Below are 144179 nucleotides of genomic sequence, written 5' to 3'. Positions count from 1 at the left end.
AAATTGTTGATATGAAAATTAAAATTTTATTTATTGTTATTTATTTAATGTGATGTATGTGGTGATGCTTGATACAGGTCTGATGCATGAAATGCAAGGTAGGACCACATTATTGAAGGGTCATTATTTGCATACACATCATACATGCACTTGATTGGGACCCTTTACTTTTATAACTCTCTTTCCCTTTTTCTCTTTTTTTACAATAATTGCTTTTAATTTTCTCTGATTTGCTAAATTCACAAGATATATAGTAACAAAATATATATAGGTAATTTTCTCTTTTGGATATTCATTATTATCTCATACATTCCCCATAAAGGAAAAGATTAATTAGAGTCACAAATTTATATGGAATAATGGAAAGTAAGTTAATAATATTGTCCACATAATTGAATTTTATTAAAGGATAATGATGGAGATAATTTTAACATTTTTTATTGTTGTTAATTATTACTTGAGTTGTGGTTATTAAATTAACATTTTTCAACAATAATAAAAAAAAATATTCTTAGAAATATTTGTGGTGTTATTAAAACCTAGGAAATGAAATTAGATTTTCCACAACTTTGTGTAAAGAAAAATATACCCAAAAATAACTAATTAAATTCACAGAAAGTACCAGATAGAGAAATACTAAGATTAATTATATGATGTAATAATAGTACATTTAAATAATTAATATAAAAATAAAATTAGGTCATATAGAAAATAATGTAAGTCTTAAATTCCAGGCTATATGAATTTAATTACTTATCTAATAGGCCTATATATGATCTATTAATTAACTATTAATTAATTAATTAATTACTGTATGTTATATCAGCAAAAAAATTTATGAATATAAATATTTTTCAGCCTTTGGAGGCATTAAAATTGGTGTCATGGTGGTTGGCTCTTATACTCGTCAGGAATTTAATTTGCTTTATCTACAAACTCAGCAGCCATATATCCAACCACAAAAAATTAATTAATACAAAAATATATAGTAGTAATATAATAAGTTGAAAAAGGAAAAAGAAAAAGCCATGGAAATTGTGAAAACGACAAGAAGATATTTAATGGAGAAATGAGCAATCAGATTCCTCCACCCGCTTCTTGTCCATCGTCACCTTCCTTCGTCTTTATTCTTTTTTTATTATTTTATTTTTTTATTAATAAATTAAATTCATTATTATTTAACAAATAAGTTAATTAATTAACCTATGCTTTGAAGAAGGAGACGTTTCCTCGTTTTTCAGCTGTTTGTATCTTCTCTAAATTATTTAAATTTTTTTTCTATTTTTTTAATACATACTTTTTTTATATATAGATACACAAGATTTCTTAGCAGGCCCATTTAATTTTTATTTGTTTTTTTCTTTCTTTCTTTCTCTCTTTCTCTTTCACCCTTCAAAAGTTCTTTGTTGCTCATGAATAGTAAGTGTTTTTGTTTGGGTGCATCAGATACAAATCAAATCAAATTATAAAAAGACACAAACAAGTTCATCTGTTTATTTGATCTATTCGCAGGTACTTCTTCCAAATAAAAAAGAAAAAAAAGTCATATAAAAACAGGGGCGGAGCTACACGGAGAGAAAAGGGGTAACGACCCCTCTAATTTTAATTTTTCACATGTAAATTATATATAAATTTTAATTCATTAATCCTTTTTAAAAATTTATTTTTGTCTTATTTTATTGTGTAAATATTTTTGGTCCCTTTCTAATATTTCATTTAGTTTCGTCCTGCATAGAAAGATAAGGAGATAACTATGTTCTATGTATGTACAAGTTCACTACTTCATTCTTCACACATAATTATATTCTCTGATATTTTTTTCTTATATCCCATTAAACCCAGAATAATCTCAAATATTCCTTATTGTTCTTCTTTTTCTTCTTCTAAATATTCTTTTTTTTTTCAATAAAAAATGGGTATATATAATTGAGTGGATAATGAGGTGAACAAAGATTGGTATCTTTTTCTCCCAAGTCTTTTTTAAAACCCATCTCTCACTTTAAACTCTCTCTCTCTCTCTTTCTCTCTCTCTCTCTCTTTTCCACTTTGAGCTTGAAATAGAGCTTTCTCCTTTGCAAGCTAAGATAGATCAAATTCATATTCATATCATAACAATAACACAAACTTCTTATTATTGATGATATAGGCCAGGTACATATAATATATGTATATAGTAATATTATTATTGGTTTTAATTTTGATTTTAATTTGATGAATTCATATCTATATATATATATCTAGCTAGTAGCTACATATATATATATATATATACCATATGTGTATCATATTTATTTTGATATAATTTTGCTATGGTGGGTGAGACTAAGTGTGCGTGTGTGTGGTTGTCCATGTTTCTCTTTCTCTCTGTGTAATTGAAAATATAATCCTTAGTTTCTTTCCTTTGCAGTGCACAAAATACTCAAATACATGATCCATGAAGCACGTGCACAATCCAATTTCCCTCATATCATAGGTACCTATATTATATCATCATATCATTAATTTCATATATATATACATCTTGAATTCTTCCCTCTTTTATTTTTCTTCTACCTCCCATTTCTTATTTTATATATATATAGTAACCTCTTTCTACTCTTTCTTCTTCCTCTAGTAAACCAAAATTGGGGCTAATGAATATGTATATGTTAGTTAGGTTTTGCACTAATAAAAAAAATATTGGATCCTTGTGTACTTAGCTAATTAATTTCTTCTTCTTCTTTATTTACAGTTTATTTTTCTGAGGGTACTTAGTTCTTTAATTTTGTGGAAGACGGAGGAGAATTCTTTATTAGCTTCATCAAAATCTGAGAGTTGTTTAATTTGATGGGCTGATCCACAAGGCTGAAAGGTACAACGAACTTACTCAACCACCACACAAGTATAGATAAGAGTATACTCATCATACCGGTTTAATTTAATAATGGAAAAATAAAATGACTTTATTACTAGATATTAATTAAATTTTATAAAGTAAGCAAACTCAATTTTTATTTTTATTTTTTTAAATTATGAGTTTAATCAATCATAAACCTTATTCATAGTGATAAGGTTTAATAATTTCTTGTGTTGTTTCTTTATTGCTGAATTGTGATGTGTTTAATTTGTTGTATTTTAATTAAATTTTTATATTTATATAATTATTTAAGAGATAATATATAGTTAAATTTAACAATAAATTTTTGTATTATAATTTTTGTTATTTAATTACAGTGTGAAAATTTTTACATCATAATATTTTCTTAGAAATATTTAGTGGTATGTGAACATTAACTAACGTTTGCTAATGAGTTATAGTTCAAATAACATAGTCTCCTCATATTCAATTAAGAGGTTGCGGGTTCAAATCTTCTATATTTGGTAGTTAAAAAAAAAAAAAACTAACCTTTTCTATACTGCTTTTTTTTCAGTGCAAAGAAGTAACAAAAATCAAAGATTAAAAAGAAATTCTTGAGAAATCTATGGCGACATATTTTCATGGTAATTCGGAAATTCAAGGTGGTGGTGTTGATGGCGGCCTTCAAACTCTTGTCCTCATGAACCCCGGATACATACAATTCTCCGACACGCCGCCGCCTCCGCCACCACACGGCGGAAACCTTATGCTTCTCAACTCTCTCGCTGCCGCCGGAAACTCCTCCCTCGCTCCTCACGCGCCGCTATCACAGCAATTCCTTGGTGTGCCTCTCGCGGCTGAGCACATGCAGGGCCACCATGATGTCTCGGTTGCGCTGCATGGTTACGCGCCGCGAGGGCACTACAACCTTTGGAACACAATTGACCCTACTACTGCCGCGCGTGATGCTACACGCGCCACACAAGGACTCTCTCTAAGCCTTCCAGCTATGTCGGGGGACGATGTTCGAGTCTCCGGTGGGTCCCCGTCTTCTGCTTCCGGGGTTACCAACGGTGGAGGCGGTGTTTCGGGAATTCAGAGTGTGTTATTGAATTCAAAGTACTTAAGGGCCACACAAGAGCTTCTAGAAGAGGTTGTGAATGTTAATAATAACAACGATGTTAATAATAATAATAATAATAATAATATGAAGAAGAAGAGTTTTGAGAAGGCTAAGGTTGGTGTCGGAGAATCTTCATCAAACGGTGGTAATAGTGGTGGAGATGGTTCGGTTGGTGAAGGAAGTGAGAAGCGTTGTGCTGAGTTATCAGCCACAGAGAGACAAGAAATTCAGATGAAGAAAGCAAAGTTAATCACCATGCTTGATGAGGTACTTCAATTATTTATTTATTTTTTTAATTTTTAGTTGTTTGTTTTTGTTTGAATAAATACACAAAGGTTTTGTTTGACTATATGAAATATATATATATATATATATATATATATATATATAAACTCAAGTGTAGTCTACTTCACATAAAGTTGATGATAACTGATAGTTGTTAGATAATTTGCTTGATTTAACTAAATTTTCATGTAACGACTCTCAACTATCAACTTCACATGAAGTCAACTGTACCTAAATTTTCACTATACTCTTTATTTGTAAACCTTGCACTCATAGGTTTTATTAATCAAAATTAATTAATTTGGTTTCCATTAGGTTAAGAAAATAATTTTTAATTTTTTATAAAGAATTTAATTGTTAATTAATAATTATTTCATTGCAGTTATTTTTATGTAAAATTATTAATTAAAAATTATTAAATAATTTAATATATTTGATTAAATTATTATTTAATAATTTTTAATTATTAATTTTATATAAAAACACATGCATGTAATTTTTTATTATCTAATTATTTATCATAAAATATTTTTTTGATTTTTTTTTTCTATTTGACAAAGTGAAAATTTAGAATATCTTTAAATTAATTAAGTGAAATATATTGATTTAAAGATAGATTTACTATTTTTTAATTTTTAAAAAGGAAAAAAAAATTAAAGAGAAGGAGTATTCATGAATCATGAATCCGTATTATTATTCTAATGAAACTTAAGCACAGTTATATTAATTAAGATACTGAATAGTATTCTTGACTTACATCCCATCAAACATTTGTCATTTAGTAATACAAAATGACAAATTGCTGGTGTTTGTACTTTTTACATAATCATAGATATATACAAAGTGGAAGAAAGAATAACAAGAAAGTGTTGATGTTGAAATTATTGGTGTATGTATATGGTGAGTTCTTGTATTTTTATTTTTTTTTTTTAATGCGGGTAATTTAGTTAAACTTGGATTGGAATGTATGCTTTAGGGTAAAATTATCAAAAAGGATGCATATCTTCTCAAACTAATTTTTTTATGCAATTTAGTAGAAAGAGCAATATGGTCTGATTATAATGATATAGAAACTTGATGAAAACATGGAATCGAAAAAGGGACATAATATGCTAAAAAATTGAGTTAATTTTTTTTATTTTTTTTATTTTCTTAATTTAGGGTAAAATATTAAATTGGTCCCTATGTTTGAGCGTATTTCTGTTTTGGTCCTTAAGGTTTAAAGTGTTCTATTTGAATCCAAAAAAGTTTTATTTAATATCAATTTAGTCCTATAGTGAGGTCAAAATTAAATAATTAACGAAATGTCCTACATAACAATAGTATAATAACAAAATCGATAATCTGGGGAACAAGTACAAGCTCTAGAAGTACAAAATCAACCGTTGATACATCGATACATTTATTTATTATTTTCTTTAGTTCTATAGAAAATATTTTATTTATATTATAAAAAATAATAAATAAATGTATTAATACATCCACGGTTGATCTTGTGCCTCTAAAACTTGTACTTGTTCTCTAGATTATCGATTTTGTTCTTATGCTGTTGTTATGTAGGACATTCCATTAATTATTTAACTTTGACCTCATTATGGACTAAATTGATGCTAAATGAAACTTTTTTGGATTCAAATAGAATACTTTAAACCTTAAGGACCAAAACAGAAATACGCCCAAACATAGGACCAATTTAATACTTTACCCTTTAATTTATAACACAATTGTAGTAATGCAATAGAAATTTATCAGATTCAACATTTACTATATATATTACTATGTATAGTAGTAATTTTTAATTGAGTTAATAGTGAATTAATTAAGTCACTTTTAAAACATCTGAGATACGAATAAGAAAGAAAAAGTTAGAAATAATATTAATACTTACTTCAAATGTTTAGTACAAAAATAATATTTTTATCTTATGTTGTTTTGAAAGTGGTATATATATGAAACAAAATGCCATAAAAGGTAAAATAATTACATTCAAAATTACTATATATGCTAATAATATTTTTAACATTTGGATGAACTAGTAAAATTCATTCATTTGTAACCTATGTAACTCTTCTCATTGTACATTGGTAAATTCTCACATTTGTGACAAACAATTTTGACTATGTGTTAGTTAACAAATGAAACATTATGGTCTAATACCATATAGTCATGACATTAATTAATTTTTTTTATATATATTTGATTGAGTTAAGCTTCATTTTGGTCTCTGAAATTGACGAATTGTACCGATTTAGTCATTAATTTTTCAATTGCTACAATTTAGTCTTCAAATTTAAAAAAGTGCACAAATATAATTTCTCGTATATTTTTGGTCACCGGAACAAAACATTGTTAGTGACATGGCTTAACGCTCTTCGTCACTAACTTCTGTGGGCAAATGCAGAACCCTTAAACCCCTTTTCAACCTCTACGTTGCTGAATTTCGGTAACAGAAAATACACGAGAGACTACATTAGTGCACTTTTTTTAATTTGAAAACCAAATTGTAACAATTGAAAAGTAATCAAAGACTAAGTCGATACAGCTCGTCAATCTCAGGGATCAAAATAAAACTTAACTCATACTTGATGATATGGGATTTAACTTAAATATACCAACAATCATATATAATGTTGTTTCAACCATTATACTCAATTATTTCACTTTACTTAGATATAATCAATGAAATAAAGATTAATTTTATATATTTATATTGAATTAAATAGGTGGAGCAAAGATACAGGCAATACCATAATCAAATGCAGATAGTAATATCATCATTTGAGCAAGCAGCTGGGATTGGATCAGCAAGAACATACACTGCCCTTGCATTGCAAACAATCTCAAAGCAATTTAGGTGCTTGAAGGATGCCATAACTGGACAAATTAAAGCTGCAAATAAGAGCTTAGGTGAAGAGGACTACTTTGGTGGAGGCAAAATTGAAGGGTCAAGGCTTAAATATGTTGACCATCATCTAAGGCAACAGAGAGCTATACAACAACTGGGAATGATGCATCACAATGCTTGGAGACCCCAGAGAGGACTCCCGGAGAGATCGGTTTCCGTTCTACGCGCTTGGCTGTTCGAACATTTTCTTCATCCGTAAGTATTCTGATATGAGAAATATTTCTTGAACATAGTTATAATCATATTCTAAGTCGATATATTATCTATATATCTATTTCCTTTTGATGTAATATAAAATACGATAACAAATATTTCAAATATCACTAATTTTTTTATATTGGCAAAATTTTATTTACAGAAAAACCGACCGTATTTTAACATAAAAAATTGATATGAATAGTGAATACTGAATACAGTATTTTTATTGATTATGACGAAATATTTGATGTTCACTTCTAATATTTAGATTTGAAACTAATTTTGTATCTACGAAAGATCAATAAACTACTAATTTTGCTTGTTTATGAGTAAATTCGTCAGCAATCGAAACTTTTATGAATGGAAGTGATAGTTTACTTTTTCAAAAGTTATTTAAATAAAACCCTTGATTATGATATGTTTTGAACTTAGAATATGCAAATCCAAACACATTCCTTGACTGTTGCTTAAAAGTTTAGTGATGAAAGTAACAACCGAATTTTTGGTTTTCAGTTATCCCAAGGATTCAGACAAACACATGCTTGCAAAACAAACAGGGCTTACAAGGAGCCAGGTAAAGAACATGTTCCTTATTGAACTTCTCTCTGTATATCTCTTAATTGATCATTATAACTTAAATTTAGGAACATTAACATAGTATTATTGAATTGATCAGGTATCAAATTGGTTCATAAATGCAAGAGTTAGGCTTTGGAAACCAATGGTGGAGGAAATGTACTTAGAGGAAATGAAGGATCATGATATGAACAATAGTAACAACAACAATGTCTCTGAGGACAACAAATCAAGCAAGAGCAATGAAGATCCAAACAATGCTAAAAATTCGCCACCTCGAGACAGCAATTCTGAATCCGATACCAAAAAGAGCTTCAATTCGAAACAAGAAAACAACGTTTCAATTTCGACACCAACTTCGCAAATCGGCGGAAATTCAAGGAACAACAACAATAATAATAGTTCAGGATTCAGCTTCATGGGATCATCAGAATTATTAGATGGAATCACACAAGGTAGTAGTCCTAAGAAGCCAAGGAGCAATGAAATTGTTCATCATAGCCAAAACAATAATAATAATAATAATAACAACAATGAATACTCGTTCATCAATAATGTTGGGAACCAAACAAACTTCATTGGTGGATTTGGACAATACCCTATTGATGAAATTGCAAGATTTGATGCTGCTGCTGCTGAAAATTTTACAAGATTCTCAGGTAATAATAATCATAGTAACAATAATGGTGTATCACTCACTCTTGGTCTTCCACATTGTGACACATTCCAGAACATTCAACTAGGAAGAAGATTGGATCATATGAGTGGTGAACAACATTCAAATGAGTTTGGTGCAGTTAACAACACTCAAAATCCTCATCACTCTTCAGCTGCATTTCAGAGTATGCAGAATTCAAAGAGGTTTGCTGCACAATTGTTGCCAGATTATGTGGCCTAATTAATATAATAATTAAATAACAATAATACATTGTTATATTTTTAGTGTATAGAAACTAAAGAAGGGGATTTTATTAGTTACTCTAGCATAGGTCCTATACTTTTGCATAGAACCATTTTAGTATATTCTTAGATAGGTTTAGGGTATTTCAGATTTCAGATTTTATTATATGATTGAAGTTGTATATTATTTTTGTAAGTTTTATAGATGGGATTGGTTGTTATAAAAGTTCTTCAAAGTCAAAGATCACAATATATACATTTGATTGGGGATACATGCGATATGATAATTAAATTTTTTCTTTTTGATTTTTTATTATTATTTTTTAAAAGGATCGAAAATATCTAGAGTAATGTGGCAATTCACTCATACTTTCGAGTGTCAGAATTTTTCGCAATTAGTCTTTTTCGACAGGAATGAACACGGATCGGATCGGATTGAATATGACTAAAATTTTGATTAGATTCGCATTAAAATAATCGAATTCAATATCCGCAGTTTTTAAGCATGAATCCGATCCGATCCAATATGCACATTTGCGGATCGGATTGGATATCGGATATATCTGCAAAAATATAAAAATATTTTTAAAAATTTATTTTTTTATTCTTTTAAATATGTTTATTCTTAAAATAATATTAAACATATTTTTTTAAATAATAAATTAAAATAATACAACATATATTATAATTATTAGTTGAAATAAAACATAAAAAATATTTACTTATTTATTTCTTTATTTTTACAGATACGCGAATACCTATACAAAATCTAAGTGTGCGGATTAGATCCATATACACAATTTTTGGATCGAATTCTGATAAACACCACAGATATATAAATCGGTTCCGATCCAAGAACATCCTACTTTTTTATTAGTCTACTATCAATTATTATTTTTTATTATTATTTTTTAAAAAGACCAAATATATCTAGAATAATGTGACAATTCACTCGTACTCTTGAGTATCAGAATTTTTCGCATTTAGTCCTTTTCGAATAGTCTACTTTTGATTAAAATACCAATATAAGAGTTACAAAACTTCGAAAAAACCATCACTACAAAAATTAGTTAGCTATTATGGTCGAAAAGTCCAAGACTTTACAAAACTCTTTTTCATGTGTTGGCCCTTTGAGATGGAACTTTTTTTTTTCAAATGTTACTAGATGGGAATAGATTGTTCTTGAATCTTGATCTTGCTAGCTACTATGATAAATTCTCTTGTTGGTCTAAATTTCTGAAGTAGAGTAAAATATCGTTTTTGTCTTCAACTTTTAGGGATAAGTCTTATTTGTATCCCGAATGTTTAAATCATCTTATTTATATTCCTAACGTTTGTAAAAGCGATTCAATGTTATCTTACCGTCAATTATACATCATGAGCTTTAGTTGGAGTTTTAAAAATCTCTTCTTAGAGTTAGAATACAAATGTCTGGACAGAGTCGATGATCCACTCTGAATAATAGCTCTCAAAAGTTGAAACTAATCTCTCCAATATTTACATAATTTACTTTTTTAGTGACATAATTGAACCTAAACACAAATAGTCGGTACAAGATTGAAATCGAATATATCCAAGTAAGATCTAATTAAGAATAAATACATCTAATTGAGAATAATTGAAAAATACAATCTGATCTGTTAGTATAATTGACGGCAAGATAACATTAAATCACTTTTATAAACATTAGGGATACAAATAGGACGATTTAAACGTTAGGACACAAATAAAACTTACTTCAAATGTTGGGAACAAAAATCATACTTTACTCTTTTGAAGTATTATGGTAAATTTTTATTACTATAGTGAAATATATTGTATTTTTATAAAAAAAAAAAAAGTAAGCTTTTTTTTAATACTTGTATTATTATGAAAAATTGAAAGGAAAGAATCTTTGATTTTCAAACTCAACAAGTACTCAATCATGGAGCATGAAAATATGGAGGTTGGAACCAATAATAAGGCACAAAATGTCAACCATGACATGCAGCACTAAATGACTTATAGCTATATTTACATGAAACTAGAAGCTTGAGACAGCCACAATAAAATTATAATTAATTAATTCATACTATTCGGCAATTTTTGTTTTTTAAATAAATCATTTACACAATCCAACACAGCAGGTCAATTACACATTGCCAAATAGCTTTAAGTCTTTTATGCGTACTTTGAAATTCGATCATTTTTTAATATATTATTATTTGCAGTGAGAAATATAACATGATATTCTACAAAACATACCACAATAATTCAAAATATTCGTTGAAAATTATTAGCATTGAATTGACTAAACGATTTAAAGTATGATTCGGGACAAAAGTATTCATTTCCCATGCAAGAATGTAACTAATGTTTTCTCCTTCTATGTTTGAATTTGGAATAATCCACACTAACTACTTCGGACTAAACTTTTTTTTTTTTTTAAATCTGTTGCGAATCAAAATTTCATTTAATAGTTTATTGTTAGCAAATAAATTATTACATAAATAAAATGTTATTCAAACTACTAACACTTATTCAAGTGTATGGATGAATTAATTATTGGATGAATCTAAGTTGGTTAAGCCAAGCTAATCTTGATTGATTAATAGTTCACCTAAGACTAAAACATTTTTGGTCAGGAAACATTACATTGTTGGACAGAAAAGGAAACTAGCCATGGAAAAAGAAAATAAAATAAAAAGCATTCTTGGGCCACAGAAATACTTTTGGACCTCTAAAACAACATTTTTAACATTCAAAACATATTTATCCAATAAAATTCTCTAAGGCCCAAATAAGCATATTACGTTACCCTTCTCAAACAAACCTTACAAACTCCTGACCAAAATTTCATTGAAGAACTCTATTTCAATCAGAATTAAAATTAGTTAACCAATTTCATAAAATTATACAATCTATTAGATTAATAAATGATAGAGAAAATAGAATAATATGAAAATTTAATAGGTCAGATATTTATTCTACTAACTCATTATTTATATAGGTATTACAGGCAGAAATACTCTTGAAGAACATTATAAGTTATAATTTTATTAGTTCTATTTGAAAAAGATTGGTATCACTAAGAATTGAGTTATTTACCTTATTTGTATTAGTTGGAAGAATAAATACTAAGGACAAATTTAAGAGATTTTATATTATTGATTAAAGTGATAATTTTTGTGTTTTATGTAAAAAATATACTAAGAATAGTTTTCACTTATTTTTGGGTGTGAGTTTAGTTGGTAGGTATGATATGTTTGGTCAGTTGGTTGGATGCCTATAATAAATTATGGTCAGTTTCAAGAACAATCAAGTAACACTTTGAGAGTTGGACAGAAGCACCTGTAAAAAAGAAAGAAGGTAATAGATGGTTGATTAATTTTTTTGTTATTATTTGAAACAGGTGGTTAGAAATGAAGGACGGAATTTTCGGAACTTAAGAGAAGATGTCTCGAAAATTATCAACAAGTCGGATTATGAGCTACAAAAAAAAAATTGAACTAATCTTGATCCTTAATTGTTGATGGTAATGTGAAAAATAACTTTAAATTAATTTGTATTTGTTTGACTAATGACTCTATATTTTATATACTCTAATTGTTCCATTTTGCTATATTAAACATTTTGGTAAAAAAAAAAATTCCTGACCAAAACAAATTAAAAAAAAAACTTGCAACCGGTTTTAAAACAAAAAAAAAAATATAAATTATTATAAATAAATTAATTAATTATTAATAGTCCACATCAGCATAGATTTAGAGTATCAAAATGCCAAAGAGATGATATAAGGAATGACATATTTCACGTTTATATTTTTAATAACCAAATTTAATATTTACTCATTCATAATAATTAAGGGACAATTTTCAATATAAACCATAAAAAATTACTTTCTTTGTTCGAACTTGTTAATCACTTAATTATATGCAATATTTTATCTAACTATAACTAACTTAGCTTGAGATTTTTTTCATTGAGAAGCACCGTTTAGATTTTTTCACGTGAGGAATACATTCTCTTTCAATTTATTTTATTAGGATTTTTTTTTAAAATAGAATTTTGTGCTGTTTAGATCAATGTTTGATTTTGTCAATTCTTTTCTTTAATTATTTTTTTATTCCCTTCTTTATTCCTTCTCTTTAATTCACCATGAGAGTTCTTTCATAGAATTGTCGCGATTTGGTAAGACCCTGACAGTTCATAACTTTAAAGGGATGTGTCAATCTCACTCCCCCGAAATTATGTTTCTATGTGAAACAAAAACTAATCTCGTCTGGTAGAAAGTATGTTGAGATCTTGTCATTTTACGGATTGGAGGATTGTTAGTCTGACGGGTACAGCTGGTGGATTGGCTTTAGCATGGAAGGAGGGCACAACAGTTGAGATTCTTGTTGAAAAAGAGTTTTTCATAGCTGCCAAGATAACTGATCATGCTTTGAACTATTTTTGGGGCTGATTGGGGTACATTTAAATAGCTTGGATGGGATTCGGTCTACCCAATACACAGAACTTTCCTCTTTTGTACAAGGTTTCTTTGGAAAAGTTATAATTATGGGTGATTTTTAATGCTATAATAAGCCTCGATGAGAAGGAAGGAAGGGGATCAAAACCAGCTTCATCTATTTTTGAATTTGTGAATTTTATTGATGGTGGTGGACTGAAGGACTTGAGTATGATTGGGAGAAAGTTCACCTGGACTAAAAGACAACGAGGGCAAGACCAAATCAGGGAGTGGCTTGACCGTACACTTGCAAACGGTGAGTGGATAGATTGTTTTCCATTAGCCTCGCTGTCTCGACTCGTAGAAAACGGTTCAGATCATGCGCCTATCCTTTTTGACACAAATCCGGTCATAGAAAAATCTAATCGGAGGTTTAAGTTTCAGGAGAGATAGTGTGATTTAGAAGAAATTCGGGTAATTATCACTGAAGCTTGGAAGGAATGGGTGGATGGCTCAACAATGTTTGTTTTGGCTCAAAAATTGAAGCATTGTAGGCATCGTATTGTTCAATGGCAGCAGCAGAACAAATCTAATTCGAAGAAGGACATTGGTGAACTCACATCTCAACTTGAAATTCTCAGAGAGGAGGATATTACAGGGAGAGAACAGGTTGAAGCCTTGGAAAATAAACTTGAGGATACTTACTTTAGGGAGAAAAGCCATTGGAGGGAGAAATCTCGTGTAAAGTGACTAAAAGAAGGGGACAGAAATACAAGTTTCTTTCACTAATAATTCCATTCCAGAATCCGGAGAAATAAAATTTGAAAATTAGAAAAGAATGATGGTACGTTTGCTACCACCCGTGAAGAAATTGCACAAGTAGTTGAAACATACTTCAAGGATATCTTCACATCGATTAACCAAACTAATCCGGCACATGCATTCGAAGATTTTGAAAGCAAAGTTTCAGCAACCATGAACAGGAAATTAACTAGATCGGTCAGTTTTGATGAGGTAAAACGTGCGATCTTTAGTATTCACCCCCAAAGCGCCCCTAGTGATGATGGATTTATGGCTAAATTCTTTCAATTTCACTGGAGTTTAGTAGGGGATGATGTTTTTAAGGCTGTCCGCAGTTTCTTTGTCAGTGGTTAACTACTAAGGAGCTTAAACCATATATAAATCTGTCTCATTCCTAAGATTCCTGATGCAAAGGATATGACACAGGTTAGACCCATCAGCCTTTCCTTGGTTGTGTATAAGATTATTTCTAAAGTACTAGTCCATCGGCTACAGAAATTTATGACTTCGTTGATTAGCCCTAATCAAAGTGTCTTTATTAAGGGTAGATCGATTTCAGACAATGTCCTAGTCGCTCATGAATGTATGCACTATCTAAAGACAAAGAAGAGGGGCCTATCGAGTGAAATGGCTGTTAAATTGGATATAAGCAAAGCCTATGATCGTGTTGAGTGGCATTTTCTTTGGTTCATTTTGGAGAAGTTGGGATTTGATCTAGATGGATTGGTTGGATATAGGAGGTGGTGACTACAGTTTCTTACTCTATCGTTGTTGAAGGTCAACCTTTTAGTTTTTTTTAAACCAAATAGAGGTATCCATCAAGGAGACCCTCTATCTCCATACCTTTTTCTTTTCTGTGCAGAAGGATTATCCTTTTTGCTAAACAAGGCAGAGCAAAACAGTCTCATTGAAGACATTCAGATCAACCAAAGATGTCCTACTATTAATCATTTATTGTTTGCGGATGACTCAATCCTTTTTTGCAAAGCGTCAGAAAACAGTTGTGAAAATATTCTCAATCTTCTTTAGTCATACGAGGGGTTCAGTGGCCAAAAAGTTAATTTGCATAAATCAACTCTATTTTTTAGTAATAATACTCCTCCCGTTGCTCAATTACTACTGGCTCGAAAATTGGAAATTGATCATATCGGTGCACAGGATAAATATTTGGGTCTTCCATTTACAGTCTAAAAATAAAAAAATGCCACCTTCGGAGAAATCAAGGACAAGGTGAGAAAGCGAGTTCGAGAGTGAAAAAGAAAACTTCTCTCCTCTGCAGGCAGGCATGTTTTAACCAAAGGTATTGGAGAGGCTATCCCAATTGATTCATTATCATATTTCCGTCTTCCTAACACTTTAATTAGGGAGATTCACAACATACTTTTCCAATTTTTGTGGGATCAAAATGGTAGAGAGCAAAAAATAGCATGTGTTAGTTGGGATACCATGATAAGACCGAAATTGGAAGGTGGACTAGATTTTAAGGACCTAGGAGCTCAAAATTTGGCGCTATTAGCAAAACAATGTTGAAAAGTTATCTCTCAGCCATAATCACTCCTATCTAGACTCCTCAAAGGTAAATATTTTCGATACAGTTCTATAATAAATGCAGAGATTGGAATAGTACCTTCGTGGGAGTGGCGTAGCATATTGGAAGCGAAGGACGCAAGGTTGTTGAAAAGGGGCTGGTTTGGTGAGTTGGTGATGGATCCAGTATTCGAATCTTCAGTGATCCTTGCCTTGCTCCTCCACATCCTTATGTTGTTTCTTCATCTGAAACTTTCAATCTACAAAATCAACCACTATTGATGGTCAAAGACTTAATACTTTCTAATGGTTAGTGGAATCAAACTCTAATTAGAAGTATTTTTTTCTGAGGACACTAGTCAGCGTGTGCTAGCAACAACAATTGGGGGCGGAGAAGATAAAATTTATTCGGTCCTTAATAAAAGTGGTTTGTATGAAGTGAGTATTGGGTACTGTATGGCTTATGGGTTCTCGCATCCTCCCATTGAATTTTACCCAGAAATTATGAGACAACGAAATTTGTGGCGAGAATTGTGGAAGCTGAAAATTCCAAGGAAGATTAAGTTTTTTCTCTGGAGGGGCTTCCATGAAAAGCTTCCAGTGTTGCAAAAGCTTCATTATCGCATCCCATCGATTCAACCTATCTGCCAAAGATGCCTACAATTTCCAGAAACAATCAATCATTACATCTTCCATTGTGTAAAATCAAAGGAAATTTAGTCAAAAATAGGCATACCAGCTACTAGAAGGAGCACCGAAGATTCTGATTTTTATGTTGAGTGAAACTTGAGAATGGGAGTCTTGCGTACCCAACTCAATAGCTCCTTTCAGAGAATGATGATAGTGATTTTGAGTTGGTTCTTATGGAAGGCTAGGAACAGGTTCATCTTTGATAATGTATCAACTAGTATAGAAGAGATAATGACGTCGGCTTTGAAGTTGCAGAAAGAGTTTCAATAAATTCCCACTTCCTAATTGATGAGTACTTTACTTTTTTATCTCTCTTATTAGATTATTATACGATGTTACTTCTATAGTAAATCGTTGAAAGTCTTTCATTTTTTTTTATTTATCCCATATATAGACACATATATGTTTCTTTTATTTCATAAATAAAATTATCTGATTTAAAAAAAAAAAAAACCTAACTTAGCTTGAACTATGAATACCACCCTAAATTATGTAAATAAAATCTGAAGAAATATAAAAAGAGAAAGTGGCATCAAAGAATGGTCCCCATATATAGTGTTGAATATCACCATCTAGGTTGTGTTTTTATGTTGTTGAATGCATAATAGAATTGAATGGAAGACTTGAATTTGGAACCGATGGGAAGAATAGGAAAAGTCTAAGGAGCAGTAATTTTTGTGTTTTGTGATCAGTACTTAATCATTCAGAGAAAAGTGAGTGATCTTTTATTATTGGATGTAATCTCACACTATTAAAAAAATTATTAATAACCAATTGATGGTTACAAAACACAAAAATGGTTGGTCCCTAGCACTCCTCAAAAAGAATATGCAATCTCTATTCAACATAGCCGCCATCTTTGGCCTTCAAATTTATTATCAATCTAACTAGCACGGCATGTATTCAACTCTTCTATTTAAAATCTTCACTATTTTTATGAATCATCTATATAAATTAAACTCCAAAACATTTTGAAATAATTTGATACTTCATTATTATTATCTTATTTGTTTTGATGTATGATCATTTTGAAAATACAAGTAAATTAAATGTTGATTGCTGGAAAAACATAAATAATTATTATTGTTCAATCTTTTTCAAACTCGCTATATATTAAGATGACATAACATTTGTTGTCGAATAGATAAAATTCTACAAAAACAAAATTCTAGTTTTTTGGTGGACTAATAGAATTCTAAGTAATGCAATTATAAATATGACAACGTTTATTTGTATGAATTGTTCTGAATTTTCTCCTTTCTTCTTTTTGTCTTATCTGCATGATTTGCTGGACCAGAAATCACTAGATTGATCATCAGGGGGCACCCCACAAATAATAATCCACATGCATTTAAATTCAGTCTCAAATAGTAATTAATTATATTTTTAACATTTTTTTCACACAAAATCTTTTTCTCTAAGAATTTGCGTGTTATTTTTATTTATTTATTTTATACTAAAATTTTTTCTTTTAATGATGATTAAAAAAGATCAAAGTCTAGACAATTAAATTTTTAAATTATAAAAATACTTGAAAGGCAAGAGCAGAAACTTGAAAAAAAAAAAGAAATAGAAAAAGGAAGAAAAAGAGTAGTGAGGAAAAAAAAGGATAAAGATATTATGAAATTATTTTTTAAAAAAATTTAAATTGATAGAAAGAGATAATATATAAATAGGTATATCTCTAATACTTTTTTTTTTCAATTAAGAGCGTCTGTTGGGTTTGTTTAATTTTTATTTAGATTTTTTTTATTTGTCTTATACTATTTTTTTTTTCACTTTTGAGGTTCATCGATTATCAAACTCTTGATTTTTGAAATATAAAATTCTGATATTATATAATAAAATTACTCAGTCTAAAAATTTATATAACTTGATAAGAAGAGATAATATAAATAATTATATCTTTAACAGATGTGTGAATATGAAAAAATTTAACATATTTAGTAAAAATTAACTATAAAATTATTATTTATATGTAAAGTTAGCTTATTATTTTTTGAACTAACTACCTTATATCTTTTTCAGTTATTTAATTAATTAACTGATAATTAATGCTACTAATATTTTATTATAAAATCATTTATATTATCATAATAAGGTAAATTGATTGAAGGAGATAAATAAATTGTTATATATATATTTCTCATAATTTAGAATATATATGAAATTGAAACTATGTCGTGAAGAACTTGATCTAATCTCTTTTTTCTTCCAGTGTTCTGTTACTACTTTTTTTTTTTTTAATGTATTTGGAAAGTGAAAACGTGTATAACAAGGAGAATGATACAATTAACTGGACTGAATCTGATTTATAATGTACTATTCGGTAGAAGTACATTTACTTATATATGGGAAAGTTTTCAAATATACTAAAATACTGGTGTTTTAGTGATTTTTAATCGTTATAATTAAAATCAACGGTTAAAAATTACTGAAATACCGATATATCAATACACTTGAAAATTTTTTAAACTTATGTAGTTATAAATTTTTTTTTCGTTTTGAAAGGAAATTTATGATTAAAGTATCAAGATATGTCATGACATAAAAATTTGACTAAATTTTTATGTTGTTATCGAAAATTTAACACAACTCTCTTCCTTTATTCAAATTTAAAACTGATTATGGATCGTAAGTATAACATAAGCGAAATTTAGAATATCAAAATAGATCATTAAAAGTTATAATGTTAACAAATCTAACAACAAAAGAATTAAAATTAATTTGTTACCATAAAAAAATAGATTATGATAGATAAAATTATTTAAATTTCAAAAAATTATAAAAAATTCTCAATTTTCAATTTTAATTTAACCTAATCACTCTCAATTCTTTTCTCAAATATTCTCTTCCCTCAATACCTCCACTTCACTTTCATTACATTATTTTTCTTTTCACTTTTACTTCTAACTTCTCAAACATAAACTAAACATCTACTCTCCACTCTTTAATTCCTGAATTTCTAATTTCAATGGTCTCCTTCAAATCCTTTAATTCCCCAAAATTCAACCCCAATTCCGCCGTGGACGACACCACCATACCACCAACACCAATAATTTCAACATCATCCATCCTGGACGCTGGAATTTATGACTATGAGCTTGCTAAGGAATTGTGTGCGGTAAAGGAGAAGCGGAAATAGAGGTAAGAGAGGAGTTGAATTGGATGAGAGATCTGGAAGATAATTTGAAAATTGTTGATAATTTTGTCTACTGAAATTCATATTTTATGGTTATAAATTCATTTTAATTCTTTCTTAATCAGATTTTTCAGCGTTATAATTAGGGATATTTGCAGTGCGCTTTGGATCGATTTTGAGTCAAAAACTCATTCGATCCGAACACTAATTTTATTTGCGGTGCGGTTTGGATTGGATGACTTTAAAAAAAATCTGCTCAAATTTCAAGCGGTTTGGATTTGATTGGATTTACGATTTTGTAAATTAAAAAAATTAAATACATATAAGAAGTCTCACCATCAAATTTTAAATAATTAACAATGACATAACAAGTTTTAACAATATCTTAAAAAGCCAACGATATAACAATAGAAATAAAATTATATGTTAGTTAAAAATAAATAAATAAATAAATAATATTTTGAACATAAAATATTTATTAAATAATAATAATACATGAATAATAGAAAAATGTATAACAAATTGAACATATTATAAGTATAATTGTAAATATAATAATAAAATAATAATATTATAACACATTGTGCGGTTTGGATTGGATTGGATCTGTTATGAAAAATATATTCGAAATCCAATCCGATCCAACAGTTTGTAAAAAATAGAATCCAATCAAATCCGAAGTAGTGCGGTTTTAATCGATTTTCGATTTGAATTGAATTAGATGAGTGCTTTAATTTAGATTGGTTTAGATTTGAACACCCCTAGTTATAATCTTTCATAGTCCATTTTAATATTTTAATATTTTTTATTGTCGAATACATTAATTAATTATTTTATCATGATTCATCAATTTTTTACTTAAGACCAATAATGATTGTTCATATAATATTTTTCATATTCAAGAAGGATTTCAAAGTTAAACTAATAATATCTTTGTCGAGAATAATTTTTTTATTTTTTTAAATTAATTTATTAAGTGAAATCTCTAGTTACCATATATTTTTTAAATAAGACTTAAAAAATTAAATAACAAAAATTATATTTAACAAAATAATTAAAAATTAAGATCAATTCTCCTTGATAATTAACATTGTTTATATAAAAAAATGTTACTAAAAATAATGGAAAAGAGGTTCAGTAATAAATTATATTGAATGGGGCCAGCATTGGCATCCATTATTATGAGGTGCATAAGGAGCTAGCTAGGGTTTACCGATTTACCCTTTAAACTATACGTTTACTTTGAGTCTTCGCGTTGACTCCGAAATAGGTATCTATTAATTAAAGCTACTATCAACTTGACTATATGAAATCCAAAATAATACTTCAAATAAACTAAAATGAAATAAAAGTGCTTCTGATGATAACATAAATACCGCGTTTTTCAAATTAAAGAAAAAGAATGCATCTCTATTATCTTTTTTTTTTTTTTTTAAATATAAGGAAGAATTAATGCAACTCTTTCAGGCTGATTTGGATTTTCCTAGACGCATGCATTAATGAGTTCATATATATATATATATATATATATACAGAAATATTTGGTTACCAAAAAAAATATTTGGTAACTTGCCTTATTTAATATTTATTAATTGTTGCGATAATTAATGAATGCTAAATAAGACAAATTTTGACTGTATTTTTTGTCTTTCTAGCATTACCCATATATATAACATTGATTATAAATTGATTTTTAAGGTTATTAGTTTAGATTTTTTTTTATTTATTATTTACTTGTTCGGTTTATATTAAGATAAAAAAAAATGTCAACAATGATTGTCCTTATTTGTTGAACTATTTTCAAGTTTAATCTGAGTCATGCGTGCAATTTTCGTTACAAAATGCTACTTTCACATATTTTAATTTCCAAGTTAGGTAGGAAAAGGAGGTGTAATTTTTATGAGAGTTGCTAGAAAAAATTTGAAGAAATTCTGACTAACATTTTTTTTTAATGTAATTTTGAACACAATCAATGATAACAATTAATTGTGTCCTTATATTCAAACTATTTGGAATATGATACCGTTTTTGGTTGACTAAAATAATAATGTGAAACCTGTGTTATTGTAACATGCTCAGCAAAATTATTAAGTAACAAGAACATTCAGGGAAATAAAATAAACTATATTAACCAGATAAATTATGGTATCTTATATAGTTGCAACTTGACCATGTGATCATATTAAAATTTTTATATAGTAAGAAATAGGTCGCACTTTGTTTTCACAAATGATTGATTCCAACCGAGATTATAAACAAATTATTAGGCATTTCATTCTGGCAGAAACTTTGTGGAAATCAAACATTGAAAATTGATTAATAATTCAAAAAAAATAATTATAATTTATAAATAGAACACATTTTGAACTGAGCCTTTCCCATGTACCAAAAGAAAGAGAAGGGAGGAGTGAGAGTATGTCCTTGCTTAATTTATTACCGCAATTCTTGTTGGGAATCAGGGCACAAATTTAGATGAAATGGTAGGTGCTCCTAGCTAAGAGTGTGATTGAGTTTTTAATATTATTATTAATTAATAGAAAATAAAACTAACTAATAAATATATAGAATGAGAGGGGGAAAATAAAGAGGAAAACCCACTAAAAACATGAATGAGAAAACAATATTTAATTTATATAAATTATTATTTATTATTTTTATTATATGGAAGATAGTTAAACCTGATAAAATAAGTGTCCATCCATGATATCAAAATCACAGCTAAATAAGAGCATTCGTGTATTAGAGTAGAGATTATATTATAATATAAAATTATATTACGTGTATATTAAAATTAAACACAAAATTAATTATTAATTTAAAATATATATTAGAATATAAAATATATATTAAAAATAAATTAAATAATATATATTTATATATAAAAATACTATAACTGATTTTAATGTACAAATAATATTTTTTTATAATATAATGATAATATATTCTCAACACAAAATATAAGATGAATAAAACGTTGAAGAATCAATTTCCCTCCTTTTCCGACACAACTTCAAAGAATTTTGTGTAATGGAAGCTACATCAAACTTTAGTGTTTAGATAAGATTATTTACACGTTAGTGGAATTAATTCCTGTTTTTGCTAAAACTTCAATCCCCATAAATTAAAGAACAATCTATTTGATAAAATACTTTTACATATTTGATCATGAGAAAAATCTTCAAAAGAATATATATAGTAAAATTAATCATTAAATCAATTAACATATATTTATGATATATATTTTATATTTATATATATATTATATGTAAATAACTACTTTTAGTATACACAATATTTTTATTTTTAGTTGTTTACGGTATTTTTTAATTGGACAAGTTAAAAATTAATTCATTGTAGATCTAAACTCTATTATTTAAAGGTATATAGCTGGTCAATAAATTACTATATACACAAAGTAGAATTTAAACTTCTAACACTTACTTAAACAGACAAATAAACTGATCACTCGACATAAATTAATTTTTAATATCCACAATATAGTTTGATGTTTTCTTAAACAAGAAAGAAAAAGGAAACATTTAAATTAGGAAAAGACTAAACATGCCTAACATTATTACATGGCTGTATATATACACAAGTGACAAGTCCCATTGCTTTTAATTCCGGCTCTTGTTTTCTTCCAACGCTTTTTCATTTTTTCTTCCTTTGACCACCGAAATGATACCTTAGAATATGGAATGCTATAAATTATATTTGGCTCATTTAGACGGTATGACTCAAGACCAAATCATCATCAAACTACTTTCTCATCAATCAATTTTGTCATTTATTTATTAAAAAATCATAAGAGATAGTAGTGACCACCATGAAATTTTTTGAATTAATTCAAGTTTTTAAAATTACTTCTCCTTCCACAAAATATATCTTTTGAATTTCAAATGTGTCTTAATTTATATATATATATATATATATATATATATATATATTAAAAAAAAGTATATTATTTGTTTAAGTATTTATTAGTTTAATTTGTCTCTCTCAACAATGATATTTATGAATTATTAAACAAATTAAATATTTATTAATACATTAAATTTTAGCCGCAATCTCTTACCACTTGTTGAATATCAATATCCTTTACTTCCTTTCACACGCTCTCATTTATTTTCATATAAGAACTTGCAATTATTTTTTTTTCCTTTGAAACAAAAAAAAAAATAAATAGAACACTTTACACTTTAGAAATTTTTGAATCACATTCACATGGATAATGAAATTGAAGTTCCTCAATATTTCATATGTCCAATTTCACTTCAAATCATGAAGGATCCTGTGACTGCCATAACAGGAATCACATATGATAGAGAAAGCATTGAGAAATGGCTTTTCAAGAACAAGAACACAACATGTCCAGTTACCAAAATGCCCCTACCAAATGATTCTGATCTTACACCAAACCATACCCTTCGCCGTTTGATCCAAGCATGGTGCACTCAAAATTCTTCACTGGGAATTGATAGAATCCCAACACCAAAGCCCCCACTTAACAAAGTTCAAGTTTTGAAGCTCCTTAAGGATCTTAAGGACCCAAGATTGAAGATCAAGAGTTTAAGGCAATTGGAGCTTCTTGCAACTGAAAATGAGAGGAACAAGAAGTGCTTGCTTGATTCTGGTGTCCCAAAAGCCATGATCATGTTCATATTGGATTGTTACAAAAAGGGTATCAATCAAATTGGTGAAGGGATTGAAGAAGCTCTTAGTTTGTTACAATTTGTTAAGGTTTCTTCCGAGGATGTTAAGATTCTTATGTCCGAGAATGTTTTTTATTCGGTGTTGGATTCTCTAACATGGCTTCTGGGGTGCGATTTTTCGGAGAATTCGGCGACTGTAAAATCACAAGCTGTTCTAGTGATCAAGAACTTGATCCAAAGGGGTGATTCAAGTGTTATTCAGAGGCTTAAATTTGAGTTCTTTGAGAAGATTGTGAAGGTTTTGAGAAACGGTGTTGTAACACAGCAAGGTATTAGCGGCGCTTTGAAAGTGTTGCTAAGTGCTTGTGCGTATGGAAGAAACAGGATCATGATGGTGGAATGTGGTGCAGTTTTTGAGATGATTGAGATTGAAATGAGAACACCTGAGAAGATAATCACTGAATTAACAATGTCTATTCTATTTCATCTATGTTCATGTGCTAGTGGAAGAGCTCAATTCTTGTGTCACAAAGGTTCAATGGCGGTTTTGACTGAAAGGATTTTGAAGGTTTCAGCGGCGGTTGATGATAGAGCTATAATTATTCTATCATTGATATCCAAATTCTCTGCTACAAATTTGGTGCTTCAAGAGATGTTGAAGGTTGGAACTGTTGCAAAGCTTTGTTTGGTTCTTCAGAGTGATCATGCAAAGTACATCAAAGAAAAAGCAATGGAAATTATTAAGAATCATTCTGTGGTTTGGAGGAACTCTCCTTGTTTTCCTGATAGGTCTTCTTTTTTTGGCAAGTTTGCATAATTAAGTGAATTAATTAATTACTTAATTAATTAAACTTATTATATATTTGATGATATGTTTTTCCTTTATTAATGTACAAACCTATATATGTATTTTAATTATTGACAATTAAATGTCAATACTTTGCTTAAGCAATTGTCATATAATAATAGTTTTTTTTTTTTCTTGGTGTATGGCAATTTTTGGAGATATCACTCAAGTGTATATATATGTATGGTTTCTTTCTATTCACATTGGTTTTGATACATTGTAATAAGTGTAAAAAGTTTTAGTTTAATTTGTTGGTTAACTCTAAGTTACTATCATTGTAACACTTTTATAAGTTGTTAACAATTAAATTAAATTATTGTGTTAACATGTTAATACATGATTAATGATCACGTGAGGCCTACCTTTGATAATGATTTAAAGGTCTTAAATATCTAGTGATCATAAGATCTATTTTTGTCAAAAGTTAGAATTTCATTCATGTATAATAGATGATTAATAATAAAAATGTTCAGTGAGACTTCCTCCAAAACAATTAAAAAAAAAACATATATTAAAAGAGTATTCCTAAAACAATAATACTAGTCCTAAAAACACAAAAATAGAAAGAAATTCATGTGATAGAGTACAAAAGAAATCACTTTCTTCCTTCTTACAAATCAAGCTAAAAACAATGTTTAGAATTCATATAACTAGCTTGTAGATTTAGGTAGATTGAATCTAAATAGATCGAGTTAATCCAATTGATATTTCTACTAAAAAGTAGATATATACCAACAAAATAAAATAAAAAATAAGAAAAAAAATTCACTATCATCACCACTCAAATTGTATATTTAATCTCTTAGTAAAAGGAACACATACATTCATTATGTTGGAACAACAAAATCACCACAATGGATAGTAATCATTGATGTAAATTAGTACATGACTAAATTTAAAATTTATTTAATTAATCAGAACTTTATGATCAGTGTGATTTATGTTTTTTATTTTTAGAATTTGAAAAAAAAAATAACAAAAATAGAAATAATAAAACTGAACATACAAAACATTTTCTCAAACCAAGTATCTCTTTAATGTGTAATAAAGAGTACAAAAAATATTATTAATGGCAAAAAATTTATCCCATTAAAAAGGTTTTCGCTACTTAGAAGTTAGAAGGAATTATGGTGTTTAATTTAATAAATTAGCTTGAAAAAAATGATTATTAAAAGATTATATATATATATGTATGTGTGTAAGAAGGTATACATGTATGTATAATTATATCAAAATTAAATTTATAAAATTATTGAAGTTTCTTTCAAGAACATGCATAAAAAACTTTTTCTTTTAATAGCTAGCATAGAGAGAAGACATTAAACCAAATAATCATTAGTAATAAAATTGAAGGAGTACGTCATAAAAATTGAGAGAGTACATAAAAAAAACTGTGTATTTTTTATTTAATTGAATTCTTTCCTAACATACATGTTTTTTTTGTATATGTCCTTTAGTGCTGAAGGACAATCTAGGACAAGACATTTAAGCAGAATATCATGATTGATTTTTGCATTTATTTCATTCCTCAATAAGTGAAATTATCGTAAAAAAATCTTTCATAATCATTAGTTTATCTAAAAAATCCTCTCCTTACATGATATTCTTGCTTGTAAAGATTAAGCTTTGTTCATATGATTGCAACACAGCTTTCATATATTTCCAGACTTTTCAACACCCGCATTTCTTTCCGTATAATTTGGTACTTGAATCCCTATGTCTAAAGTTATATTATAAAAAGTATGTCTAATAAAATTGAGAGAGTACATAATAAAATTGAAAGAGTACGTAAAGAAAACTTATGTATTTCTTATTTAATTAAAAATAGAGAAACATGACTAGTTATATATATATATCCAAAACAAACGAACATAATTTTCATATGGTTTTTAATGAAAGTGAGAAAAGATTGAAATTTATTGGGAATATGCTACTCTAAGCATTGGCGAATCCCATTAGCAATTAAAACAAAAATCTCCATCTCGCTATTTCTGATTATCTTATGTCATATTTGATCCTTCAACTCCCAACAAAAAACCTCTCCTGTTGTGAACAATGGGAATTCCAAAATTTGAACTCCTTCTCAACATACATGTTTCCTTTATGTATGTCCTCTATTGATGAAAGACAATCTAGGATAATGCATCAAATTAAAATATTATTATTGATTTTTGTATTTATTTCATCCCTAAAAAAGATGAACGTAAACAAATATTCCATAATCATTAGTTTCTAAAAAACTCTCCCCTTACATGATATTATTTTTTTTTTGTAAAGATTAAGCTTTGGATTGTAACACAGTTTCATATATATCCACACTTTTTAACATCCACATTTTCTTCGTATAATTTGGTGCTCTCGAATCCCATGTCTAAAGTTATATTATGAAAAGTATGTCTAATAAAATTAGGAGAGTACGTTGTATATTTTTTATTTAATTGAAAATAGAAAAAAATGGCCAATGAGTAATAGCTCAAATGACATAGTCTCTCTATACTCAATTAAGAGGTTGTGGGTTCGAGTTTCCTATCTTTGGTAAAAAAAAATATATATATATATATATATATATATATATAAATAACTAATTATATATATACACAAATACAAAATAAAATAACAACATTTTAAATTTTAAACTACCCAACATAGTTTTTAATGAAGGTAAAAAAAATTGAAGTATCACGTAATAAAATTTAGAGAATACGTAAAGAAAATTTGTGTATTTTTTATTTAATTAAAAATAAAAAAATGACTAACTATATATATACACAAATATAAAATAAATTAATAGAATTTTAGATTTTAAACTATGCGAACAAACTAATAAATTTTTTTGAATTTTAAATTTTTTCATAAACTTTTAAAAATGGTTGATTTAATAATAAAAAAAAATAATAATAAATAAATATAGAGAGACAACAATAAAATGACGAAAGGAAGCTTCGTGAGGGTATAAGCAATGGCAATTAAAGGTAGTGTTGAAGTAGAAGAGCTGATGAACCATCGTGAATGGCGGGTTAAACTTATTACAGCTCTACTTGACTACTTGAAAAACAACTTTCAATTTTCAACCCTTATGCAAGTTATTCTATACGTAAACTACTATATCTATTAATTATTAGGGTTTAATATAAGGGAAAGAATAAATGGTGTAAACATAATGATATAGACGCATAGAGAAGAGTAATTTTGGTTGCTCTAATAAGTCCTAAATGAATATATTTACAATAATATTATTCAATCAAACAAATATTCTCAACATACAAACTATTTTTTGAGTTTTTTATATAAATTCTTACAAATTTTTTAAATCTAATTTACCTCACGGTGCCAACTAATGTAACTAATTTTTAATTAATGCGCGAATATATAACTACCTTTTTCGAATGGATTTCCTTTTCTTTTTTACGTTTTCGATCTTTTATCTCTGCGTTTTTCTTCTTTCGTTTGTGTGTTTTTTTTCGTCATTTCTTTCTGCGTTCTCTTTCTTTATTTTTCTCGATTTTTTTTGTTCTCTACGTTCGTTTTTAAAATCGAGCTCAGAAATCGTTTTGAAAATAATAAATGATTCAAGTTCCAACTGAACCGGAGCGAAGTGAATTATTGTTTTGAATGCCTGAGGTGTAGTTCAATTCCAGTTAATATTTTCGTTAGTAGTTTATGATTATGTTGGTGAATAATGTTGTGAACCTTGCTTGTGAAAATTGTTGTTCATTGTTGATTGTTTGAATTGAATGTAATGTAGTAGTTCTGATGAATCTGTTCCATTATATATATCAGATTTTTTGGTGTAAATAAAAAATATTTTGGTGTATTGGGAGAATTTTTCGGTGTATCTCTGACTTTTCAATTGAACGAGGGTGAATTATATTATTGTTTTGATTCGAATCAACTAGAGAGGTATGGTTTGAATCTAGACAATATAGTTTGTTTATAGTGATGTTTTTTAAACATGGGATAACCGATTTTATTTTTGTTAATATGTAATTTTATTTGTTGCAGTTAAATCTTTTTTATTGTGGTTCAGTGGTGCAATTAAATTTAAGCTAATATCGTAGACATGTTATAAATTATCAGTTTAGAGATTTAATAGCATAGGATAGTTTTTTGGGCGTAATGTGGCACTATTTCAATGCACTAATGAATAATTTTTTGTGTATTTTGCATTCTCTTCTTATCGGTAGTTTCTTTGTTTTTTTTTTTTTTATATTTTTGAGATGTTACTATTTGTTTAAAAATTAGTGTTTTGAACTATCTGAAAGGGATTTGATTATTTTAAATATACAATACATATACAATTCACCAGTTAAGGAGGGTAACAATTCAAATTTATGAATTTTCATAACTTTTTGTTAAATTTTTTAGGGAAATATGTATGCACTCATTTTTGGTGTATTATAAAAGGAATTCGGCGTATTAGTATATTTGATCTTGTTCCCCTTGATTTTTTTGAACCTGTAATAATAGCTTTTGAATACAGCACAGAAAACTTCATAGAAATTTATTTATGTAAACAAAATTTATAATAAGTTTGGATTAAATATTCATAAACTATACAAAAAGTATCTGTTCAAACTATTCACAAACTACACAACATTCAAACTATTGACTGTCAATATCTTCTAAATTTAATTGACAATATGAACTTAACAATGTTACAAACGGCTTGGATAATCTGATTGATTCACTTTCTCGAATGACTTTATCTCTTAGTTGATTCATTTCATCAAATAGAATCAGCGAAGCGTACTCAACTCTGAAATGGTCCACCTCCGCCTACAGTTTGAAGAAAATTCTTTTAGTAAACTCGGTTAATTTAATAAAGTAATATAGAGTTATCTATTTTTAAACATAGTTACCTGCGTCCAATTGTCTTAGTCATATTTTCCCTTCTTAATGTTTTTTGGTTCGATTATCTCGAGCCATTTCATTATATAAACCGCATAATCGTAGCTAAAAACAAAAATAAATTAGCAAAATAAAATAGGACAGTAAAAGAACAAAATGATATTCAAGTCAACCAAACATGCCTAAAATGATACCAAAAGCACAAGGACAATACTTTATTTCTAGTTACACTAGGTATGGAACAACATCACCATTTACAGTGGAATTTCCTTGATATACACCCAAATACTAGTCATATACACCTTTATAATTTTTTGGATTACACGACACAATATGAGTTCAAAATGATATTCAAGTCAACCAAACATGCATAAAATGACATTAGAAGCACAAGGATAATACTTTGTTTCTAGTTAGACTAGGTATAGGACAACATCACTAGTTACACTCGAATTCGCTTGATATACACTGAAATACCAGCCACATACACCTCCATTATTTTTTAGATTACATGACATAATATGAGTTCAAAATGATATTCAAGTAAGCCAAACATGCATAAAATGACACCAGAATCACAAGGACAATATTCAAGAACAACAACACCAATTACCATCGAATTTACTTGAAATACAGCGAAAGTTTTTATTTATACAAACTCAGTTCCAAACATGCAAACATGCACAAAAACACATGAAAATATACGTTAAACTATTCGCGAAACAGAACGTAAAAGAGTTATCATCGATTGAACAGTTTGATGAGAACAGTAATATCTATTTTAAATCAATAACACATAATGAATCTACTTAATAAATAGAAATACTACTATGTAGTGTTTCGTGTTCGAAACGAGAAAGAGAAAAGTGAAAACCTCGACGATTAGTGAAACAGTACCTTGAATAATCTTTCTTCTTTTGTTTTTGTGATTTTTTATGAAAATTTTGAAGTTTTCTTGTTGATTTCCTTGAGTGTTGGTGACGATTTTGACCGTTTCTTAAGAGATTTCGAACGTCGTTTGAATCTTTAGGATGGGGGTTTTAATCGAGGAAGATGAAGAACCATCTTTCATAATAGTGAGTGAGCGCGCTATTGAAATCGTTGAGTTAGCGCGTGTTTACATGCTCATACAGGTGAGGGTTGTTTTTGTTGGGTTTGGCCCAACTTGTATAACTTGTAAACAAAAAAAAAATTTCTATATAACAAGTCTATATACCAAATACTTTTGATATTAAAATAGAGTTATTATTATTAATTAATTATATATTTATATTATTTTTTAATTAAAAAATCAGAAAGATAATTTGTATTGATTGTTAAAAAAAATAATGATGTCAAAATGAAACGACCCTCAATATTTTAGTTACTTTCAACAACATATGCATAAAGATATGTACTCAATAATATTTTGAGTAAAGTATCGTTTTTGTCCCCAACGTTTGGGGTAAATTCTATTTGTGTTTCTAACGTTTAAATCATTCTATTCGTATCCCTAACGTTTGTAAAAGTGATTCAATGTTATTTTACCATCAATTACACATCATGAGCGTTTTAGTTTGAGTTTTAAAAATCTTTTCTTGAAGTTAGAATACAAATGTTTGGGATAGAATCAATAATCTACTCCGAAAAATAGCTCATCAAATGTTGAAACTAATTCCTACAACATTTACATAATTCACTTTTTTAGGGACATAATTGAATCTAAACACAAATAGTGGGTATAATATTAAAATCGACCACATCCAAGTGAGAATAATTGAAAAATATAATCTGATTTGTTAGTATAATTGATAGTAGGATAACATTGAATCACTTTTATAAACGTTAAGGATACAAATAGGACGATTTAAACGTTAGGGACACAAATAAAATTTACCCCAAACATTGGAGACAAAAACGATAATTTACTCTAATATTTTTCAATATATAATTATATTACGTGTACTTAAAGATATCAGTTATCAGTTAATTATTTGTATAGAATATTTTTATGTTTTCTATTACACTTTATTATTTGAAATGAATTCACATATCAAAGGAGAAAAACATTTATTTAAAAAATATTATGTTAAATTAAGAATTTATAAATTATCAAAAATATATTGTTATTTAATTTCTATTTTTTAAGATTATTCTTTCTGTTCTCTTTCAAATTTAGCAAGGCAAATATGAAAATGACATGTTAGCGGATCAACACAAAGATGTATGGTGCAACATTATTTGTTAGATCAACGGTCAACGTTCAATGATTCTCTTGGGGTCAACATTCATGAATATAAAAGCTACATCTGCCATTTAAGTATTTAACAATAACCTATATAACCTATACTTAAAAAAAAAAAGAATTAATTAATCTCTTATAAAATATTATTCTTTTAATTTGAAGCTGAAAATTAATCACGTTGTCTTTGACTTTCATTATTTTGGTGCAGTTGCAACTAGATTAAATTTCCAAAATGATTAATTTGCCTTATACCCCCAATATTATGCCACCGAAGTTTGTTCTTTTCTATAGGAACTTTTTTTTTTGTGTTTTTTTTTTTTAATCTCTCAACTTTCTTTTTGAGTTGAATACAGTTGTAGAGATTTTGTCCTTTATTGGGCCTGGCCGTTTGATGCATTCACATTTTCCATTAATTTATTCTTGGGCTCATCTTGTTGGGCTTACTATTTTTATTGCATCATGCTATTCATGACCAAAAAATCAAATGGACTTGTGATCCAATCCATAATTTATTGGCACTATAATTGAACTCCATCCAACGAGGATTTAGTGTTAGTTTATTAATTCGCTTAAATAATTTACACAATAAATAAAAAATTACTTTTAATTTTTTTTTTAAATAAATAAATATCCACTTAACATATCAATACAACATTGCTATTTATCATGAATACCCACCCTAAAGAGAAAATCATTATTATGCTAGGCTCTATTTTTTTTAATTTTTTTACTTTTTTTAATTTTTTTTTTTTTTACCAAAGATAGGAAACTCGAACCCGCAACCTCTTAATTGAATATGGGAAAACTATGTCATTTGAGCTATTATTCATTGGCAAAAATTTGAAAAGATAGAAGACTCGAACCCATAATTTTTTAATTGAGTATAAAGAATCTATGTCATTTGAGCTATTACTCATTAGCTACTGGGCTCTATTATGAAATCACAAAAACACTACTCTCGTATATAAAAGTTTCTTTTAGACTTGAACATAGATTATGTATAATCTATTTTATTTTTTTATTTATTTCTAAAGGACTTTGAATCCGTTGACCTCTTCGGAGACCGCTGGCTTCATTCGAAGTTCAAACACTGTCACTTCAACTAAGAAGTATTCTACTATTTAATTACTATTTCTTAACCACCATTTTTGAAAGTTCCAAAATTTCATCATGTATCTATTCTCCAAAATTATAAGCACCCAATATTTTTAAATGCTATATATTAATTATATATATGCAATGCACTTGTTTTCTGGAACAACCATGCACACAGAAATGGTAAACTCAAAATTATGATTTTGACAAAAACATAGCTTGAATTATTAAGCAAAAGAATAATCAAAATGGATAACAAAAAATATATAAAATATAATATGATGTTCAATTTGATATATTCATGTTTGAAAGAAAACCAACTTTTTGGAACTTTCATAGTAATAACTAGTGAATTATTCATCGGGTTTATATATTTGTTTCAATATTTGGTGCAATTACGTGTTTCTCTTTTTATTTTTCATTTTTAAATAAATTTAATTTTAATGTACTGATATCACATCATAAAAAATAACTACTATTTTTATTAATTGCGTGAATGGTCATTTAGAAAAAATAAATATAATTACACGAATATATAAAATATTTTACAATTTTAGCACATCAAAATTAAACTCATATATTATGCGATTCATATTTGAACAAGCCTTCTTTTCAATTCTTTATATAAAAAAAAGTTATTAATAGTTTATCAAATCTCAACAAACCTAACCAACAGTTTTGTTTTCTCAAAAAAATCGAATTTCATAAGAATAGAATAAAAAAAAAGGAGAAAATTAAAAGCAATGTTCTAAAAACCGGACCGGCCGGTCTGATCAGTTTAATCGCAAACCGAATGTTTTTACGATTTGGTTTAACCTATGAAACCGTCAGTTACAAAACCGTTTAAAAACTGCTGAACTAATTGAGAACCGGCCGATTGGACCGAACCGGGAGCTGGCAAGTTTTCCTAAAACGGTGTCGTTTCGCGTTTTGGATAAAAAGAAAAAATGGGAAGCCTTCAGACGTTCAGTGCCTCCTCTCAACTCTCACTCTCTCAAGCAGCTCTCTTCCCCCAAAACAAAAACCCTAGCAGACTAGCAGTAGCCTCCGCCGCCACAAGGAGGGAGACACTGCCGTCGTCGTTCTTGAGCTCTCCAACTCCTCTGAACTTTCACTCTCTCAAACGAAGCTCTCTTCTCCCAAAAAGAAACCCTAACTTACAGTAGCCTCCACCGCCGCGGCAAGGAGGGAGACAGTGTCGCCGTCCGTCGCGCCGTGGTCGTTCTTGAGCTCTCCAACCCCTATTCACTCCAATCGCAGCTTCTTCGTCGAGCTTAGCGTTCGTCGTCTGGTCTACCTCTGCTCATCTGCGCTTCTGCTGCTGTCCATCGTCGTGCTTGTTGCCTAGTCGCCATCGTCCATCGTGCTTAACCACTTTCTCTCATACTCTGCCCAGATTGCTCAGATCGAAGAAGGCAATGGCTTCTCTACTCACTGCTAGTGCTTGTTCTTCTTTTTGTTTTATTTTTTGTTCAGCAATTATATGGATTAGTGAATGATTAATGGATTATTGATTAGCTCTGTTCACTACTATTGTGATGTGCTGTACTGTTATGTGGCTTCTTTGCTGCTGTTGACTGTTGTGCTGTATTTTTGTTTTCAATTTAAATTTTTCTTTGAGAACTTAGTTTTTCCATGCTTGATAATTTGTGTCAATTATGTATTTCTTGAAATTGGTATGACTCTGTAGATTCTAAATAGTTCATGTTTCTGATTTTGACAATTTGAGTTATTTATGAAGCATAATTCACTGTTATTGCAAATGATTCGGGACCACTTTTGAGGAGTGTATGAAGCAGATTACTTGTTGTGTTTGAAGTTGTGTATTAATTAAATTGGTTAATTTGTTATTTGGGTCATGTAACAGCTTGTAGTCAAAGAGAGTTTAAAGTTCCAATATCCACTAATTAGTTGACAATGTTAATATTAGGGTTAAGTACTGAAATCGTCCCTAAAGTTTGGGGTGAAAATCAAAATCGTCTCCGATCTTTTTTTGTTATTAAAATCATCCCCAATGTTACAAAACGTTATAAAATCGTCCTTTTATCCATAAACAACATTTTTGGGACAATTTTACCCTTAAATAAAAATAAAAAATATTTAAAAAAATAAACCACCCCACCTACCCCCACCCCATCCCACCCCTCCCCACCCCTTACCCCCACCCTTCCACCTAAAACAGAAAAAAAAAAGACGCAGAACAAAAGAAAAGAGAAACAGAGAGAAAGAAGAAAGAAGAAGGGAATAAGGCAGAGCAACAGCCGGTGTTGAGTCATCGGCGCCAATCACTACTGTGCGGAGCTTCTGGCGAAGGGAGGGAGGGGAGGCTTTCTGTCGTCATGGTGGAGGTTCTGGCGAGGACTAGCGAATGCTTTCCTTCATGATCGTTGTTCAGTGAGAGAGATCGAGGGTTTTGTTCATGTTCTTTTCTTGAAGAAGGTTTCTCGGGATAGAGAGGATTTGGAGTTCATGTGGCATGTAGATCTGGAACCTCTGGGAAGACTTGTTCTTCAAATCTGGAATCTCTGGGATTCATGTTCTCTCTTTTTTTTCTGTTCTCTCTTTTCTCTTTTCTGCGTTCTCTGTTGAGTTTGAAAGATTGAATTTTTGAATTTTTTGTCTTGAATTTAAATGTAATGTTGTTGATGGATTTTTGAATTGGAATACATTGTTGTTGTTGATTTTGTTTTAGCTTTGTTTGATTTTTTTGGAATTAAAAAAAAATAGTTAGTGGTGTTGTTGTGATGGAGTTTTGAATCTGGATGTATTGTTATTGTTGATTTTGTTTGATTTTTTTGAAATTAAAAAAAAATAGTTGGTATTATTATTGTTGAAGATTTGTGTGGACACTGCAGAAAAAGATGAAGAAAAAAGAAGATATAAAGAAGGGTTGTTATGAGAAGAAGAAGATGAAAGGTTGTTGTTGTGAATGAGAAATGAAGAGAAAAAAGATCTGCATTTAGATGAAATTGTTTATGAAATTGGATCTGCGTTAAGAGAAGATGAACCATTACAACAAAAGATCAAGATACCAAGAGATGGGGGAATTCTTAATATCCATGGAGATGCTGATAGGGAGGCAGCTTTCTTCGAAGTGAAGGATGACAATACATGATTTAATCTAACTGGATTTCAGTTTGTTAATGCTTTAGAAAGGGTGCCCCTTTCTTTTTATCCTATGCAAATCATTACGTGGCTCATATAGAGATGGGACATTTTCCTGGATTTGGCCTGGAGAAGATGAAGATGAATTTTTTTTTTAATTTTTGTTTAAGGGTAAAATTGTCTAAAAAATATTGTTTATGGACAAAAGGACGATTTTATAACGTTTTGTAATGTTGGGGATGATTTTAATAACAAAAAAAGGTCGGGGACGATTTTGATTTTCGCTCCAGACTTTAGGGACGATTTCAGTACTTAACCCTTAATATTATTAATAATATTATTAGTAATACTAATCACAAAGTGGAGAGGAATTGTAGAATTTGTCACATGGGTTTGGAAAGTGATAGTTCTGAGTTTGATATTCCAATTGAATTGGGTTGTGCTGAGACATGGTTCAAGATTAAGGGGAATTTGTGAGTATAAAATTCTATCTTTACTTCATTTTTTTCAATTGCAAAATTTAATTTTTGATATTTTTAATGTTGAATTTGATTGATTATGTGGATATTTTAGACACCCTTTTGTTTATGATTCATGGAATTGAGAATTGGATTGTTTGGTACTGTCCTATATGTATACTTGTTTTATGTCTTGGTGCTAAGTCTGACAAATATTTTCAATTACTTACCACTATGGTTTTCTTCTTGAACGGAATTTTATTTTTCCAAAAGAAATCATAGAGGATTAGGGTTGTGAATTGTTTAACTGAGTGATGAGTGTAAAGTTGAAAATGATGATGACAAAAGTGTTCGGAAACATGTTTTAAGAGTGTTTTAAAAAAAATTGAATTTGTATTTTGATAAGATCATATGGTAGAAGATATTTTAAGATTTATATTAGACTATAATTATATTTTAAAATGTATATTTATAATTTATTTATTATTTTATTTAAAAACGATTTTTTTGGTTGGACTACAGTTAAACCGATTAGACTAATAAACCATTGAACTAATGATTAGAGCGGTTCGATAACCGGTTCGGTTTTTCGAACCTTGATTAAAAGTCACAACCTATTTGATAAGCAAACTCGTAAGTTTATTTTGTTCAAATACTCTTTAAACTCAAAGATCAAACTGACCAAAAATTTTATTTTAACAAATATAATTCTCCTAATAAATACCATATTTCTATTCCCTTATTGTCCTATGTACATACTAAAAAGTTCAATAACAAGTATGGAAAATATGAAAAACAACAATTAATTAGAAATGCACCCCTTGTTTTTTTGACCCTAAATTACCCACATGTCTTGCACACAAGTTGCAACGTTGACATTTAAATCTAAGTCAACCAATTGATCAATCCCCAAATGAATGTTAATTTGGCACGTGGATTTATTTAACGTTGACTTTATTAGGAAGACGATTGACCTGGTAAAACCCTAATGTGTAATGTGGGGTTATTATATTGCCGTAGTCCATAGATATGTAAATTTCTTGATTTACATTATGATATTAATTTGAATATTTAATTATAGTGTGTTACACTTTTCATAGCAAACACTATTTTGATATTAGAATTTTTTTAACAATGAACTGTTTTGTTAATTAAAAAACAATTTAAATACATAATTAATTAATAACAATTATATTTTTATGCAATATTATTATTTACTACTATTATTTAATACTTCTATTGATATTGTTATGATGTCATTTTTTTTAAAAATTAAGTTGATAAAAAAAGATGAATAATTACATTTTTAATACATTTCTTTACACAATAATTTGATATATTTTTGTATAATATTTTTATTTATTTTATATTAATTTTTTTTAGAATTTAAGTTCTGATTTTATATCGTAATATTACTTATCCTAAAATTTTAAATTAATAAAAAATAGTACATGAATAATTATATCATCTCTTAACAAATATAAAAAGATACATGTGTGCAAAGAGAAAAATAAAAGTCAATAAGTATATCAAAATTAATGTAATTTAATTCTCATACGGAATGCAGTAATGTGAACGCTAATGTGTAGTGTCAATAATATAAATAATATAATGTGAATATGGATGACGATGCACTTTAATTTTAGTCCAACAATTTCAATAAACAATGCCGTAATCAAGCACATTCTTCACTGAGATTAACGTTATTAATTTGCGTTTCTGATTGATTGCGTTGTGTTACATAAGGGATAATTGTTGTTGTTAAATATGGGAAAGTGATTTCATAATCACTTATCCAAAAAATTAAGTTGATAAAAAGAGATATATAAATAATTATATTTTTAACTAATTTAAGTTGATCGAATGGTTAACTAATTTGTCTGTTTAAATAAGTGTTGGGTTTAAATCTCGTTTAGTGATACAGTAATCCATTAGTCCACTAAAAAAATTAATTATATTTTTAATATATTTTTTTATACAAAAGGCTCTTTTAAATTTGTCTAAATAAATTTGAATTTCAGTTTATTTCATCTATAACTTGGGGATGTAATCTTACAAAGCGTGCCTATGTATTAGTCTACTGTTATTATTTTTATTCAATGTGTGTTATCAAATGTGATATTGACCCAAGTTTTTTTTTTCTCTCTTAAATGGTGGTATTAATTCAAGTAGACCGAAAAAATATTTTATAATAATTTAATTAGTTATACTATATGTATACAAAAAATTAGTAATCAATCAACCATCACATATAGAAATATAGCGTATTTGGCACCTCAGAATTTTTTACTATATTAATTTAAACTAAGCAAGTTTAATAAATTAACTTGAATTAGTCGAATAGTTAATTCATTCATCAGTTTAAACAAGTGTTAGAAATTTAAATTATAACTTATATATATAATAATTTATTGGTTAATTAACAACAAAATCTTAAATAATAAAATTCAGATATGCAACAGATTAATTCTTAATTTACTAGACTGAAGAATACTATATCAAATAAAAAAAAAAAGCAACTGTTATTATTTGTTTATTACAAGTTTGATTATTTTGTGTAATAGAAAGTAGTGTGTTGTAACGTATAGGAGCTTGAAGAAAGACATGATAACTTGGACAATTGTGTTTCTAGTTTCAAATTTTGTTATTTTGGGAATTTCTGTTATAATAAAATTGTGCTTGGCCTATATAGTTTCCTGTATCATTCAAGTGCATTTAACATTGATTGTAATACACCGTCAATAATGTATTATGCTCACATCAAAATTTTGTCATTGTATTAGAGCTCTAGCAGGTTCCATCAACCATAGCTGTCATAGTCCCTCTTCAATCAACTCATCAATACTCAATTGAAATCCACGAAGGAGCATGGAATCTATATACCTTAGAAGAGGCAAGAGTGAAAGATTCTTTCGTAGAGGTAGATTTGATTCATCTTATTCTAGACCCTTAAGCAAGTTTAATATGTATAATTATATGTATAAATATATATAAATTTGTAGTGATTGATTTTATTGTTGATTTTGAATATATATATTACAACGATTATAAATCACTGTAAAATAAACTGATGCAATATATTGACATAGCAACGATTATATCAACAGTTTTTAAAAATCACCACAAATCTTAATTTCCGCACCTTAAAAAATTTGTCGTTATTTCCGTCAACTATGAAGCATTTTTGTAATTAAATATATGAAATAAAAGTATTATATATTTTAAAAATTAAAATTTGGATCTTTTAATTATTGGTTAATGAAATCCATCCCTTGGTAATATTTAAATAAAATTATAAAGGGGAGTGCTAGGGGAACAATGAAAATTTTGAACAACATGAACAATCACCAATCAAATGAAAATACATTACACTCTAATTTAATGCTACTAATTAAATTTACTCTTTTAACCCTATTAATTCACATTGTTTACACATTGTTCAAAAATCTTGTTGGTTACCTATACTTTTCCAATTATAAAATGTCTTTTCTCTTGGTATACAAAATATCTGTGGCCAATCCCTAGAAATGACTATTGGAAGTAATATAATTGATACAACAATTTTTTTTCAGTTATCATATTGAAAATATCGTTTATCCTTTAATTCATATTTTATTTTTGGAAAATACGTACGATTTTTCAAAATATAAGCACCCAGACGAAAATCATGAATCTGTGAAGTCATCATCGCACGTTGTGTTACAACTGGAAATCGTCCTTAATATAATATAGGGGAATGCTAGGGGGACAATGACTTTATTGAACAATATGAACAATTACCAATCAAATAAAAACACATTACACCTCCAAATTAACCTCTAAATTTTAATATTAAAATAACCATCCGTACACTAGTAAAATGAACATCCGATATATCTATTGTTTACATTGTTTAATATTTTTATTGTTTATCTATACTTTTCCTATAATATAATATATAATGCAACGCAACGCAGCGAACGAACGAAATGATGCTATTTAAAATTGAATATTCACCACTTTTTTTTAATATACAAGAAATTGAATATTTTTTAGATCTAACTCAATATATAAAGGTGGAAGATAAACGTGTATGTTAATATTGAACTAGAAATTAAATAATCTCATTAAAATATAAAAGTAGTACAATAAATTGTATTTTTTTCTTTTGGTGTTTTTATTTTGCCTCATATATTGATTTATCTCTTTATTTTTAGATGAGGAATATAGAGAGTCCGAAAAAAAAAACTCATATTATGCGGATCTATGAAGCACGGACACTTCATTGATTTGTCGTGTCCGCGTGTCGGACACATTTCGGACACGACACTCACCGACACGCGCTACTGTGTCCAATCGTGTCTTAATAAAAAATAAAAAATTATTCTCCGGACATACCTAGACACACATAAATACCATCACGTGTTAGCATATCCAATCTTATTCTTAACATATATTCTTAAAATAAATTTAGATATATTATTATTTATTAAAACAAAAAAATATTTTAAATGCTTGATATAATTAAAACAAGACATCAAAAATAATTAAAAATTTTAATTTATATTTTAATATCAATAAAATATCAAAATATCATTACAATTTATCTAAAAAATACTTTATATTTTATATGTATGCGTGTCCCCGTGTCATGCAAGATTTTAAAATTTGCGTGTCGGCGTATCCCGTATCGTGTCGTGTCCCGTGTCAGTATCAGTGTCTGTGCATCATAGATGCGGATAATAATAATAATAATAATAATAATAATAATAATAATAATAATAATAATAATAATAATAATTGGGAAAAATATTTGCTCCAAATAGATGGAATAATTAAAGGTGCAGGGTAGTTCACGTTGGTTTTGGACTTTGGTGGCGGCTTTGAGGGTTTGACCTTTCTTGTTGTAATAGCATTTGGCATTTATATAACGTTACTTAATTAGTGCTCTCACATTCAATACAACATTGACTCAATCTAAGTCACCATGTGATTCACTTCCATGGCCGACAAATTTTCTGTTTTTCATCATCACCTCCATCACCAAATTATACTATTTTTTCATATTTCTTTCTTTTTCTTCTTTTAAAATATAAAAAGTAAAATAATAACCTCAATTTGCCTTTTTCTTTGTCTTTATCTTTATAGAGATAGTTTCTATGATTACTTCTTTATTTAATTTTCTCAATTTTGTTTTGTTCATGTTAATCCCTTAAATTAAACTTTGTTCTTAGCTTTATCTTTCTAGCTATAGCTAGTTTTGATGATTGTCTCATGCATGCTGGTTAATTTGTTCTTTGTCTTAACTTGACCCACTAATTTTATATATAATATTAATGTTTGATCCTTGATCTTAATATATATATATATATAAAATATCATTTTCATAGATAATAATAATAATATTTGAAAAAATAAAAGTTTTAATAAACTTTTTTATAGATAATAATAATAATAATAATAATAATAATATAAATTTATTTTATCATATTTATCATATAATTGAAATTAATGTTAGTACTATAAATTTTTCTATATTTGTCAAGAAAAAATGGATACATCTATTATCTATAATAAAAATGTTATTTATACATTAAAATTAATTAATAAAATCAATTATTAATAATATTTATATATAAATATATGTACGTGTGATTTATTTTATTTTTAATATGTATTTATATTTAAATATATATTTTATGTTAATAATTAATTTTAAAAATTAATTTTGATGTAGACGTAGTATTATCGTATGAGTAAGGTAACTGACATCCTCGTTTATGAAGAAAAAAAGTTGTCAAATAAATACTCTCAAATATGGAAGGTACTTTTTTATATCTAATGCTTTAAACGGAAATTAAACGAACCAATTAATAACTGAATTGGTTATTTTCTAATAACTCAGATAGATAATCATCATATAATAAATTTCGTATAGAGTTGATGAGTTGACCTTCTTCTTGAGATTGCTTGTTGTATTTATTAATTATGTACGTATATACGTAACATAGTGGAAAAATTTTTTTCTTTAAAAAAAATAAAATAAAAGAAGATATAAGACATGCTTATGTTATTTATTTCGTTATTTCTATATTAAAAATTTAAAATACAAAAATAAAAAAATAAAATACAACTGGTATAAGATTCCATACGCGGACACATCAGCACCACTCACGTATATATCTTATCAAATCAAAACCATAACTACCAAAAGTCTAATCAATTTTGCGAGTCAGATTCCAGCTACTTGTTCATCATCTCATTATCATAATTTAAAGCTTAATTATATTATAATTATTTCTCTCTTTGATTTCTTAAAAGAAAAAATAAGATAAGTACACGTACGTACGTACATACATACATATATATATATATATATATACACACACACTCTTCTTATCATCATCTATTAATGTGAACTAGTTAGAATGAAAGGAAGTTTAATAATTATTAATTAACATTTGTTTTTGTATTTTTAAGGAATGATAATCCTCTCGTCAACCATATTTTCGATCTGAATCAGATCAATTGATGTATAAGGCGAGCTATTAAAAAAAAAAAAACTGAAAATTATAAATCCAGCTTATCAATAAATATAAAAAATTAATTTTTAATTAGTCAACTTTAATCATTTTTCAATGTAAAATTACTCCTTTTATATTTTCATTTTTTAGAAGATTTAGAATTTAGGAATTAATTTTAGATTTAAAATTTAAAATGTAAATTAAAATAAAAAAGTAACGTAAAAATTATTAGTTGATATTAATTAAAAACAACTAATTCTTTAATTAAACTCTTATTATATGTAGAATAATTATATTATATGTATATAAAAAATCAATCACTAATTTAGTCATTGATATAAAATATATATTAAAATTTAAATATATAATAAAAATAAATTAAATAATACTTATATTTATACATAAATATACGGTGAATATTTGGTATTCACCGTAACATTTTTCTATGTCTAATGTAGTGATGAGTTCATTTCATTATATAAAAGTATAATTCAAATGATAAAATTAAAGCATACTTAATTAAGTTCTATAATGGGTTATTTAATTATAAAAAGTTAACCTATTTATTAAGCCAACTGAATTTACATTTATGGTCAATACCAATGTTTATTTGTGATCGTTTCGGCGCAGTGGTTTAGAACTTTATTAGATTTGATTTGGGTTATTTTTCAACGAATCTAGAGGAAAAAAAAAAAAACCAATTAGTTTTCTTGTCTATACTTATATAAAATCTTTTTCACTTTATTAATTAATTAATTAATTTATTCATTGCCCAATTGCACATGCTGTTTCATGTGGAATAAGGAAGATTATTAGCCAAAGTCAAGTGAAAATGAAGTTACCAAAATAAAAAAAAAAAAATCTCAGAAAAATGTGATAAAATTATACTTGCCTAATAATATGTGTATCACGGATAAAACTGAAATTCGCATATTTATTAATAATAAAAACTAATAGTTTAAAACTATATATATATATATATATATCAATAAAGAAAATAAATAAAAAAATAAAATAAAAATAAAGGTGATTTGGTCAAAGTATGGTGACAAGTAAGTAAGCAATGAGTGAAGTTAATTGATGCAACATTTGCGAATAAGCATACAACACATAAATAATAAGACAAATTGAAAAAAAGAGAAAGTGATATTCTTCAAATGAATATCTCAATTGTCAACACAAAATTGAGAATTCCACTTTTGCTACTTTCCTTTGTATTGCATCCACATTTTTTTTTTCTCTCAAAATAAAATGTCGGCCCCGATATTGCAGTCAAACCCCAACGTTTAAGATTTAATAATTTAATAATACTATATATACTTGCATGAGTTGGAAGAGAGAGAAAAAAAAAAAACTATAGACTCAACAAAAAGTCAAAGGGGGGGGGGTAATAATATCCAAGTCTTTCTTTGATTATTAACCCTACTTGCATGTGCTATTAATTCATTTCACTTTTTCCAGCTGTTTGAATTTTTTTTTTAAAAGAAAATGTTGATTTGAATCTACTTTAGAAATAGGTATTAAAAATTTTCACATTGTTCATCATTAAATTCTAAAAGTATGTATTTTTTGACAAATAATTCATTTAAATCATTAAAATATTTTTCTAGCGGTATATACTATTTCTATAAAAACAAAGTTGAACTCACATATTTTTCTTAATGTCAAAATTAATTTACTACCACTTTAACTAACACATAATATATAAGTTTACTACTTCATCAACATGACACTTCTTTAAATAATTCCTAATTATAGCATAAAATAAATTAAACTTCTAATATTAAAAATTGAAATTGTATTTTTTTTCATTCAAATAAAAGCATATTGGTGACTATATATATATGAGTAATAATTAATAGATAGGTAGACAAAAAAAACGGTTGCCTTATTTAGCATTAATTAATTGTCGCAATAATTAATGAATGCTAAATAAGACAAATTATATCTATATTTTGCTGATTTTTTTTTGTTACCAAATATTTTCGTAATTAATAAAGTTGGGTCATTATTATTCTTGAGCCGTTCGCCCCATAATCCATATATATATGATTTTTGAAAAGTCTTAATTAATAAAATGGAAGGTGCCACCACCACATAACTTTTTATTTTTTGCGTGTATTGACTTTGTCTAACATACCAAACAATTTGAACACCGAATATTTTTTCTTCTTTTGCATATTATATAAATACCAAGACAACACTCCTCGATAATCTCATCAAACAACAAGAAACAAATCAAAATTCAAAGTCCAAAATTGCTGCTTCTACTTCTTCTTCTTCATCTATCAACCTCTACTATATAGCTAGCTAGCTTCATTATTCATTGATCACATTCAATTATTCATCACACATACATGGATCATGGAATTGATGTTCCACCATTTTTTGTTTGTCCAATTTCATTGGAGATCATGAAGGATCCGGTGATTGTATCCACAGGAATCACCTATGATAGAGAGAGCATTGAGAAGTGGTTATTGAAGAACAAGACATGCCCGGTGACCAAGCAAACCCTTGAGATTTTAGACCTAACTCCTAATCACACTCTTAGGAGATTGATTCAAGCATGGTGCACCTTGAATGCTTCTCATGGAGTTGAAAGAATTCCAACACCAAAGCCTCCGGTCAATAAAGAACAGGTATCAAAGCTCATCAAAGATGCTTCTTCTAATCATCAAGATTCTTCATTGCTTTCTCAGTGCCTTATGAGTCTTAAATCGATGGCGGCCGAGAGCGAATCGAACCGGAGATGCATTGAATCAGCTGGAGCTGTTGAGTTCTTAGCTTCAATAATTGTGATGAATCATAGTTATGATTCAATTGAGGTTAGTTCTGATGGAGATGAAGGTTTCGACACGAAATCGGGTGTTTCGGATGAAGCTTTGAGCATACTACACAATCTTCATTTGTCAGAAAATGGTTTGAAGACCTTATTAGGGTTCAAAGATGGAATCTTTGTTGATTCCTTGACAAGGGTCTTGCAAAGAGGAATCTATGAATCAAGGGCTTATGCAGTTTTCTTGTTGAAATCCATGTCCCAAGTTGCAAACCCTAATCAGCTAGTGAATCTTAGAAATGAGTTGTTTGTGGAATTGGTTCAAGTTCTAAAGGATCAAATCTCACAAAAAGCTTCAAAGGAAACACTACAAACCCTAATTGAGATTTGTCCATGGGGAAGAAACCGGATCAAAGCGGTCGAATCCGGGGCGATCCATGTCCTAATTGAGCTTCTTCTCGATTGCAAAGAGAAGAAGCCATGTGAAATGATGATGGTGGTTTTGGATCTTCTATGCCAAACTGCTGATGGAAGAGCTGAGCTTCTCGGCCACGCCGCCGGCGTGGCCGTCGTTTCGAAGAAGATTCTTAGGGTTTCAACAATGGTGAATGATAGGGCTGTGAAGATTTTGCTCTCAATTGCAAGGTACTCAGCAACACAAAGTGTTGTTCAAGAAATGTTGCTAATTGGTGTTGTTGCTAAACTTTGTTTGGTTCTTCAAGTTGATAGTGGAAACAAGGCTAAGGAGAAAGCAAGGGAAATTCTCAAGCTTCATTCTAAGACATGGAGGAATTCTCCTTGTTTACCTACCAATTTTCTTTCAGCTTACCCTACAAATTAGATTCAACTATTAAAGTGTGAAAAAAAAAGAAAAGAAAAAGATTGAGAGTTTATTTTTGACCTACCTTCATTATCAATTTTAATTTTAGTTTTTTTTTTTCTTTGTCCACTCTTTATGTTTTTTATTTGTACAGATATTGTTATTTGAAAAAGAAAAAAAAAATTGGAAATAAAGTTAATAGGTATGGGCATGAAGCAACTTTTGCTCATATCTTATAGGTTAGGAAACATACTTGAATTTATTATGTATTGAATACACATACAATAATACATGGAAATAGTGACACCAAAGGTTTTATCATTTTCATTTTGTTTATTTATGGTTTTTATTACTTCTTTAATTTTCTTAGCCTTTTAGAATGGAAAAATAATGAAGTTATAATATGTTAGCTTAATTTCATGTCTTACTACTTGAAAAAACAAGGATTATAATATAAGTATGGGAGGATTAAACCTTGATATAAATTATAATGATACTTTCGTGTTTGTTTTTTAGTTTAATTTAGAGGGAAATTCAATTTGAGAAGCTAAGTCTGGTGAAGAAGTTTTCAATTAACGAATTAATTGAAGTAAACTTAAGATTTATTGTTGATGTGTTCATTAAAAAAAAAAAAGGCAAAAAGAGCAAGATGGTTATTGTTATTATTATTATACAAGTTGAAAACTTTATTTCACGGACAACATAAGACATACAATTTAGGAAACTTCATGAATCATGATAAGAATAACAAAGCATCTTCAAAGCTTTTGATCATAATCAAGGGGTAAAAACTATTTCGATTAAATTATATATATAATTTCATGCTTGTCTTGTGGGTTTAATTTTGATGGCTTCGTGTCTAGATCTGTTTTGGAAGAGTTTTATTCTTCAACAAATTAAAGTGTGTTTAGATTTGATTAGCTTATTTATTTTTGTATATATATATGTTTGTATTATTTAATTATTTGCTTGTTTATCATTGACATGAAACTACTTATTAAGTTTAAAGATAGAAAGAATCATATAAATGGTTATATTTTTCCACATTTTTTAAGTAAATATTTTTTTAAATTTGTTTGAATATTTTACTTAGACTTTCTTTTTTTTTTCTCTCTTTTTTTGGGTGTGTTATATTGAAATTTTGTTTTTTTAAGTTTAACAAGAATTAAACTTTAAATTTATCGGTTATAGAAATTCTAATATTAATATCATGAAACTAATTCTCTTAAAAAATTTAAACGGATAGAAAAAAATATGTGAATATTTATATATATTTATTTAAAAAAAAAACATGTGAATGTTTAAATCTTGATATAAAATTACTTAAGTATAAATTGATAGAAAAAATTTTATAAATAATTATATCTTTACATGTTTCTTTAACTAAGAATCTCTTTTGAATTTGTTTAATTTTCTTTTTTGTAATATACTAAAATATTTTTTTTAGGTTTAATAAAAATTAAACTCTAAATTTTTCGGTCATAGAAATCTTGATACTAATTTCATAAAATTACTTCTTTAAAAAATTTAAACGAATAAAAAAAACATATGAATGTTTATCTCTCTATAATCCTAAAGCTTTTATCTTTAAATTTTCTATCAAAATTTGAAGTTGAAGATTTTTTTTAGTTTAATAAAAATTAAATTCTAAATTTTTAAGTCACAAAAATTTCAATACCAATTATATATATTAAAGATATAATTATTTTATGTGTTTTTCTCTATCAACGTTAACCTTTGAAAAAAAAATATAAATAATATATTATTCATTTTAATTGCTTCGATAATAATGTAGGACTGGTCCAACTTCATGGCTCCAATTCAATCACTAAGGAAAAAATGTATTATTAGAACATTAAACAACATTTATTAGCTTTAATTGCGGTGGGTTTCTCTTTACAATTTCTTGTAATTCTGATGAATCAGTCACTTTTGATCGTCCTTTAGTATTACAAGGCAGATTATTGATTATTACAATAAGAACCCTAATCATTAATAATTCACCTACCCTTTTGGACCAAGTAATTACCTTGTTCTGTACTGCATCAACTCTCCCAATTAAATTATTGGATATTAAATATATATATACTGATCTATTGCTATTTTTTAAATAATTATTCTTTATTAGTGAAATTGTAATCTAAATTGAAGTATTATTATATTATTATTATTACTATTATTATTATTATTATTATTATTATTATTATTATTATTATTTAAAAATTACTTTGAAGTCACCATTCAAATTTGCATGATGAATTTGACCCATGCGCATGCAAATGAAACAATGATGAGCATGCAATATATGCAAGTGTCATGTAAATTAAATTAAAATAGATAGACGACTTATTTGAGTGCTATAATTATTTTTGTTTGTTTGTTTAGAATTAATCAATTAACCTAACAAGTAATTATGGAGCAGTCGCTTTAACTAATTTATTCCTTTCCTTTGATAGAAGGAGTCATTATTATTATTATTAGGAATGATTACTAATTATAAGTTATGATACACACTATAGACTAATTCAGCTATATATGAAGATTGAAAAGATTTATTCTACTATAGAAACTTTCATGGAGTTGGCAATATTGTTTGATTCCTTAGTAAAATTATACTGTGTGATTTTGCAATTCCACAAAATGATGAATCATTCCATTGCATGCAGCATAACTAACCTAACTCATAGACCAAGCTATATATAGATATATATAATTTCTATCGGAGATATACGTTGTCTCTTCTTGTCTATTTAAATTTTTAGAAAAAATAATTTTATGACATAGTATTAGAGCTCTATACCAATTCTTGATTCATTCTATGTCGATTCTTGGTGAACCTTAAAAATAAAAAAAAAATAACATAAGTGGAGCTAGGTGAAATATTAGAGGGGGCCAAAAATATTTATACAATAAAATAAGACTAAAATAAAATTTTAAAGGGGACTAAACTAAAATTTATATATAATTTACATGTAAAAAATTAAAATTAGGGGGAGCCATTACCCCCTTTTTATGTATGTAGTTTCGCCTTTGCATAAGACAAAAAAAAAGTCCTATATAAAAATCAATCAAATCTAAAAAAACTCTTATTTAAAAAAAATTAAAAAATATAACAATTTATATTACTTTTTCTTATTAACTTTTGAAAATAGTAATTTCATGACACTTTCAATAAACCATAATAAACCGTAACACAAGACATTTTCTCACTAATTAATACGTATCTGAAGTTGTGAACTCATTCAAACTATTTGTTCCTTAATGCATACTATTAGATTGTACTTAGGCCATGGTGTGTGGTGGTAGTAAACAGAAGGTAGATTATTATTTTATTTATTCATGTGTTATAGGATTTGTTAGAACTAATTAATCTCGTTCACATGTTATCATAGAACAATATTATTTACTCAATGCTGTTAAGAATGATAAAGTATATATGTATGTCAATATTTGGGACTGAAATTGAAGTTTTCATTATTTTGTTTTAAAATTGAAATAGAGAGATTATAAAATATAATGCATATTATAAGCTAGAAAAATTCCATCGTAGAAAACTAGAAATTCACATTGACATGGTTATAGTCATTTTTACGTGAAGATGCAAGTTCAACAATGACGGATACATTGTCATGTTGTAGTTTAATTTAAAAAAAAAAATGATTTTGTTTTATAAGGAGCGGTTTGGTTTATTTAAAAGCAGACCAATCCATTTTTCTTTTCATATTACAAATATTCAACTAAAATTGTACCTTAAAGATAAATCAATTTTTTGGTTCAACATAATATAACACACGTTAGTAGTTAAACTTGTATTTTTTCTTGAAAACAATAAAGAAAATTTATAAAAAAATTTATACAAATGTTAAAAATATTATTATTTATGTGCAATGTGATTCTTCTTTTAAGTTTAAATTAAAAAAAGAAAATGATATCATGACTAGGTTACATTGATGTAAGTAGTAACTGTTAGAATATAATTAGGATCAATTAGTATTATTTAGTGAATATTTGTTATAGGAGATTACATTTTTATTATTATGATTCTCTTAATACCTATAAATACATTTTTATATTGTATCATTCTAGATAATTTGAATAGACAACTTGAATACATTCAATAATACACAAATCATTTTTCCAGTTTAGTCTCCTGTTTTTAACATGGTATCAGAGCCATGGTATCCTCCTTGAAAAGGATAGGTTGTTTTCTTTGTGGTGAAATCACCGTAGTTTTTGTATTTTTTTTATGTCTTCTTTTTCTTTTGTCACTCCTTTGATGCTTTTTCACGTTATCGACTAGCCTATTTTCTCTGTCTTGATCAAACACAATTGTCATCCTGTTTACCTATTCTCAGGAAGAAATCATATAGTTTTCGCTCTCTTTCGGCAGTTCCGTCTGCGTTCTGTCAGTTCCGTCTGCGTTCTGTCGTGGCAGTTCCGTCTGCGTTCTCTCGTGGCAGTTCTGTCTGCGTTCTCTCGTGGCAGTTCCGTTTGTGATCTCTTGTGGCAGTTCCGTCTGCGTTTCGTCTATGTTTCCTTGTAGCAATTCCGTCTGTGTTTCCTTCAGACAAGCGGCAGTTCCGTCTGCGCTTCCTTCAGACAAGCGGCGGTTCTATCTGCGCTTCCTTCTGGCAGTTCCATCTACACCCGTTTTATCAGTTTACGCAGTTTTTTTTTCTTTATTTCGTTGTTTTAAATAAGTTTCAAACTCAAGTTGTCACTTCAGTTTGAGGGGATATTAGAATATAATTAGGATCAATTAGTATTATTTAGTATATCTGAATATTTGTTATAGGAAATTGCGTCTTTATTATTATGATTCTCTTAATACCTATAAATACTCTTTTATATTATATCATTCTAGACAACTTGAATACATTCAATAATGTACAAATCATTTTTTTAATTTAATCTTTTTTTCTAACCGTAACAAAGAAAAATTAGTGGCATGAAGAGAGGAGCAAATTAAACGAGGAATCATGAACCCGTGCGGGTCCAGGATGAATGACAAAAATTCTTGTAAACGAATAATGATATACAAGTTATAAAAATGTTTATGTATAAGAAAAGCAAAGCTGATTATTGGAGCATTGCACATGGTAATGTTACCCCTTGGCTTAGCTTCATCCCTCTAAGTTTTGCCGCCCACCACAATATTTTACGCCATCACTTCATGAAATACGCACCTTCATATCAATCTTGAATATTAGATATATGATTTTCTTGAAGGATAAATTATTGGTGATTCCTCATGGAGTTATGTAATATATTATACTTCTTTTTTTATTTTGTCATTTTAGACTAATTAATTTTCTAATGTTATATATATTTATATTTATATGTACACACCCACCGCCCACGGAAACACAAGACTAGTGTCACATTTATTAAAATATAGGGAAAATTATTTAAACTTTTGAAGGAGTTAATATATATATTTTTTATATAAAAATATCGTTTCTAATATTAATATAAGCGAACGCAATAATATGATATTATTTAAATAAATTATTAATTAGCATCGGAAATTCATTGGATTCTCTTTTTGGTCAAAGAAACTTATATTAACCAATCTCATTTTATTAGTCAGATAAATAATAGCCAATCTTATACACACACATAGAAATACTACAATTGAATACTAGAAATTAAGTACACAATTAGTTATAATATGTTTATGTATATTAATATTTTTACATATTTTTTAATAAAATAATTATAATCACAAAATAACCAATTTTTTATAATAGAATAATTAAAATTTTTAATAACAAATAATTAGGTTTTTACGATGAACAGTAAAAATTATTATCCATAATCTGTTTTAACACTATTCATGTTTTAAATATAAATATAAATATAATATAATTATATATTTATAAAATTTGATTATAAATACAAAGACAAAATTATTTTATATTTTTATATGAATACTTGATATTTTATCTCAAACAGTAACCATAAATATAAGAGAATTTCTCTAATAAAGAACAAAATTAGATTAAAAAAATGAAAATTTTTACTAAATACATAAAAAAAATACATTGTATTTTTTTTAACTAAAAGAAATAATCTCTACTCGTAACCACACTCATTACTGTAGCTAATCTTATTAATTAAGGATGGTATTTTATAGACAACAAATCCAATGTATTTTAAATTATACATTAATTTGCATGAACTCGAAATCGATCGTGGGGGCCATTTTCTTGGATCATGGGCTAATTTTTCTGGGATCATGTGTTGCACACTGTTTTATGTTCAAATCTCCATTTTTTTTTATTTCCCTCTAATTATACTTTCAAACTTTGAATATTTCTACACCCACCAAAAACTATATATATTTATTTAAGAAAAAAAAAACTTTAGCGGTTGCCTAAGAGGCCAACTCGCTATGAATATGAAGTGTGTGTGGTTCATGATTCATGAATAATTAACAGTTCATTAAGCGTTGAAGGTCAAATATGTAACATGAACATGACAGGTATATATATTTGAATAGTTATATTTTTTTGACCGAATAATAAAATAATATTAATGATATATACAAAAAGGAGAGACCAGCAGTATCAACTTGCATAGAGTTATTAATTGATTGATGATGAGAGTCACCGGTTAATTGTGAGCATAATTTAATTAGTATTCTGACCCTTATACTTGTCAAAAAGCTAAGGCTTCTGGTAATAATAATTCAACAAAATATTATTTATATATACTAAATCCATAATTAATTATTTAAAATAAAAAACTAAGTGTGATGATGGGTCCATGATATGATATGAAAGTAGGTAATGTTTCAAAGGTTCAAGAAAAGGGCCCAATTGGAATATACTTGTATAGTTGATTCAACTCATTTGATCTTAGAAAAAACAAAAATTGCATGCAAGATTTTGATCTAGTGATTATCATATATATCTTGCAACAAGTGTATTTAAATTCGAGAATTGATTATATTGAATAGTGAATAGAATCTTTAGTATACCTAATAATATAGATCAGAAAAAAAATCTCCATAATATACATGAATCTGAGTGCAAAACGAAGTATATAATCTATTCATAATGCAAAAGAAATAAGTTTTCTCTAATTTGTTTAATTATAATAACATATTAATGTTTATATTAAATTATATTGTTCTTCAACTCTACGAATTAGATAGATCATTCATACTGACACTTCCTAATTTATTATGGCTATATATTAGTCTTTTTCAGAAGAGAGATAAATAATAATGTCATATGGCTTAAATATCATAAGATATTAGTATATATACCACATACCTTTAGAAATAAAAATAACTCATATAATTATCTAAACCTTAGGGAAAAAATGGATATACGTTACTATATTATATTAATCAAAATTATTAGTTGCCACATCATCTAGAGGATGGGAATTGGAGATACTTGAAAATTGTAGCTGGCATTATTATCTAATGGAACTATATCCCTATAAATTATGATGTATTTCTTTCTCAACAAAAAAAAGAAAAGACAAATAGGTCCCTTACCTTTTGTCCCGCAGACATTTTTGTCTCTGACCATTAAAAAATACTTTTAAATTCTTGACCTTCACAAAATTTGGACGGATCAGTCCCTCCGTCTAAATGTTTCCACCAGGGACTGATCCGTCCAAATGCCTCCGTCAGGAACTGATCTGTCCAAGTTTTGTGAAGGTCATGGACTTAAAAGTATTTTTCAATAGTCAGGGATGAAAATGTCCGTAAGGCAAAAGGTTAGGGATTTATTTGTCCTTTTCTCAAAAAAGATAATAATTATATATATATATATATAGAAAAAATTAAACCACTACCACTTTAGTACTAGCTACAACTCTTTGAAGTCAAGGATTGCAGCTAAACATGGGAGAGAAATTAATAATGTATAATATTTTAATTTAGTGTTACTATGTAGCATTATTATTATTATAGCTCAAATTAAAGACTGTATGTATATTTGTTTACAACTTGGAATTATTAGTAATAGTAATAATCCATTCTCTATACATAACTACATATAAATGACAAAGAAAATTAAACAAAGGCAACAATGAAGAAATAATCATACTTTTAATTTTTTTTCCTATCATCACCGATGCCTAGAAAATGAAGAAGCATCATTTGATGATGGCAAATCAAAGGGGCTCCAATTACCAATTAACAAGTCAGCATCATGATGAGCTTCACTCCCAAAAAGTGGTGGATGATGATGATGATGTGTGGCTACTTGATCATGAAAGGCATCATGGTTCACCATTATCATCTCAGGATTGTTATCATTTGACCACATCAAATGTTGATGATGATGATGATGATGTGAGGCTTCTTCATCACCCGGTAATGGTGGCAACTCAAAAGTATTGATACTACAATGCTCAATTGGTCCATCATTGTTATTATTATTATTATCCCTTTGATGATGAATCTCCATAGAAGAGTTGAACTCTTTTAAGTACATTTGATGGTTATTTCCCTCACCAACAAATTTGGGTAGCTCAGGAAGATTTATACATCCATTAAGACCAAACTCTTGATGAGGAGGAAAATTAGTACTACTTGGACCATCTTCTAGAGAAGGATCATCAAAAACTGGTTGCAATAATTGATGATGATGATGATCTTGATTATTGTTATTGTTCTCAACCACCCCATCTCCTGAATTTGGCTTTTGATTGAGGAAATTTGCATAAACTAGGGCAAGGTCAATGTTTGGTCCATCAGCTATCACTGGTGATGAGGATCTATTAGAATGATGATGGCCAATAATAGGGTTAGGGTTAGGGTTATTTGAGGTATGATCATGTGATGGTGATGATGATGAATTCTTGAAATTAAGGCCTTCAAGGGATTGTCTTAGGGTTTTATTACCTCTTCTATTCTTCCGGCAGCCGCCGCCGACCGGAACGTTCCGGAGGGACCCACCTTTTGTCCAGTACCTTCTACAGCCCTTGCAAAAGTACCTTGGTTGAGTTAAGCTGTAGTTGTTGTAGTAGCAAAACTTTGTGTTGGAGGAACCACACCGAGGGCAATTTGGGGATATCTCAACATTAGGCTTCCACACACTCTCCATTGACACTACCTTCTACCTGCATCTGCCTCATCAAAATTCCCTTTTTCTCCCTTACTTTTTGTGTGTTTGTGTGTGTAAGAAAGAGAGGGAGAGAGAGTGAGGGAAATTTCAAGAGAAAATGAAGTGCTAAAAAGTATTGAGATATATATGTAGTATGAATGAAGGTTAAGCTCCCAATGCACATGAATGTAGGGGTTAATTGAGTTTGTTTTTGAATGCACATGAGATCACATAAATGTTATTATTAAAGAATAGTAATGCTACATTTTACACATTCACAAAAAAATAACTAAGATGTTTAACTTCATATAAGGTTGTTATATAGTTAAATAGACAAAGATGATATATTTCAGCATAGGTTAACAAATTAAATTCTTCAAATAATATTGGAGTATAATATTAACATTAGGCTCATGAAGTAGTAGGCACACTCATTCCCTTCTTATTAACCTCCGTTCAAATTTTAGAGAAATAGAAATATTCATATTAAGAGAAATACTTCATTACATTTTTAAAATAAAAAATGTTATTTGTACATAAAATCAGTTATTAATCTATTTGTATATAAATACATGTGTGATTTAATTTATTTTTAATGTATATTTGTATTACCATATATATTTTATACTGATAACTGATTTTAGTGTACATGTAACATAATCGTTTCAAATTAAATGACTCATTCTTATTAAAGGTGTATAGAAATTTGGAACAATAATAATGTTATATTTATAAGAAAGTATCTATCTATCTATCTCATCTATGGAATATAAAATCATGGTGCTTGTTATGTGAAAAAAAAAAAAATTGACATTGGAAATGAATATGAAGTGATGCACATGAAGATGCATGGGGTATGTCAGCCTGGTATAATGTGCATGTCATGCCCCGTAGGCTGATGGACAGTGTCGGTGTTTATCACACGTGGCATGTTGGAATTGGTGGATATGAGGGTGATTGAGGAAGCAACTACCTCGGTAAAAAGATCTTAGGTTTCTTTCAACACCAGACAGCACACCACAAATATATGACTGAGAAAAGAATAAGAATAAGAATAAGAATAAGTAGCAGCAGTGCAGCACTAGCTACCACATTTCTCTACAATAAAGGTAACATTCAAACCCTATATACATTTTATAAGAGAATAATTTCGTAACTAGACATAAAGATTTTAGCTTAGATATGATTATTCAGTTATTATCTGTTAAAATTCCGAAAGGTATTGTTACTTGAATATTTATATTTGATTTGGATATAATTATTTTTGATAAAAAATAATATAGAAAGATTTTAGTCTTACGAGTTTCTTAAGGTAGTAACTACCAATTCATTCATTTATTTATTTATTTATTTATTTACATTAGCAGTGTGATTATATTAAAATTCGTCAATTGAGAATTAAAATTATCCCCTCCTAAAAGCTATTTGGTATAAGAAAAAGAAAATTAAACGAGACACAAATTTAAATAAGGTATATAAATTAAGTTATCTTAAAAGAATATTTATTTATTAACATTCATTGCCATTTGCATTTTTATATATTAATATGCGTAATTATATTATATTGACATTACAATTAGGAATATTGATGAAAATCTTAGTTACATGATCCGAGAAGCCCATGATCCAAGAAATAAGAGTCAATGCAAAGTTTATAGTGATCCTTGAAGAGACATTCTTTCTTCAGAAAAATGCTTACTTAATTCCCATATAATAATCCCATGTGCTTTTCTTTCTTGAACAAGAGACACAGACCAATACTTTGCCTAATCCAAAGTACTTGTTTAGACAAGTGAAGCAAAAGAACCATCATTATTGCTTCATTGTTGTCAAAATATAATGTAGGATGGGGAAAAAACAATATCATAACAATAGGAAGCATTTATTTCACTCAATTTATATCATAACAAAAATTGCAAGAATTTAGCAAATTGTTGTCATTAACCAGGTAAATATGTCAGAGTCAAATCCAAAAAGGAAAAAGAAGGAATAAGGATGATATAATTTGCTATCAAATATTGTTGACTTATGTGATTATTCTTTGTGTATTATATAATTCCTCCCAAAGATATTTAAGAGATTGAGTGAAATGTATAATTAAAAATTAACAATAAATCACATTAATTACACACCACTTGAGCTACACACTCCATGGAATGATTATCTTTCCAAATCTTCAATATATTTAAGCCATTAAAATTTTAAAGCAAAGAAAAATCCACCATAAGAAAATATCAACTAATCTTTAGCGAGTTAATATACTAATGATCTTCAAAAATAATATACTAATGAAGATTAGCATAGAGAACTTGTAGCTCAATTAACAATGGCCAATCTAACTAACGAATTTTCCCAATAAAATTAGCACTTAAACTTGAATATAATTTAGTAAAAGGAGAAGGAAATAACTATACACATTGTAAGGAAATGATATCAAGAACTAATAATGCAACTGTACAATAGAAGTACAACAGCACCATGATTGCGCCACAAATCAACATAAGGACCATTGGCGCATTGACTAAGAAGTTAAAGGCACGTTAATAAAGTACATATTAACACAAAATTTCAATGGCTGAGGCACAAACATCAGCACAAGCTCATTAGTAATCAATAATGAAGAACATTTACAGATAAGAATAGTGCAAGAAATCATGCTTCTTTAGTTCTACTTTGCCATCACGCTGCTACAGCTGGCCCAGTCTTTCCTGCAGAAGAAAAGAAACCAATTTGAATGCTGATAAATAATTTTGGTTTAATTGCATTCTGTCCCCATCATTATAAGGCATGTGCAATTTAACCCCCTCTCCCCAAACCTTTAAAAAAAGTGCAACTCGTGTCGCGAACACATACTCGAGGTTTAGGGATCTTATAGTTCTAATATGGTAATACCCAAAAAAGGACTAAATCTTGTTACCTGTAACATCTGCATTAACTTCGGATGCTGCTCCAAAAGTTGGCAAAGTTTGTCGCGGTCACTCAACAAAGACTGCCAAGTCAAAAGAGTAAGATGGTAAGAATAAAAAGATAAATCAAGTTTATATATCAGCATCATCAATAGAAAGTAGTGTGTGACGTGTGCTCGAAAACAAGAACAATAGTAAGAAAGAACACCATGCATAGCAAATACCTGAATTGCTTCCGGCGATTTGAAATACTCGTGTAATGACATTCCAGGATCTGACTGCTGCTGTGCTTGAGCATCGCGGTGTTGAGTAAATTCAGCTGGCTGATGCTGCTGCTGTGGTGCATGTGGAAACTCTTGGTGCTGGTTTTGATAATAAGTCTGTATCGACGAAACCTGAGACTGCTGCAGCATCTGTAATTGATGCATTTGAACATTGGTTGGCATTGGCATCCCTTGCTCCAACTGCTGTAAAGCTTGAACAGGTGGCCTAAGGAGTTGCTGAGGTGGTTGTGGAGGGCGTGGAAGCTGAGGAGGCTGCAACGGCTGCAATTGAGTAACAGCATGCATTGATGAAAAGGAAGCTGCAGGAACAGAGACGCTTTGCAAGATGCTTGGCTGGTTCTCACTCTGTTGATGACTTGGGCTGTTACCATAAGGGTTTAATGGCATAGAAGCTGGCCTATTGAATCCCAAAGGCAGCATCATAGGGTTTGGTGGATAGGGCGACGATCTGGCACCCAAAGGTGCATTGGAGGCCTGGGGAAGTTCAGCGGTACCAATACTTGTCTGACCATATGCGGAGGAGGTTTTAACGGATGGTAAATTATATGGGCTAGATGCAAAAGGAGGAGGTGTGGGCGGAAGTGGGGGAGCAAGTCGATTAGGTCCTCCAGGAGAAGAAACAGAAGTCCTAGAATACTTCATATCTGGTATCGGAACAGAAGGTCCTGATGATGTTGAAGTTGAACCATTGTTGAATGGAGATGAATAATCCGTCTGAACCTAAAGAATCATAACAATGATATGATAAACATGAAGGGTAAAAGAAAGAGAAATTCAAAACACCAAAGCGGATGCCAGAAATAGACAAAAATAAGGGATGCAAAGTTCCTCACTTGGAATGCCACTGGACGCTGTGTGCCTGCAGGAGAATTAACAAATGGGGACGACTGTCCAGGAACAGAATCTGGAGCATGTGATATAACGGGCGAGATTGTTGGTGGTGGTGGCATGGGTGGTAGAGGTGGTTGGTTAGGCAAAAACCTCTGATCATACAGTCCTTGAGAACCTGAAGCATTACCGCCATGTTGTGGGCTGTTCTTCATGAAGAAATTCTGGGAAGCCATCCTTGAATCGGCTGGTAATTGCAGAGGTGATATGGATGGATTATTATAAAGTGGCCCCGGAAAACCAGAACTGTGTGCCATTGAAGAATCATATCCGCCAGATGACTTGGCTGGAACAACATTCTTTAGGTCGTCGGACTGCTCAACATACTTCCTGTCTGAAGAAACACTAGATTCGCGAGCTAAAATATCAGGGCGAGAAACAGACATCTTTGAAGAAAATTCACTTTGGCCATTTTCATCCACATTAGATCCTAACGGGGTACCCATACGAGAAAATTGACTACTATCAACAGCGTCGCTTTCTGTCTCTTCAACGATCGAGTGAGGAGAACTCTGCTCAACAATAACAGGGGCAGCCTGTGGTAAGTCATCATCAGGTTGAGGGAATGGCAATTTGTCGTCATGCTCGGATTCCTCCACCTCAAAAACTATATCAAGCTCTTGAAGATCATCGTTAAGATCAGTCTTTAATTGCTTGGATTTGTTTAACTTTTCCCCATCTGCAGGTTTAACAGGAGATGCATTTTTCAGATGTCCCACAGCCTCTCCCACTACTGCTGCAGAAGGGTTTTGGCGTTCCCTTTGCCTTGCCATGAATTCATCTACATGAATTGATGGAGGTCTTCCGCCAGTTGATCCTGCTCGTGGCACCGCTATTACATTAGTAACCCCATCAACATTCCTCTCTCTGGCCACGTAGTCATCCACATGCATAGATGGGGGTCTACTGGTATTCGGCTTGCGCTGTCGGAAGGCATCCCTACGTGTAGGACCTGAAGGAACATTAGACTGTGATACACCACGTGAAAATGTACTTTGAGAAGAGTTATCAGCCTGGAAACTTTCTCCTCTGGCACGCCTTACTGGCCCATCCATGGATGAGATTTTCCTTTTAGTTGCAAGGTTTGTCTGCGTTAATCTATCAGGTAATGTTTCCGGACATTCCCAGAGGAATTTGTCCCCAAGTCCTCCATTGTATAGATGATCATCAATCATTTCAACACTGTTCTCTAGCATTTGACGTGTCTCTGCAAAACTTAAAGCATCATTTTGGGGCAAAACAAGTTCATCCACCACCATGGAACTTGCTGATCTTTGCAATACTGATGACAATGACTTAACCAGTTCGGAAACCTTAACATCACAGATGAACAGCAACCATTAAAAAAATGAATCCAGGTTAAAAACTGAGATGGGAAGGTCTACGTGAATAGATAGTAGATTGATACCTGATAGAGTGGAATTTGCAAGTGAGGCGTAACTAAACCGTCATCCATAGCAACCTTCGAACTTAACAAAGTACCAAATTCAAGAATGTAATTAATATTTTCTTCAGGAAAATCGGCTGATCTTGTCATATCATCAGAAAGCCCATAGAGGTACTTCAACACGGCAACTCTCTCCGCATTCAAACTAAGCAACAAAGTAACTATAAGTTTATTCTTCCATATTATCCCATACAAAAACAGTGACTCTGGCTTGAGCAATGTAAATAACAAGCATCCAAGATATGAATATCTAATAAATAAACACCTACATCATTTGCTAAACACCAGGAGACCGCAAATATGAGAATAGGCCGATTCCCAATGTCCTTTAACATATTTATGTTTTCAATAATTCAAACTTTTGGATATCAACATATACACACAACTGATCAAAAAATTTCAATTGCAACCCAAATTTAGTCTTTAGTCAATCAAACCAAACACTATCTCCTGCAAACCATCAGTGACACATTCTTTACAAAAAAAAAAAACGGAAACCAATGGTCAAATAACAAGGCTTTAATTATTTCAATTTTCAACTGCTACATTCTTGAGTTACATTAACTTAGAATTCGATTGATACAAGCATAGAAGTTTTTTACAAAATTAATTGCAAATGATCACAAACGTATAAGTAATCAGAAGCAGCAATCAGAAACGGGGGGGAAAAATCTTACCTGTCTCCTTCAATGCAAAACTGCAGAGACCCAAGAGATAGCATATAAACACCATCAACAGCACCAGTTGACAAATCATCCTTTGTGTTGATTGATCTCAACAACTTCATCCAACAGCTTAGTAATGGGGGGCGTTTTTTCCATTCTGCAACACTATGATCATTACAATTCACAACATTATCATCATTGCGCGATTCAAGTTCATGAGCTTGAGAGTGGATGCCAGAAAGAGAAGCTCCAATTGCCATTTGACCTTGAGTACAAGAAGCTAATTCTTTGAAAGCTGTAAGACAAGCCAGTAACTCTTTTCCAACAGGCAGGACCTTCAAACAACAGAATGAACTTAGCATCAACGAAGCAACAAAAGCAAACAACATTTTAAGCTATATAATTCTGCAGAAGGTCAAGCACTTCTTTATATGAAGAGAACAAGGATCTCATCATCAATACAGAAATTATAACATATTTACAAGTATATATCAAAAGGATCAAAGTCTCACCTCACAGCCCTTCAAAAGGTAACGTAATATCAAGGCACAATCAACATCGCTCAATTTTCCACAACTTTTACTGCCAAACAACCAGAAACTTTGTTACTTAACAGCCAACAACGAGTAGAATTTAAGAAACAAGAAAATACAGTACTCACATGTCATGCCTTCGTGGGTGATGACGAGGAGCTTCAGAATGAAAAAGAAGCATAATAAACTTGAATACTGGGAAACAACAACTAAACGAATTAAAATTGCACTTTGCAGAACTACTATCCAGAGTCTGCCTTATATCGGCATCAACACTAACAAAACATCTCTCCAATACTTTGGTTATAATCTGAAGGGTGCCCTCCCTCAATAATAGGCCCTAAAATAGAAAAAATGGATATCAGATGCATATTATGTAAAATTGAATCACCAATAGTTAGCAATACCAAAACAATGATCCTGATGAAAATAAGAAGGAAATACAAAGAAAAATATAGTAAAATAAATCACTGACCTTGCCAAATGGATGCTCCAATAGACTGACAAGAAAATCAAGGAGCCTCAAAACCTGAAAATAGTGTAGAAATAGACAGTATAACATCAAAATAGAAAACATACTAATCGTATAAAAAAACTAGATGAACTATGAACCAAACTGGGGGGCAAACATCAAGGAATCCTTACCTTAAATGCATCGGTATCAGATGGAGAGGATGATTCGGAAATATGGTGATTAATTGATGACAATACTGGGCGTATTAGCCGAGACGCATAATCTGGATTTTGGCATGCAATGCGAGTTACAAAGACGCGCAATAGATCTTGAATGACCACTAATGCCTGTCAAGGAAACAGAACGACACAAGAAAACGAGCACTTACATAAACTCACCATCATATCTCACCGCCAGATAAAAGATGGAAGAAAATTAAAATTCATAACATTGCCATATCGGCAGAAAGTACATACAGAAACAGCATAATGCTGTATAATCTCAGCAATTTCATCAATGTGATGTCCAAATTGGCAAACCAGCTTCTCAAGGTGTGCAGGTTCCAGATACCAGTTGACATGTCTCTCCTTCTGGGGCCCAAATAGGGTTCCAACAGACAACATTCTTCGTGCACTCAACAAAGGCATTCCACTAGTCCAAAGCCACATATTCTCCTCAGGGAATAAATCACTCTTGCAATAGGAAACATATAAGAAGAGATAAATAAATTTTACGTTCAATGATGTTATTGTTTGCAGTTCAAATAATTAACTATGAGCACTGAAGTTCCCTCTCAGACATGATGAGCCGGTTGGAAAGCAGCAGTTCATTCAAGCTTGTATTTTTTGTATTTCTGTAGTTCTGGGAGGAATTCTTTTCCTCCACTCTTTTATATTGTTCTCTCAATACCTTAATGAAACTATTTCCTTTGTTATTAATTAAAAAAAAAAACAATAAAACAAAATAAAATATTTATGGGCACTGAAATGAGAAGTGTTACACGGAACATGTAAAGAAAAGAAACACTTTGAATGAAATGAACATACCAAAAGATAGAGCAAACTACATGTTTCCTTTGGACCAAGAGTCAACACTGAACTAGCTTGGACGCTCGTGAGAAGGGTGTGAAAAAGACCTGGACTCCATCCATATACCGGCCAAAAGGCAAGGGTAGACGCAATAAGATGACAGACAGCTCCATAACCAATAGCATAATTAGGATATGGAGATGACAAGTCTGCTGCACAAGCAGCTAGCTTGGGGCTGCAACCAGAAGAATTTGATCAACTTAAAGATAGCATGACCCCACAACAGATGCAAATAGAAAGGAAGCTGACAATACCTGATTTCTCTGTGTAATCGTAAAAGAGCATTCATTAGTTTTGTATTACGGTGCTGCTCCTTTGCTTCCTATAAAATTGCAAACAAAATCCATCAAGAATACTGACTAATAACTAACAATACACAAGGCACTGCTACTCCATCAGACAAAACAAGGACGAAACAATGTTTGATCAAAGTATCATACCTAAGAGGGTAAAACACAATGTCATAAAAAACAATCAATGAATAAAACAAATGTGATACAAAGACAAGCACCACATATAAGACAACATTCTAATTTTGATATATATTACATCAGCATTGTAACAAACATCAAAGTTTGGTCTCATCCATTTGAAAATCAAAATTCAAAAGGTTGTAAATGATACATATAATTCCAGAAGCATAATGGAAGGTATTCAATATCCAGCAATAACTGCAGGTACCATTGTCCACAACCTATTCTTATCCTTTGATAATCCCAGCCAAGGCAAAGAAAATTACACATAAAGGCAAGTAATAAAACAAAAACTCACTCAAACAATTCAATACCTTCCCACAAATTGAGCATAGTACTTAGTACATATTCCTAGCAAGAAACTCAGAGACCCCACTAAGCTAAAGCTGCATGTATGCTCAAGATGCAATCCCCAATCAACAGTTCAACACGCAATAACCAATGTAAAACCTTGAAAATAATTAAAGTTCTTAAGGCAATTTCTTGGTCAGTAACAGTTGGATACATAACATGCTCACATTTTAAACATAAATAACTCCAAGTTTCTGACAGAATAGTGACTACATAAAAACTAGTATAGAGAGAAGAGATGGGACATCTAAAAGTCACACCTGTAATTTCTGTAGGAGTTCGATCAGTAGCATCAGAGAAGGAACCAAAAGATCAACTATGCTAAGCTCACGATTACGTTCCAATAGTAAATCAGATGTAGCATTGCATTCTGTACCCTCATCTACAAGGTAATCTGTTCAGAAGAAAGGAAAATTACATGGAGCAACTTTGGAAAGAGTAGAAAGAAAAGATACAGATATAATTTTTTTAAGAATGCAAGAACTAAGAGGAAGAGGTAGATATTAAACGAAACAAGAAACAAAAATAACTGAAAATGTAGTAGGGTATGGAGCAAGAGCAAGGCACACAATTCTTTTAGAGGGTTGTCTCTCAAGTATGCTAACATAATCATATAAGCAACTTCAAATATTGAGCATTGTAATTGACTTTACCATAACTGTTTGAGGATCTCTCCAGCATGAATCTGCAGTTCACTAAAATAGCAAAGATAACTATTACAGCACCTTCATCATAGAGAGTTGCAGCAACAGTCTGCACAAGTCAAAACTACTTTAGGAAAGCATTAACTATTATCAGTGAAACAATTCAAAATAGACTGTAACATACAGGGTTCTCAGAAATGGAAGATAAAATCCTGAGTGCCGTTGTCAATTGCGCCAACGAAGAATCTCGAAGAGTAACACCATCAAAAGATTTTTCAGATATAAACTTCCCCAGATTCTCCATAACATTAATCTCAGAGCCAATGGAAGACTCTCCAACAACATTTTCAACATCAGTTAGATCTGACACTAGGATGCTAGTTGAAGTCAACTGGGCATCCCCTCCAGAAGCCAATACAGCAGCATAGCGTAGGAGACCAATACCCCCATGTTTATGGTATACTACACCAGCATCTATCCATTCCACTAGCCGTGAGGGAGCATCTTTTCTGTTGGACCCTGGAGAGGAGGAATGCAAAGCCCTATGAAGCTCCATGGCATGTCCAATCCAAGAACCTAAAGATGATGCTGTAGAATCTGTAACAATGACTTCAATAATCTCCGCAGCTGAGTGAATTAATGTCAGATTTACTGGCGATGATCCTGAATTCAACAGAGTGAGAACAAGCAGGTCAGATCACTAAAAAGGGGAGGGGAAAAAATCAGCAAATAATGTGCATAAGGAAGAATGAGACTACAATTGAGTGAATTGGATATTTACCACTGTTTTTTACAACAGATTCAGTTTCCTTTACAGAACTCAGTGCTTCAATCAACAAAGAAATAGCCTACAAAAAACCAAAGAAACAGTCATCCTATAAAAAAGTGCCTGAAAACAAGCAAGATTTCATATGCTACAACATCTAAATATCACAAACAATAAAACTCTAGGTACCTATATAACAGAACTTGCCACTAACAGTATTAACAACTAACGTCAATAACTACAATCTAGCATTGATCTAATGGACAAATAAACATATTCGGTATATCATAGATAAAACTGAAACCTATGAAAAACTTCAGAAACCTTTGGGTAGAAGTACAATTACAAAAAACACTTCCTTTAGATGACAGGGAGGGGAGCCAAACATGTGCATTTCTACACCTTTTCCTTCGTATACTATTCTCATGTCAGAGAAAGGTGCAAAAAACAATACACTTCCTGATACTGTATTTTGTGGATTGTTAGAGGATAAGTAAACCATACCTCAGGGAAATTTGCCAAAGCCAACAAAGCCTGCCGTCCACAATCAGACCTACAACCATCCGCATATTTCAATCAGACCTTGTTTAAAATACTTAAGATTCAATTCAGACAAGGAAAGGGCAATGTCAACCTTGACAGAGCAGAGAGTTCCCACACAACCCATAAGAACTCTTCTGACTGAGGATTTGAAGAAAGCAAAGAATCAATGGCTTTAACCTGACCAATTATAAAAATTGTCACAGATACAAATCAGTAATCAAAACATCGATGGGGGAATGGGAGCAGCAGAATGAGGAGGGAGAAGGTAAAACATAGACGGAGTTGTTTGAGAGAGAACAACTGACCACTTTTAAATGCATCCCCACTATCATTCCTATCTCCAGTGGACTACAAAAGAAACCCTTTGAAATCAAAACGGAAGCATATCGAAGAGGAACGCAATCTTCCTTGTTGCCACGATGACCACCCCTGAGGGCATGGATTAAAGTACTAGAAAGTTCAGGATCCTGTAATAGATATATCAAGCCTACAATGGAGCAGAAAGTTAGTCAAGTTACTTGATATTTTGTTTCCATTGTGATAATGGATCCAACAATGTGTGTCTTATACATGCATGAGAATTTTAAATTGATACTAATTATAGCCAACCTGAACGGCAAAAAAGTAATGAAAGTATCACAGCCTCAACTGAAGAGGTAACATCCATGAATATTTCCATGACATGTCCCTTTTCTGTGCGCAATACAGATGATGACAACAGTGCAGTTGATAAAGAAACAAAACCCCGCTCCTGCATCCAGGAAAACATGTAAATACAGATATTATGAGCACGAGTACAAATAATTGAGCGATGTTAAAAAAAATAATTAAAAAAACTCTATGCAAAACATGAGTACATAAAACTTTCGGCAGCTTCTCGTCAAAGTTAAGTGGAATACCTTCAAAAGTCCCAATAAATGCGAGTCAATATCCCAATCTGCAAAGCAACAACTTGAAGAGTTGATCAAGGCAGAAGTTGTTTTATATGATAGTAATCCATCTGTTTGACCAAAAATCATTGATCTGCTTGCACAGGCCAGTGGAGAAGGATCTTCAATTGGACCACGTGAATTTATCAATTTCTGTATTGGTACTTGTCAATAAATATTAACAAGGAATTTTATTTCAAGATGCAGATTATTGCTCAAAGAATAAAGCTGTCTAAGTTGCAAGGAAGAAGTAAAACAAAATCATGTGCACTATTCATTTAGAATGCTACAAATACCACAATCAATTGAATTAAACTGACCAGGAGCTTTCTGAGGAAAATTTCAGCAGAGGTGAGCATATTCAATGTAACATCTGTAACCCTACCAGCCGTACTGATGTTTTCCAGCACAGACAGAACTGCAGACTGGCGAAGATCAAATTACCACATGATAATAATGAAGTTCTGAACGCAAAAACAAAAGACAAAAACTAGAAGTTTCCAGACCAAGCACATACAGAGAAAGCAATACCTCATATCTTGAAGTAACTTCATAAAAGCGTAAGCGATGAAGCAAATAGGTCGCAAGAGAAGCAACATCATGACGAGGTTTGGACAGTATCAACTTTAACAATTGGCTATAACCTTCACTGGTTCCAGACGGAATATTTTCATCTTCCCGAGGCCACCAACCTAAGAAACCTTCACATCCAACTGAAAACCTAGCGGCCCGCTCCACAACACCAAGAAGCAGGAGCATGATAGTAGTAGAGTTTTGCCCATCCTTAGAGAAAAATTTTGCAAGCTGTTCCATTCCCCCACTATTAACAAAATGAAAGCAGCTCTCCCTACCAGAGCATAGCAAATGAGCCATGCTCAATCCTAACAGGGTATGCTCACTCTGCAGTAAAGTATATGGAAAAATAAGATTCCAGGAATAAATAAAGAAGGTATGCAAGGAGAGCGGAAGAAAAATAACATGAGTGAAAAGATTTCTTTTTGTCTTAGAATGTGAGAAGAAAATGGTACGTCACCCGAGATACAAAGTGATCTCCCGTAAGCAAAGATTGCCTTTTAAACTGAAAGTAATGATTAAACATATCTACCAACACTTTGGAATCAGAAATTTCAGTTCCCATTTCAAGGCCATTGCCCTCTGCTGAATATTCGGAAGATTCACTCCCTATTTTTTGCTGAAGAACCTTATAAACCTCAAGAAGTTCTTTTCTTGCCTCATTGACAACACCGTGCAACTCTTCAAACTTATCAGGTCTATTTCGTGTCTGATATCTCCCACTGATTGATTCACATATGTCACTAGAAATGTAAGAAGCGATTGCTGATACTACAGTACTTACAACCTTATGTCCAGCATCCCCAAGCTCAGAAAACTCTAAAATCTTTAACATCAACTGTAGAAACAGTTTGACTTCAACAGAAATATCTGCTGCGGGAACTGGGATGGACAATACATTCAAAGAACTTGAATCTTCAATAGTAAAATTAGTAGGATGTAATGCAACTGGAAGGTCTTCAAGCTTTCCCTCCTCAGAATCAGCCAGATCAGTCAATGCATTGTCACCAAACTCAATGTTAAACTGGCCCAGGTCCTCAGCTGTGTTACCATATATAACCAAGCTCAAACTGCGGTAGCTACCCCTAACAACTAGATGACTAGTAACAACAGCCTGAGCAAAAGAAAACAGTAATGAAGCAGTAATTTCAGCATAAATGTTTTCAATAGAAAAACAATTATGGTGCAAGATTGCAAGCTTGGGCAAATCACTAACATGTATCAGGAGACCAATTCATCAGTATAAAATATTCAAAAGTTAAAGAAAACCACTGATTATGCATATACATATATCAAAAGAAAACAAGTTAGCCATGATTACCAAATCTTAAATCAATAATCAAATTTGTACATTAATATTAATCAGTAAAACTTATGTGTTGAATATTTTGTTAGCTTTCTTTCTTTATGTCTTCTTTTCCTAGTTCTTTTTTTTTTTACTTTGTTTTCTTCTTCTTCTTTCTCTAAAATAAATATATATATATATTTTGTATTGTTCATCTTCCTTTCTCTAAAATATATATATAAAGAGAGGATAATGTGGAAACGAGGATCAGTCATCATTAAATAGATACACAAGACATAGTTAAAACCTAAAGTATTAACTGTATAAAAATGAATGTCAATCCCTATTACATATGAACGTCAATAAAGGAATACCATTAAATGAAACATGTGTTGAGCATCAAATGGAAACAGTAACCTATCCTATACAAAATCAATAGTAGGAAAGGCATAATTAAAAACCCTAGAATTACTTCCAACCAAATATACCAAAGCACCACAACAAAACTAAGGACTGGCATAGAATTATTAGATTCCTTATGCAAGCCAAAACCACTAATTTACCCAGTGAGTGCAAAGCTGGAAACTAATGCAGGTCCATAGGTCAAACCCATGATTCTCCAAATATTTTCTTAGATTTTTTAGCTCTCTTTAGACCATAGAAAATAATTTTGAGCTAGAAGTTTATCTCGGAGTGCAATATTGGGAGCTACTATGTTTTTTAATATCTACTTGTAAATAGTAAATCGAAGATATAAGAATTGCATAGTGAAAATAGCATATAAAATAAACGAGAGAGGAAACAAGAGATAACAGCATTATGTGCAACAGAGATAGCCAGAAGCTTATTGAATATTAAATCTTCAAACAGTCGGAGGAATCAGAAACTGGATATTGTTAATAACAGCAAGAACATATGTAAAATGCAATAATTACCTCTACTTCCAACACATTTGATGAAGAGTGTGAATAGAGAAAAGGCTGACAAAGTCTTCTGAACCTTGTCTCTCCCTCACAGTGAACAAACACCTCTATCGCAAACGAAGGAGGTAAAGTGGCTCTGGTATAAGAAAGATATGATATTGCCAGCACTTAGTAATTGATTTCAAAATCTATTAATCTACGTCATAAAAAATCATAAATACAACCAACCCTTGGGAGTAACCAAATAAACAAACACTTTCACTACATTAGAGAAGTGCAAGGCATGAACAGGCATCCACAATCAATGTTAAATTTTCATCTTCAGATTAATTGTTACTATGCTTAACATGTTATAAGAATGCAAATCATTATCTGACATGTCTAATGTAGTGGAGGTTACAAGAAGTTCACATATCGTTAAACAACCATTTTAGTGCCTAAAAGATACTATTCAAAAACTTTTCACGTTTTAAATAATGATCTGAGAATCATCAAGCACGTATATATAGTAGTCTTCAAATCACTTCAAGCAACTAAACGAAAGCAAATGCACCAAAAAAGAGGGGAAACACATACCCAACAAGTGCTACTGATTGGGCAACTGATGAAGCACTCTGTTCTAGGAACTCACAAGCAGTGATGACAATGGGCTCTGAGAAAATCACCTGCAAGGAACAATTTTTATTGAAACCCATAAAAAAAATTTACCTAGTAAACACTCATCTCGAAGTTCATTGTAGCTAAAGCTTGAAATTGAAGAGCAGTAAGTAACTACCACCAAACCAAGCTCCAAGCTTTACCAAATTTTTCATTAAAAATTTTCACCTTAACACTGCAATTGAAAACAAACAATATGGACTGAGCAGAATGTGGGCATTTTACCTCGTCGACGTACTCATCGAGCTGAGGGTGAACGAAGGTCTGAGCGAAGAGGACGCATGGTTCGGGTCGACCCATTTGGCAGCTTCAGCGTTGGGGATTAGGGTTCGAGAGTGGGATCATGCGCGTTGAATTTGATAAATTTTTGAATTTCTAGGGTTTATGGTTATGGAGCCTCTTCTTCTAACTCTTTCTCTTCTCACTTGAAACGCAGAATGGAGATTCGTTTTAATTCTTTCAGAGGCGCGTCACCGACCTCTGATTGAACAGGGATGTCACTTGTTAAGCTTTGGAGAGGGAAAGGGACTTTTATGGCATTTCAACTCTCCTTTTTACCTCCCAACAAATTATAGCAATTTAATCATTTTATTATTCTCTATTTTTTTAATTCAATGAATAGTGATTTTTTTATATTGTTATTTTAAATTATTCTAACCAAAAAATTGTGAAATATTAAAAGAGTAAAAATATATTAATTCAAAATATTTTATTAAGTATTTATTTTTATTAAGATTAAATGATCATATTTATCATAAAGATTCAAAACAATGAAAATTTATTAAAAAAATAACTTTATACTCATAAAAAAAAATTCGGTTGACAAAATTAATTAAAATTTAAATAAAAATTTTCAAAAATTCAAAATTACTAATTTTAACCTTACTTATTTCACGCTTAATTTCCAACCCATCACCATCAAACCCCCTTATATCAATGTCTCTTTTGTTGTTCTTCTTCTGCTATATTTAACACAAAATTTGTATCCCTTTATCCTTGGACACAAATTTTTATCCTTTTGTATTTGTATATGAAGAATTAAATGATTGTAAATGATTGTGTCTTTATAGATTTCTCTTAAAATAAAAACTAAACACTACTTTAATAATCAAGATGTAATATACTTTTGTGAGATTTTATACGATTAAAAATAAATTGTCCAAATTAATACTTAATTTAGATTCCTAAATTTAAAGTCGAAGTCAAATTAACTTATAAAATTTTAACTTAAATTTAACGTTTATTTGCGGTATTCTTTCAACTCATTTTCATTTTTTTTAAAGTAAGATAATTCCATTTATGAAATAAAATAAATATATAGGTGTTCATATATGGGATAAATAAAAGAAATCGAAAACTTTCAACGCTCTACTATAGAGGTAACATCATATAATATTCTAATAAGAGAAATAAAAGGTAAATTGTTGATCAATTAGAAAGTGAGAATTTGTTGAAGCTCTTTCTACAACTTCAAAGTCGACGTCATTATCTCTTCCACACTAGTTGATACATTATCAAAGATGAACCTGTTCTCAGCCTTCCATAAGGACCAGCTCAAAATTACCATCATCATTCTCTGAGAGGAACTATTGGGTTGGGTACGCAAAATGAAGGTCATAAAAATCAAGTTTCACTCAACATAAAAATTAGGGTCTTCGGTGTCCTTTTTCTAGTAGCTGGTAAGCCCATTTTTTACCAATTTTACACAATAAAAAATACAATAATTAATTGTTTCTGAAAATTGTAGACATTTTCGACAGGTAGATTGAATCGATGGAATGCGATACTAACATACTAATTTAGCACATTAATTTGCCACATTTGATAAATCAATGTTATTTGAATGGTATTAAAATGTATCTTGTTTTTATGATATCTTCAGTAAAAAAAGATGTGATTTACAACAAAAAGTTTTAACCAATAAGTAATTTTTTCTCTTAATTTTAATTATTGATCTTCTATTTCCCAAGATTAAATCAAGATCAAATGAACATCATAATAATAAATTGTTTATCAAATTAAAATTAAGATTAGATAACAAATAGTAACATAAATTTCTTCACGTAATAAAATAACAAAAATAATAAGAGAATGCAATAAAAAACTTTAATTTCTTATCAAAATAATTAAGGAGCAGGACTGAACCACATGTTCCAATGTGTATTCGGCAAACAACTAACTAGAAAATGGCTAATGGTTCTATCAGCCAAGAAGAAGACTCCTATATCATATTTTTTTAATTCACTAAATTGATATAGCCCGTAAATATTTGCATGGCAGAAAAAGATGCAATTGCCCCTCTTAAACCGTTCTTCAACTCTGAGTCCCTTAGCAGACACAAAACTTACCTGGGCGAAATTCCAGAACAAGAAACGATCACCAATATCAAAAACCTCACACCATTTAAGATTGCTTCTGTCCAATTTAAAAACACTAAACCCTTTTGTACGAAGTGATGAGTGGAGAACTAATGAGTCGAAACGTCTATTTCCCTCGTGACAAACTAGCAACAACTCCCCAGTCCTAGTGTCCATTACCATCTGATGACGTCGTTTGAAGAATTCATCACTAACACGAAGTTCGCTAAAAGCAATGCCTTCTATGGTATTTAGCATAACCAATCGTTCAACGATATGATCATCACGATGATTATCTCCCAGGGTAAACACGAACACAACGCTTGTTCCATGTTTGAAGGTAAGACCATATAGTTTATTATTGTCATGAACTTCAATATCATAAAATAATTCATCGGTTTCAATGGATTCAATCCATGATCCTTGCTTGAATCTGATAAAAGCTAGCCTTTGCTTCGTATCTTCTGATCCGGTTAAGTTGTGCACGTTTTCTTGATAGCTAAACACAACCAAGAAAGCAACAACGAACTCCTCAGACCCCGGTGGTGCAGAATTGAATGCAAGACGAAGTTGATAATAACACCGCCCTCCAGAATACAAGAACAGTTTTGGAAGCTTGAATCTGGCTCGAGAAAACGGGTTGAAGAATGAAAGCTCAGAGAATAAAGTTTGGCCCTTGACCGACTCATAATGAAATATATTGAACACCAACCAACCTTGCACCGAGTAAATGCTATTATAGTAATTGTCGATTTCTTGCGGCCATTTTTCAGTGAGCACAGTGGAATCATAGTTGCTCCATGGGGCGGATAAGCTTCCCAAGTCGTTGGGATACCCAAATGAAAGAGAGAGCATCAATGGAAGCTGAGAGGAAAATATGGCGTCAGCGGCCTTTCGCCAAGAGCGGCATGTGGCACGACAATTCATGACATCGTCCAAAGATATCATTTGGAAAATTAATTCTAACAATTCCAGGAGCAAATTCATCCAACCCATGAGAAGATGATGAATCAAATATTAGGTTAGTAATTTAATCAAGGTGACTCACCTCTCAATATAAGAATTTTGACCCAAGAAAAACGGAAAAAAAATAGAATGTAGAGAGAGTATGTCTTCATTCAAACGGGCCTAACGTCCAAAGATTTCGTCAACGAAACCAAACGAAACGGGGTGATAGAATTCCTCAACTCCTCTAGCATTATTCATCACGGTACTACTACTAAGCTCAGCAGACAGTGTATTAATGTAGAAATTACCAAAAAAAAAAAAAGTGTATCAATGTAGAGGTATGACGGTAGGAGAGTATAGCAATGCGTAGCACGATAGATAATTACGATTTATAAAAAAAATATTGAATAATCAATAATCAAAAATTGGAAACTCACAATAGCAGAGTTTTAAAAAAAAATTAGGCTAACCAAAAAAAAATTAACATAAAAAATATATAATGCATTTAGGCCATGCATTTATATTGAAATAAAATTTATAAATAAAATTATTTTAAAAGTTTGTTAGAAATATGACAAGAAATAAATAATTTTACAAAAAAAAATAATTTTAAAATAATATTCTTTAAATTTTGAATGACATGAGATTTTTAATAATTAAATCAAAATAGAACATTTTAATAGTTTTTTTAAATATAAATAATCAAACTATTTTTGTTTTAAAGTTTACCAAATTGATTCAACACATTAAATTTAAATATATAATTCACCATTGTAAGAGAATTTTTATTTTTTTTTATTTTTTTGAAGAGAAAAAACTCAACACACTAAGTGGAGCAAGTTGTAACAAAAAAGCAACAGTGAAGCTAAATTAAAGACATAGGTATAATTCGTTGTCATATTCGGTAGTGCCATCAACAACCAAACGGATCAACACCACACCATTCCCTATAGCTCATAAACGACATATTCTTGATGCCATCAACGCCTGTCTCAGATCTCTGGAAAACTCTACTATTTCGTTGTAGCCAAATGTTTCAGAACAGCAAAGAAGTGAAAGAACCCTATCAACCACTTCTTCTTTTCAGAGCTACTTCCAGGCACTTCAATCCAACTTTCAAACTGTTCTTTGACTGTCTTTGGGATAGCCCACGCTCTATTTACACACGTCTGCCAAGTACACCACACCTGCCAAGTAAATTCACAACCAAGAAACAAATAAAAATTAAGATTATAATTGAATAATCATTTAAAGATCTATTTGAAATACAATTGAATTTGATGAGTTTGGAAAACTCTAAATTAATATTTGTGATGACTAAACATTATTAAAATTAATTAATTGCAAAATTATTAATCTGAATTTTTTATTCAATATATATTGATTAAATAATTTTGTTACAGGTTTTAATATTGGGCCGAAAACAAATTTCTGGTGCAAGCCCAACTACTCTCAGCCTTTGGTTTTAAAAATTATATGATGAATATGGTTGATTTGATTCTTTATGTTACTTGGGCCCAAATGATTTTGATTGCTCTAAGTCCAAGTGTGTTACATGCTTTCCCATGTATTTCATGCATATTCCAAATTTTATCAGGAAAGCAAATGTTATTATTGAGCCAAGAAACTCATTGATTATTGCAACCAAGCCCAATTCCATGAGTGTTCCTCATGCTATGTCCGAATCCATGAAGCATAGAAAAACAAATCCTCAAATGCTTCCAATGGATTCCATTACACTTCCTGAAAGGATTTCAAAGCTAATTTAAACATTGGGAATATAAGCAAGTGAGAGAAGATTGATTTGACTAAGGGCATCATTGCTACACGCCAACTAAGGGAAGCAAAAGCAAGCTTTTTTCAATTAATTAGTTCAACCACTTTGAAATTGCTTTTCTTCAGATTCTTTCTTCTCTCTCATCTCTTTCTCTCTTCGGTTATTACTCAGAAAATATTGGCAGCCATGGAAGCAAAAATGAGCTACCGAAAGGAAGAGAAAGCAAGCCTAAAAACCATCACAATGATGGTAAGAAAATATACTAAAATAAAAATGAGCTGTGGCTGAGATTGTCACCATTTTTGGATAGATTTGGTGAAGTAATCTTGGCTTCTCCATGCTCAAAAAGGAAGAAGAAGATCACGGCCAGCCAGGGAGATTCTTGAAGCATGGCTTGTCTTTGATTCTGCTCAACCACCACAGGAAGTAGCTAGAGTGGCGAAGTGATGGTTGAGGCAGAGATTGAAGCAGATGAAGTCATCATCATCATGAAGCATCAAGGGCCAGAAATCCATCTTGGAGAGCAAGCCAAGGATGGAGAGCTCAGATTGATAAAGAGTGATGATCAAGAAAGGACTAGAGGTAATTGCATGTTGGGTTTTGCATGGTTATCTCTTCTCTCTCTATGTGGCCGAACCGGTTTCTTGAAGGAAGAAGAAGTTGGCTTGGGTTTTTGGCTTCAAGTGTGGAGGCTTCTCTCTTCTATAAAAAGGGGGAACAGCCACTGGTTGGAGCAAGGAGTTAGAAGTAAGCATTGAAAGTGCAAGGCACAGGATTCTCAGAGCTACCTAAGCTTACAGATTTTCTTCTCCTTCAATGTATTCTGTTTTGTATTTTTCTGTTTAATTTTGTCATGTCTTGAGTCTCATGAAAAAAAGACAAACAGTGAGGTTTGTATGAAAAAGTCATAGAGCGGAAAAAGGCAGAGAGTGCAAAATTAAAAGAAAAAGCCACAGATGTCTTAGAGTTCCTTTGTTCATCTATGTTGTGTTTCATAATTCTGTGGAAATCCCCTTGTAAGTTGGGTTAGCACTTTACAGTTTATAATCAGGTTGATTATAGTGAAATTCCATCATTATTGTGATGGAGACTGGATGTAGGCTACACTGCACTTAGCAGCCGAACCAGGATATATCTGGGTGTAATCTTCCTTCTTTTCTACTCCATTTCTGTTTTCTACTACACAGGAGCAAAAACCAAAAATGTCTCGTGCCAAGTGACGAGACAAAATGAAAATGTCTCGTGGCTAGGGACGAGCTAAAAACAGAAAAGTCTCCTCTAAATCCAGCAAGTGTTAGCAAGCAAAAAGGGGCTAAGATTCAACCCCCCTTCTCTTAGCCACTGAAACCATCAATTGGTATCAGAGCTTGGTCTCAAAGAGATCAAGCTTTGCAGCTTGGAGCAAAGATCCTCATGGCAGAAAATAGTGGCGCAAATGTAGTGTCTTATAATCTAACTGAAGGTCAATCAAGCAACAGACCCCCTCTTTTCAATGGGAAAAATTATACCTATTGGAAGGAGAGGATGAAGATATTTATACAAGCAGTGGATTACAGACTATAAAAAATCATCTTGGAAGGACCACAATATCCAACTGTTACAAATGCCGAAGGAGTTGTTTCTCTCAAACCTGAGGCAAGATGGACAGAAGAAGATAGGAAGAAGGTAGAGTTAAATGCCAAGGCAATAAATCTGCTCAACTGTGCTATAAGCTTCGAGGAGTACCGACGGGTATCAAGATGCACAACGGCAAAGGAAATCTGGGACAAATTGCAAATCACCCATGAAGGAACCACCATTGTAAAGAAGACTCGGACAGACATGTTGAATAGAGAGTATGAAATGTTTGTAATGAAGGAAGGAGAGTCCATTGATGAACTGTTCGAACGGTTCAATGCCATCATCGTTGGCTTAGATGCTCTGGGAATTACACATTCTGATTCTGTGCTAGTGAGAAGAGTGTTGAGATGTCTCACAAAAGAATGGAAAACTAAAGCTTTAATTATTTCTGAGAGCAGTAGCTTAGACTCCATGACACTTGATGATTTGAGAGGAAATCTTCTTGCTTTTGAAAATACCTATTTGAAAAAAGATACAAAAAAAAAGGAATTGCATTTTCTTCTGTGACCAACCCTCTGGATGATGAATCCAGTGATAACTCTTCTGAAAATGAGTTTGTGTTATTTGCAAAAAAATTCAGAAAAATGGTTAAGCTCAGAGGCAAAGGCAGCAGCACAAGGAGAATGAAGAAAGATCTTAGTAAAGTAACTTGCTACAATTGTAAGGAATTGGGGCATTTCAAATCTGATTGTCCCAAGCTGAAGAAGGAGGAAAAGCCAAAAAGAGGAAAGAAGAAAGGACTGATGGCCACATGGGAAGACCTGGAGAATGACTCTGATGATGATGATGAAGAAACCGATACCAAGTCACAAACATGTCTCATGGCAGACCACATAGATCAGGTAGTCTTTCATAACCCTAACACTGAAGATCTTCATCTTATGATAGACCACCTCTCTGAAAAAATAAGATGTTTTTTGCTGGAAAATCAAGAACTTGAACAACAAAACATCATTCTTAAGGCTGAAAACAGTTTTCTAAAAGAAAAAGTGAGAGAGGCCGAAACTACTTGTGATCTTGTTGAAGAGAATAAGCAGTTAAGAGCCCAAGTTAGAAGCTCTGAAAGTAACTATTCTGTTCTTGCATATGTGGATTGCTTTAAGCAAAATGAAGAGTTGCTTATTAAAGAGGTTAAAAGACTTAAGGAAGACTTAGCCAAATTCACCCAAAGTTCCGAAAGTTTGAATCACATTTTGGCTAGTCAAAAACCTCTTTATGATAAAGCTGGGTTGGGGTTCCATAAATCTGAAAAATCACATTTTGAAAATATTGCTTCATCTTCTAATGATACAAGATTTCAAGATCCCACCTACTTTAACAAAACAGCAACTCCAAGATTTTGTAGACTATGTAATCGGAATGGACACTTTCCCATTCAGTGCTTTTTCGGTGAAAGAATGATCGGTGACAAGGTTTATAAAATTATTTTTGATTACAATGGCTTAGGACATAGAAGATGGTTTAACGTAAAAGGATCCAAAAAGATTTGGATACCTAAGGTTACTTAAGCTTGTTTTGTAGGTGTGCCTAGCATCCAAAAGAAAGGAAAATATGTGGTATATGGACAGCGGATGCTTTAGGCATATGACCGGAAAGACAACCTTCTTCATAAAGCTTGATGAATATGATGGAGGGCTTGTCACTTTCGGTGATGATGCAAAAGGAAAAATTGTGGCTGTTGGGAAATATTGTGAAGGATATTGATTCAGATTGTGAAGAGGCTGGAACAAATAAAGAAAATCCCAAATCTGTGCAAATTGAAGAATCTGTCAGCCCAGTTTTGTCTCGTCAGATTGGAGGAGATATTTCCATTTTGTCTCCTGAGCAGGCACGAGCAACTGAAACAGAGAGACCACCAGAAGTTCATCAAAGCTCTACACCTGTCCGAAAGCCTAGAGAATGGAAGTCTATGAGGGGTTATCATCATGACTTCATCATTGGAGATCCCTCTCATGGTGTAACAACAAGATCCTCCACCAAAAGGCAAACTGAACCTAGCAACTTTGCTTTCTTGTCACAAATGGAGTCCAACAATGTCAAACAAGCTCTTGAAGATCCATCATGGGTTAAAGCAATGCAAGAAGAGCTTGCTCAATTTGACAAGAATGAGGTTTTGACACTAGTACCTCATCCGGATGGTAAGAAAGTTACCGATACTAAGTGGGTATTTAAAAATAAACTTGGTGAGGATAGACAAGTTGTTCGTAACAATGCTAGATTAGTGGCCCAATGTTACGATCAAGAAGAGGGTATAGATTTTGATGAGTCTTTTGCTCCGATAGCTAGAATGGAAGCAATTAGATTGCTTTTTGCCTATGCCGCCCATAAAGGTTTCAAAATGTTTCAAATGGATGTTAAGTGTGCTTTCCTTAATGGCTTTATTGATAGAGAAGTATATGTGACACACCCCCCCGGTTTTGAACAAAAAGAGTTTCCAAATCATGTTTTCAAATTAACTAAGGCTCTTTATGGTCTTAGACAAGCTCCAAGAGCTTGGTATGAAAGGCTTAGTGTCTTCTTGTTGGAAAATCAATTTCAAAGGGGTACCACCGACACTACTTTATTTATTAAAGCATCTAATGATGATATACTCCTTGTTCAAGTTTATGTTGATGACATTGTATTTGGATCGGCCAACATTTCCTTGTGTGAAGAGTTTGGAAAACTCATGACTAGTGAGTTTGAAATGAGTTTAATGGGAGAGCTTACTTTCTTTCTTGGCCTCCAAATTAAACAAACTCCTAGTGGTACTTTTATTTACCAAGAAAAGTATGCAAAAGAGCTTATCAAAAAGTTTGGCCTAGAAAATTCCAAAGCAATGGGTACACCAATGCATCCCAACACAAAACTTGAAAAGGATGATGATGGTCAAGATGTGGATGAAACAAGGTATAGGAGAATGATAGGTTCACTCATGTACCTTACCTCCTCTAGACCGGACATTGTCCAAAGTGTGGGTGTATGTTCAAGATTCCAATCTCATCCAAAAGAATCCCATCTCACGACTGTTAAGCACATCATTAGATATATTAAGGGAACTTGTGATTATGGATTATGGTATCCTAAATCTGATGACTTTTGTGCAGTAGGGTTTTGTGATGCAGATTTTGCGGGAGATAGAGTGGATAGACGAAGCACATTCGGCATGTGTTGCTTCCTTGGAAGCTCACTAAATATGTGGTCAAGCAAAAAGCAAGCTACAGTGGCTTTATCCACAGCTGAAGCAGAATACATTTCCGCATCTGCATGTTGCACTCAATTAATTTGGTTAAAAACACAATTAGAAGATTATAAATTAAAAATCAATAGTATACCCTTATTTTGTGATAATATGAGTGCTATAAACATTTCTAAAAATCCCGTTTTACACTCAAGAACAAAGCACATTGAAATTAAATATCATTTCATTAGAGAACATGTGCAAAAGGGAACTATTGATATTCAATTTGTAAAATCTGAAGACCAAATTGCTGATATTTTTACAAAACATCTCTGTGAAGACAGATTCTGCACCTTGAGAAAAAGTTTGGGAATGTTTGATTTAAGTTTCATTGAAAATTTGTGAATTTTTAACTCTGTTCAGTTTTGTCTCGTAGATTTGAACGAGATAAAAACGCAAGCTTGATGGAGGAGCTATGATCAAGGGGGAGGCAACGCAGATTTAAATTCTCATGGGCCCCACCTAATAATTCCTGACCCCACCATGACAGTTTAGTTAGTTATTCCCTCTTTGAAAAATAAAATCACAAAATTCCTTGGATTGTCTTTTCAAATCTTGTTGGAAGAAGTATGTTGTCAAATCATATCTTCTCCTTCCAACTAAATCCCTTGATTCAAGGAAAACTCCCTCTTTATCACTTTTTTAAACTCCCATTTGGATAATAACCGCGCCATTATGGTCATTAACCTCCCATCATCTCTCTCTCCAATCCTCATTTATTGCACCACTAACCTCCTTCCACCCTCATTCTCTTTTGGCCCTCACCTCTTCATATTCAACCTCTCCATTTCTCTTACCATGAAAAAGAAAATTGCATCTAGGAGAAGTAACCGAACCCCCATTCCAAAAAACCCACCTTTTTCATCACTTCCAACCCATACACATATCCATCTTCATTCTACCTCATCTTCTACTCAATCACCTCCTTCTAAAAGAACCGAAACCATGCGCCGTAAGGTTGTTGCCAAGAAAATGTCAGGAAGAGGCAAATCTGGAAAGGCCAAGGAACCTAGTGTTGAAGAAGATGAAGACGAGTCTCACACCTCACCCCCTCAATCATCGCCGAAAAGATCCACCCCACATGCAAGGAGCTCTCAAAAGAGGTAGAAAAGCTTTGTGTTGCATGATACTAATGAACCTGCGAATTTGGAGTCACTCGAATTCAAGAACAAGTTTCACAAGCCTCATTCACATTTTGATCCCTCTAGGTTCTACTCATGTGCGTTCTATGAATTTCACAAAGAGGTCTTGCTGAAACGACACCTCTGCCCCTCTTACTTGGTGAATCTTGAAAATTTGGCCACCAAAGGAATCAACTTTTCTTCTCTGTTTGATGCTCTGAAATGGACCCCTCTGGTTCACATTCAGAAACTGGTTTACCCGGGGCTGGTCCGGGAATTCTATGCAAACATGCGTTTGATTGATGGTTCAATCCATTCTTACGTCAAGCGTGTTTACATAACTCTTAATCCGCAAACCATAGGTGCTGCTCTTGGGTATGAAGATGAAGGACCAAAAGTCTACATGGTTGATAAATGGGATGATCAAGTGGGAGTTACACAACAAGCTGTCTTGCAACACATCTGTGCAAACCTCTCTGGACTAGATGGATTAATCCCAACTCACAAATCCCTCGGCCCGGAGAACTCTCTATTGCACCGCATCATCACTCATATCCTCAATCCTCAAAGTGGTTCTCATCATAGAGTAACAGTTTCTGATTCTATTATCCTTTTTGCTCTCATTACTTCCACCCGAATTTCATTTGCTTATATTATGATACGTCATATGTGGGAAGCAATAAAAAGTACTAAAAAGGCTAATCTTCCATATGGCATGTTTCTCACATGTATATTTGAGTACTTTAAGGTTGATTTGTCTAATGAATCTGTTGAGAACAAGATTTCCATGATTAAAGGAGGAGGAGTTTCGGGCAAGAAAGGCAAGCAGTCTGTTCCCTCTGAACCATCTCTCAGTGATCTGGAAAGCCGTCCTGAACCCTCAGATGTCACTCAATCAATTCGGGAAGTTCTCAAAGAATTTCGCAACATGGCCAAGTTAATGCGTAAATCTCACAAGGCTGCCCGGAAATTGGAATATGAACAGGAAAGGGCTTGGAAGAAATGTCACGAAAGAGTTGGTTTCATGATTAAAAGCTTTGATGATGACATGGGAACAGGGGATTATGATGATGATTCCGGTTCAGAGATCAATCTTTCTGATGATTAATGACTGTTTATTTACTTTATTTGATATTGGCTCCAATAGGCTCAATCTGTTTTTTGTAGGAGCATGACTTGATACTCACTGCTCTATGATACTTTGCTACTCTCTTGTTACTTTATTATGAATATTTTGTTATGTTATTCATATTTTGTGCAGGTGCCCCTTGATGCCAAAAGGGGGAGGAAAAATAGTTTCCAAAATTGAAATTGGAACTAATGAAACAGGGGAGGATTTGCTGAAACAGGGGATGAAATTTTTTCAAATTGAAAATTCATGATCTCCCTTGTTTAAAGAATGCATGTTACTGCATTTGTTTCACTATGGTTACTGCTGTTATGCACTTGACATTTGGCTTATAATGATGTTTGACAATATGTTTGTATTGATCATATGAATGCCTGATTGTTGATTTATCTTGATGAACATGCTTGTATTGAAATAGGAATATTCTTATTCATCTTGGTAAACATGTTGGTTTGAAAATTTATTTTTGGCAGTTCCTTCAAATAATTGCCATGTTTTGATTTGATCATATGTGATTCAAAATATTTTCCTTACTTGAATAATATGGCTCTGATATCTTGACTTGAAAATATTTGAATTTTTTAAACAACTTTGTTTTGTTTGAGCAGAAAATCAGTTTATGATATCAAATGAGTTTTTATTATCAATTTAAAACTGCTCATAAATCAAGCATTTAGCATCATATAACATGCTAAAATTATATGATGAATATGGCTGATTTGATTCTTTATGTTACTTGGGCCCAAATGATTTTGATTGCTCTAAGTCCAAGTGTGTTACATGCTTTCCCATGTATTTCATGCATATTCCAAATTTTATCAGGAAAGCAAATGTTATTATTGGACCAAGAAACTCATTGATTATTGCAACCAAGCCCAATTGCATGAGTGTTCCTCATGCTATGTCCGAATCCATGAAGCATAGAAAAACAAATCCTCAAATGCTTCCAACGGATTTCATTACACTTCCTGAAAGGATTTCAAAGCTAATTTAAACATTGGGAATATAAGCAAGTGAGAGAAGATTGATTTGACTAAGGGCATCATTGCTACACACCAACTAAGGGAAGCAAAAGCAAGCTTTTTTTAATTAATTAGTTCAACCACTTTGAAATTGCTTTTCTTCAGATTCTTTCTTCTCTCTCATCTCTTTCTCTCTTCGGTTATTACTCAGAAAATATTGGCAGCCATGGAAGCAAAAATGAGCTACCGAAAGGAAGAGAAAGCAAGCCTAAAAACCATCACAATGATGGTAAGAAAACATACTAAAATAAAAATGAGTTGTGGCTGAGATTGTCACCATTTTTGGATAGATTTGGTGAGGTAATCTTGGCTTCTCCATGATCAAAAAGGAAGAAGAAGATCACGGCCAGCCAGGGAGATTCTTGAAGCATGGCTTGTCTTTGATTCTGCTCAACCACCACAGGAAGTAGCTAGAGTGGCGAAGTGATGGTTGAGGCAGAGATTGAAGCAGATGAAGTCATCATCATCATGAAGCATCAAGGGCCAGAAATCCATCTTGGAGAGCAAGCCAAGGATGGAGAGCTCAGATTGATAAAGAGTGATGATCAAGAAAGGACTAGAGGTAATTGCATGTTGGGTTTTGCATGGTTATCTCTTCTCTCTCTATGTGGCCGAACCGGTTTCTTGAAGGAAGAAGAAGTTGGCTTGGGTTTTTGGCTTCAAGCGTGGAGGCTTCTCTCTTCTATAAAAAGGGGGAACAGCCACTGGTTGGAGCAAGGAGTTAGAAGTAAGCATTGAGAGTGCAAGGCACAGGATTCTCAGAGCTACCTAAGCTTACAGATTTTCTTCTCCTTCAATGTATTCTGTTTTGTATTTTTCTGTTTAATTTTGTCATGTCTTGAGTCTCATGAAAAAAACACAAACAGTGAGGTTTGTATGAAAAAGTCATAGAGCGGAAAAAGGTAGAGAGTGCAAAATTAAAAGAAAAAGTCATAGATGTCTTAGAGTTCCTTTGTTCATCTATGTTGTGTTTCATGATTATGTGGGAATCCCCTTGTAAGTTGGGTTAGCACTTTACAGTTTGTAATCAGGTTGATTATAGTGAAATTCCATCATTGTTGTGATGGAGACTGGATGTAGGCTGCACTGCACTTAGCAGCCGAACCAGGATATATCTGGGTGTAATCTTCCTTCTTTCCTACTCCATTTCTGGTTTCTACTACACAGGAGCAAAAACAAAAAATGTCTCGTGCCAAGTGACGAGACAAAATGAAAATGTCTCGTGGCTAGGGACGAGCTAAAAACAGAAAAGTCTCCTCTAAATCCAGCAAGTGTTAGCAAGCAAAAAGGGGCTAAGATTCAACCCCCCTTCTCTTAGCCATTGAAACCATCAATTGGTATCAGAGCTTGGTCTCAAAGAGATCAAGCTTTGCAGCTTGGAGCAAAGATCCTCATGGCAGAAAACAGTGGCGCAAATGTGGTGTCTTATAATCTAACTGAAGGTCAATCAAGCAACAGACCCCCTCTTTTCAATGGGAAAAATTATACCTATTGGAAAGAGAGGATGAAGATATTTGTACAAGCAGTGGATTACAGACTATGGAAAGAATAGTGGAAAGATAATAGCATTATGTGCAACAGTGATAGCGAGAAGATCATTGGATATTAAATCTTCAAATAGTGGAAAGAATCAGAAACTGGATGCTACAGCAAAAACATATGCAAAATGCAATATTTACCTCTACTTCCAACACATTTAAAGAGTGTGAATAGAGAAAAGGCTGACAAAGTCTTCTGAACCTTGTCTCTCCCTCACAATGAACAAACACCTCTATCACAAAATTTGTATCCCTTCTATCATTGAAGATTGGACACAAATTTTTATCTTTTTATATTTGTCTGTGAAGAATTAAATGAGTCTTGTCTTTCTTTGTTTTTTTTAAACACAAACTAAACACACCATAAATACTATTTGAATAGTCAAGGGTTATTGGGGATTGTGGGTTTTGGGATAGGTTAGAGTGGGTTTGGAACTTTCTATGGAGGCGGGAGCTGTTTCAGTGGGAGTTGGATCTGTTGAGTCAGTTACATGAGGCGTTGAGACCAGTGAGGCTAGCACAAAATAGGGAGGATAGAGTGGTATGGAAATATGATAGACTTGGTATTTTTTCGACTAACTCATTTGTGCATGTGCTTCAAGAAGGAGTGCTATCAGAGGAGATAACCAGTTACAGCTTCACGAGAACCATTTGGAAAGGTGTAGTTCCGCCGAGAGTAGAGCTATTCGCTTGGTTTGTCTTGACAGGCAGGGTGAACACCAAGGAGAGGCTTAGTCGACTTGGGATACTTAATCAGGATGAGAAGAGTTGTGTTCTATGTAACAAGGATGTGGAGCAGGTCCACCACTTGTTCCTTGGCTGTGAGTTTGCGTGGCAGGTGTGGCGTGCCTGGTTATCTGTGTTTGGCCGCCTAGGACCTCTTTCGGGGCTTATGAAGGACCATTTTCTGAGTTGGACAGAAGAGCCGCGCAGAAAGGAGGACCGGAAGCAGCGATTAAGGAGTTTTTGTGCGATCATCTAGAACATTTGACTGGAAAGAAACAGGAGAATTTTCCAAAATAAGAGCCGAGATATTGAGGAAATCATCAATATGTCCATGGTTAACTGCGATGAGTGGAGGAGCGCTCTCTCTTCATGTTGTTGATGGCAATGCCGGAGAGGACATGAGGAGCTTCTTTATTTGTGTTACTTGCTGGGAGTTGCTTGTTGGGTGTCGTTATCTATTCTTTATGCTCCACTCTACTGTGTTGAGCTCATTTGTTTCAAAAAAAAAAAGGTGTAACATACTTTTTGTGAGACTTTGTATGAGTAGAATAGTTTGTTCAAGTTAATCCTTAATTTAGATCCTAAAATTTGATGTTGAATTTAAATTAATTCATAAAATTTCAATTGACTCAAATTTGATTTCTAAATTTATAATTATAATTTACATTAGCCTCTGAATTCATCTTTATTAATAATATACTGATTTGATACATTAATTTATCACATTTGATTAAACAATATTATTTTAATGATATTAAAATACATTTCGTTTCACGGTGAGCTATGTGTAAAATATTTTTTTAATTTTAATTATTGATCCCTCTATTTGGCAAGAAAAAATCAATATCAAATAAATATTATGCTAATAAATTGTATATCAAAATTAAAATCAGATAACAAATTGTACGTGACATATTTTTTCAACTTATTTGACAAATTGTGACATATTTCTTATCAAAGTAATTAAGGAGTAGGAGTAAACTGGCATGTTCTGAAGTGAGAACGACAAAGAAGAATTAATTTTAAAATGGCTAATAATTCTGTCAACTAAAAAAAAGAATTATCATATTTTTGAAAGGAAAAGTATATGAACTAACTCCTAATCAGCTAAGAATGAAACAACTTAATTAATTATAATTATATTAATAATTAATTTAAAATTTTTTAAATTTAAAATTTAAAAAATTTAAAATTGATTAAATAAACCTAATTAAAACAAGTAAACCTAATTAAAACGTATAAAAACTTTCTTCTTCTCTCTCACATTAACTTACTCTCCTCCAACAACCATACACACAGACCTCTCTCTCACCGCAGAAACCAAACTGGAATGGATCATTCTCTTCATTGAAGAAAGAAAAGGTTCAAACTTCTACGATGACAGAATCTGCTTCTCAAAAATCAGATGCGGGAACACCTTCAATTGCTTTCCCTGCAACTAAAATGAAAGGTGAATTGAGATTAATTGTTTATCCTTTTTTTCCCCTCTAGGTATTCGATTAATAGTTAATCTGACATACTATTGACCATGCTGTCTGACTTTGGTCTTTCTCTACAAAATACACATACAGCAGGAATTCGGGATTCCCCCGTTGAACTCAAACAGGGTTCAGAGCAGGCATTTAAATGGGCTGGTAGCCTCCAAGCACCCACACAAGTTTCAGAGTCCAAACCCCGTGTTTTACAAAATATCACTTCAGCAGTTCCCTCTTGGCCTGTATCACAATCGCCAGCTGCAATGATGCCTGGTAGTTACACAGAAACCAAAAATGTTGCTTTCTAACAAATTACAAAAATATAAAAAAATATTCATTTAATAGAAAAAAAATATTCTAATATTTAAGAAAAGAAATATTCAATTATATTTTGACAAAAATAATTAGATATTTATAAAATTTAAAAAAAATTATAAAATTCTTAAAGAAATAGAGATATTCACATTTGTAATACAAAAAAAATTCAAAAAATATATAAAAGAATATCCATTCAGTATGAAATAGAAACATTTCGATACTTAACAGAAGAAACATCCATATATATTAACTTATTTTTATTAAGATGAGTTTCGAAGTCCAACCCATTAAAAAGTTGATAGGAGTTGGCTGAACTCCCTCTTGATTTCCTAACAGAATTGTTATTGAAATCCTTGTAGAAATAGCCAATGAATATTTGCATGGCAGAAAAAAATGCAATTGACTTTATTAAATTTATATAGTATGTAAGTCTGAGGCACTTAGCAGACTAATAGTTCCTATTTGAAGGATGAATCACTAAGAATAAATATTTCAATAACAGTATCTTTTATGGTAAACTGTTCCTTCATAAACAATATGTTTCATGGTATTGACTATAACTAATCGTTGACGGACATGAACACAGCACTTATTTTATGTTTGAAGATAAATCATACATTTTATTATTATCATCATGAACTGCAATATCATAAAAGATTTCAGTAGTTTCAATGGATTCAATCCATAAATTTTTGTTTGAATTTGATAAAAGCTAGCCTTTTCTTTCACTTATTTTGTTTTGATGAACACTCTTTCTTGATAGTAAAACACACAAAATTGGTTCATTTTTATAAGTAAATAGTAGTTATCTCTATTAATGGACTTGTGGGTGGATCTGTTCGTTGGCCAATAAGTGAGTTACTACATGTACATTGCAAAATTCAATATCCAACATTTATTTAAACGAGTGAATTGAACCATTCAATCAATTGAAATTGATTTTTTTATACATTATATTATCATTTAAAATTACCTTGATCCTTATCCATATGAATAAAAAAAATATCCACACATGCATACACCTTGCCTATTCATTTAAAAATCCTTTCTCATCTTGATTTATATAGGAATCTATAAAGCAATCAAATTAACTTGACACAAATGATCAAACATCTTGTTTACACAAGAACAATGACACTGTCCTATTTTTTGTTTTTTTTTTCAAGTTTGTTTCCCACATCACATTGTCCTTGCCACAACAATTGTGAAAATATATTAGAAAGAAGTACCTAAATTATAAATTGTATTATCCTTAATTTATGGTAACAAGTGAACTATCATACTAGTATGAAAAAAATAAAATTTATCTAGACACAAGATGATCATACTAGTATTAAAATGCATCTTGTTTTTATGATCTTTAGTAAAAAAAATGTGTTTTACAACAAAAAGTTTTATCAATATTTTTTTAGACAATAAATAAATTCTTTTCTTAATTTTAATTATTAATCTTCTATTTTTCAAGAATAAATCAAAATCAAATAAATATCATGCTAATAAATTGCTTACCAAATTAAAATTAAGATAACAAATTGTAACATATATTTCTTCACGTAATAAAATAACAAGAATAATAAGATGTAATCAAGAACTTAAATTTCTTATCAAAATAATTAAGGAGCAGGACTGAACCACATGTTCCAACGTGAAATTGGCAAAGAAGAACTAATTAGAAAATGGCTAATGGTTCTATCAGCCAAGAAAAAGACTCCTATATCATATTCTTTAAATCCATTATATCGATATTGCGGCTGATAGGGGCAGAGAGGAGTATTTGCATGGCAGAAAAATATGCAGTTGCCTCTTTTAAACCGTTCTGCAAGTCTGAGCCCCTTAGCAGACACAAGACTCACCTTGGTGTAATCCCAGAACAAGAAACGATCACCAATATCAAAAACCTCACACCATTTAAGATTTTTTCTGTCCAACTTAAAAACAGTAAACCCTTCTGTGTCGTAACATCTACTTCGCAAATGACGAACTATCAACAGCTCCCCAGTGCTAGTGTCCATTACCATCTGATGAGATCGTTTGAAGAATTCATCACTAAGAAGAAGTTTGCTAAAATCAATGCCTTCTTCTATGGTATTTAGCATAACCAACCGTTCAACGACATGATCATCACCATGATTATCTCCTAGGGTAAACACGAACACAACGCTTGTTCCATGTTTGAAGGTAAGACCATACAGTTTATTATTGTCATGAACTTCAATATCATAAAATAATTCATCGGTTTCAATGGATTCAATCCATGATCCTTGCTTGAATCTGATAAAAGCTAGCCTTTGCTTCCTATGTTCTGGTCCGATTAAGTTGTACACTTTGCAAACCACAATCAAGAAAGCAACAACGAACTCCTCAGACCCCGGTGGTGCAGAATTGAATGCAACACGAACTTGATAATGACACCACCCTTCATAAAACAAGAACAGTTTTGGAAGCTTGAATCTGGCTCGAGAAAACGGGTTGAAGAATAAAAGCTCAGAGAAAGTTTGGCCCTTGACCAACTCATAATGAAATAAATTGAACACCAACCAACCTTGCACCAAGAAAACCTTATTGTAGCTACTACTGTCGATTTCTCGCGGCCATTTTTCAGTGAGCACAGTGGAATAATGGTTGCTCCATGGGACGGATAAGCTTCCAAAGTTGTTGGGAGACCCCAATGAAAGAGAGAGCATGAATGGGAGCTGAGATGAAAATATGGCGTCAGCGGCCTTTTGCCAAGAGCGACATGTGGCACGAAAATTCATGATATCATTCAAACATAGCCTTTGAAAAATTAATTCCCACAGTTCCAGAAGCAAATCCATCCGATCCATCAGAAGATGATGGATCAAATGTTAGGTTAATGATTTAATCAAGGTGACTCACCTCTCAATATAAGAATTTTGCCCCAAGAAAAACGGAAAAAAAAAATAGAATGTAGAGAGAGTATCTCTTTTCATTCAAACGAGCCTAACGTCTAAAGATTTCGTCAACGAAACCTAACGAAAACGGGGTGATAGAACTCCTCAACTCCTCTAGCATTTTTCATCACGGTACTACTACTAAGCTCAGCAGATAGTGTATTTTTCCAATGTAGAAATTACCAAAAAAAAAAGTGTATCAATGTAGAGGTAGGACCATAGGAGAGTATAGCAATGCGTAGCACGATAGATAATTAGGATTTATAAAAAAATTATTGAATAATCAATAATAAAAAAGTGGAAACTCACAATAGCAGAGTTAAAAAAAAATTAGGCTGGGTTTGGTAAAGTTTTTTCGGGAGGTGCTTGGTCATTTTGCGTTTGGTAAATTAAAAAGCTCAAGTGCTTGTGCTTGCGGCTTTTAAAGGTTAGGGGTGCTTTTGAAAGCACCTAGGAGGGAGCTTTTCAAAGCTAGTTTGTGCTTTTCAAAATTTAAAAGTCTAATATAACCTCATATGTTAACTAATTTTCAAATTTAATGTTTGCATTTATGTCTATTATAGTATTTTTAAATTTTAAAAGCTATTTTACCAAACACAATTGATGTTACTTATGTTTATTAAAAGTTGTTTTTGATTTGATTTACCAAACATAAATGCTACAACTTTTAAAAAGCCATCTTTTAAAAGTTAACTTTTATAAGCTACTTTTAAAAAGTAAAAGCTTTACCAAACTAAGCCTAAGGCTAACAAAAGAAATTTTAACATAAAAAATATATAATGCATTTAGGCCATGCATTTATATTAAAAATAAAATTCATAAATAAAATTATTTTAAAAGTTTGTTAGAAATATAACAAGAAATAAATAATTTTACAAAAAGAAATAATTTTAAAATAATATTCTTCAAATTTTGAATGACATGAGATTTTTAATAATTAAATCAAAATAGAACATTTTAATAATTTTTTTAAATATAAATAATCAAACTATTTTTGTCTTAAAGTTTTCCCAATTGATCCAACACATTAAATTTAAATATATACTTCACCATTGGAAGATAATTTTTATTTTTAATCATGTTAAATCATTTAAAGATCTATTTGAAATACAATTGAATTCAAATTGATTTAATTTTAAAATAAAAATTGAATTGATTTGTAAATCTCATTAATTAAGATTATAATTAAATTTAAATTTTTTTAAAATAAAATTTGGTTAGAATTAAAATGTAAATAATTATTTTTATATTTTAGATATAAATATTAATAATAAGAATATTAGTAATGAAAAACGGTAGTAAATAAAAATTAAATTATTATATCAACTTGTAAAATTTTATATCATTAATTCTATCACTTAATAATTTATTTCCAATTCATTTTAAATCAAATCAAATCAATTCTAAAAAAAATTTTCAAATTCATCCTGTATAGTCCCAATCTTATTTTTCAATTTTATCTTACTTCAAATATTTTGGTCAATGATATCTTATCCTAGTGATATACTTACCATATAAAGAGGCCGTTCTATTCTATAGTAAGTTAGAAAAAATTGGTCAAACTTTGAATATGAAAATCTTAAAACTTTAATACAATTATAACTGCCTTGGTATCCTTATTTCCAAAATTTATAGGGTTGTAGAATTTTTTCGATGAATTATTATAGAAGCTTCTACAAAACCGGCATATATGTAGTTTATCAGAGAGGGTAATATTGGAAGCTATTATGCCGTTTTACTAGCAAACCAACTAAAAGTTTAACCAACTGGAGCTAACTAATTAAAAAACACATTCATTATAAAAAAAAAATTTAATAATAATTACCACTATCCTAGATTAGCTTGAGTAATAAATTGAAAATACAAGAATTGCATAGTAAAAATAGCATATAAATAAAGGAGGTAACAAAAGATAACAGCATTATGTGCAACAGTGATAACCAAAAGATCATTGGATATTAAATCTTCAAACAGTGGAAAGAATCAGAAACTGGATACTGTTAATAACAGCAAGAACATATGCAAAATGCGATAGTTACCTCAACTTCTAACACATTTGAAGAGTGTGAATCGAGAAAAGGCTGACAAAGTCTTCTGAACCTTGTCTCTCCCTCACAATGAACAAACACCTCTATCACAAAATTTGTATCCCTTCTATCATTGAAGATTGGACACAAATTTTTATCCTTTTGTAGTTGTCTGTGAAGAATTAAATGAGTTTTGTCTTTCTTTGTTTTTTTTTTTTAAACACAAACTAAACACACTATAAATACTATTTGAATAATCAAGGTGTAACATACCTTTTTGAGGATGAGATTAGGAAACTGGATGATCAAGTTAGTGAGGGGATCTATGACGGTACAACGGAGGCTAGACGGAAGGCGTTGGTGAGATTTTGCGGAAAGTGGTACGCTAGAAAGGAAATCCATTGGAAGCAGTTGTCTCGGTCCAAACATGTGAGGGATATGGACAGGAATACCCGATATTTTCACAATATTGCCTCAGCTAGAAGGCGCAATAACAGGATTGATGCTCTGATGATCCATGGAAGGCTGGTAAGGAACCAAGTCAGAATAAAGCATGCAATACGGGGATTCTATAAGGAGTTATATCGACAGGAGTTTGCCCCTAGGATTGGTGTTCGGGATGGGTTGTTGAAGCAAATTGGTAGAGAGGAGGCAGACGCTTTAGAGGTTCTACCTACTATGGAGGAGATAAGAGAGGCAGTCTGGGATTGTGAATCTTCTAAGGCCCCAGGTAGTGATGGGTACAATATGAATTTCATCAAGAAATGCTGGGAAGAGATTGGTACGGAGTTCACTGAGGCAGTGATGGACTTCTTCGAAAGGGCTAAGCTACCTAACGATGTAAACTTAACTTGGGTGACGCTGGCCCCAAAGTTTGTGGGGGCAAAAGAGATCAAGGATTTTCGGCCGATTAGCTTGGTAGGTTGTGTGTATAAAGTGGTTTCAAAGGTGCTGGTGAGGAGAATGAGATCGATTATGCCAGGCTTGGTGGGTGAGACTCAGACTGCTTTTGTGAAAGGCAGAAAGATTCATGACGGTGCTCTTATCGCCTGCGAGACGGTCCATTGGCTGAAGTCACGAAGAAAGGAAGCGGCAATTATTAAGTTGGATTTTCATAAAGCTTATGATAGAGTCAGATGGAGCTTCGTGGATATAGTGTTAGAGAAAATGGGATTTGGACAGCGTTGGAGGAATTGGGTAAAGGAGTGTCTTACTACGGCCACTATGTCGGTACTGGTAAATGGGTCGCCATCCAAGCCGTTTAAGATGGAGCGAGGACTCCGACAAGGGGATCCTCTCTCTCCATTTCTGTTTGTGCTAGTAGTTGATGTGTTGCATCGGATGCTGGGAGAAGCTGTCAGAAACGGCCGCATTGAACCACTGCTGGTGGGAGGAGAGCATATCGCATTGTCGCATTTACAATTTGCAGATGATACGATATTGTTTTGCCCCCCAGTAACAGAGACAATTGTGAATTATAAGAGACTGCTACAGTGTTTTGAGCTGATGTCGGGATTGAGTATCAATTTTGATAAGTCAAATCTGATAGCGTTGAATTGCGAGCAGGATTGGATAGATCATGCGTGTGGTCTGCTGGGATGCCAGCAAGCGGTATTACCAATAAGGTATCTCGGAATTTCCTTGGGGGCAAATCCGCGTTTGGTGAAGACTTGGAAACCGATAATAGATAAGGTGGAAGAGAAACTTAGCCTGTGGAAAGCAAAGGTCTTAAACAAAGCGGGTAAGCTCGTGCTTATAAAATCAGTGCTGAATAGCCTTCCGATATATTACCTTAGTCTGTACAAGATGCCAAAGGCGGTTGCGGACAAGCTGATATCTTTGCAAAGGAGATTTATGTGGTGTAAGGGGGATGGTAATGAGGGTGTCCCATTAGTTAAGTGGGAGCTGGTCCAGGCTCCGAAAAAAGCTGGGGGATTGGGGGTTGGGGATACATTGCTTCGAAACACAGCGCTCTTGTTTAAGTGGTGGTGGAGGTTTTCAGAGGAGGAGTGTCCATTGTGGAAGAAGATTGTTTGCTCATGTAACAACCTGAACCCTGATATAATGCTCGTAAATCAGCAGCTACCGGTTAGAGGAGGGCCCTGGAAAGACATTTGCCAATTGAACATCATAGAACAGAGGATAAAAGACAAAATGCTTACTGGTATGGCGATGGAGGTAGGTAACGGAAGGAGGACTCGGTTTTGGGAGGATAATTTGCTGCAAGGTGGACCCCTGAAAGTGGCTTTTCCAAGACTTTATGCTATTTCGAACCAACAAGGAGCTATGATAGGGGTTTGTGGGTTTTGGGATGGGCTCGAGTGGATTTGGAATCTCCAGTGGAGAAGGGAACTGTTCCAATGGGAGATAGAACTGCTCCACCAGTTTCATGAGAGGTTAAGGCCGGTGAAGTTGGCAGATGGTACAGAGGATACTATGGCGTGGAGGTTTGATAGTAAAGGGGTGTTTTCTACCAGATCTGTTATGCAGATACTTCAATCAGAGACTCTTTCAGATGAGATAACGAGTTACAGCTTTACAAGTGCAGTCTGGCGAGGTGTGGTACCTTCAAGAATTGAGCTATTTGGATGGTTTGTGCTGGTTGGTCGAGTGAATACCAAGGAAAGATTGAGTAGGCTAGGCGTTATTATTCCCAGTGATAATATCTGTGTTCTGTGTAAGAAGGAGATAGAATCAGTCAAACATTTATTCCTTTTATGTGATCTAACATGGCAGGTGTGGTGCAGTTGGTTGAGGAGTTTTGGTGAGGCGTGGGTTATTCCTGGTACTATTAGGGAACTATTTGAGAGTTGGACTGGTAGGCATAAGCAAAATCAAAAGAAGAAAACGTGGCTGATTAGCTTCTTCACAGTGATCTGGAATATTTGGGTCGAACGTAATGCTAGGATCTTCAATCATAAGGAAGCAGGTGTTGAGAGTATAATAAGGAGGACGTTTATGAGCTACAAAGAATGGACCGATAGTGATCCTTTAGGCAGTTGACATGATTTATGAAATTCTATGTAGCACTTGTTGTTAGGATCTTTTGCTCCACTTTACTGTGTTGAGCTTCTTTTGTTTCAAAAAAAAACATACCTTTTGTGAGACTTTGTATGAGTAAAATAGTTTGTTCAAGTTAATCCTTAATTTAGATCCTAGCTAAAATTTGATATTGAATTTAAATTAATTTATAAAATTTCAATTGACTCAAATTTGATTTCTAAATTTATAATTATATTTCACATTAGCCTCTAAATTCATTTTTATTAACAACATACTGATTTGACACGTTAATTTATCACATTTAATCAAACAATATTGTTTAAATGATATTAAAATACATCTCGTTTTACTATGAGCTATGAATAAAAGATTTTCTTAATTTTAATTATCGATTCCTCTATTTGGTAAGAATAAATAAAGATCGATTAAACATTATGCTAATAAATTATATATCAAAATTAAAATCCGATAACAAATTGTGACATATATTTCTTATCAAAGTAATTAAAGAGCAGGAGTAAATCATATATTCTGAAGTGAGAACGGCAAAGAAAAATTGATTTTAAAATAGCTAATAATTCTGTAAGTTAAAAAAAAGAATTATCATATTTTTGAAATTCTTGTAGAAATAGCCAATTAATATTTGCATGGCAGAAAAAGATATAATTGCCTTTATTAAATTTATATAGTATGTAAGTGTAAGGCACTTACCAGACTAATGATTTCTGTTTGAAAGATGAATCACTGAGAATAAATATTTCAATAATAGTATCTTTTTTATGGTAAATTATTCCTTCATGATGAACAATATGGTTTACGGTATTTATTATAATTAATCGTTGACCAACACGAACACAACACTTGTTTTATGTTTGAAGATAAATCATACATTTTATTATTATCATCATGAACTGCAATATCATAAAAGATTTTAGTAGTTTGAATGGATTCAATTCATAAACCTTTATTTGAATTTGATAAAAGCTAGCATTTTCTTCACCTATTTTGTTTTGTTGAACATTCTTTCTTGATAGCAAAACACACAAAATTGTTCATTTTTACGAGTGAATAATAGTTATCTTTATTAATGGATTTGTGGATGGGGTTCACTAGTTGGCCAATGGGTTAGTTACTGCACTCTAACATTTATTTAAACAAACAAGTGAATTGAACCAATTTAAATTAGTTTTTTATATATTATATTATCATTTAAAATTACCTTGATCCTTCTCCATATGAATCAAAAATATATATATATCCCCTCATACACGTTGCCTATTCATTTAAAAATCAATTTTTCATCCTAGTTTATTTATGAATCTATAAAGCAATCAAATTAACTTGACACAAATGATCAAACATCTTGTTTACACAAGAACAATGACACTGTCTTATTTTTTGCTTTTTTTTTTTTTCAAGTTTGTTAGAAAGACGAAGTACCTAAATTGTAAATTGTATTATCCTTAATTTATGGTAACAAGTGAACTATCATATTAGTATGAAAAAAAAAAAAAATTAATCTAGACACAAGATGATCGTACTAGTATTAAAATGCATCTTGTTTTTATGATCTTTAGTTAAAAAAAATGTGTTTTACAACACAAAATTTTATCAATATTTTTTTAGACAATAAATAAATTTTATTCTTAATTTTAATTATTAATCTTTTATTTTCCAAGAATAAATCAAGATCAAATAAACGCCATGCTAATAAATTGTTTACCAAATTAAAATTAAGATAACAAATTGTAACATATATTTCTTCCCATAAGAAAATAACAAGAATAATAAGAGAATGCAATCAAAAACTTAAATTTCTTTATCAAAATAATTAAGGAGCAGGACTGAACCACATGTGGTGATGTGAAAACGGTAAAGAAGAATTAATTGAAAAATGGCTAATGGTTCTATCAGCCAAGAAGAAGACTCCCATATCATGTACCCTAAATCTATCACTAAATTGAAATGGCGACAGCTGGTAGCTATTATTTGCATGGCAGAAAAATATGCAGTTGCCTCTCTTAAACCGTTCTGCAAGTCTGAGTCTCTTAGCAGACACAAGACTCACCTTGGTGAAATCCCAGAACAAGAAACGATCACCAATATCAAAAACCTCACACAATTTAAGATTGCTTCTGTCCAACTTAAAAACACTAAACCCTTCAGTGCCGTAACCTCCCCAACGACGAACTAGCAACAGCTCCCCAGTGCTAGTGTCCATTACCATCTGATGACTTTGTTTGAAGGATGCATGAGAAAAAATAAATCTGCCAACAGGATCTATATCTTGTATGGTATTTAGCATAACCAATCGTTCAACGACATGATTATCACGATGATTATCTCCGAGGGTAAACACGAACACAACGCTTGTTTCATGTTTGAAGGTAATACCATACAGTTTATTATCGTCATCAACTTGAATATCATAAAAGATTTCATCGGTTTCAATGGATTCAATCCATGATCCTTGCTTCAATTTGATAAAAGCTAGCCTTTGCTTCTTATTTTCTTGATAGCTAACCACACACAATAAAGCAACAACGAACTCCTCAGACCCCGGTGGTGCCGAATTGAATGCAACACGAAGTTGATAATAATAATACGGCCCTCCAGAAAACAAGAACAGTTTTGGAAGCTTGAATCTGGTTCGAGAAAACGGGTTGAAGAATAAAAGCTCAGAGAAAGTTTGACCCTTGACCGACTCATAATGAAATGAATTGAACACCAACCAACCTTGCACCGAGTAAACCCTATTATAGCTATTGCCGATTTCTCGCGGCCATTTTTCAGTGAACACAGTGGAATCATAGTTGCTCCATGGGGCGGATAAGGTTCCAAAGCTTCCACAGCGCGTTGTTGAAAGAGAGAGCATCAACGGAAGTTGAGATGAAAATATGGCATCAGCGGCCTTTCGCCAAGAGCGACATGTGGCACGACAATTCATGACATCATCCAAACATAGCCTTTGGAAAATTAATTCTAACAATTCCAGAGACAAATCCATCCTACCCATTGAAAGATGATGGATCAAATGTTAGGTTAATGATTTAACCAAGGTGGCTCACCTATCAAATGTTAGGTTAAATATATACTTCACCATTGTAACAGAATTTTTATTTTTAATCATATTAAATCATTTAAAGATCTATTTGAAATACAATTGAATTCAAATTGATTTAATTTTAAAATAAAAATTGATTTGATTTGAAAATTCCGTTAATTAAGATTATAACTAAATTTAAATTATTTATTTTTTTTAAATAAAATTTGGTTAAATTAAAATGATTTGATGTGTTAAAATGTAAATAATTATTTTTATATTTTAGATATTAATATTAAAAAAAAAAGAATATTAGTAATGAATAACGTAGTAAATAGAAAATTAAATTATTATATCAACTTGTAAGATTTTATATCATTAATTTCAACTTACAATAATTTATTTTTAATTCATTTCAAATCAAATCAAATCAATTCTAAAAAAAAAAAATTATTTCAAATTCACCTTATATAGTCCAAATCTTATTTTTCAATTTTGTCTTGTTTTAAATATTTTGGTCAATGATATCCTATCCTGGTGATATATCTGCCATATAAGGAGGCCCTTATCCTTCTATTCTATAGTAAGTTATAAAAAAATTGCTCAAACTTCGAATATGAAAATCTTAAAGTTTTAATTCAATTGTATTAGTATCCTTATTTCAAAAAATTTATAGGGTTGTAGAACTTTTTCAATGCATGTATTATAGAAGCTTCTACAAGCATATATGTGGTTTATCAGGGAGTGCAATATTGTGAGCTACTATATTTTTTTATATCTATTTATAAAATTTTGCCGTTTTGCTAGCAAACTAATTAAAAGTGTAACCAGCTGGAACTAACTAATTAAAAAACAAATTCATTATAAAAATATTAATAATAATTACCACTATCCTAGATTAGCTTGAGTAATAAATTGAAAATACAAGAATTGCATAGTAAAAATAGCAAATAAAATAAAGGAGGAAACAAAAGATAACAGCATTATAGTAAAAATAGCAAATAAAATAAAAGAGGAAACAAAAGATAACAGCATTATGTGCAGCAGAGATAGCCAGAAGATCATTGGATATTAAATCTTCAAACGGTGGAAAGAAACAGAAACTGAATGCTTTTAATAACAGCAAGAATATATGCAAAATGCAATAATTACATCTACTTCCAACACATTTGAAGAGTGTGAATAGAGAAAAGGCTGACAAAGTCTTCTGAACTTTGTCTCTCCCTCACAATGAACAAACACTTCTATCACAATTTGTATCCCTTCTATCATTGAAGATTGGACACAAATTTTTATCCTTTTGTATTTGTCTGTGAAGAATTAAATGAGTTTTGTCTTTCTTTATTTTTTTTAACACAAACTAAACACACTATAAATACTATTTGAATAGTCAAGGTATAACATATCTTTTGTGAGACTTTGTATGAATAAAATAGTTTGTTCAAGGTAATCCTTAATTTAGATCCTAGCTAAAATTTGATATTGAATTTAAATTAATTTATAAAATTTCAATTGGCTCAAATTTGATTTCTAAATTTATAATTATAATTTACATTAGTCTCTAAATTCATCTTTATTAACAACATACTGATTTGACACGTTAATTTGTCACATTTAATCAAACAATATTGTTTTAATATTATTAAAATACATTTCGTTTTACTATGAACTATGAGTAAAAGATTTTCTTAATTTTAATTATTGATCCTCTAATTAGCAAGAATAAATCAAGATCAATTAAACATTATGCTAATAAATTGTTTATCAAAATTAAAATCCGATAACAAATCATACGTGACATATATTTCTTCAACTTATCTAATAACAAATTGTGACATATATTTCTTATCAAAGTAATTAAAGAGCAGAAGTAAACCACATGTTCTAAAGTGAGAACGGCAAAAAAGAATTGATTTTAAAATGCCTAATAATTCTGTAAGTTAAAAAAAGAATTATCATATTCTTGAAATCCTTGTAGAAATAGGCAATGAATATTTGCATGGCAAAAAAAGATGCAATTCTCTTTATTAAATTTATATAGTATGTAAGTCTAAGGAACTTGGCAGACTAATGGTTCCTATTTAATTTGAAGGATGAATCACTAAGAATAAATATTTCAGCAATAGTATTTTTTATGGTAAACTGTTCCTTCATGAACAATATGGTTTATGGTATTTATTATAACTAATCGTTGATCAACACGAACACAACGAGTTAATACTTAATTTGGTCCCTGAACTTATATGTGAGTTTTAATTTAGTCTCTAAAATTTCAATTGTCTCTATTTAATCCCGAAAATTTATAAATGTGCCTCATATTAGTCTTTGAGACGATTTTTAATATAAAAAGGTTAATGAAGCACTGTTATAGACTAGTTAAAACTTGTAAAATGATCACGTTTTAGTTTTGGCATTTAAATAGCTCAAAAACGGCATCGTATCACTTATTTTGTTAGCTAAAACTTTAATAAACGCCATTTATGATGTTGTTTATGGGTTATTTGAGTGCAAAAACTAAAACGACATCATTCTACAAAGTTTAGTGTAGCATCCGGATGTTCACGACAGTGTTTCGTTAACGTTTGTAGGCAAAGGATCATGGTTCCAAAATGTTTGGACCATTAAATGGTCGTATAACAAAACATGTTTTTTAAGTTTTTTAATAACTGCTAAATAGTCCTTATTTAATTTTAATTATAAATTAGTCCTTTATATATTATTTAATTATAAAATTTATTTTTTATTTTATAAAATATTTTTTTATCTTTGATCTATCATGTTTATTGAGAGTAAAAAACTAAAACAATAATAAATTAGATCTTCCACTAATCGTAATAAATATTTTGCAATCTTAATCGATCATAATTTTATCATTGATCCAATTACATACATGTCGGGTTAGAAAAATCGTGTTTGTTAGAAATTCAATCGATTGGATCCACAGACCAATCGATTGAAATTGAGGCTTCCCGATCGATTGAAATTGATACACAATCGATTGAATTTTACAGGGTATGTCGGGTTTTTTTTAATTTAATCGATTGGTCATATTACCCAATCGATTAAAATCATTAAAATAATTTGGGTTTAGTTAATTCAATCGATTGGTTCTGTTACCTCCTCAGTAAATTATTATTTTCGAAAATCCAAATTTTCAACTTTAATTCCCCAAATACGAGTTTTTTTATACAGAACAAGTTTGCCGCATTATAATTTTTATAGAGTTCGCCTAATCCCGACGAACATCACTTCAAATTCTAAAAAAATGGCTAACTCAAATTCTTAAACATAATAGTTTTTTTTTTTAATTGATAATGAGAAAAGATTCTTGATAAATATGGTTTATTCTCATGTATCTATGTATTTCTGAAGACGATGATAATGGTTGCCATTAATATTAAAAAAGTATGTATAATTTTATGTACTCCTATGTACTTTTATAGACGATGATAATGGCTTAAAAATAAATTTGAGTTTCGTTGGTTTTGAAAAAAATTTGAGTGAAGTTCGTTGGGGTTAGGCCAACTCTATAAAAAATATAGAGTGCAGGGTTTTGAAAAATGATGTTTTTTTCAAAAGATCTTTTAAAAAAGTAAAAATGATTTTAGTGTTATAGGACGTAGTGTACTAAAAAATTTTTTCATTGGTAAATTTTTAAGATGTTAGGTATATTTACGGACACTGAGATGGATGAGCAATATCATGAGGACGATGACATTAACTAACAAGAAGAGCTAGTATGTGACCAAGATATGATGGATGAACAATATAAATCCGAACAAGATTTTGGAGGTAAATTTACTGAGGGAATAACAAAACTAATCAATTGTCCAGATTGTTTTGATGATTTCAATCAAAACCAATCGATTGAATAAGAAAAACCCCACATGCCTTGCAAAATTCAATCGATTGTGTATAATTCCAATCGATTGAAGTTTGGGAAGTCTCAATTTCAATTGATTGGTTTGTGCATCCAATCAATTGAATTTCTAACCAATACGATTTTCCCAACCGTATGTAACTGGATCAATGATAAAATTATGATCGATTAAGATTGCAAAATATTTATTACGATGAATGAAATATCTAATTTATTATTGTTTTAGTTTTTGATTCTCAATAAACATGATAGATGAATGATAAAAGAATAATTTATAAAATAAAAAATAGATTTTATAATTAAATAATATATAAATGACTAACTTATAATTAAAATTAAATAAGGACTATTTAGCGGTTATTGAAAACTTAAAAAACATGTTTTGTTATGAGACCATTTAATGATCCAAACGTTCTGGAACCATCGAATCTGGTGCCACATTTGTACGTTAAAAATTATTTCAAGGACTAACATGAGTTATGTTCACAAAGTTTGGGGACTAAATAAAGGCCATTAAAATTTTAGAGACTAAATTGAGACTTGCATAAAAGTTCAGGGACCAAATTGAGTATTATCTCCGAATACAACACTTGTTTTATGTTTGAAGATAAATCATACATTTTATTATCATCATCATGAACTGCAATATAATAAAATATTTCAGTAGTTTCAATGAATTCAATAAATAAACCTTTGTTTGAATTTGATAAAAGCTAGCATTTTCTTCACTTATTTTGTTTTGATGAACATTCTTTCTTGATAGCAAAACACACAAAATTGGTTCATTTTTACAAGTGAACAGTAGTTATATTTACCAATAGACTTGTGGATGGGGTCCGCTGGTTGGTTAATGGGTGGGTTACTGTATGTACATTATAAGATTTGAATTTCTAACATTTATTTAAATGAACAAGTGAATTGAATCACTCAATCAATCTAAATTGATTTTTTATACATTATATTATAATTTAAAATTACCTTGATAGATCCTTATCCATATGAATAAAAAAAAAATCCACACAAACTAGGGGTGTTTAAATCCAAACTGATCCAAATTAAACCGCTCATCCAATCCGATCCAAACTGAAAACCGATTAAAACCGCACTAATTCGAATTTGATTGGATTTTATTTTTTGCAAACCGCTGGATTGGATCGGATTTCGGATCTACTTTTCATAACCGATCTAATCCAATCCAAACCGCACAATGTACTATAATATTATTATTTTATTATTATATTTACAATTATACTTATAACATATTCAATTTGTTATACATTTTTCTATTATTCATGTATTATTATTATTTAATAAATATTTTATGTTCAAAATGTTATTTATTTATTTATTTATTTTAACTAACTTATAATTTTATTTCTATTGTTATGTTATCGTTAACTTTTTAAGATATTGTTAAAACTTGTTATGTCATTGTTGATTATTTAAAATTTAATGTTGAGACTTGTTATATGTATTTAATTTTTTTATTAGAAAACCGCAAATTCAAACCGATCCAAACCGCTTGTAATCGGATCGGATCGGATCGGATTTCCAAAAAAATTTCATCCAATCCAAACCGCACCGCACATAAATTAAGCGTTCGGATCGGATTACTTTTTCTCTTAAAACCGAACTAAACCGCACCGCGAACACCCCTAACACAAACACCTTGCCTATTCATTTAAAAATTCTTTTTCATCTTGGTTTATCAAAAGTTCTGAAAATCGAACCGATCATCAAACCGTTCTAGTTACTGGTTTACTTATTCATAAGTTCAACCAGTTCGACTATGGTTGAATGAAAAAATTGTTTTATAATAAAATAATAAATAAAATATAAATAAATACATTAAAATATAATTATAGTCTAATATAAATTTTAAAATATCATCCAAATTAAAAATACTACATATTCCACAATATTATAATCTCATTCAAATACAAATTCAAAAATCAAATAACAAAAGAAAGAAGTGTCATATAAACTACAAAGGAAATAAATGTCATATAAACTACAAATAATATTAAATATCATATAATATATCTCAAGGGACATTAGTGTATATATTTACAAATAAAACAAAATTGTATGTAACCCTCAGCAACAATATAATCAGATGGGGTAAAAATCAAGTACTAAACATTGAACTGAAAATTTAATAGCAATGAAATTTGTTATAGAATTTCATGAGACCATAGGGGACATGGACTGCAGTATGTTCTTGGCATCTATAGTTGACTATAGAAGAAATATATTTTAGTAACAAAGATATCAATACAATGAATCAGTTTAATTAGTGAAAGGGAGCTAAATTGGTGAAATACATTCTGGAACAATGTTTACCGTATATATTTGGAGAGACCGAATTAAAAAATACAGTTATTTTAGATTTCAAGCGAGTCAATTATGGTTCACAAATTGGCAGGATTGTAATAACTGAATCAGCTGATGGTACCTTGCGCACTGCAAGTATAATGTTTAATAGTGAATACCCAAAGCTTAAGTACTCTATTTCTCTTGAAATTGTTCATACAAAATTTTGTTTAAATAAGGAAAAACAATCCACTCAAATAAAACTTGAAAGGACTCGATCCAATTATGAGAAATACATAGAGGAAAATGATAGGCCAGTGAAAAAGCTATTTTAGTTTAAACTACGCCTTTTTATATCTTCTAAACCGACAAATGAGCATGGTTCCATTAACAGAGAATATATCCACCTCATGAAATAGTTTTGCTGCGTACAAAGCAAACAATGGTGTCTGCTCAGCATTTTTGAGAACAATAGTATTGTCACAGGCCAATGCCAGTCCAACCTTCCAAGCAAACATGAGACGAGAAAAATTTCAGGGAATGATCTGACTAGCAACACCAATCACTTGGTACAATTTTTGCACATGATATTGCCCATTAGCAATGTTTTTAATGTTTGCAATATTTACAATAACAATATTGTAGGCTTATAACAATCCATTAATCTCAACACAGATAATTAGACACAGTGATACAATAAAAAAAATTAACAGTAGCAAGATTGAAATCAAGAATATCATAATCAAAAATAAAAAATACCTTCGAGGGAAGGGCTGCGCAATGGAACAGAGCTAACGCCACTGAAGGGACTGGAACGCGGTGGAACAGAACTGACGCGGCGGGACAGTTGCTGCTCGATGAAGTTGGAAGGTTACCACGGTGGCTGTTCGAAGTTAGAGGTTGTGTTGGCGATGGTAGCAAGTTGTGGCTGGACAGAAGTGAGGGAGTGAGGGAGGAGAGAAGCTCAGAGGAGCTCTGGACAGTGGCTGAGTGTGAGAGAGGTAGAGGCGCATTTTGGTTAGCGCTGGAGTTAGGGTTCGGGGTTCCTCTACAGAGCCAAACGATGGCGTTTCTACAAAATTTAAAAAACTGGCCGGGTCATGGTTCAATGACAATTTTTAAAGTTTACGGTTTTGACATCTGATCGATTCGTTTTTTTGCATCGGTTCATGGTTCAACTAGTTCGACCGACCAGTTCAAAAAAATTTCAATTCTTTCTGCGTGTTATTCCTAAGTGATGGATTTAGTACGTTATTCTTCTTTATCTTTTTTGACCATTTTTTAAGATTTCTTTGTTACTTTTATTTATTTAATTTTCGTCTAATATATATATATATATACAAATTATTTGAAAAAACAAAGTTTAGTATTTTAAAAAAGAAATAAAATTTCATGTTTTTTATCTGTATAGGAACGATGAAAAAGAAAAAATTAGGAATCGAAAATGAAATACCAAAATATTAAAATTCACATGGAAGGAAGAAACTGTGAAAATATATGAAAACATCTTTTCAATTGCTAAATTTCTTCTCTAACATATATTTTAAATTAAACTGTAAAAATATATTCAATTATAAATTTACCATTAAATTAAATTTCATGGTAATTAAGCTTTTATTTTACTAATAAACTATTTTTATAAAAATTATTGTTAATTTTTTAAAATTATTTTATAAATAAATAATTTCTTTTAAAATAATGAGACGATAATTCACTTGTCTAAAAATTATGATTTCATTATAATATACGATTTTGTGTTTTTACTTAAAAAAAATTAGAATTTATTTTAAATAAAACTAAAGTATCTATCAACGTTCTTATATTTAAGTAACTACTATTTAAAAGTTATCTAATGGTCCTAGCTCCTAGGATGGCATGACTTTTTTTTTACCTAAATCACCATGGGATAACACGCTTTACGTTTCATACTCTCTAACACGATTAAAAGAATATGCGTATATTTATATTATTTTTAAATTAAAAGAATATTCTTATTTAAAATAATATGAGTATATTTATTTAAATTTAAAAAATTTTAAAATAATAAGAATATGTTTATTTAAAATATTAAAATTTAAAATTATAAATAAACTTACTTATATTAATGTTAAATTTTATTTAAAATAATACAAATATATTTATTTAAATTAAAAAAATTAAAATAATAAGAATACATTTATTTAAAAAATTTTAATTTAAAAATAATATAAGTGTATTTATTTGTTAGTTAAAAATTAACAACTGTTATTTTTTTTAAAATCAAATAAATATAATTAATTATATTAGTACAATAATATGAATACATATAATTTTATAAATAATTAATTTAAATTATATTTATTTAAATTTTAAATTATAAACTAATACAAATTTTATAATTTAAAATTCTAATTATTTAAATAAAATTAAATTAATTAAAAAACAAAAATATACTAATACAATTCAAATCATATTAAAAGGTTTTGCTGAGTTCATAAACAAACTTTACGTAAATAAATAAGTTTAGTCAATGTGATAGGTAAATTTTGTGCAAATTTTATGAAAATACAATAAAAAAATTAAATCCTAAAAAATAATGTGATTTTTTTAGAATTAAATTTTTTATATTTTATAATAAAAAAACCTGATTAACATTGAGCTGGTCCAATATATTAGATAATTTTATTTTTTAATAATTTTTAATTACAATTTTGGTTTAAAAAATGATACAGTAAACAATTAACTACAATTTCTCAATTTAAATTAGTCAATTTATTTTTAAAATAAAATACAGTGAAAAATATAACATCATAATTATATCAATTAGTTTTTTAATTAAATTATTTGTATAAAATAAACCGATTTCTTTAAATCAAATAATAATATGTGTCGCCAATGAATAATAGCTCAAATGGCATAGTCTCCCCATACTCAATTAAGAGGTTGCGGGTTCGAGTCTCATATCTTTAGTAAAAAAAAAATAATAATATGTGTCATCTATCCAAAAATAACTTCATGTAAAGTCGATTGCAGGTGAGTTTCTGCCAATCAAATTATCTTGACACTGTCCTATTTTTTGTTTTTTTTTTCAAGTTTGTTTCCCACATCACATTGTTTTTACCACAACAATGGTGAAAATATGTTAGAAAGAAGTACCTAAATTGTAAATTGTATTATCCTTAATTTATGGTAACAAGTGAACTATCATACTAGTATGAAAAAAAATAAAATTAATCTAGACACAAGATGATCATACTAGTATTAAAATGCATCTTATTTTTATGATCTTTAGTAAAAAAAATGTGTTTTACAACAAAAAGTTTTATCAATATTTTTTTAGACAATAAATAAATTTTATTTTTAATTTTAATTATTGATATTCTATTTCCCAAGAATAAATTAAAGATCAAATAAACATCATGCTAATAAATTGTTTACCAAAATAAAATTAAGCTAACAAATTGTAACATTTATTTCTTCACGTAAAAAAATAATAAGAATAATAAGAGAATGCAATCAAGAACTTAAATTTTTTATCAAAATAATTAAGGAGCAGGACTGAACCACATGTTCCGAAGTGAAATCCGCAAAGAAGAACTCATTGAAAAATGGCTAATAGTTTTATCAGCTAAGAAGAAGGCTCCTATGTTATTTGCATGGCAGAAAAATATGCAGTTGCCCCTCTTAAACTGTTCTGCAAGTCTGAGCCCCTTAGAAGACACAAGACTTACCTTGGTGTAATCCCAGAACAAGAAACGATCCCCAATGTCAAAAACCTCACACCATTTAAGATTGCTTCTGTCCAACTTAAAAACACTAAACCCTTCTGTGTCGTAAGATCTAATTGGTAAATGACGAACTAGCAACAGCTCCCCAGTGCTAGTGTCCATTACCATCTGATGGCTTCGTTTGAAGTATGCATGAGAAAAATTAAATCTTCCAATAGCATCTATATCTTGTATGGTATTTTGCATAACCAATCGTTCAACGACATGATTATCACGATAATTATCTCCGAGGGTAAACACGAACACCACGCTTGTTTGATGTTTGAAGGTAAGACCATACAGTTTATTATCGTCATGAACTTGAATATCATAAAAGAATTCATCGCTTTCAATGGATTCAATCCATGATCCTTGCTTCAATTTGATAAAAGCTAGCCTTTGCTTCGTATATTCTGGTCCGATTAAGTTGTACACTTTTTCTGGATGGCAAAACACAACCAAGAAAGCAACAACAAACTCCTCAGATCCCGGTGGTGCAGAATTGAATGCAACACTAACTTGATAATAATACGGCCCTCCAGAAAACAAGAACAGTTTTGGAAGCTTGAATCTGGCTCGAGAAAACGGGTTGAAGAATAAAAGCTCAGAGAAAGTTTGGCCTTTGACCGACTCATAACGAAATATATTGAACACCAACCAGCCTTGCACCGAGTAAACCCTATTATAGGTACGGTCAATGTTTTGCGGCCATTTTTCAGTGAGCACAGTAAAATCATGGTTGCTCCATGGGGCGGATAAACTTCCAAAGCTTCCACAGCATCTTGTTGAAAGAGAGAGCATCAATGGAAGCTGAGATGAAAATATGGCGTCAGCGGCCTTTCGCCAAGAGCGGCATGTGGCACGACAATTCATGGCATCATCCAAAGATATTCTTTGGAAAATTAATTCCAACAATTCCAGAGACAAATGCATTAAACCCATCGGAATATGATGGATCAAATGTTAGATTAATGATTTAATCAAGGTGACTCACCTCTCAAAACGAGTTTTAAATATATACTTCACCAGAGATTTTTTTTTAATCATGTTAAACAATTGAATTCAAATTGATTTAATTTTAAAATAAAAATTGATTTTATTTGAAAATCCCGTTAATTAAGATTATAACTAAATTTAAATTATTTAAATTTTTTTAAAATAAAATTTGGTTAGAATTAAAATGATTTGATGTGTTAAAATGTAAACAATTATTTTTATATTTTAGATATCATTATTAAAAATAAGAATATTAGTAATAAAAATTTTAAACCAAATGGTAGGAAAAATTACAGGATTCTACCAAAGAAAAAGACGCGACAAGGATCAATCAAAAAACATATTTTTATGTAATTCGAATCAAGTTAATTCGAATTAGGAAACCAAGAGTAATTCGAATTAATAGAAAAGTGTAATTCGAATTTGATCCATTCGAATTATGTACTCATCAAGTCATAGGTAGTTCGAATCAATCAAATTCGAATTATACATGCAGGGTGACTTAGAGTAGTTCGAATCACACTGATTTTAATTACGAGGGAAGCAATTCAAAATGTAGTTCGAATCTGACTCCTTCAAATTATATATATATAATTCGAAATTGTGCATGAGAATGTTCGAAGTTTGCTGCGAATTATCAAGCCACCCACGTGAATTCTATGACATAAATTTAATCCATGCAATTATTTTAATACACAACAATATTTATATGGAGCCAATGCTAAATCGAATTCAATTAGTTCAATAATACGAGTCTATGAAAAAAATTACATTTTATAAAGTTTAAAAATTTTTATTATGTAATAGATTAGTAAAAAAGTACATTGCAAATTTTTACAATACTCATTGTAACAATGTTTAATTTAAAAATTGTTATTTAAATTTTAGTTGTACTTGTTACAAAATAAATAATTACAATAAATTTTTTTTATAAAACTTCTTTAAAAGATGCCATGAGTATTATAAAAAATATCTTGAATTGATTTACATAAATTGACTTACAAATTTTTATAGTATTCCTAAAATCTTTTAAAAAAATTTTCACATTTTATAAAATTATTTACAATAATAATAATAATAATAATAATAATAATAATAATAATAATAATAATAATAAGGTTTAAACATACTTTATTATATTAGGTTAGATAAAAATTAAACTATTTAAATAAATAATTCAGTGTTTAGAAATCAAGCATTAGAATAGTTTTTTGAGAAGTACTTATCATATCATAAATTCATAATTACGTAAGTATGCGAAGAATTTATTTTTTAAATTATGTTTTTAAATTAAATGGCTTTTAATATTATTAAATTGTCCTATTTTTAAATGAGTCAATTCATTTTATATTTATTTTTTAAAATTTTTATTGTAATTATTCATTTTGTAACAAGTACAACTAAAATTTAAATAACAATTTTAAATTAAACATTGTTATGATGAGCACTATAAAAATTTGTATTGTACTCCTTTACTAACCTATTACATAATAAAAATTTTTAAACTTTATAAAATACAATCTTTTTTCATAGATTCTCGAACTAATTAAATTCGATTTAGCATTGACTCCATATAAATATTATTGTTGTGTATTAAAATAATTGTATAGATTAAATTTATGTCATGGAATTCACGTGAGTGGCTTGATAATTCGAAGCAACCAACTTCAAACATACTCGTGCACAATTTCGATATATAAAAGAGTCAGATTCAAACTACACTTTGAATTGCTTCTCTCATAATTCGAATCAATGTGATTCGAACTACCCTAAATCAATCTGCATGCGTAATTCAAATCTGGTGGATTCGAACTACCTATTACTTAATGCATGCATAATTCGAATGGATCACATTCGAATTAGACTTTCCTAATTATAATTAGACTTTCCTAATTTGAATTACATAAAAACATGCTTTTGCTGGATCCTTGTTGCATTTTTCTCTTTGGTAGAATCCTGTATTTTCTTCTACCATTTGGTTTAATACTGTGATTTGCCCAATAAAAAAACGATAGTAAATAAAACATTAAATTATTATATCAACTTGTAAAATTTTTTATCATTAATTCTAACACACAATAATTTATTTCCAATTCATTTCAAATCAAATCAAATCAATTCTAAAAAAAATTAATTTCAAATTCATCCATAATAGTTTAAATCTTATTTTTTAATTTTGTCTTGCTTTAAATATATTGGTTAATAATATCTTATCCGGTGATATATCTCTCATGTAAGGAGGCCGTTCTATTCTATAATAAATTAAAAAAAAATTGTTCAAACTTTAAATATGAAAATCTTAAAGCTTTAATTCAATTGTAATTGTCTTGGTATCCTTATTTCAAAAAATTTATAGGGTTGTAGAATTTTTTAAAGAATCTATTATAGAAGCTTCTACAAAATTAGCGTATATATAGTTTATCAGAGAGTGTAATATTGGGAGCTACTATGTTTTTTTAATATCTATTTATAAAGTTTTGTTAGCAAACTAACTAAAGCTGTAACTAACTGAAGCTAACTAATTAAAAAATAGATTCATTATATAAAAAAAAAAAATAATTACCACTATCCTAGATTAGCTTGAGCAATAAATTGAAAATACAAAAATTACATAATAAAAATAGCATATAAAATAAAGGAGGAAACAAAAGATAACAACATTATGTGCAGCAGACATAACTAGAAGATTATTGGATATTATTATATTAAATCTTCAAACAGTCGAAAGAATCAGAAACTGGATGCGGTTAATAACAGCAAGAACATATGCAAAATGCAATAGTTACCTCTACTTTCAACACATTTAAAGAGTGCGGATAGAGAAAAGGCTGACAAAGTCTTCTGAACCTTGTCTCTCCCTCACAATGAACAAACACCTCTATCACAAAATTTGTTCCCTTCTTTTATTGGAGATTGGACACAAATTTTTATCTTTTTGTATTTATTTGTTAAGAATTAAATGAATTTTGTCTTTTTCTGTTTTTATTTAAAAAAAAAACACAAACTAAATACACCATAAATACTATTGAATAGTCAAGGTGTAACATACTTTTTTGTGAAACTTTGTATGACCAAAATAGTTTGTTTAAGTTAATCTTTAATTTAGATCTTAAAATTTGATGTTGAATTTAAATTAATTCATAAAATTTTAATTGACTCAAATTTGACTTCTAAATTTTTTTGGTGGCTAATTTGACTTCTAAATTTATTATAATTATAATTCACATTAGTTTCTAAATTTATCTTTATTTATTATTTTTTTTACCAAATATAGGAGACTCGAACCCGCAACCTCTTAAATGATTATGGGGAGACTATGCCATTTGAGCTATTACTCATTGGCAAATTTATCTTTATTAACAACATACTGATTTGACACGTTAATTTATCACATTTATCTTTTTTTTTTCAAAGATAAATATTATTTTATTAATATAAAATAAAAGTGTTTCCATAAGGAAGTACAAAAGAATTGGGTATTCCCATTTATCATCAGCTGTGACTGAAAGACTAAGAGCTTAAAGAAGAGTAAAGTAAGATTAAAGAAAAAGTAGCATCTATCAGGTATGGTTCACGAGTTCACGCACTAAATTGCTAGCTTCTTTCACTATCTCTGGTGCTGGGCTTATTACCTTCTCAAAAACACACCGATTCCTCGCTTTCCAAGTGCTCCAACACAACGCCGCTATGAGGAGGGTCTTTTGTCTACCGTCGAATTGAGCCACTACCCAGGATAAGACTCGTTGCCACCAATTGAAAAAAGTTTCTTCTTCTCTCATCCATAGGTCAGGGGTTATTAAGCTTAGGCTCCATATTATTGAAGACAGGGGGCATTGGAACAAAGCATGAGAAATTGATTCAGCCTTCAACATGCATCTTGGACAAGTGGCAGGAGTGGATGCGAACCGGCTGTGAACTTGTTGCAACACCGGAAGCTTTTCATGAAGACTTTTCCATAGAAAAATCTTAATTTTATGTGGTAATTTCAACTCCCAAATGCTATTCCAGACTCTGTTGTGTATGTTCTGGGACCTCAATGAAGTAGGAGAATGAAAGAATCCATAAGCAATTTTGTATCCTGACCCAACTTCATATATACCAGATTTTGTCCAGCACCAATTAACTTCATCCTCCTCCTCTGTTGGTTTGATTGAAAAAAATTTATTGCATATATCAATTGAAAAAATCGACTCAATCATATTTTTATTCCAACTTCTATCAGGATTTAGTAACGCACTAACGTAATACACTTGCATATTTGGCGGGATTGTGAGTGCATTTTGAGGGACATTAAGGGGCACTGGTGGTGGGAGCCAGGGGTCATGGAAGATGCGAACATTAGTGCCAGAGCCTATTTTCCATAACAAGCCTTTCTCGATCACCTTGCGCCCTTCAAGAACACTTCTCCAACCCCACGACGGTACGCTTCCTATCTCTGCATGTAGGAAATCTGTATATCTGAAATATTTAGCTTTGAGCATTCTTGATATAGTAGAATTAGGGTATTTCATTAGACGCCAATATTGCTTGCCCAATAAAGCCAAATTTTGCGCCCTTATATCCTTGATCCCCAGCCCTCCATCTTTCTTTGGTCTCGTCATTGTATCCCATTTAATCCAAACCATTCTTCGTTCTGCGCCTTTTTGACCCCACCAAAATTGCGAGAGCATGCTATGAATCTCAGTCAACAGCGTGTCCGGGAGCTTGAAACAAGAGAGTGTATAAATAGGAATCGCCTCCCCCACCGCTCTCAATAGCGTGTGCCTGCCACCTGATGACAATATACTTCTTTTCCAACCCATAATCCTCTTCTGAACTTTATCCTTGATAGCTCCAAAGGTTGCTTTCTTTGATTTTTGAATTATAGAGGGCAGTCCCAGGTATTTGTCTTGTGCTCCGATATGTTCAATATTTAGTGTCTGAGCAACTGTTAGTCTTGTGTTCTGAGGAGTGTTGTGACTGAAAAAGATAGCCGACTTATTCAAATTGACTTTTTGCCCACTAAAACCCTCATAGGTCTCTAGCAATTCTAGAATGCTTTGGCTTGTATTAGGTGCGCTCTTGCAAAAAAGGATTGAATCATCAGCAAACAAAAGGTGATTAATTGTTTGGCATCTCCGATTAACTTGAACTCCTTGAATTAATCTGTTTTGCTCTGCCTTGTGTAGCAAGAAGAAAAGTCCTTCTGCACAAAAAAGAAAGAGATATGGAGATATGGAGTCACCCTGTCGGATGCCCCTATTTGGCCTAAAATAGCCAAATGGTTGACCTTCCACAACAACAGAGTAAGAAACAGTCGTTACCAATTCCTTAGTCTAGTTAATCCATTTAGCATCAAACCCCAGCTTATCCATAATATACCATAAAAAATGCCATTCAACCCTATTATAAGCCTTGCTCATGTCTAGTTTAATAGCCATCTCATGCTCTGCCCCACTTCTCTTATTTTTCAAATAGTGCATACATTCGTGGGCAATTAGAATATTATCTGAAATGAGTCTTCCTTTGAGAAACGCACTCTGATTTGGACTTATAATTTTATTCATAATACCTTGTAATCGGTGCACCATAACTTTAGAAATAATTTTATACATAACTGAAGACAAACTGATCGGTCGTACCTGAGTTATGTCACTGACATCTGGCACCTTTGGAATCAAACAAATTTGAGTATGATTGAAGCTTTTTAAAATTCTGCCACTGTGAAAGAAACTTCTCACTGCCTTAAAAACGTCACCTCCAACTATATCCCAGAAAAAGTGAAAAAACTTAGCTGTAAACCCGTCATCACCAGGAGTACTCTGAGCATGAACACTAAATGTAGCTCTTTTGACCTCGTCCATAGTTACTGGCCTTTGGAGCCTACGGTTCATGGAAGCTGTAACCTTAGACTCCAAATCCTCTAAGTATGGATTCGGATCAGCCGAACAAGAAGAAGTAAAAATATCGCAAAAGTAGTCCTCAGCTACCTTTGCAATATCCTCCGGTTTCGATGCAATCTCATTGTCCCTCCCCACTAATCTCCAAATTCTGTTCCTTCGCATCCTTGATTTAAATTTCTGGTGAAAGAATCTAGTGTTCTGATCTCCTTCTTTTAGCCACTTGATTCTAGATTTTTCTCGCCAATAGCTCTCTTCTTTCAAATATGCCAGCTCCAACTTCTCTTCCAAACTGGTAACCTCCTCTCCCCCATTGATTTCAGCCACCCGCAACTCCTCTAGTTTAGCTTGAAGGTCCTCAATTTCTTTCCGGGAGTTTGCTTTGTGAGTTTTCTGCCATTGAACTAGTCTATGTCTACAAACTTTCAACTTTTGGGCCAAGGAGAACATAGCCGAGCCTACAACTTCCATTCTCCACACTTCACTGACAATTCTCTTGACATCCTCTTCTCAACACCAACGTTCTTGGTATTTAAACCGTCTTTTACTATGCCAGGATTGAGGTTCGGTTTCCATCAAAATTGGAGCATGATCCGAGCCTGACTCTGTGAGCCTGTGCACCACTGCAATCGGAAACTTCAACTTCCATTCCATCCCAACTAAATAGCGGTCAAGCATCTCCTTCACCAAATCCTCTCCTTGTCTTCGATTTGTCCACGTGAAAGGGTGCCCCACCATTCTAATATCCACCAATTCGTTACTGTCAATAAAATTAGTGAATGTTGCAATGGTGGTTGCTGATTTTTGGCCTCCACCCTCCTTTTCCGCTTGGCTTGTTATAGCATTAAAATCGCCTGCTATTACCACTTTTCCTTCCATGTGTTGGCTCATTGTTATAAGCTCCTCAAACTGTAAGGATCGAATTTGTTCTGAACAACTCAAATGGACACCAATGAACGCCCATACCTCACTGCTTCCGACTTCCTTAATTTCGGCTGCCACAAAAAATTCTCCACTGCTAATAATTTGAACACTGATGCTGTCCTTCCAAGCTAGCACAAGTCCTCCTGCCACTCCTGCCGGGTTAACAATATGCCAGTTTTCGTAGCCGCATACCCGAAGTTTTGCTTCCACCTGTCGAGATTGGTTCTTTGTTTCACTTATAAACACAATCTCGAGGGAGTGGGATTTACAGATCCCTTTTAAGGTGTGAATTGTCAGGGGTCTCCCCAAACCCCGACAATTCCAAACTATAGTTCTCATGGCGCCTTGGGTGCCATTTGTAGGCTGGCACCCTCCACCATCTGTTCAACTGCATTTTCATCCTCTGTTCTTGCTTTCTTTGTAGTTACTTCAGCTATACCACTCATCAACCTTTTTTTGGGTTCACTTTTAGTATCTGACTCTGCAGCACCTTGTCTTGCTAACCTTTTCCACTTCCTACCTTTTTCTGTGGTGAGACACTCCTCAATAGCGAATTGCATAAGCTGCCCTTCATCCTCCTTGGTATTGGACTGACCAGCTATGATAACCTCCATGCATTCTGTTCTAGAATTGGCTGATTGAGGTGACTCAGGTGCTGCCCTGTTACCAGTGTCTTGTGGTTTCAAACTTTGTTTCCCTTCTTGCATTGACATCCCTGCAAATTCTTTCAATAAGCAGTTTAAGACCGGTTTTTTCTTACGTTGAGTGGCCTTATTCTGGTTTTGGGTTGAGTTGTTGAATGTTCTTTCTCCTTCAGAGTAGATTCACGTTCCCACTTGGCTAGCTTTAACCCATTCACCAATGTCATCCTCTTTTACCATCTCACTCTCTGTGTCCTTCAGCAGATCATGGCAGTTTTTCACCTCGTGCCCCAATTTTGCGCAATAGGTACAAAACTTTCCAAGTCTCTCATAGCGCAGTGCCACTTCTACCTCATTTTTATTAGGTCCTGCCACTATTAACTGATCTCTCACTTGCCTGGTAGCATCGATATTGATTTTGGCTTTCACAATCCTAGTATCTCTGCCTCGCATCTGAAATTTACCTACCTCCAACACTGTGCCCAGATTCTCTCCTAATTTACGTCCAACTTCGAGGGTTTTAAACGATTCTGCCAAACCCCAAAATTGAACCCAAACTGGAAAATTGGAAATAATCTCTTCATCACAGATCTGATCTTCCTTCCATCTCTTGACATGGAGCACATAATCTTTGAATAGCCATGGAGAACCACGATCAACACGCAAGACATCCACTTCTTTATTAAAAAAGAATCGGAAGGAATTATCCCCTTTGTCACTCACGCTAAATCCTTCCGGGTTTCCCATATAGCCTTTAAAGCATTCCCCATGGTTCCAATTGAGAAGGTTTTGGAAGCAAAGAGTCTGCCATAGAGACTATTGGAGCAAGCGTTAATACCTTTTGATATGTCTGCCTCTTCCAGTAGAATCACATTCCTACCTCCTTTCAGGTTGTCTTCCTCGATCCGATCTTCATCCCTCGTTGTCTCAACCATGCAGATTACGTAGACTTGTATTGAGATTTAATTGATCTTGATAATGTAGCCTTGACGGCACTAGGAACTCCGTTAAGAAACTCTAACAGAGCACTAAGAAACTCTAACAGAGCATATTATTAGATATAATTTGTCACATTTATCAAACGATATTGTTTTAATGATATTAAAATATATCTCATTTTACGCTGAGTCATGAGTAAAAGATTTTCTTAATTTTTATTATTGATCCTTTATTTGGCAAGAATAAATCAAAATCAAATAAATATTATACTAATAAATTATATATCAAAATTAAGATCAGATAACAAATTGTGACATATTTTTTTATCAAAGTACGTAATTAAGGAGGAGTAAACCACATGTTTTGAAGTGAGAACGGTAAAGAACTAATTTCAAAATGGCTAATAGTTCTGTCAACTCAGAAAAAGAATCCAATATCATGTTCTTGAAATCCTTGTAGACATAGCCAATGCGTATTTGCATGCATGGCAGAAAAAGATGCAATCGCCTTTATTAAATTTATAGTATGTAAGTCTAAGGCATGCAGTTAGCAGATTCATGGTTCTTATTTGAAGGATGAATCACTAAGAATAAATATTTCAACAATAGTATCTTTTATGGTAAATTGTTCTTTCATAAACAATATATTTTATCGTATTGACTATAACTAATCGTTGACCAACACGAACACAACACTTGTTTTATGTTTGATGATAAGTCATAAAGTTTATTATTATCATCATGGACTGCAATATCATAAAAGATTTTAGTAATTTCAATGGATTGAATTCATAAACCTTTGTTTAAATTTGACAAAAGCTAGCCTTTTCTTCACTTATTTTGTTTTGATGAACACTATTTCTTAATAGCAAAACACACAAAATTGGTTCATGTTTACAAGTGAATAGTAGTTATCTCTACTAATGGACATGTGGGTGGGGATCTGCTGCCTGCTGGCTAATGGGTGGATTATTGTATGTACATGACAAAATTTGAATTTTTAATATTTATTTAAATGAACGAGTGAATTGAACCACTCGGCAATCTAAATTTATTTTTTTAATATTATATTATCATTTAAAATTACCTTCATCCTTATCCATATAAATTTAAAAAATTATCCACACATACACCTTACCTATTCATTTAAAAATCCTTTTTTACCTCTATGAATCTATAAAGCAATCAAATTAACTTGACACAAATAATCAAACATCATATTTATCCATAAAGATTCAAAACACTGGAAATTTATTAAAAAAAAAATAATTTTATACTCATAAAAAAATTGTTGACAAAATTAATCAAAATTTAAAAATAAATTCAAAAATTTAAAATTATTAATTTTAACCTTGCTTATTTCACACTTAATTTCCAACCAATCACCATCAACCCCCTTTATATTAATGTCTCTTTTCTTCTTCTTTTTTTGCTAATTTAACACAAAATTTGTATCCCTTTTATCATTGGACACAAATTTTTATCCTTTTGTATTTGTATATGAAGAATTAAATGGGTTTTGTCTTTATAGATTACTCTTAAAATAAAATCTAAACACTACTTTAATAGTCAAGAAATAATACAGTTTTGTGGAATTTAATACGATAAAAAAATAAATTGTTTAAATTAATATTTAATTTTGATTCCTAAGTTTAAGATCGAATTCAAATTGACTCATAAAATTTTAATTAACTTAAATTTGATGTTTATTCTGAGTTAGTCTTTCAATTTATTTTCATTACTAGCATACTAATTTAGCACATTAATTTGCCACATTTAATAAACCAATATTATTTTAATGGTATTAAAATGAATCATGGTTGCTCCATGGGGCGGATAAAATGTATATAAATTATTTAATAATTTTTAAATTATTAATTTTATAACTGTATATAAATTTTTATTTTTAATTAAATATGTTAAATTATTTAAAGATATGTTTAGAATATAATTAATTTGTAAATTCTATGGATTAAAATTATAACTAAATTTAAATTATTTATTTTTTTAAATAAAATTTGATGATTAAATTTAAAATGATTTGATGTGTTAAAATATAAAAAGATTAATAAAAAAGATAAAGATATTAGTTATGAAAAATCATATAATAAATAAAAAATTAAATTATAAAATTAAATTATTCTATCAATTTATAAAATTTTATATTATTAATTTCAAACATAATAATAATTTCTTTTCAATTCATTTTAAATGTTCTATTTCAAACATATTTTAGGTAAGACGTTCTATTTCGTTGATGTGCCTACCATATAAGTAGGCGGCTCTATTGGCAGTGCCTAATAAGTTAAATTTTTTTTTTAAACTTTGAATATGAAAATCTTAAATCTTTAATGTAATTGTCTAAATTATTCTATCAATTTGTAAAATTTTATATTATTAATTTCAAACATAGTAATTTATTTTTAATTCATTTTAAATCAAATCAATTTTGAAAATGCTCTATTTCAAACATATTTTAAGTAGGACGTTCTATTTCATTAATGTGCCTACCATATAGGTAGGCGGCTCTATTGGCAGTAACTAATAAGTTAATTTTTTTTTTTTCAAACTTTGAATATGAAAATCTTAAATCTTTAATGTAATTGTAATTGTCTAAATTATTCTATTAATTTGTAAAATTTTATATTATTAATTTCAATCATAGTAATTTATTTTCAATTCATTTTAAATCAAATCAATTTTAAAAATGCTCTATTTCAAACATATTTTAAGTAAGTCTATTTCATTGATGTGCCTATAGGCAGGCAGTCCTATTATTGACAGTAACTAATAAGTTAAATTTTCTTTTTTATAAACTTTGAATATGAAAATCTTAAATTTTTAATGTAATTGTAATTGTCTAAATTATTCTATCAATTTGTAAAATTTTATATTATTAATTTCAAACATAGTAATTTATTCTTAATTCATTTTAAATCAAATCAAATCAATTTTAAAAATGCTCTATTTCAAACATATTTTAAGTAAGACGTTCTATTTTTTTGATATGCCTATCATATAAGTAATCGGTTCTATTGACAGTAACTAATAAGTTAAATTTTTTTTTCAAACTTTGAATATGAAAATCTTAAATCTTTAATGTAATTGTAATTGTCTTGATATTCTTATTTTAGATAAATTATTAGATCATAGAACTTTTTTAATGCATGTATTATAGAAATTTCTACAAAACCAGCATATATTTATGTGTTTATTGATTACCTGTAAATTTAAAAATATTCTGCTAGAAAATTAATTATAAAGATAATCAACTAGAATTAATTAATTAAAAAATATGAAATTTGTTATAAAAAAAAAAAACAATCTTTTACGATCCTTATTTTTCAAATTTCAAAACTAAAAATATAAAAAGATAACTTGAGTTGACTTATGATATAATAGCTTCTATAAACTTTTTCATTTAAAAAATCGTAATAACTCAATATCTACGATAATATCTCTGTTTATCACTTTACCAGAAGATGTTTGACCAGAATTTCATAGATAATGGCAAATTTTTAGCGATGAAAACTTCTCAAATAGATTTATTCAATAACTAATATTATATAGCTAATAATAATAAATATTCTTATTTTTATTAATAATAATTTATATTTATTAAAATTTTATACATATAAATTAATATAGTTTTTTTTTTTTTTTTTTTCCAAAGGTAACTTAAATTTTATTCCTTCAAAAAAGAAACAAATGTCCAAAGAGGGACAAACGCGAAGCAATTGGGAATTTCCACTGTGGATGACACAATAAAAAAACATATATGGCTAAGGAGAAAGGAAACGAAACATGAGGATATGTGCTGAATCCTTAGTTTCTTCTCAATGGTACCGCATCACTGCATCAGTTATCTCTTCTACTGTAGTCTTCTTTCCTTCAAACACTTCTCTGTTTCGAGCTTTCCAAATTTCCCAACAGACCCTCACAACTTGAGCAAGTGTCTCGGCACCGCCCTGGTTTCTGGTGGTGACCCGCAGCCACCACGACACAAAATCAGGAGATCCATTACGAGTAACAGTCGCAGCAGGACAGAGGGTGTTCCAGGTCGCTACGGCAGGGCCACAGTGAAAGAGGCAATGGGTAATTGTTTCATCTTCCATTTTGCATCTTTGGCAAAGGGGCAAGGTGGTTGAAAATCTGCTGTGGATGACATGCATCACACGTAACCTTTCATGAATAGCCCTCCATAGAAAAATCTGAAGCTTAGTTTGAATCTTTAATCCCCAAATCTGCTTCCAAATTACCTGATTTTGCAACAAAGGGGAAAGTTGTGCTGTTGGAACATGAAAGAAATTGTATGCTATCGTGTATCCAGAAGAGACATCATATTGTTTTCTTTTGTTCCAGATCCACTGGAGTTTATCAACACCATCGGCATTCAACGGAGTGGAGAGGATACGGGTTGCTGTCTCCGGAGGAAAAATTTCTTCTATCAGCTCTTGCTTCCATTGTCGATCCACTGTAAGTAAATCCTTGACCCAGTAGACACTTGTATCTGTGTTGTTGCTGCAATTAGGAATAAATGGATATGGGGGAGGTAACCAAGGTTCAGACCATAGACGAACATTAGAACCCAAACCTATGCTCCAGTTAATACCTTTTTCCACAACTTTTCTTCCTTCTAGCAGACTTTGCCAACCCCAAGAAGCCTGTGATCCTTTATCAGCTGTGAGTGAGGTTGTATAACGAAAATATTTTCCTTTTAGCATTTTGGACAGCAAAGAATTTGGGTTGATGGTGACTCTCCAAAATTGCTTTCTAAGGAGTGCCATATTATGTGCTCTTAGGTCTTTAAAACCCAGCCCTCCTTCTTTCTTAGGCCTCGACATCATATCCCAGCTAACCCAAGCCATCTTGCGCTCTGAACCCTTTTGACCCCACCAGAATTGCATCAAGATCCGATGAATCTCCTCCAAAAGTGAATCTGGTAATCGGAAGCAAGATAGAGTATACACCGGAATCGCTTCACCAACTGCTTTAATGAGAACATGCCTTCCACCTGCTGAAAGGAGATTTCTTTTCCACGCTTGGACCCGTTTCTGAACTTTATCTTTAATGGCTCCAAAGGTCGCTCTCTTTGAACGTTGAACCACTGATGGCAATCCCAGGTATTTATCCTGGGCACCCACATGTCTAATATTAAGAGAGGTTGCCAATTCTTGACGAATATTAGTAGGGGTGTTATGACTGAAGAAAATAGCAGACTTATCGAGATTGACTTTCTGACCACTGGTTATTTCATAGTCATGGAGAAGAGCCAAAATGTTAGAACATGTCTCCTCTGAAGCTTTACTAAATAGGATAGAATCGTCGGCAAACAGTAGGTGATTAACACTGGGACTCCTCCTGTGAATCTGAATCCCCTGAATAGTCCTGTTTTGCTCTGCCTTGTGTAGCAGATAGGAAAGACCTTCTGCGCAAAGAAGAAAAAGATACGGTGACAAGGGATCTCCTTGACGAATACCCCTTGTTGGCCTGAAGAAGCCAAATGGTTGACCTTCCACCATAACAGAGTAAGAAACAGTGGTGACTAATTCTTGGATCCAAGAAATCCACCTAGGGGCAAAGCCTATTTTTTCCATGATAAACCATAGAAACTTCCATTCTACCCTATCATAAGCTTTGCTCATATCCAATTTGAGCGCCATTTCACATTCCAATCCTGTCTTCTTAGTTTTCAAATAGTGCATACATTCATGAGCAATGAGAATGTTATCAGAAATAAGCCTACCCTTCAAAAAGGCACTCTGGTTTGAACTCACTATTTTATTCATGGAGTTTTGAAGTCGATGAACCAGAATTTTTGAGAGAATCTTGTAGAATACTGAAGATAGGCTAATAGGTCTGACCTGTGTCATTTCTCTAGCATCTGGGATCTTAGGAATCAAGCATATTTGAGTATGATTGAAGCCTTTAAGCATCCGTCCACCACCAAAGAAACTACCCACTGCTTTGAACACATCTCCACCGATAATATCCCAGAAGAATTGAAAAAATTTTGCTGTGAAACCATCCTCTCCAGGGGCACTTTGCGCACAAACAGAGAAGGTAGCTCTCTTTGTCTCCTCAATAGTAACTGGCCTTACCAATCCTCGGTTCATGGAAGCTGTAACCGAAGGGGTGAACTCATCAAACAAGTAATTCGGTTCCTCTGGATTTGAAGTTGAAAAAATATCTTTAAAATAACATTCAGCTACCTTGGCTATTCTCTCAGGGTCCGAAACCATCTCACCATTAGTGGTGGTCAATCCCCAGATTTTGTTTTTCCGGTTCCTGACTTGACACTTTTGGTGAAAATATCTCGTATTTTTATCCCCTTCTTTCAGCCATTTACACCTGGATTTCTCTCTCCAATAACTCTCTTCCTTGTTTAGTTCATCCTCCAATTTTTTTTCCAGTTCAACCAACTCTATACCCCCATAAATGCCTTCATTCCGAAGCTGGTCTAGTTTGGCCGAGATTTCAGCACTTTCCTTCCTTGAATTGTTTCTACCTTGTTGCTGCCATAGGACTAAACGGTGGCGACATATCTTCAGTTTCTGAGCTAAAGAAAACATCGGAGAGCCTTGAATTTCTGTTTTCCAGGCTTCGATAACAATCTGTCGAACCTCCTCCTCTTCACACCATCGAGCTTGGAATTTGAATCTTCTCTTTGTGGACCAGGTTGGTGGATCAGATTCCAGCAATAGTGGAGCGTGGTCAGAACCATTTTCAGCCAACTTTCTAACCACTGCCGAGGTATAAGCACTTCTCCACACTTGACCTGTCAAGAAACGGTCAATTCTCTCCCTGATTAGATGCTCTCCACTCCTCCTATTGGTCTAAGTAAATGGCTGACCCATCATCCCAAGGTCCATCAATCTGTTATCATTAATGAAGCCATTGAAGTTATTCATGGAAACCGACGTGCGAAGATTGCCCCCTTCCTTTTCATTTTGTGTACGTATCGCGTTGAAATCCCCATAATAATGAGATTATCCCCAAATTGTGAGAGATTGCCTGATAGCTCCTCATATTGCCTAACACGTACTTGTTCGTTAGTGCTGAGATACACCCCGACCAGCCCCCACACCAGATTCTTACCCTCGTCCTTTACTGTGGCAACAATAGAGTAAGAAGTTGTTGAGAGTATTCTCACCTCCATATAATCCTTCCATGCTAATGCAATGCCCCCTGCTAAGCCACTTGGGTCTACAATGGTGAAACTTGAATATCCACAAGATCTGATTTTCTGTTCGACATTTCGAGATTGGTTTTTAGTTTCACAGAGAAAAAAAATAATTTAATAAAAAAAATAATTTGTACTTATATTATAGTTTGTACTTATATTAAAAATAATTTAATATTTTTTTGGTTAAATAATAAAAAAAAATATTAAAAATTGCTAATCACAAAAGTTTTTTCTATAAAAAAATATCTTTCAAAATTATTTCTAATTAAGGAGCAGGAGTGCTGGCCAATGGGGGTCTGCTGCTTTCTGCTAGCCAATGAATGAGTTGCTGCATGCATAAAATAAAATTCGAAATTCCAACATTTATTTAAGCTGACGAGTGAATTGAACCATCAAGCCGGTTCGAATTGAATTTTTTTTTACATTATATTATCATTTAAAATTACTTTGATGTTTAACTATATAAATCTAAAAAAAATATCCAAACATACACCTTATTCATTTAAAAATCCTTTTTCACCTTGGTTTTATCTATGAATCTATAAAGCAATCAAATTAACTTGACACAAATAATCAAATATCTTGTTTACACAAGAACAATGACACTGTCCTATTTTTTTTTCAAGTTTATTTGTTTCCCCACATCACATTGTCCTTACCACAACAATGGTGAAAATATGTTAAAAAGAAGTACCTAAATTGAAAATTGTATTATCCTTAAACTCTGGTAACAAGTGAACTATCATATTAGTGTGAAAAAAAATAAAATTAATTTAGACACAAGATGATCAAATTTTGACTTCTAAGTGATACAAATTTGAAGAAAGAACATTTATAAAAAATGTTCAAGATTTAATCAAATAAGCTAAGGAAGCTAAGGTTGTGTGGTGAATTTTTGGAGGAATGTAAACATACATGGTCATATGAACAAAGTTAGGTAAAAAATTAAAACTTGTGTATTTGCATATAGTATGGTTGGTGGCTAACGTGTTCATATATTAATTAGCTGCCTATATAAATGCAAGAATAAATTAAGATAAATAAATATTATGCTAGGTCAAAATTAAGATCAAATCACAAATTGTCATGGTTACAAGAATAATAAGAATAAAATGTTTTGTCCTAGGTTTAGTTGTATTTTTATATTTTCTGTTTTCACATGGAGTGCTTTATTTTTAGAATTTTATGAAAAAAAAAGTAAAAACATTAAAATTATCCTATTTTCTAATTTTATTCTCAGTAAAATTTAAAAAAAGTTAAAAATACTAAAAATAAAAAATAAAAAAGCAAACTAAGATTTCTTATCAAACCAATTAAGGAGCAGGACTGAACCACATGTTCAGAAATGGAAACGGCATAGAAGAACTAATTGGAAAATAGCTAATGGTTCTATCAGCCAAGAAGAAGACACCCATACCATGTTTTTTAAATTGAAATAGATCATCAATATTTGATATTGGATACTTCCACTCCTGGTGACTATTTGAATGGCAGAAAAATATACAATTGCCCTGCTTAAACTGTTCTGTAAGTCTGAGTCCCTTGGTAGATACAAGACTTACCTTTGTGTAATCCCAGAACAAGAAACGATCACCAATGTCAAAAATCTCACACCATCTAAGATTGCTTCTGTCCAACTTAAAAACACTAAACCCTTTTGTATGAATTGAGTCGTACCATCCATTTCGAGATTCATGACGAACTAGCAACAACTCCCCTGTGCTAGTGTCCATTACCATTTGATGATTTCGTTCTTCACAAAAATTATCAAATGTGCCAACAACAATATTTTGTATGGTATTTAGCATAACCAATCGTTCGACGACATGGTCATCACCATAATTATCTAGGGTAAACACGAACACAACACTTGTCTTATGTTTGACGGTAAGACCATACAGTTTATTATCACCATGAACTTCAATATCAGAGAAGATTTCAGCGGCTTCAATGGATTCTATCCATGATCCTTGCTTCAATTTGATAAAAGCTAGCCTTTGCTTCGTATGTTTTCGTCTAATGAAGTCGTACAATTCTTCTTGACCGCTAAACACACACAAGAAAGCAACAACGAACTCCTCAGATCCCGGTGGTGCCGAATTGAATGCAACACGAACTTGATAATAAGTCGGCTTTCCAGAAAACAAGAACAGTTTTGGAAGCTTGAATCTGGCACGAGAAAACGGGTTGAAAAATGAAAGCTCAGAGAAAGTTTGGTCCTTGTCGCTCACATGATGAAAGATATTGAACATCAACCACCCTTGCACAGAGTGAACCCTGTTAATATCGTTAGGGTTTATTCTTTGGGGCCATGTTTCAGTCAGCACAGTGGAATCATGGTTGCTCCATGGGGCGGATAAGCTTCCAAAGCTGTTATATGATTTTAAGATCCATGGCCAGTTGTATGAAGATTTAGATGGTGTTGAAAGAGAGAGCATCAATGGAAGCTGAGATGTAAATATGGCGTCAGCGGCCTTTCGCCATGAGCAGCATGTGGCACGACAATTCATGGCATCATCCAAACATAGCCTTTGGAAAATTAATTCTAACAATTCTAGAGGCAAATTCATCCAACCCATCGGAAGATGATGGATCAATTGTTAGCTTAATGATTTAATCAAGGTGACTCATCTGTCGAAACTAATTTGAAATATGAAAAATTACAGAAAAACAATTTCCCTACAAATAGCCAACATAAGGCAACTCTATTATAATTTAAATTTTATAAAAAAAAATGTAAAAATTAAAATTTAAAATTTAAAAAAGATTCTATCTATATTTATTCTAATCACATTTATAATATACAATAAAAATAATTTATAATTAAAGATCTTCTTGGAATATAATTAAATTCAAATTGATATTAATTTTAAAATAGAAATTGAATTAATTTGTAAATCCCATGAATTAAGATTATAACTAAATTTAAATTACTTAATTTTTTTAAATAAAATTTAGTTAGAATTAGAATGATTTGACTGGTTAAACCATAAATTTTTTTTACGTTTTAGATATTAATATAAAAAATAAGAATATTAGTAACAAAAAACTGAGTAGTAAATAATATAAAATCAAATTATTATATCAATTTATAAAATTTGACATCATTAATTCTAAACACAATAATTTATTTTCAATTCATTTTAAATCAAATCAAATCAATTTTAAAAAAATTTTATTTTAAATTTATCTCTTATAATTGAGTATGGAGAGACTATGCCATTTTAGCTATAACTCATTGGCATATAACGATTGTCTTTTTTTTTTTTTTTATCAAAGATATGAAACTCGAACCCGCAACCTCTTAGATGAGTACAGGAAGACTATGCCATTTAAGCGTTCATTGGCTATAACGATTTTGTCTTGCTATAAATATTTTGGTCAATGATATTCTATCCTAATTATATGCCTGCCATATAGATAGACTGTTGTATTCTATAAAAAGTTAGAAAAAAACTACTCAAACTTCGATTATGAAAATCTTAAATTGTAATTGTTTTAATATCCTTATTTTAGATAAGGTCATAGAATTTTTTCAATGTTGGGAGCTACTATTTTTTTTATATCTACTTGTAAATAATAAAAACTCAAATACAACCAATCCTTGGACTAACTAACTAAACAAACACTTTCACTACATTAGAGAAGTGCAAGGCATGAACAGGCATCCACAATCAACGCTAAATTTTCAACTTCAGATTAATTGTTAGTTTGTTACTATGCTTAACTTTTTTCGTCCATAATTCCCAAGCCTTCACAGTCACCGTCACCGTCACCGTCACCGTTACCGTCAACTCCTTGTATCAATGTCTCTTTTGTTCTTCTTCCGCTATTTTAACACAAAATATGTATCCCTTCTATCATTGGACACAAATTTTTATTCTTTGGTACTTGTATGTGAAGAAGTTTTGTCTTTCACTATTTTTCTTAAAACACAAATTAAACACACCGTAAATACTACTTACATGGTTAAGGTGTAATATACTTTTGTAGGACTTGGTATGAACAAAATAGTTTGTTCAAGTTAATCTTTAATTTAGATCTTAAAATTTGATGTTGAATTTAAATTATATAAATTTTTAATTGACACAAATTTGACTCTTAAATTTATAATTGAAATTTGTATTAGTCTTTAAATTCATCTTTGTTAACAACATTTAATGAATTTAGAAACTAATTTATCAAATTTGATGAAACTCATCGTTTTAATGGTTAAAATGCTTCTAGTTTTATGTGTTCACATATATGTATGGCTGGTGGCTTAGTTGCATTCAAACTATAAATTTGTTGAAATACAATCTGTGTATTTACATTCAGATTGCAACAAGTTAAAAGTTGTATTTTTCAGATAAATATGTGGTGACTAATTTATTTAGTTGTCTATATAAATGCAAGAATAAATCAATATAAATAAACATTATGCTATGTCAAAATTAAGACCATACCACAATTTGTCATTATTACAAAGAATAATAAGAATGAAGGTTTTTGTATTGTGTTTAGTTGTATTTTTAATTTTTGTTTTCATCTTGAACGCTTTATCTTTAGAATTTTATAAAAAAAATATATTTTTTTTGTTTTCATTCTTGATAAAATTCTAAAATAAAAAAATTCTAAACAGAAAATGCTAAAAAATTATTAGAATTTATTATTTTTGGTAATTACTTTTTTCTATCAACTTAATTACTTTATTTTAATAATCCAATAATATACTTTAATTCACATGTTTAATATTTTTTTGAATCAACATAAGCTCAACACACTAATGTGGAGCAACGACAAACAGAAAAACTTAGAAAATACATAAATTTTGAAGCTTTCGGCAATGCCTCAACCACCCAAAGGATTACTCTTAGTCCATTCGTTATAACTCAGAATCGCCTTTCTTATTACGAAGTCCACACCTGTTTCCTTATTGTTAAAGATCCTAGCATTGCGTTCCATCCAAATGTTCCAAATAACTGCAAAGAACCCCGGCAACCATTTCTTCTGATCTTGTTTCCGCTTATGCCTACCGGTCCACCTCTCAAACAGTTCCCTTATGGTTCCAGGAATAGTCCACACCTCTCCAAACGACCTCAACCAACTATCCCACACCTGCCATGTTATCTCACATAGAAGAAATAGATGCTCCACCGACTCTACCTCCTTTTTGCAAAGTACACAAAGATTATCACTGGGCCTAATAATTCCTATTCTACTCAATCTCTCATTGGTACTCACTCTGCCAATAAGTACAAACCACCCAAACAGCTCGATCCTCGGCAGTACCACTCCTCTCCAAACAGCACTTGTGAAACTGTAACTCGTTATCTCATCTGACAGATTCTCCGACTGTAGGACCTGCACAACAGACTTGGTAGAGAATACCCCTTTACTATCAAACTTCCAAACCAGATTATCATCTTTTCCATCTGACAATTTCACCTGTCTTAGCCGCTCATGGAGTTGGTGAACAAGTTCCAGCTCCCATTGGAATAACTCTCTCCGCCACTGGAAGTTCCAAATCCACTCAAGCCCATCCCAGAATCCACAATCCCCTACCATCGAACCTTGCTGATTCGAGATAGAGTATAGTCTTGGAAATGCAACCTTCAAAGGACCACCTTGCATCCAGTTATCTTCCCAAAACCGGGTACTCCTCCCATTCCCTATTTCCATCGCCATACCCGTAATCATTTTGTCCTTTATCCTCTGCTCTCTGATGTTCAACTGGCTGATGTCTTTCCAGGGTCCTCCTTTAATCGGTAGCTGCTGATTTACTAGCATTACAGCAGGATTCAGGTTGTTGCACGAGCATACTATCTTTTTCCACAATGGACACTCCTCTTTAGAAAAACGCCACCACCACTTGAATAAGAGCGCTGTGTTCCGGATCACCGCATCCCCCACCTCCAAACCCCAGCCTTTTTAGGTGCTTGAACTAACTCCCACTTAACTAATGGAATACCATCATTACCATCTCCCTTGCACCACATAAATCGCCTTTGCAGGGCAATCAGCTTATCCGCAACCGCTTTTGGCATCTTGTACAGACTGAGGTAGTAAATAGGAAGGCTATTCACATGTTTAATATTAATAACTAATTGATGATAAAAAAAACAATAAATTTTGATGATGATGAGTAGCATTCCTCAACTCTCAAAATGAAAATACACAAACTAAGCGTGGCCTAATTTCTTATCAAACTAACTAAAGAGCAGGATCGGACCACATGTTCAGAAGCGAAAACCGCAAAGAAAAACTTATTGGAAAATGGCTAATGGTTCTGTCAGCCAAGAAGAAGACACCCATATCCTCCTCACGAGTATTTGCATGGCAGAAAAATATGCAATTGGTTCTGCAAGTCTGAGTCCCTTAGCAGACACAAGACTCACTTTGGTGTAATTCCAGAACAAGAAACGATCACCAATATCAAAAATCTCGCACCATCTAAGAATGTTTCTGTCCAAGTTAAAAGCACGAAACCCCCTGGTACAAATAAAATCATAACATCTACTTCGAACATCCCATTTATCATGACGAATATATACTTCACAATTGTATGTGAGTTTTTATTTTTATTTTTTAATCAAATATGTTAAATCATTTAAAAAAGCTTTTACCAAACCAGCATATATGTAGTTTATCTTGGAGTGCAATATTTGAAGTAACTATATTTAAGAGTTTATTGTTAGTTAATAAGTGAATGGCTACATACACAAGTTTAGATTCAAATCCTACATTTGCTTAACGTCCTTTTTTTTTTTGTTAATTTTTGTTTCGCACATCACATTGTCCTTAATTACCACAACAATGGTGAAAATATGTTAAAAAGAAGTACCTAAATTGTAAATTGTATTATCCTTAATTTATGGTAAACAAGTGAACTATCATACTAGTATGAAAAAAATTAAAATTAATTTGGACACAAGATGATCAAATTGTGACTTCCTACAAGTGATAGAAGTTTGAAGAAGGGATTATTTGTCAAAAATGTTCAGGATTTAATCAAATAAGCTAAGGTTGTATGGTGAATTTTTGAGGAGTGTAATACATGGTCAAATGAACAAGGATCATATTAAAAGTGTTATCTGTTAGGTAAAAAGTTAAAACTTGTGTATTTGCATATAGTATGGTTGGTGGCTTAGTTGCATTACAGTTATAGATTTATTATAGATGCAATTTGTGTATTCACATACATGTTATAGCAAGTTAGAGGCAGTGCTCACATGAAAATGTAGTGGCTAACTTCTTCATATTAGTTACCAATATAGATGAAATTATGTTATGTGTACACTAAAATTAGCTACCAAAATTAGTCACGAGTATAAAATACATGCCGGAATATAAATATACGTTCAAAATAAATTAAATCACATATATATTTATATACAAATACATTGGTGGCTGATTTTAGTAACAAATTTTGGTGTACTAATAGCATTTTTGATATAGATGCAAGAACAAATCAAGATAAATAAACATTATGCTATGTCAAAATTAAGATCAAACCACAAATTGCATTGTCATGATAACAAGAATAATAAGAATAATAAAGATAAAGAGGTATAATTCAAATGACATAGTTTCTCCATACTCAGTTAAGAAGTCGGGGTTGAAATCTCCCAATTTTTAATAAAAAAATAATAAGAAGAAGAATAAAAAATTTGTTTGGGTTTAGTAGTATTTTCATTTTTTGTGTTTTCATCTTGAATGTTTTATTTTAGAATTAAAAAAAAGAAGATAAAAACAATAAAATTATTCTATTTTCTATTTTTATTCTCGGTACAATTTTAAGAAGTTAAAAATACTAAAAATAAAAATAAAAAAACAAACTAGATTTTTCTATCAAACCAATTAAGGAACAGCATTAAACCACATGTTCAGAAGTGAAAACGGCAAAGAAAAACTAATTGAAAAACGGCTAATAGTTTTATCAGCCAAGAAAAAGACTCCCATATCATGTTCTTGAATTTGACTACCTGGACACTGCTGGCTAGTACTTGCATGGGAGAAGAAGATGCAATTACCGCTCTTAAACTGTTCTGCAAGTCTGAGTCCCTTAGCAGATACAAGACTCACCTTTGTGAAATCCCAAAACAAAAAACGATCACCAATATCAAAAACCTCACACCATCTAAGATTACTTCTGTCCAACTTAAAAACACTAAACCCTTTTGTACGAATTGAGTCGTAACATCCATTTCGAACTGATGCATTTAAATCATGACGAACTATTAACAGCTCCCCGGTGCTAGTGTCCATTACCATCTGATGACTTCGTTTGAAGGATGCATACGAGAAAATAAATCTGCCAAGAGCATCTGTATCTTGTATGGTATTTAGCATAACCAATCGTTCAACGACATGATTATCACGATGATTATCTCCGAGGGTAAACACGAATACAACGCTTGTTCCATGTTTGAAGGTAAGACCATACAGTTTATTATCGTCATGAACTTCAATATCATAAAAGATTTCATCGGTTTCAATGGATTCAATCCATGATCCTTGCTTCAATTTGATAAAAGCTAGCCTTTGCTTCTTATTTTCTTGATGGCTAACCACACACAAGAAAGCAACAACGAACTCCTCAGACCCCAGTGGTGCCGAATTGAATGCAACACGAACTTGATAATAACACGGCTCTCTAGAAAACAAGAACAGTTTTGGAAGCTTGAATCTGGCTCGAGAAAACGGGTTGAAGAATGAAAGCTCAGAGAAACTTTGGCCCGTGGCCCACTCATAATGAAATATATTGAACATCAACCAACCTTGCACCGAGTGAACCCTATTATCGTTATGGTTGATTCCATGCGGCCATTTTTCAGTCAGCACAGTGGAATAATGGTTACTCCATGGGGCGGATAAGCTTCCAAAGAAGTTGTTATCTGATTTTAAGATCCATGGCCAGATGTATGAAGATAAGATGTAGATGGTGATGAAAGAGATAGCATCAATGGAAGCTGAGATGAAAATATGGCGTCAGCGGCCTTTCGCCAGGAGCGGCATGTGGCACGACAATTCATGGCATCATCCAAACATAGCATTTGGAAAATTAATTCCAACAATTCCAAAGGCAAATCCATCCAACCCACCGGAAGATGATGGATAAAATGTTAGATTAATGATTTAATCAAGGTGATTCACCTCTCAAAACGAGTTTTAAATATATGTTTTACCATTGTAAGTGAGTTTTTTTTTTAAACAAACATGTTAAGTTATTTAAAGATATGTTTAAAATACAATTGAATTCAAATTGATTTAATTTTAAAATAAAAATTGAATTAATTTATAAATTTCATGAATTAAGATTATAATTAAATTTAAATTACTTAATTTTTTTTAAAATAAAATTTGGTTAGAATGAAAATGATTTGACGTGTTAAAACGTAAAAAATTATTTTTACATTTTAGATATTAATATAAAAAAAGAATATTAGTAATAAAAAATTGTGTGGTAAATAATATAAAATTAAATTATTATATCAATTTATACAATTTTATATCATTAATTCTAAATAGTAAACACAATAATTTATTTTTAAGTTAAATTAAATCAAATCAATTTTAAAAAATTTTTATTTTGAATTTATTCAGTATAGTTGCGAACTTATATATCAATTTCGTCTTACTTTAAATATTTTGGTCAATAATATTCTATTCCGGTGATATGCTTTAATGTCTGCCATATTAATAGGCCATCCTATTTTATAAGATGTTAGAGAAAAACTGGTTAAACTTTGAATATAAATTTGTTGGAATACAATTTGTGTATTTACGTTCAGATTGCAACGTGTTAAAAGTTGTATTGTTCAGATAGATATGTGGTGACTAATTTATTTAGTTATCAATATAAATGCAAGAATAAATAAAAATAAATAAACATTATGCTATGTCAAAATTAAAACCATACCACAAATTGTCGTCATAACAAAGAATAATAAGAATGAAGGGTTTTGCATTGCGTTTAGTTGTATTTTCATTTTTTGTTTCATCTTGAATGCTTTATTTTTAGAATTTTATAAAAAAAAATATATTTTTTTTGTTTTTATTTTCGATAAAATTCTAAAATAAAGAAACTCTAAACAGAAAATGTTAAAAAATTATTAGAATATATTATTTTTGGTAATTATTTTGACTATCAACCTAATTACTTTGATTTAGTAACCCAACAATATATTTTAATACATACTTTTTTTTGTGACTTAACACATACGTTTTAATATTAATAACTAATTGATAACAAAAAATAATAAATTCTGATGATGAGTAGTATTCCTCAACGGCAGAAACTTACCTGCAGTCGACTGCAGGTGAAGTTGCTTCTAAATGTTTGACATGTGTTACTATATGGTTTAAAAAAATCGGTTTATTTTATATAAATGGTTTATTTAAAAAAAAGTTTAAATTGGACCAAACGGTTACTTTTATTCCCTTCTTCTTCGTTTTCACACATTCCGTTCTCTTCCAATCTCTTTTTCAGAACTAATATCAAACTTTCAATTAGGTATGTTCTTCTTATTTATATTTCTTAATCAAATTTATTATTTCAAATGTATTTCTTAATTTATGTTTTTATTCATTCCTCTGTGAATGATGAAAATTATTTAATAAATACGTACATGTTTATGTCATCACACCATTTTGATATTCAAGATGAAATTGATTGGACATTAGACAACAATTTTGGGAGTTCTACTGCTCACATCTTCGGCAATTTGATACATAAATTATCCTAGATTGTGGTGTTTAATATAATATTTAATACACATTACTCTAACACAATTTATGTATTAATAGATTTAGAAGATTCACGTTTTTGAATTTAATCTAAAAGAATCAAATAAAATTAATCTTTTTTTATTTTATTTAAATAAAAAACCTAAAAGATATGTGTAGAATGTATTTATCTTTTTTATTTTTTTAAAGAAATAATTGTACTAGCAAATGGAATACGTAGAAAATATTAGCTTTGAAATTTGGTGTTAATAATTTTGTGGGAATCGTGTTTAACAGAGTTGGTTAATATGAAGAAAGAAAAAATGAAAATAGAGATTCTTTACAAGTCTAAGGAAGATATGATAAATGTCAAGATAATTCATCGCAATTTTATGTGGTAGAAGACAAAAATGTAATTATGGTATAATGTGGACTGTTTGATAACATGAGCATAGTTGAAATTTTGGCATGATTTCTTCCATATTTGTTGCATGTCTCTTTAGTTGGTGATGTTATAGTTTATTGTGATGATATGATGGTAGTTTAATTGTATGAGTTAGGTCCTTTTTATTTGGTTGGATTTTTTCTATGGCTATCCTATTCTTGATGGCAATGCCAAAATAAATATTTTCATTAGTTGTTCTTTTTTTGCCTCTATTCTTGGGTTGATTTTATTTTAAAAAATTTTATTAAAAATTATGTTCAATTATTTAAAGAGACTAAATTAATATTTTGATTAGATACTTTTATTTTATTGAAAATAAATTCTAATTTTATTAAAAATAAATTCTAGTTAGTAAGTAAAAACACAAAAACGTGCATGATAATGAAATCATAATTTCTAGACAAGTAAATTATCGTCTTATTATCTTAAAAAAATAATTTATTTATAGAATAATATTGAAAAATCAACAATAATTTGCATGAAAATAATTTATTAGTAAAATAAAAGTTAATTGATTGATTACCATGAAATTTAATTTAACAGTAAATTTGTAATTGAACATATTTTTAAAGCTTAATTTAAAATCTGTTTACAACTTAATTTAAAAGCAACTGAAAATGTAAGTTATGGGAAACAAAACAAAGCTCATCAAGAAGATAGAAACAGAGATAAAAAAAAGGACAGATGATACTATTTATGCCATTCTTATAAAAAAAACGTGAATTTTGTTTCTTTTTCAGAATACTAAATGTTACTTTTTCAAACAATTTGTATACATATATTTGACGAAAATTAAATAAATAAAAATTTCAGATAAATTTAAAGAAAAATTGGTCAATAAGAATGAAGAAGAAGAACATACCAAATTTATCTGTTAAGAATTTAGGAATAACACGCAGAAAGAATTGAAATTATTTTAAAGGCAGTTATTTGATCTATTTAAACCGATTCTTTTAAATAAACCATTTGTATAAAATAAATCAGTTTTTTTTTTAAATCATATAGTAACACGTGTCAACCATCCATCCAGAAGCAACTTCACCTACAGTGGACTGCAGGTGAATTTCCACCTTCCTCAACACTCAAAATGAAAATACAAACCAAGAGTGGCCTAGTTTCTTATCAAACTAACTAAGGAACAGGACGGAACCACATGTTCAGAAGCGAGAATGGCAAAGAAGAACTAATTGGAAAATGGCTAATGGTTCTATCGGCCAAGAAGAAGACACCAATATCATGTTCTTTAAATCGAAATTGATCTTGAATATCTGGTTTTGGAGATTTCCACTCCCTATGAGTATTTGCATGACAGAAAAAGATGCAGTTGCCCCTCTTAAACCGTTCTGCAACTCTGAATTCCTTAGAAGACACAAGACTCACCTTAGTGTAATCCCAGAACAAAAAACGATCACCAATATCAAAAACCTCACACCATCTAAGAATGCTTCTGTCCAACTTAAAAACACGAAACCCCCTGGTACAAATTAAATCATAACATCTACTTAGAACATCCCATCTATCATGACGAACTAGCAACAACTCCCCTGTGCTAGTGTCCATTACCATCTGATGCCTTGGTTTGAAGGATGTACGACAAAAATTAAATCTTCCAACAGGAATATCTGCTATGGTATTTAGCATAACCAATCGTTCAACGACATGATCATCACGATAATTATCTCCGACGGTAAACACGAACACAACACTTGTTTTATGTTTGACGGTAAGACCATACAGTTTATTATCACCATGAACTTCAATATCATAGAAGATTTCAGCGGTTTCAATGGGTTCCAATTCAATCCATGATCCTTGCTTGAATTTGATAAAAGCTAGCTTTCGCTTCATATGTTCTGGTCTCATTAACACATTTTCTTGATAGCTAAACACACACAATAAAGCAACAACGAACTCCTCAGACCCCGGTGGTGCAGAATTGAATGCAACACGAACTTGATGATAGCACGGCCTTCCAGAAAACAAGAACAGCTTTGGAAGCTTGAAACTGGCACGAGAAAACGGGTTGAAGAATGAAAGCTCAGAGAATGTTTGGTCCTTGTCGCTCGCATAATGAAATATATTGAACATCAACCAACCATGCACCGAGTGAACCCTATTATCGATACGGTTGATTCCTTGGGGCCATGTTTGAGTCAGCACAGTGGAATCATGGTTGCTCCATGGGGCGGATAAGCTTCCAAAGTTGTTGTTATCTGATTTTAAGATCCATGGCCAGGTGTATGGAGTTGCAGATGGTGTTGAAAGAGAGAGCATCAATGGAAGCTGAGATGAAAATATGCCGTCAGCGGCCTTTCGCCAAGAGCGGCATATGGCACGACAATTCATGGCATCATCCAAACATAGCCTTTGGAAAATTAATTCCGACAGTTCCAGAGGCAAATCCATCCAACCCATCGGAAGATGATGGATAAAATGTTAGTTGGAGGCGCAACGAGGCTGGGCTGCAGTTGGGGAGGCGCAACGAAGCACGGATGCGTGCGGTGGCCGCAGATGCACGAGAAAGCCAGAACGAGTGCGGTGGCTCGAGAGAAGGCGAGGGGTTGTGGGGAACAGTGGTGGGGCGCTGTGCGGATGTGGGAGGAAAGGTTTGTAGGTATTGAAAATCAAATTTAAAATAAGGATTATATATAATTAATTTTAAATTTGATTTAAATTTTAAAATTAAAATTAACTTTTTTTTAATTTATTGTTTAGGTTGTTTAAAAAAAATTCTTGAGAATTATTAAATAATAAAGCAGTGTTAAGATATACGTAGGTTCAAGGGATTAGAAATTTGAAAACTTATGCAGAAAAAATTCTAAAAGGAAAGCAATTAAACTTGACTAACAAGTTGCAATTCATCAATTTTTCCAAGCCTAACATAACATTTTAGTTGAGTTTCAGCTTTTTCATTCCCTCATTTGTTCATATTAATGCTGCACACTAGTGTCGTCCTTTGTTGAAAATGAGCAATACATACCAGACCCAAATCAATCTGTGAACCTGACCAAGCATCAAGAGATTTTCTAACACCTACGCTATAATTTTTGTAATGAGTATCTACATCAATATCCTGTAAGAACAAAGATATGTATAAGCATTATATTATTATATCTACATAGTAAAAAGGGCAAGGAATGAGCCAATTATTACCAGAAAGAAGTAACAAAATATAATTCTTATCACTAATTGCAAGAGAAGACGAAAATTATTAATGAGCTATGAAGTTTAGAACACTAAACTCTTAAGATATCTACATTATTTCTTTTGGGAGAAAAGATTAAATTAGGAAGGAGAATGAGACAAATTACACAGACAGAAGAGGAAATTAATAGAATTATATTTAACTGTGCACAAGAGGGACCTTTTGTCTAAACAATCCAGAACCAATGCCATTACCCCACCACAACACACACACACACATATCATGATCATGCGTCTCAAAAATATTTTAGAGTGTGTACATCAAAGTAATCTGTCATATCATTGAAGTTATGAGCACACAGTCAGATAGGTCAAGTATACTTGTCTCAAACAATTCAGTCAACAGATCCTTCTTAGAATCCCGTTGCTTCCTTCTCCTCCTTGAGTTCCCCTCAAAATTGTCAAATTCAGCCTTAATGCTATATCGAGTTTTCTCCAACACATCTATGTAATTTTTCATTCAAGTCCAACCAAGCTGCTCCATCACAAAAAAACCCAATTCCATTAAATGAGTGTGTATTACACGCACCCAAACCCCCCAAAACCTTAGCATATTCATTCTCGCCTTGAATATGAAATGTTCCTTCTTCAGCCATTTAACTTACTTGGAAATAGATCATTCTTCATCAAATCTGGGAAAAGAAAGGCAGCTACCAGTCCAGTTCCGAAGACAACTATATATGCTGTAACTGCAATTATGAAAAACACAGGCCATTAATCAGATATGAATAAAAGAAATTAAATTTTGAAAGCATGTATAAATAATTATAGACTCTACAATTTCAGAAACGAATTTGATCAAACCTGTAGCAGTCTTAACATTCAAAAACAGGGCAGCCACCAGAATTGCAAAGGCAATTTGTAAGTTTACATAGATAAAATAAAACACAAACTGAATTCCATAGTTATTCTCTCGGAAGAAATGGAATCCTGAAAAGGAAAATTAAATATCGTCAGTATTAAAGAGAATTGGAAAACACCAACCAAACAGAAGTGAGGAGAACATGTGTCTGAGAAACTGGAAAGCAGCCAGAACACAGAGTCCATTGTAGGATAGCAAGTGCAATTGGGAGCGGATGAGAACTTTGGAGGCTATAAGTTAGCAAGAAGGAAAGGGCTATCTTAGGCTTAGAGCGAGGTCTGAGAGGTATAAAAGATTGCAACATTTCATCAATAACTTGCATTTGCATGTTCTGGAAAAATGAAGAAAAAAAAGAAAAAGGATTATTCTTTGAACTATGGCAGGACTCTAAGGGAATGAGAATGTCAGGGATTTTAACATAGTTTTTGTCCTTACCACAACAATGGTGAAAATATGTTAGAAAGAAGTACCTAAATTGAAAATTGTATTATCCTTAATTTATGGTAACAAGTGAACTATCATACTAGTGTGAAAAAATTAAAATTAATTTAGACACAAGATGATCAAATTGTGACTTCCTATAAGTGATAGAAGTTTGAAGAAGGATCATTTGTAAAAAATGTTCAAGATTAAATCAAATAAGCTATGGAAGCTAAGGTTGTATGGTGAATTTTTGGAGGAATGTAAACAACTAAACATACATGGTCAAATGAACAAATTTAAAGTTAGGTAAAAGGTTAAAACTTGTGTATTTACATATAGTATGGTTGGTGGCTAACCTGTTCATATTAGTTGCCTATATAGATGCAAGAATAAATCAAGATAAATAAACATTATGCTATGTCAAAATTAAGATCAAACCATAAATTGTCATGATAACAAGAATAATAAGAATAAAGAGTTTTGTCTTGGATTTAGTTGTATTTTTATTTTTTGTTTTCATCTTAAATGCTTTATTTTCAGAATTTTATGAAAAAAAAAAATAAATAAATAAATTTGTATCCTCTTTATCATTGGACACAAATTTTTATCCTTTTGTATTTGTATGTGAAAAATTAAACCGGTTTTGTCTTAGTAAATACTACTTGAATAGTCAAAATATAATATACTTTTGTGAGACTTTGTTCGAATAAAAATAAAATTTTCAAGTTAATATTTAATTTAGATTTTCAAGTTTAAAGTGGAACTCGAATTGACTCATAAAATTTTAATTAACTTAATATTAATGTTTAAAATTATAATCGATATTCGCGTTAATTTTTCAACTCATTTTCATTATTAGCATGCTAATTTAGCACATTAATTTATCATATTTGATAAACTGATATTGTTTACATGGAATTAAAAATGCATCTCATTTTTATGATTTTCAGTAAAAAGAAAGATGGGTTTTACATCAAAAAAGTTTATAAAAATATTTTCTTAAACAGTAAATATATATTTTTTTTTTAATTTTAATCATTGATCTTCTATTTCCCAGATCAAATAAACGTCATGCTAATAAATTTTTTACCAAATTAAAATTAAGATATAACAAATTGTAACATATATTTCTTCACACAATAAAATAACAAGAAAAATAAGAGAATGGAATCAAGAACTTAAATTTCTTATCAAAATAATTAAGGAGCAGGACTGAACCACATGTTTCGACGTGAAATCGACAAAGAAGAACTAATTGGAAAATGACTAATGGTTCTATCAGCCAAGAAGAAGACTCCCATATCATGTTCTTTAAATCCATCACTAAATCGATATGGCGGCTGCTGGCAGCGAGTATTTACATGGCAAAAAAATATGCAGTTGCCCCTCTTAAACTCTTCTGCAAGTCTGAGTCCCTTAGCAGACACAAGACTCACCTTGGTGAAATCCCAGAACAAGAAACGATCACCAATATCAAAAATTTCACACCATTTAAGATTGCTTCTGTCCAACTTAAAAACACTAAACCCTTTTGTACGAACTGATAAGTCGTAGAAACATCTACTTCCCAAATGACGAACTAGCAACAACTCCCCAGTGCTAGTGTCCATTACCATCTGATGACTTCGTTTGAACAATTCGAAATCAACAACAAATGTGCCAGGAACAATACCTTCTATGGTATTTAGCATAACCAATCGTTCGACGACATGATCATCACGATAATTATCTAGGGTAAACACGAACACAACACTTGTGTTATGTTTGACGGTAAGACCATACAGTTTATTATCACCATGAACTTCAATATCATAGAAGATTTCAGCGGCTTCAATGGATTCTATCCATGATCATTGCTTGACTTTGATAAAAGCTAGCCTTTGCTTCATATGTTTTGGTCTCATGAAGTCGTACAATTCTTTTTGATAGTTAAACACACACAAGAAAGCAACAACGAACTCCTCAGATCCCGGTGGTGCAGAATTGAATGCAACACGAACTTGATAATAAGACGGCTTTCCAGAAAACAAGAACAGTTTTGGAAGCTTGAATCTGGCACGAGAAAACGGGTTGAAAAATGAAAGCTCAGAGAAAGTTTGGTCCTTGTCGCTCACATAATGAAATATATTGAACATCAACCACCCTTGCACCGAGTGAACCCTATCGACATCTTCAGCTTTGATTCCTTGGGGCCATGTTTGAGTCAGCACGGTGGAATCATGGTTGCTCCATGGGGCGGATAAGCTTCCATAGTTGTTTTCACACCGTTTTGAAAGAGAGAGCATTAATGGAAGCTGAGATGAAAATATGGCGTCAACGGCCTTTCGCCAAGAGCGACATGCAGCACGACAATTCATGGCATCATCCAAACATAGCCTTTGGAAAATTAATTCCAACAATTCCACAGGCAAATCCATCCAACCCATGGAAAGATGATGGATCAAATGTTAGGTTAATGATTTAACCAAGGTGACTCACCTTTTTTTTTGAAAGAAAAAGCGCTCAACACAACAAAGTGGAGCATAGATCCATAAGTATAAGTTACCTCGAATACAAGTATTACGAAACCCGCAAGAGAC

At 31.1% G+C, this 144179-nt stretch overlaps 8 protein-coding genes, 1 long non-coding RNA gene and 2 pseudogenes across 12 annotated transcripts; 3 read left to right on the top strand and 8 right to left on the bottom strand.

The window, feature by feature from the left end:
* Positions 1-1387: 1387 nt before the first annotated feature.
* Positions 1388-9098, top strand: LOC107626338 (BEL1-like homeodomain protein 1). 3 transcript variants are annotated; one of them, XM_088504230.1, is made up of 8 exons: positions 1388-1419; positions 1513-1584; positions 2408-2473; positions 2732-2851; positions 3411-4226; positions 6968-7344; positions 7861-7921; positions 8024-9098. In XM_088504230.1, exons 5-8 carry the CDS (start codon positions 3462-3464, stop codon positions 8819-8821), a joined length of 2001 nt encoding a protein of 666 aa, XP_088360356.1. In that variant the 5' UTR covers positions 1388-1419; positions 1513-1584; positions 2408-2473; positions 2732-2851; positions 3411-3461; the 3' UTR covers positions 8822-9098. The 3 variants fall into 3 exon arrangements, with proteins under 3 accessions (XP_088360356.1, XP_088360357.1, XP_088360355.1); XM_088504231.1 differs by lacking the exon at positions 1388-1419 and having other exon boundaries at positions 1443-1584; XM_088504229.1 differs by lacking the exons at positions 1388-1419; positions 1513-1584 and adding an exon at positions 1785-2151.
* A 14472-nt stretch (positions 9099-23570) lies between these two features.
* On the top strand, positions 23571-24958 carry LOC107628597 (E3 ubiquitin-protein ligase PUB24 pseudogene; annotated as a pseudogene).
* Positions 24959-45362: 20404 nt separating this feature from the next.
* LOC107626337 (E3 ubiquitin-protein ligase PUB23 pseudogene) lies at positions 45363-47064 on the top strand (annotated as a pseudogene). The gene has a single exon (XR_015905022.1). The product of XR_015905022.1 is annotated as an E3 ubiquitin-protein ligase PUB23 pseudogene (transcript).
* Positions 47065-54830: 7766 nt separating this feature from the next.
* On the bottom strand, positions 54831-55866 carry LOC107628036 (Dof-type zinc finger DNA-binding family protein). Its single transcript, XM_016330840.3, has one exon. The coding sequence runs from the start codon at positions 55809-55811 to the stop codon at positions 54831-54833; it is 981 nt and encodes a 326-aa protein (XP_016186326.1). The 5' UTR covers positions 55812-55866.
* A 2362-nt stretch (positions 55867-58228) lies between these two features.
* On the bottom strand, positions 58229-71723 carry EMB2016 (mRNA methyltransferase EMB2016). The gene is made up of 28 exons (XM_016329199.3): positions 71446-71723; positions 71140-71228; positions 70576-70699; positions 68816-69469; positions 68314-68682; positions 68103-68207; positions 67753-67935; positions 67463-67604; positions 67159-67340; positions 66945-67030; positions 66815-66863; positions 66326-66392; positions 65729-66207; positions 65554-65653; positions 65161-65294; positions 64331-64398; positions 64035-64251; positions 63465-63680; positions 63180-63335; positions 63010-63063; positions 62663-62874; positions 62514-62583; positions 62014-62336; positions 61298-61481; positions 59835-61202; positions 58942-59721; positions 58729-58800; positions 58229-58519 (listed from the first exon to the last, which is right to left on the bottom strand). The coding sequence occupies exons 1-28, from the start codon at positions 71518-71520 to the stop codon at positions 58499-58501; spliced, it is 6579 nt and encodes a 2192-aa protein (XP_016184685.1). The 5' UTR covers positions 71521-71723; the 3' UTR covers positions 58229-58498.
* A 26521-nt stretch (positions 71724-98244) lies between these two features.
* Positions 98245-99420, bottom strand: LOC107628035 (uncharacterized). Its single transcript, XM_016330838.1, has one exon. It carries the CDS (start codon positions 99418-99420, stop codon positions 98245-98247), a length of 1176 nt encoding a protein of 391 aa, XP_016186324.1.
* A 9753-nt stretch (positions 99421-109173) lies between these two features.
* Positions 109174-110337, bottom strand: LOC110269334 (uncharacterized). The gene has a single exon (XM_021117111.1). The coding sequence runs from the start codon at positions 110335-110337 to the stop codon at positions 109174-109176; it is 1164 nt and encodes a 387-aa protein (XP_020972770.1).
* A 6443-nt stretch (positions 110338-116780) lies between these two features.
* LOC148575486 (uncharacterized) lies at positions 116781-117533 on the bottom strand. Its single transcript, XM_088506253.1, has one exon. It carries the CDS (start codon positions 117531-117533, stop codon positions 116781-116783), a length of 753 nt encoding a protein of 250 aa, XP_088362379.1.
* A 20709-nt stretch (positions 117534-138242) lies between these two features.
* Positions 138243-139526, bottom strand: LOC107628032 (uncharacterized). Its single transcript, XM_016330836.2, has one exon. The coding sequence runs from the start codon at positions 139524-139526 to the stop codon at positions 138243-138245; it is 1284 nt and encodes a 427-aa protein (XP_016186322.2).
* Positions 139527-140432: 906 nt separating this feature from the next.
* LOC110269106 (uncharacterized) lies at positions 140433-141504 on the bottom strand. The gene is made up of 2 exons (XR_002358199.2): positions 141120-141504; positions 140433-141004 (listed from the first exon to the last, which is right to left on the bottom strand). It is a non-coding gene; the product is annotated as an uncharacterized LOC110269106 (long non-coding RNA).
* Positions 141505-142799: 1295 nt separating this feature from the next.
* Positions 142800-144026, bottom strand: LOC107628031 (putative F-box protein At5g66830). Its single transcript, XM_016330835.1, has 2 exons — positions 143540-144026; positions 142800-143428 (listed from the first exon to the last, which is right to left on the bottom strand). Exons 1-2 carry the CDS (start codon positions 144024-144026, stop codon positions 142800-142802), a joined length of 1116 nt encoding a protein of 371 aa, XP_016186321.1.
* Positions 144027-144179: the final 153 nt, after the last annotated feature.

The sequence above is a fragment of the Arachis ipaensis genome, chromosome B2 (assembly GCF_059453495.1).
Source record: "Arachis ipaensis isolate K30076 ecotype BB chromosome B2, ASM5945349v1, whole genome shotgun sequence".
NCBI classification, from domain to species: Eukaryota; Viridiplantae; Streptophyta; class Magnoliopsida; order Fabales; family Fabaceae; genus Arachis; species Arachis ipaensis.
This window is presented reverse-complemented; position numbering and strand designations above follow the sequence as displayed.

Excerpts from the sequence above, each read along its gene's own strand:
- LOC107628036 (XM_016330840.3), bottom strand. The coding sequence starts at position 55,811 with ATGGAGAGTGTGTGGAAGCCTAATGTTGAGATATCCCCAAATTGCCCT.
- LOC148575486 (XM_088506253.1), bottom strand. The coding sequence starts at position 117,533 with ATGAGAACTATAGTTTGGAATTGTCGGGGTTTGGGGAGACCCCTGACA.
- LOC107626338 (XM_088504230.1), top strand. The coding sequence starts at position 3,462 with ATGGCGACATATTTTCATGGTAATTCGGAAATTCAAGGTGGTGGTGTT. Across the intron at positions 7,345-7,860 it reads TTCGAACATTTTCTTCATCC|TTATCCCAAGGATTCAGACA; the intron begins GTAAGTATTCTG and ends TTTGGTTTTCAG. Across the intron at positions 7,922-8,023 it reads CAGGGCTTACAAGGAGCCAG|GTATCAAATTGGTTCATAAA; the intron begins GTAAAGAACATG and ends TGAATTGATCAG.
- EMB2016 (XM_016329199.3), bottom strand. The coding sequence starts at position 71,520 with ATGGGTCGACCCGAACCATGCGTCCTCTTCGCTCAGACCTTCGTTCAC. Across the intron at positions 67,936-68,102 it reads TTTTCCTCAGAAAGCTCCTG|AAATTGATAAATTCACGTGG; the intron begins GTCAGTTTAATT and ends GTACCAATACAG. Across the intron at positions 61,203-61,297 it reads TGCAAATTCCACTCTATCAG|GTTTCCGAACTGGTTAAGTC; the intron begins GTATCAATCTAC and ends TGTGATGTTAAG.
- LOC110269334 (XM_021117111.1), bottom strand. The coding sequence starts at position 110,337 with ATGGGTTTAATGCATTTGTCTCTGGAATTGTTGGAATTAATTTTCCAA.
- LOC107628035 (XM_016330838.1), bottom strand. The coding sequence starts at position 99,420 with ATGGATTTGTCTCTGGAATTGTTAGAATTAATTTTCCAAAGGCTATGT.
- LOC107628031 (XM_016330835.1), bottom strand. The coding sequence starts at position 144,026 with ATGGGTTGGATGGATTTGCCTGTGGAATTGTTGGAATTAATTTTCCAA. Across the intron at positions 143,429-143,539 it reads GTTCGTTGTTGCTTTCTTGT|CCGCTGAAATCTTCTATGAT; the intron begins GTGTGTTTAACT and ends AATCCATTGAAG.
- LOC107628032 (XM_016330836.2), bottom strand. The coding sequence starts at position 139,526 with ATGGGTTGGATGGATTTGCCTCTGGAACTGTCGGAATTAATTTTCCAA.